The 144,179-nt window shown below is 42.5% G+C and overlaps 3 protein-coding genes and 1 pseudogene across 5 annotated transcripts; 3 read left to right on the top strand and 1 right to left on the bottom strand.

Moving 5' to 3' along the window:
* Positions 1-4,190: 4,190 nt before the first annotated feature.
* LOC308243680 (plasma kallikrein-like) lies at positions 4,191-28,519 on the bottom strand. Of its 2 annotated transcripts, XM_080659375.1 has the most exons (15): positions 28,404-28,519; positions 27,753-27,811; positions 23,648-23,810; positions 21,765-21,871; positions 18,384-18,543; positions 17,575-17,684; positions 14,942-15,101; positions 13,697-13,806; positions 13,383-13,545; positions 13,171-13,283; positions 12,838-13,006; positions 8,427-8,602; positions 7,378-7,473; positions 5,263-5,402; positions 4,191-4,667 (listed from the first exon to the last, which is right to left on the bottom strand). In XM_080659375.1, the coding sequence occupies exons 2-15, from the start codon at positions 27,808-27,810 to the stop codon at positions 4,476-4,478; spliced, it is 1,917 nt and encodes a 638-aa protein (XP_080515501.1). In that variant the 5' UTR covers position 27,811; positions 28,404-28,519; the 3' UTR covers positions 4,191-4,475. The 2 variants fall into 2 exon arrangements, with proteins under 2 accessions (XP_080515501.1, XP_080515502.1); XM_080659376.1 differs by lacking the exons at positions 18,384-18,543; positions 21,765-21,871.
* A 22,642-nt stretch (positions 28,520-51,161) lies between these two features.
* Positions 51,162-77,346, top strand: LOC308243454 (protein FAM149A-like). Its single transcript, XM_080659010.1, is given in 11 exon segments — positions 51,162-51,172; positions 59,333-59,475; positions 61,084-61,206; positions 62,075-62,222; positions 67,625-67,719; positions 68,622-68,831; positions 71,638-71,758; positions 72,961-73,006; positions 73,948-73,952; positions 73,954-74,026; positions 77,152-77,346. Coding segments are annotated over 10 exon segments (981 nt in total). The 5' UTR covers positions 51,162-51,172; positions 59,333-59,389; the 3' UTR covers positions 77,226-77,346.
* A 9,568-nt stretch (positions 77,347-86,914) lies between these two features.
* Positions 86,915-120,042, top strand: LOC308243684 (cytochrome P450 4V2-like). Its single transcript, XM_080659382.1, has 11 exons — positions 86,915-87,238; positions 94,697-94,809; positions 96,202-96,287; positions 97,045-97,235; positions 97,615-97,684; positions 99,588-99,714; positions 104,747-104,932; positions 111,960-112,062; positions 116,074-116,208; positions 116,301-116,480; positions 117,805-120,042. The coding sequence occupies exons 1-11, from the start codon at positions 87,025-87,027 to the stop codon at positions 117,975-117,977; spliced, it is 1,578 nt and encodes a 525-aa protein (XP_080515508.1). The 5' UTR covers positions 86,915-87,024; the 3' UTR covers positions 117,978-120,042.
* Positions 120,043-123,623: 3,581 nt separating this feature from the next.
* On the top strand, positions 123,624-143,106 carry LOC308243453 (plasma kallikrein-like; annotated as a pseudogene). Its single transcript has 7 exons — positions 123,624-123,681; positions 127,439-127,601; positions 129,378-129,484; positions 131,713-131,872; positions 132,294-132,430; positions 141,060-141,187; positions 142,915-143,106. The product of its transcript is annotated as a plasma kallikrein-like (transcript).
* The last annotated feature ends 1,073 nt before the right edge of the window (positions 143,107-144,179 follow it).

Below are 144,179 nucleotides of genomic sequence, written 5' to 3'. Positions count from 1 at the left end.
GAAGAAAGAAGCCAGCACTTTTTGTTGTTATTCTATAGAACAGAAAGTTAAGGGGCATTTGAACTTGGAAGAGGTCATTATGTAAAATGCTAAGGAACTATTGTGACATTCTACCTGGCAGGCAGTTATTCAGATATTTTTATTTGCTCTGTTGCTAAGGTTTTGTGGCCTATCTGGGTATAAAGAGGCCTTAGTTGCTTTCTTGAGTTTCCAATTTAAAATTAAGTACATTCCAGCTGAACAAAAAGCACATATTTATGATGCTCTGCTTTTTACAAAGCTCAACGTGGAATGGCTAATTTATGCCAAGATAGGTTTTCATGGAAAACTGATATGTGAAATTATGTAAGTTCCTTATATTCTTGTATTATTTAACCATGAAACCCCATCTCTATCCTAAAGCCCCAATAAAAAGGCTATAATGATAACTCTCCAACCCTATTGACAGAAGCAGAAAGACTGGAATGGGAGAAATACTTCCTTGGGAAACTGAGTAACATTTTCCTAAATTTGGTTTAGCTAGTTAGTGAAATCTCTAAACCCATTGAAATAATATAAAGATTCCAAAATTATTTGTCTCTGTTCACATAAAGGTGGATAAGAGTCTTAATTTGATAGAAATTCTCTGAGATTAAATAGACCTTCCTTTCAAACTGACAGTAATTAGTCTAAAAACTTTTTTCAATGAATACCATTGCAGTTTAGAATCCTCATGTTGGTTACTGTTATGTAAAGACTAGGGGCCCAGTGCACGAATTCATTCACCTTGAATGGAACTGTGTGCAGCGAGGCTGTAATGGGCACAGGGGCTGGTCTCAACCCAACCTCCACAGTCCCGCCCGGCCCCTCCCGCCACAGGCCCCAGTCCCCTGTCTGCAGGCAGCCCCGTTCCTGCTGTTTTCCACGTGCTGAGTGATTGGGGTTAGCACCAGCAGTGGGTTGAGTGGGGCTGGCGCCAGCAGCAGGTGCAAACACCAAGCAGGATCGCAGTGCACGCAGGAGCAAAGAATTTTCAGTAACCACCAGAGGCTTACTCCAAGGACAGCGACCAGAGCCCTGCCTTGGTCTGGTGCCCCCGCTCACCTGCTCCACCATCCCACCACAGCCACTGCCAGCCATGTTCTGGTGTTCTGCCACCTGCTGCCAACATCCACCATGTTCCACACGCGCCCCCTGGTGCCAGCACACGTCATAGCGACTGGTTGTTCAGGTGTTCGGGTGTTCCACCTTTCAGTATATTAGCCTCTCATTAAATAGGGTAAAATTTCCACCCCAACCCCCACCTGTGAAATAAAATGTTGTTGAAGCCCAATGAAAATGGCAAATTGCTAGACAAAATCTCAGGAAGAATCCAGAATTTAGTCTACAGGGACCCAAGTGCAAGTCACAAGTTAGGGTCATTGGTGACCAAACTCCTCTGTCTGGGACAGGGGACACCACACAGGAATTCTGCTGCCAGAGACCCCTCTCTGTCCCAGCACAGAGAGAGCTCCTTCTATCAAGTCTTACTGTGAACAAGGGCACAGCCTCCCATGTTCTACAACCCCTTTCTTGGTGTCCCTGAACCACCCCCTTTTCCTTATAAGGTTTTAATACTGGCCGTAGTGCAGGGTTTCTCAACCATGTCATTGCTGGTATTTGGGCCAGATAATTCTTCATTGTGAGGCCCTGTTTGTGCCTGCTGGGATGCTTAGCAACAACAGGCCTTTACCCACTAGATGCTGGTAGCACCCCCTCACCCAGGTGAGCCAACCAAAAATACCTCTAGTCATTGTCAAGTGTACCCTGGATGGAGTTGAGGGCCAACACTGTCTCTGGTTGAGAACCACTGCCTAAGTCGATAAGGAAAATGACTAATGTTGGTGACAAATGCCCCTGCCATCTTTTGTCCTTCTCACAGTCTGAGGATACATGGCATGGGCCATCATCTTGGATACGAATGCCAACCTTGGTCCGGGTTCTGGACTTGCCATGCCCTCGAGCTAATACTTGTATTTCTTTGAGCCTCCGTTTTAGAGTAAAGATGTATTCATTCATTAGACTTGTACTCAATGCTCATGGACATGCAATATGAAAGGGGCCTCCTTCAAAGTTGTTCACAGTTTAGTGAGGAGCTAGAGATCAACAATAATTAAAGTAGGAGCTTCAAGTTCCAACTAGAGGCTTCCCACACCTTGGTCAAAAAGGAGACAGACATCGGATTCCTTGGCTGTCCTCCTATCAGATGTGTACCTGTGAAGTCCATTACCCAAGTCCATGCTCTGTTGCCGCCTCGCTACTGGGTGTCACTGCCCATGGCCTATTCCTTCTCCACACTCGCAGTCTCCCTCGTGAGAGTTCAAGCCATGGCAGTCTCTCGCCTTCTTAGCCTCTTACCCCTTTCTCAGTCCCAAAGGCTCTGACTGTGGGAAGGGCTCCTCTGTTCACCCCTGTACAGGAACACGTTGTGAGTAATAAAGAGACCAGTCCAGTACCCCTGGCTTCCACTGGCAACTTTACAACCATCCTTCATACCCCAGAGGAGGTCACATTTCAAAACTCTCCTCCCAATTCTGCCCAAACAAGGCCCTGCCCTGACCTACAAAAGCCCAGCGGTTACCCTGCCACACTGTTCAAAGGCCTCAGAGGGTTATCAATACCAAAGGGCCGCAGATAAGGCTTTTATTGCCAACCATTTTCTTCTGTTTCAACATAAAGCAGCATCCACACAGAACAAAGAGCAATATCTTTATTACATGCCCAAGTAAAAGATGAGGTTGTGTTTATTTGTACTCATTTCCTGGAACCCAGCCAGGTTTTATTAAATCTGGAGATTTTTCCCTCTGAAGGAAGTTTAACTCTTCAGTGTCCTATTGTGTGGTTTGTGAAGAACCCAGACCTCGTGGTTTTTCTTCAGCCCCTCCATCTTTAGCCCTTCCTATCACTGAGAGTCTGAGTGTGGAAGGAAAAACTCCATCTCTCCTAGCAACTTTTCTATTTTTCTACTTAACCTACACAGTATTTTATAAATGGTCACTTCTGTGTGAAGGTACGTCAGCGTAATGTAGTACACCTGGTATCAGTGAGGTTATCATGGGCAACTTGGAAATTTGTGTTACATAGATTTTATATTTATATATTTCAGAGAGGAAGAGAGGGAGAGAGAGATAGAAACATCAATGATGAGAGAGAATGATTTATGGGCTGCCTCTTGCATGCCCCCACACTGGGGATTGAGTTTCCAACCCATGCATGTGTCCTGACCGGGAATCAAACCATGACCTCCTGGTTCATAGGTTGACACTCAACCACTGAGCCACGCTGGCTGGGCACATTACATAGATTTACATAATTCAATCCAGGGCTACTTGCTACCACCATGAGCTCTATGAGAGTTTTTATACCTAACTAGAGGCCCGGTGCACAAAATTCATGCACTGGGTGGCTTCCTTAGCCCAGCATGCCCCTTGTCACAGTCTGGGAGCCCTCTGGGGATGTCCTACTTACAGCTTAGGCCTGCTCCCCTTGCAGTCTGGCCATGGCGGCTTGGAGCATGCCCCCCTGTGTGTGTCCGCTGAGGGCCTGCTCCCAGCTGCGCCGTGGAGGCTCGGAGCAGGCACCCCTCTGTGTTGTTCACTCAGGCTCAGGACCACGCCCGGCCCCTCCTCCTGAGCTGGTCATGACTGTTACGGTGTCCCAACCTAATTTGCATATTGCTTCTTTATATGTATAGATAATACTTCCAAATTGCTATCATGGATCCCGATGTCCACTGAACCCACAGCCAAGCAGATTCCTTGCCCTCCACAAAGGCTGTGCGATGAGCCCAAGGCAGGAGCTGCAACCAGGAACTGTAGCCCCACAGGTCGCCTGGGCACAGACCTGGAACCTGTGGCCACTCCAAGGTTACCAAAGCAAGAGGTCAGAATGAAAAGATGCATCGCCATTCTCCCAAGTTCAAATATCTCACCTCTTTCACAGGTTTCTTTACTTGCATTTCCCCAAGAAACCCAAAGCTTACTCGCTCTTCAGGCCCAGTAAGGTGGGCAGTGGTAGGATTAATGACCCCGTGGGTGATGCACAGAGAATTGTTATCTCTGAGATACACTGAGTTCCACACACGCAGTGAGATTAGAATGGCACCATGCACTGTGCTATAATCTGAACTGTTTTCTTTGATTCTGCTTCACAATCAGGGAAAAACACTCTTTAATCACACTCTTTCGCCACTTTATTTCACACCAAACAATTGTGGAGACATTCAGTGTTATCTCCATTATTAGTGCGATTAGCAAATACTGGAAGCATCCCTCTGTGAGACATCACCCTTAGCCCCGTTGTATGCTGTCTCTTTTTATCCCCATGGCAGGGATGCGAGGTAGATACCACTCTCACGGTTCTGCAGATCAGAGCCCCAAGGATCAATGTTCAAATGAAACCCACGTTGCAAAACTTACACTTCAGACTGGCCTCCTCCCCACCTCTGAGGAGTTTCCTCACGCCGGTGACTTCATCAGAGACTGTCCATTACTTTCCTGTGTTTTTTCTAAAATCCAGTCCATGTACTCAGCAACTTTGGTGTAGACACCTGGTTGTTCCCTGCGGCCACAGCCTTCACCCCAACTGGTGATGCCCACCAAATGCCACATTCCGTTGTGTTTACAAACTAAAGGGCCACCTGAATCTCCCTGTGTCACATGGGCAGCAAAAGAAAGTGAGAGAAGGTTATGACAGATGTGCCTTCAACATTCTGTAGTCACACCACACACATCCAATTTCTTATAGAGTTTCAGGCATCTCATATGGCTCATTAGCTGTTGAATGTGGTGAAAATTATGTAATTCAATAATGTATTATCCAATAAAGAAGTGTTGACATCTTCATTCCACTGTCAAATAAGCCTAATATTCAGCCAGTCAATGATTGTCTCTCATCATTGATGTTTCTATCCCTCTCCCTTCCTCTTTCTGAAAGCAATAAAAACATTTTTAAAAATAAGCTTAATATTCTTACATTTTAGTACAATTATTGTACGTACAATTGTCCTTCTTTAAACATAGCATGTCCCTGCACAGATTGTGACATATGTTATATAAATTATATATTTTGAATATATATATATACATATATATATATATATATTCAATTTTAGAGGTTATGTATGAAATTATAAGATCATTTAACTCTGATTTTAAAAAAACTATAATGAAATATTCTATTAGAAAATATATTTTGAAATGGATTTGCTCAAGTTTGCATGATTATTATAACTGAAGGCATTACCTTGCAAGCATCTTTTCCCCCTTCTTTAAAGCCAGCACAGATCATCTGTTTGGTTATTTTGTAATCTCTATATCTTTTCTGGCATTCTTCATTTGGTACCAAAGGAATATTTGCCTTTTGTAGGATATTTTGGATCTCACCTATGAAGTAACCAATATATAACTTCAGAAGGAGGAAATACAATAAATGTGAAAATAAGACTGAAGTCTTAAAGCAAATCAATCAGAATGATGAACTTTGCATTAAGGCCATTCCTTTGGATATACATGCTAAAGGTGAGAAGGGAGACTTACACCACACACACACACACACACAAACTCACACAGAAAGAGAAGGGGCACTGTACCTTTTATTGGCCTCTGATGCTATGTTAGAACAACCCCAGACCCCAGACTGACCAGAGACTTTGCTTCTATATTCTCTGCCATTCTTTCATCTCAATAGAAGTTTCTCAGAAATTTCCTCCTCTTGCCTACAATTCAAAAGACTGAAGCTCTTACCTTGTAGTTTTTGTTTTATATATTAAAAATGATAATTTTAAAATATATAACTAAAAATATAAACCAAATTTCTGGCAATAGAGGAGCATTTTGCTCTTCAAGTAAAAGCAAGTCAGCATTTTCCATGAAGAACAATTTATTTACAAATAATTTCCACCAGTGTCCAGTTAAAGTTACTTTTAAATCTTCTTATCTGGAGTAGTCAAAAACTTGAAAAATTTGAATTAGTTGGATAAAGAACTGAATCAGGAAAGATGGAGAGAGCTTGGCAAGCTATCTCTTTTTGCAAAAAGTGATGTATATATTATTCCTTATTATGTCTATCAGAAACATCATTTTGGAAGGAAAGAATGACTGTTTTCTGAAATTTTCAAGGGCAATTGAAATGCCCCAGGAATTCATAAGCAGGTGTTCTTAACCTAGGGCCCATAGAAAGAATTCACACTGTCCATAAACTTGGATAGAGGAAAAATACATCCTTCTTTTCACTAACCTCCAACTGAAGGCTAACACTCCCTTCAATTATGAGAGTAGGCAACAATCTCAGAAGTGTTAGCTGTACCTAGGACTTTCCCATAACTCCAAATCGCAAGTATGTTCCTATCGATTTGCACTTGCGACAGATAACTGAAATGATCATTTGTGCTCATCACAACTTCAAATTGTGGTAGTTATTAGAACAACTTGCTATTTAATCTATACTAATAAAAGGGTAATATGCTAATTAGACTGGACGTCCCTCCGGACAAAGCCACGGTGGTGGGGCTGAGGGATAGGTGGTTAAGGGCGACCAGGCCAGCAGGGGAAAGCAGTTAGGGGCAATCAGACCGGCAGGGGAGAGAAGTTAGGAGGGACCAGGCAGGTAGGTAGGTGAGCGGTTAGGAGTCAGTGGTCCCGGATTGTGAGAAGGATATCCTACAGCCAGTTTAGGCCCAATCCCACTGGCATCAGGGTCCCAGATTGGAGAGGGTGCAGGCTGGGCTGAGGGACCTCCCCCCCCCCTGCACGAATTTGGTGCACCGGGCCTCTAGCATATTAATAAAGAAACACATGTATGACTATGTTATATCTTTTAAAAAGTATTTTTGAGAACTGTCTTGCAATTTCATCGGTTGCTTTTGAAACCCTATGTTTTTATTTAAGCATTTAAAAACATCGTTCTGGAAGTGGTCCCTAGGCTTTATCAAGATTGCAGGAAAGATGCATAAAAAAATAGATTAAAAGCCTGCCATTCAGAGAGATGGTGTGAATGCCTATATTCCTGGTCATGAATATCAGAGGGAAACAGTGTCATTGGGAGATGGGAACGTTATTAACACTACTAACAGAATGGGCTTCAGTGGGATCGTGAGCCCTTTGTGGGACCAATCCTTTATTTGAAGTCAAATGATCTTCATTATAGAGTAAGGTGCTCAAAAGTTTATCTTATTAATTCTTCTAGGTCCAGGTAAAAATACATCTTCTCAAGAGCCACTGAACAGATACTTGAGAATCAACAGATTGGAAAGACCATGAGTTTGGATATAATTTTAGAGGCCGATTGAACTGATCCATGCCGTGTGCTTTAACATATGAGACTTGCTTTAGGAACAACATTTAAAATGTCACACTGTACCTCTTTCCTTTGTGTACCCCCATCCCGTTATCCAACAGTTGGTATAAATTGTATTTGCATCATCTTTGGAAGGGAGGCATATTGGCTTTTGGAATTCTGAAAAGTAATTTTTAAATTAGAGTTCAGTTCAAGTTATAGATACTTTAAAAGTACACTCTTTTCCCCATATTCTCTTACTATGGAGTAGCACTAAGAAGAATAACGCTTTTTCCTCCTGCTCAATTTCTAAGGTCAATGACTCAAGAAAATATCTCACCCTCAGAGTCATTTTCACATGACATTTTCCTTATTAAATTTTCTGTATTAAAGTAAGAACCTCAGAACCCAAATTTACAGTCAAAAGTATTTAGAAGTTCTGTCTCTTATTCCATATATGATATTTTCAATGGTAATAGAGTGTCTAACACTGTTTCAGGCACCAAGTTAAATGGTATGAACTGACTTTCTAACAACACCATGGGGTAATCCTCATGCCCATTTTATAAATGGGAAAAACGGAGGTGTTAAGAAGTAAAAGCAACTTGCCCAAGGTAACAGAATTGTTCATGGACACAGTGCACCTTCAGCCACTGGGGGGCATTGTTTCCACCTGAAAGGCAGCACTCCCCCCACCGGGTACTGTCTTCCCAGAGCTGCCTCCTCCATCAGTTTCTCCTCCGCTCAAATTACACCTGGAAATTTACTAATTTCCCACTTGCCCCCATAGTCTCAATATGCCTCAGCCCCAGCAATGCTAATTCTTCTCCCCTCGTCAAAGGAAGCCATGCTTTCCGGATGGCAGACACTTCTATGTCTATTACTTCGATAATGTCTGAGCAGCTGTACCCCTACCTGTGGGAACTAATGAACATTTCTTGCTCCTACATAGAGGAGACTTTTATGTCAGGCCACAGGTCTTATCTGCTCTGACAAGCTTCACCTTTTCCCCAGCTCCACCAACCAGAAAATGAAGACAGTCTCTGCAGGTTCCGCCCTCTCGTTCAAATCGATGTGAAAACGTGAACCAGTGCCATTCAGCTGGACAACTTCTCCTTGAGTGTGCTACGTACCAGTATAATTCAAAGGAGCCTCGAGCTTTATCAAGGCAATATCATTAGTATTTTCTGAGATGCTGTAATTTTGGTGAACAATAATCTCTTTTATCTGTGAGAACGGTGTTTCTTTTGTAATCTCTGTCAAATCTAAAATGCCTCCATAAATGCGCCAAATATCGGAAAAGATGAGCCTAGGGGAGAAAAATAAACATCTATTTGAAACTAGAACGGCTGGTATTGGATATTGGCCTTTTTTCCTTCCCTTTACCTTTGACAAAAACAAAACAAAACAAAAAACTCGGAAGAGAATGCTATGTGTGATGTGTTTTACTTACCCAATCTCTCCTCCTGGCGATTTATCATCACCCACGCAGCAGTCCTGAATCTCTGAAGATTTAGTTAATAACACTGAAAACACACATTTATGTAACGATTTCATGTTGGCGTAAGTGCAAGTACAACAGTGTTGCTGTCCCATTCTGGGAGACACTGGTCGGGAGACACACCAGGAGTTTATCATGGAAAGTCCTGCTCAGCTCACGGTCCTCAAAGCCACTGCTCGGCGACACTCAGAGCTGCGGGGAGTCAGGCTGAGTTTCCCAAGCCCCCATAAGAGGGCAAAGGAGCCGGGACTTCAGTGCCACTCAAAACCTCTCTCTTTTATTTTGGGAAGTATGGACATTTAAATCAACTCTTTAAATCCGAACATAAACAAAGTAAACCTAAAATTATTATTTAAAGCACTCTTATTTTGTGTAACTATGGAAATTTTTATTACAGTTTTGAGACATGCACAAAACTCTAGCTCTTCTAATCAGACACAATACTGAGCCTTCAAGAATGAAAATTCTTAACGTAAACTGGTGCAGCCACTAGGAAAAACACTCTGAGGTTCCACAAGAAAATAAAAATGGAACCGTATGATCCAGCAATCCCTCTTCTGGGTATGTATCAGAAGGAAACAAAATCACCATCTCTCAGAGACATCTGCACCTGTGTTCACGGCAGCATTATTTTCAACAGCCAAGACATGGCAACAACCTAAGTGTCCATCCACAGGTGAGTGGATAAAGGACATGTGGTGTATACAGCAAGTTATTCAGCCTTAAAAAGGAAGGGCATCCTGCCATTTGCAACAACATGGATGAAACTTGAGGGCATCACACTAAGAGAAATAAATCATACAGAGAAAGACAAATACTGTGTGATCTCCCTTATATGTGGAATCCAAAAATCCTTAACTCAGAGAGACAGAGCAGATTGGGGTTGCCTGAGGGTTGAAGGGAGGGGTGTGTCAAAGGGTACAAACTTTCAGTTATAGGAGAATAAAGTCTGGGAATGGAATGTACAGCATGGCAACTATACTGTATTGGTTAACAGCAGTGTATTGTATACTTGAAAGTTGTTAAGAGTAAATCTTAAAAGGTCTCATCACTCACAAAACATTATAACGATGTGAGGTGATAATGTGTTAGTTATAGATATAAATCACGATAAATTTACACCTTAAATTTACACAGTGTTACTTGTCAATTATATCTCAGTAAAAGTGGGGGGAAAGATGAAAATTCTTGGTCCCAAATTGGGTTTATTGAGTAAAAAGGGGAACAACTACTTCCCTTTACAGGGTCTTTGCATCCAGACCAGCAGCCTTCCCCTAGCAACGCCCTGGGAGCAGACCCCTATCTGAGACTCATGCTGCTGTGGGGACTGGAGGAGCCTGGCTCTGTTCAACGTTGCCTCTGCCTGTTATATTTCAGCAGCAGTATCCTGAACCCTGGTTCACAGTAACTTTTATTTATTTTTTAAAATACGTTTTTATTGATTTTAGAGAGAGAGAGTAAGCAGGAAAGAGATAGAAACGTCCATAAGAAACACCAATAGGCCCTAGCTGGTTTTGCTCAGTGAATAGAGCATTGGCCTGTGGACCAAAGGGTCCCGGGTTCAATTCCAGTCAAGGGCACATGCCCAGGGCTGTGGGCTAAATCCCCAGTAGGGGGCATGCAGGAGATAGCTGATTAATGATTCTGTCTCATCATTGATGTTTCTGTCTCTCGACCTCTCCCTTTCTCTCTGAAATCAATAAAAATATATGAAAGGAAGGAAGGAAGGAAGGAAGGAAGGAAGGAAGGAAGGAAGGAAGGAAGGAAGGAAGGAAGAAAGATTGGCTACCTCCAGCATGCCCCCTACTGTGGGTCGAACCCACATGTGCCCTGACCAGGAATCATTCAGTGACAGATTGGTGCATGGGACAACGCTCAACCAACTGAGCACCAGCGGGGCTCACAGTAATTTTTAGATGGGGAAGGGAGGTGGAGTGCGGAATTCTATGAAAACAATAATACTTTTTGAAAGATATTAAGAGCCTTTTATTTTAGGGCTATTAATATCTCCTTTTTAAATTTCTTTATTGATTAATGTATTACATATGTGTCCTTATCCCCATTGCCCCCCCTCTGCACACTTATGCCCTCAGCCCCCTGTTGTCTGTGTCCATTGGTTAGGCTTCTATGCATGCATACAAGTCCTTTGGTTGATCTTTCCCCCTTACCCCCACCCTCCCCTACCTTCCCTCTGAGGTTTGACATTCTGATAGATGCTTCTCTGTCTCTGGATCTGTTTTTGTTCATCAGTTTATGTTGTTCATTATATTCCACAAATGAGTGAGATCATGTGATATTTATCTTTCTCTGACTGGCTTAGTTCACTTAGCATAATGCTCTCCAGTTCCATCTATGCTGTTGCAAATGGTAAGAATTCCTTCTTTTTTTCACACAGCATAGTATTCCATTGTGTAGATGTACCACAGTTTTTTAATCCACTCATCTGCTGATGGGCACTTATCTCTTTTGCTCATTCACATGCTTTGTCCATTTGTATACTTATTTAATCAGAGCTTATATTTGTTTTGAGTAATTTACGTTCTGGGTATAGTACTAAGCATTTCAAGTGTGTTACTTAACCCTTCCAGTAACCTTATGAATTAGATACTATTGTCATTCATATTTTACAGGTAGAAAAAAAAGGTAAGAATTACAAATCCCCAAGGTCAGTCATACCTCTTCCAAGTGGCAGAGCTGGGAGTCAAACCTCATTCTAATGACAAAGTCTAAGTGATTTAAAACTTTAAAATCCTGTCACGTCTACTATTTGCCAGGTAACGTAGAAATATTATATCAGACTAGAGGCCCAGTGCACAAAATTCATGTACGGAGGGGGGGTTCCCTCAGCCCAGCCTGCACCTTCTACAATTGGGGACCCCTTGGGGGATGTCTAACTGCCGGTTTTTGGGATCGGGCCTAAACCAGCAGTTGGACATCCCTCTCGCAATCTGGGACCACTGGCTCCTAAATGCTCACCTGCCTGCCTGCCTGATCACCCCTAACTGCCTCTGCCTGCCTGCCTGATTGACCCTAAATGCCCTCCCCTGCTGGCCTGGTTGCCCCCAACTGCCCTCCCCTGCTGGCCAATTTGGTTCTGATTGGTCGGTTTCTATGCCAATCAGCATCAAAATCTCTGCCTCCCAGGCAGCCATTGGCTCCCCACAGCACCCAGATTTGGTTCTGATTGGTCAGTTTCTATGCCAGTCAGCGTCAAAAGCTCCACCTCCTAGGCAGCCATTGGCTCCCACAGCACCCACATTTGGTTCTGATTGGTCGTTGTCTATGACAGTCAGCGTCAGAAGCTCCGCCTCCTAGGCAGCCATTGGTTCTTCACAGCACCCACATTTGGTTCTGATTGATTGGTTCCTATGCCCTTCAGCATCTCTGGGCCTATCAACGGGGCCTGATCAGAAAGGTGGGGCTGATCAGCAGCCCCAGTGGAGGCCTGGAGAGAAATGGAGGCATGGCTGCTGACCAGACTAGGAGAGAAAGAGAGAGGCAAGTGCTGATCAAAAGCTGCCACAGAGGCAACAGATCAGTCCATGCTTCTCTCTTCAAGCCTCTCGCTGGCCCTGGTTCACAGCCCCCTCAGCAGTCAGTGCTGGGGCACCATGCCTGCAGCACAGCGCTGGGTTGCCATGGCAACCCAGCTGACTGCAGGACTGACTTCCAGTTGATCTTTAGGACCCAGGGTTTTTATATATTAGGATTGTATTTCTTAAAATAGGGTAACGAACTATTGCATTTTTGTTTTTCTACTTACTATTAATATTATTTATTACATCTGTGAATCCATGGACCCGAAAAAAAATGTCTTGAAGAAGACTGCAAACACCTCACATTGGTTTAATGGTTCAGACTGGTCAGTGCTCAGATCCTACTAGCTGTTCAACAGTTCTAATACCTTCTCTGCTTTAAAATATCTTTTATTAATAAGAATAAACTTCCATTCCGAAACTGACATGATGATTGAGAAATCAATTATAGACTGTTCAAAACAAAAGAGCAAGATAGGACCCTGGATATAAGAAGCCAAAACTTACCCATCAAAGCAATGGGCAGCAGTGAGGACCCACCGGTCTCCAATGATGGACCCTCCACACACGTGGCTCTGGGCTGCCAACTTCACGTGAAGGCTGACCTGCCAGGGCCACTCTCCCCAAGAGGAATTGGTTCCTCCCATGATGCGTACGTTGGATTTTGTCGTGCAAACTGGAAAGAGAGTGTTGAAGTTAATGGCTGGAATCAGAGGTGAGTGGGAACCCTCCTCAGCCAAAAGAGAAAGATACAGAATTCCATCACATTAAGTCTTCACAAGCTATGAAGACAATGCAGACGGCCCTTCACAGCTCTGTGGGAAAATGGGGTGCACTCACCGGAGCTGTCCCCACTTCGACACAACCTCAAAGAATAGCCAGAGCTTGCTTGCATCCCATATGTGATTCTAGTCGGAGAACCATCCAAAGATAATCGCAAGGAACACTTACACCTACATGACATGATCAGAACAAAGGGTAAACCCTCACAGACGGGGACATTTCATGGAATTGTCTTGCCGACTATCATTGAAAAATGAACTCTTACTAACTTGTCTCCTCGACAGTCTTCTGGGAGTAAAGAGTACGTGAAAAACTGACAGCGCACCATCTTCGTACAGGTCTCTTGGCAACCACTTGCTCCTTTAACGAGGGACACGCTCAGTTCTTCCCCTCCAAAATCAACTCCTGCATAAACTTTTGAATGGCAGGGCTCTGTGGTGATTATAAACATAAGGTGATATAAAATGCAAAAAGCAATAAGCCACATTTATACAAGTTTCTGGTACACTGAGGATTGTTTCATCACTGTTACTTGAAGATAATAAAATCAGTCACGTTATATGTAAGATGATTGAAACATTACCAGGCAAAGTTCGTTTGCAGGTTAGAAGGCTATATCCAGACACGGTGTTTTCCTGAGGAGTGGGGGAACTTGGTGTCCCACTTTTGGAAGTCTTAAGCAAACACACATTTCTATTAATAAAATAAAAAAAAAGCAAGGGAAAGAAAGAAACAGCATTAAAGGCAAATAAATCGGACACAATTTAAAAAAAAAAAACAGCACTTTGCCAATTTTATTCTTCTGAGAGATTCTCTTCAAACTAACTCAGACTGCAGGACTGGTTGAAAAAAAAAGAGAGAACAAAGAACACATTCTGGGGATTTATGCTGCTGATACTATTATATAACTAGATACTTTTTCATTTTTAAAAAAAGAGAAACATCGATGTAAGAGCAGAACATCCATTAGCTGCCTCCTGCACCCCCCCGACTGGGGATTGAGCCCATAACTTGGCATGTGCCCTGACTGGGAATTGAATCCACAATCATTCAGTGCCCTGGACAATGCCCAACCAAGTGAGCCACACCAGCCAGGCCTAGATACTCTTCTCTTAGCTGCCTATATATAAAAGCCTAAGCGACCATCGCAACCAAACAGACGACCAAATAGGCTGTGTGAGGTGACTAGGCCAGCAGGGGGGCCAGTTAGGGACAATCAGGCAGGCAGACAGGTGATCAGTTAGGAGCCAGTGGTCCCGGATTGTGAGAGGGATGTCCAACTGCTGGTTTAGGATCGGGCCTAAACTGGCAGTCGGACATCCCCTGAGGGGTCCCAGATTGGAGAGGGTGCAGGCTTGGCTGAGGGGACCCCCTCCCCATGCACGAATTTCATGCACCAGGCCTCTAGTTGTATATAAAGAGAAGTGTGGGTTGTCTAAGGGTAAACAGGTCAAATCAGAACCTTGGTCAGGTTAAGCAGGGCTCTGGTTTCTGAAACAGAGGAGTTAGAATGGAGGTGCTTGAAGAATATGCTTCTGGTGAGTGATAACAAAACATTAAGCTGATACAAAACATTAAGATCAGTAAGAAAGAGATCAGATCATTCTTTTTCCGTGGCTGGCCCCTGGACTCCGTGGTATGATGAGTAAGAGGAGGAGGGTACAGAAGTCTGCTAATCTCCTAACTAATCTGCACCTGGCAGAAAAGTACCTACTTCAGTGGTGGGTGTACAGCATGCTGAGGGAAATGAACCAAACTTTTAAAAGACTCAAAGCATAAAATAAAAGCGACAACGGAACAGCAGCAAACGCTACACATTCCAACTCACCTTTGCGATTCTATATTCCAGGCATTGGTATAGAAAGTAAAGAAGAGGCAGTTGGGGTGATAGGTGCAAATGGTTCGACAGACAAAAGCATCTGGAGTGATGACTCTGGCAACGTCCACATCCGAAAATGCCGTATGTTGGAACATATTCATGTGGCAGCCTGTGAACTCACAGAGGGAAGGTGCTAGTCAGGAAATGACGGAACACTAAATGTACATGTACTTGGTCGTCACAACTAAGGAAATTATGACTATTCACAGCCCTAAACATCTTAAGTAAAAAAAAGTCACCATATTCCCAACCTTGTTTGCCATTTAGAAGAAGGAAAAATTGGTCTAACTCTCATACAAGACAGATTCCTATGTCAGAGAAATAAAATAGCTCAACCTGTGCTCCTAGCTCTATTCTAACCAGTGCAAAATATATAGTTACTCAGCATTGGTTCATATTTTCTTTATATTACCTTGACCCTGAATTCCAGGTCTAAGGAACATGAGGTTTTGTGTTATATTTTCTTGAGTATTGTGCAAAAGATTTTAATAAAAAGAGATTAAGAAAAGTATCAGCCCTGGCCAGTGTGGCCTAGGGGTTGAGTGTCAACTCATGAACCAGGAGGCCAAGGTTCAATTCTCAATGAGGGCACATGCCCAGGTTGTGGGTTCAATCCCCAGTAGGCGGCATGAAGGAGGCAGCCGGTCAATGATTGTCTCTCATCATTAATGTTTCTATCTCTCTCAGTCTTCTTTCTTCTCTGAAGTCAATAAAAACACATTTAAAAAAAAGAAAGAAAAATATCAGTTAGCTAACAAAAATGCCATGTGCCCAATGAAATTAGAACAGAAGAAAATCCACTTTCATTATTCTTATTTAATCTTATTCTGAATTACATTTTGTGTTTATATTACTGTACTCAGTTTGATAGCACATAAATTCTATTAAAATTATAGAATTTAAATAACAATGATAGCAATTATGGAGAGACAAAAAATTAATTTAAATGCACTAAGTTAGATGAGGAGAGAGCACCCTCCATAACATAATTATCTTCAAAGGGGCAGGCTGGGAAATTAGATCTCAACTATTGAAATCTTTAATAGACTCTTAAAGCTGGGAGAAAACTGATGGGTCATCCATGCCAACCTATAACTACATCCTTTTAAAGATATCCCCAGCAAGTTGTCCAAGTTTTACTCAGACATTTACATTGATAAGGAGCTCACTACTTAATGACAAAGGCCCATTTCTTTCTGAACCACTCTTAGTATTAGAAACTTTTCTTATTTTCTTCATGATAATATTTACCTAGATTGCTCTTAGGAAACCACACAAATTAAACTAATCCCTTTCCCAATGGCAGATCTTCAAAACACACAAAAAATTAAGACAGTCATCCTGGCTCTTTTTCAGGTGAAATATCTTTAGCTTACTCCTTTAACTATTTTTTAAATTCCCCATCCTTTCTAGATATCTTACCCTCCTGGTTATCCTCTTTTGAAGTGGGGATACAATTTTCCAGTCACACCCTGAATGGAGAATGACTGCTATTGGATTCAGTGTTTCTTTGGGGATGATGAAAATGTTCTGGGACTGCATAGTGGTCACTGTCGAACAATTTTGTGAATACAGTGAAAATCACTGAATCGTAGATCTTAACAGGGTTAAATTTATATTATGTAAATTATATAACAAATTCTAAAAACTATGAAAAATATATACTATATTAAAATATCACACTTGAAGAAACAGAAGAGATCTGCCTATTAAAAATTAAAAATCAGTACCATTTGAATCAATAAATCTGGTACACATTGCGGGAGGGGGAAAAGGTGGTTCTGGGGAAGAGAAAGAACAAATAAGAAAAGAGATGCTTTGTTGCTGACTTCCCAATCTTCCACGGAGGGGTCCTAGCCCAGCACCCACTACAGGGCTTGGCACAGAGTTGTCACTTGATACTTTGTAGAATTGGCTACCAGTGATTTGATTTCAATAACAACTTATCATTCCCACCCTGATCGGCTAAATAAGGTAGAATGTCATAGCAATTTTCTGGATAATTCAAACTGAAATTACTTGTATTTCTGAAACGACAGGGTTTCATGGATTCCTTATGCCAGAATCACTTGACTAGACAATGGACAGCACCAAGAAATGACCCTCTAGCTTTCTTTGCCATATCACTGCACTAGCCTCCCATTGCTACCATAACAGATGACCATCAGCTTAGTGGTTTAGAACAACACATCTATTTTCTCACAGTTCTGGAGAAGAGAAGTCTGAAATGGGTCTTACTGAGCTACAATCAGGATGTTGTCAGGGCTTCCCTAGCCTTTTCCTACTAGGGGCCACCTGCATTCCTTGGCTCATGGACCCTTCCTCCGTCTTCAAATCTCTCTCTCTCTCTCTCTCTGACTGATTGTTCTGCCTCCCTCTTTCTCTTATAAGGGACCTTGTAACTTCATTGGGCCCATCCATATAATCCAGAATCACCTCCACTGTCAAAGTCCTGACCTTAGTCACACCTACAAACCCCCCTTTGCCCTATCAGGTCACATAATCATAGGTTGTGAACTCATTTGGAGAGCTCTTAGTATGCCTACTACAATTATGTAGTGAAAGAGTAGCCATGGGATTACCAATTTCTGAAAGTGCACAGGACTTCAGGGAGAATCCAGATGCCACGTTTTCCAGCACCTTTATACTGGTCGGTGTTCCAGTTGGACTGTGCTTTAACAGGCAGTTGTTCCTGAAGGTGAAGAAAGGAGGTTACTTTGCTTCCTACACTGCAAGGTCCACACAGCCATCCATTTCATGTTGAAATGATCCATGGACCATGAAAAAATAAACAAAACAATCTAAACAATGACTGATAATGAAATAGACATCCTCCTCCTCTGCAGAGGAAAGGTTAAGGAGAGAATGGTGTGGGAGACCTTATTCTATAAGACATTTTCCTACTGAACCTTCATTCCACAAGCACAGCTATCAGTGAACCAAATGAAAATTACTCTCTTCAGGGAAAATGACACCAAAGTATATAAGGAGAGTACTTAGGTCTAAAAGCCCTGTTTAGTTTTCAGTTGAGAAATAAAAAAGATTAAGAAGAATGCAATCCTATATAATAAAAGGCTAATGTGCAAATCGACTGAATGGTGGAACCACCAGTCACTATGACACGCACTGACCAGGAGGAGACAGACGCTCAATGCAGGAGCTGCCCCCTGGTGGTCAGTGTGAAGCCGGGCTCAGCTAGAAGCCAGGCTCACGGCTGGCGAGAAGCAGGCCTGAGCAGTCAGATGGACATCCCCGAGGGCTCCCGGACTACAACAGGGCACAGGCTGGGCTGAGGGACACCCCCCCTCCGAGTGCATGAATTTCATGCACCAGGTCTCTAGTTCAATCATAAAATCACTCTGGTAAAGAACAAACACTGAATTTTGCTCACCGGTACTCCACATTGTGAAATGTTTGCCTGGCGTAGGTGAAAAATTTGCAGTGGATGTTATTGGTGCACTTTTTTTGGCATTCTTCAACACTTTCAACCTTAGATATATTAAAGTTGACTCCTCTCATATCAATTCCTTCATAAATGTCTTTGTGGCAAGCTGAACAAATAAGATGCATAGAGCAAATTCAGTTTCCCTTCTAGAAGCCGATCATCAATTTGGACGGTGTAGTTTTGAAGGGTGATATTCTGGTTTTGACAACTGCCCTATTCACTAGGGGATTTAGAATTTGTATTACATCATTAAGTGATCAAGCTGCTTGAAATAAACACATTCCAATATGTGTTAGAGTACTGGCATGGAAAGGGGTTACTTTGCTTCTAAACTGCTAGGTGTGTGCAGCAATACAGGTAATACTTTGCTGAAATGGTCCATGAGCAATGGGAGATGAGGCGGTAGTAGTGAGGCCCTGCTACTGTGTGCTAGGCGGTTGCCTCAGTAAAGCCTTGACCTCTTGCAATGAGTGAAGGAGCTTCTTATCTCTTTGCCTATCCCTTGGTTTTCAACTACTCCTCTCTGGTTTCAAATTGCATCTGTAAGCCCTGTGATTGACATCTATATGTCACAGCATTATCATACAATGTGGAGAATTCTTTATACACATGGTGAAACCATTTCCCTTCTTGCTTTTAAGTTTTCTTAAATTCCACTTAACCACCCTTCCAATTCAAATGTATCTTATATTTTTAAAAAAGATAATTCTTTTCACAGACAGTGAACCAAATTTATGAGTTAGGTTCTGTTTTTCCTTAAAGAAAATAATCTATTGTATGCATTGTTCCACTCCTAAGAGGTAAGGTTGAAAAAGTCCTAAAACTAGACTTAATGGTGGGAATGACAGAAAACACACAAAGGATTAGAAAAACAATACACTGAGGTGGGCAGGACCGTGGACTATTCACGGTGCTTCATGCACACAGGAGTTTGCAGATTGTAGAAATGGAATATCTTCCCAGTTCTGCTGCATATGAGAAAAGAAACAGGCTAAGAGTTGGGATGGGATACTTACAGACCAAAACTTTTCTTTATGGTTAGTTTAAAGCTATAAACCTACTTCTAAATGTTTGAAACTAAAATTGGTCCTGAGTTTAGAAACTTTATATGCCTGGAAATTTTTCACTTTAATTTTTTTAAGTTATTTGGGGAGAGTTAAAAGGGAATATTAAATCAAGCTCTGTGAGTAGACTAATGGGAAGGGGGCAATAGAGAATTGAAAAGGCACAATATTATTTTTCTTTACATTTCACTATGATACCATAATTAAAAATAATGCTTACTTGGATAATTTACACTAAATTCTGTAAAGATGTAAATGTGATCTTATAAATTAGGAAATGTACTCCTCCTATTGGCTGAGTCAGGCCACCATGTTTATAACTAAGGGCTGCTCACTTTACAAACTGCAGGCACAAAATGTTTTGTGCTGAGGGAGTGGTATTAATGGGGGAGGAAAAAATAGAAAGTTTGTAAACATCTGAAATTTGGAACTATGAGGTTAACTGTAGATAGGAAACATAGAATAGCAAAGGTGAAGAGTCACAACATGATTATTTTTAGTTTCTGCCAACCTATCAGTTAAGAGAATCTTTTCAGTACTTTTTTGTTTTCTGATCAGTCATATGAGAGTTATAGGTCATTTGCCTTAAATTTATGAGGATAGGGTTGGGAATTGTTTCCCAACACATTAGTAGCAAAAAGCATCAGAATTAAAGTTCCCTGGCCTCCTAGTCCTCACATTTCTTCTAAGCAGTGTTATTTTTAGCAAGAATTGCAGAACCCAGCCATTCAGGGTGGGGGATTAGCAAGGTTTCTTAACCTCAGCACTGTAGATATTTGGGGTAGAGTATCTTTGCTGGAGGTCTTCCTTGTGCCCTGTGGAATGTGTAGCAGTATCTCTGATATCTACTCACTGGATGCTAATGCATCATCCCCAAGTTGTAAAAACTGAAAAAAGTCTCCAATCATTGTCAAATGCCCCCTGGAAAAATGACAAAGTCGCCCTGGGTGAGAATCAGGAAGAACCACTGGGATGACCCCCTCTGTGTTCTCTTTAAGATTCTTCTCCGGATCAAGGGAAGACCAGTGTCTGGATGTGCATTTCCTTTCTACAACTCTTACCCTGTAGTGCTAAGGTTATCCTAATATATAAAAATGCTGGGTTGTAATGACCAGTAATGACCAGAGGCTGACCAACCAGAAGTCAGTGCTGGCCCCGCCCCCATGCAAGCAGTTAGGGGCAATCAGGCAGGCAGGCAGAGGGGTTAGGGGTGATCAGTTAGGCAGGCAGAGTGGTTAGGGGTGACCAGGTAGGCAGACCAGCAGTTAGGGATGATCAGGTAAGGCAGGCAAGCGGTTAGGGGAGATCAGGTAGGCAGACAGCCCCTCACCGCGCTGGCCCTACCCCCAAGCAAGCAGTTAGAGGCAATCAGGTAGGCAGACCAGTGGTTAGGGGTGATCAGGTAGGCAGACCAGCAGTTAGGGGTGACCAGGTAAGCAGATCAGTGGTTAGGGGTGATCAGATAGGCAGGCAAGCAGTTAGGGGAGATCAGGTAGGCAGGCCAGCGGTTAGGGGTGATCCAGGCTTCCTCAAACTACGGCCCGCGGGCCACATGCGGCCCACCGAGGATATTTATCCAGCCTGCCGGGTGCCGCTGCCTGTCCTGCTTAGCAGCCGACTTGTCCCGGGCCCGCAGTGCGCATAGGAATTTGTTCATAGTTTTTTTTTTAAACTATAGTCCGGCCCTCCAACGGTCTGAGGGACAGTGAACTGGCCCCCTGTTTAAAAAGTTTGAGGACCCCTGAGGCAGACGGCCCCTTGCAGGGCTGGCCCCGCCCCCCAGCAAAGAAAGAGGGAGACCCAGGCCAGCTAAGCCATTGCACCCCAGCCTGTCACCTGCAGAGGGAGGCCACCAGTGGCAGAGGAGTGGAGGCAGCGCTGCACAGATGGCAAGCAGTGGCAGCAGCGTGGGGTGGGGCCAGCTGTCTGCAGCCCAGGCAAGGAAAGCCCCAATAGGCCCTGATCTCAGGCCAGACCTAGGGACCCTACCCGAGGGGTCCTAGATTGTGAGAGGGTGCAGGCCAGGCTGAAGGACCTCCCCGAGTGCACGAATTTTCATGCACCAGGCCTCTAGTAAATAATAGAGGCTCCCTAAGCATGTGTGGACTAAAGACAAGAAGATACATCCAGAGCACTACCCCGCTCTGTCATCTTTCTCAGCGCTCCCTTCCAAATATCTGCGGGAATACAGACTTGGAGCAGAAGCTACTCTTAGGGGAGACTCATTATTCATTCAAATTGAGCTGAGAAATCCACACCTTACCACTTATTCGATGACCACATTGCTTTAAGGAATGTCCAGAAATTGCACCTGTCCGTGGCACTCTTGGCAGAGCTCCTGTAACACTGTCTTTCAAGAAGCAACCAAACCTGTTTTTAAAAGCAGTGTCACTTAGGAAGTAGAGGAATAAATACACATTGAGGAAATGTCTAGCATTTTTGTACCCTAATAAATAGAGCCAGCAATAAGAAAAACAGGGCAGCTTCCCTGACACTTGCTGAAAAAAACATTCTTAGAGGCAATACAATATTTAATGGTATTTGTAATACCTAACTTCAGCCTTGTTTTCCTTTACATTCACATTTTTAAGTGAAGAAAGTCAATCATATTAAAGAGTTAATGACTTTTCCTGAGGTCCTAAACTTTGGGGGAATTATGATCCTATCTGGTGATTATTTTTATATATGCTTTCATTTACTTAAAAAATTATTTCCTCCTCACCTGTGTGACTCAGGAGGTCACAGTTGGATTTCAGGTTGGGACACATAACCCAGTTACAGACTCCATCCCCAGTAGGGAGCATGCAGGAGGCGGCCGATCAATGATTCTCATCATTAATGTTTCTATCCCTCTCTCCCTTTCCCTTGCTCTCTCTGAAATCAATTAAACAAAAAAGAAATTATAGCCCTAGCCAGTCTGGCTCAGTGGATAGAGTGTCGGCCTGTGGACCAAAGGGTCCTGGGTTTGATTTCAGTCAAGGGCACATACCTTGATTGCAGGCCCAGGCCCTGGTCAGACCATGTACAGGAGGCAACCAATCTATGTGTTTCTCTCACATCGATGTTTCTCTCTGTCTTTATCTCTTCCAGTCTCTCTAAAAAAATCAAAGGAAAAATATCCTTGTGTGAGAATTAAAAACAACAATAAAAAGAAATTATGTCAGTCATGAGAGTTGAATCTACATATGGTGTTTACCTTGCTTATTAACTCCTTCTAGTTCACACCTGATGAAAGACTTTTTCCCATCTTTAATGTCAATCTTAACGGTAATTTCATTATTCAGAAGTATTCTACAACCTAGCTCAACTTTTTATTTAAAAAGTTATAGCCTCTCACATCCAATCTGGGTTTTCTGTAAAAAGTTTAACATGTAGAATCAAAGGATGGTTGTCTAATTCCTATTTTTAAAAATTCAAATAGAGTGAAGATTAAAAAAGAATTATAAATGTGGAAATGGGAATGATGAAGAAACATTCATTCTGGACATTGATCAAAATTAAAGAAAAGTATAATCAAACTATGGCTGTATTTAGGCAACTTTATGACCTAATAACATTTTTAATTACCAACTATTTTTTTCAGAGCTCTTACTTTTCCAAATTACCAGTTATAAATATATATTCACTCCCCATATGTACCCGAGATGACCCAACTGTCTTACTATGAGCACCATTCAGTCCTGGCCCCGCCCAAGGCCACAGGTTCTGGATCTTACTCAATTATATTCTCAACAAAATGCTTGCTTTCCATTCTCTTTTCTTAGGATTGTGCTAGCGACAGTTATGACCATGAGTCCTTGAGCAGGTGAAATATACACCTGTTATTAAATCCTTTCTTGAAACAATCACTTCACCCTGCGATTCACAAGCATTTTCCTTGTAAACCTTTGATAGAAAATGACTAGCTTCTACTACTTTAAGTGAAGGCAGCACTTGTTTAAAATGCAGATTTCCAGGCCAAAGCCACTTTGGTTCAGTAGGTCTGGGCATCAGCCTAAGAAAGTACTTATGGAAGATCCACTCTTGGTGATTCCTTGAACCCCATTTGAGAAGCATACCCCTGTGAGATGCTGCACCATATTTCACACACCTGCTTCCATTTTGAAAAATGACTGGCTTCCCCAATACGGAAATATCACCTTTTACCTTTTATCTGTGCTGTTAGTTAAGCTTGCAGGGAGAAAACTGAATAGCAGGCACCTGGGGTGAAAGGTGCACATCATCTGGCAGTGATGGGCGCTCGGGGTGTACATGGCGGTCACATCCCCGCCTCTGAAGAAGACATTCGTATATCGTTGAGTTAGGCATCCTGTGATATTATCATTGAAAAAACACACGTTAATTTGGAAGAAATGCAAATAATGCTTTTAATAGAAATGTATCTGTGTTCTGATCCTTCTTAAATCCTCGATGAAATACCTAAGGATCTGTGCAACATAACTTTAAGTAGAGAGGCAGAATAAAACATATTAAGGCCTCTCTTTGAACAAGGTATGATGCAAAGGCATTTTATGGGTACTTCTATATGAAAAAACACTGGGGTGGATTTTTGTTAAATCTAATAATAATTTGCATATAGATTATTGCCAAGAAAACTCAATCATGGCTTGGCCTCTCTCTATTGCCTGACACGCTATGAAAATATCATGTCTTAAAAATAATGATGTATGGTCTCTTTTCAAAACACTTTAACAAACATCCCCCTAGATTCTCACAATAGTTCTGTAAGGGAAGCTAGAGACAGGCTTGATCAGATGCATCTGACTTTTCCTTTTTTTAAGAAAGCAGTTAAGTAACTGGGTTTCAGGGCAGTACAGACTTATCCATGATCCACAGGGCTAATGAGAGTCCCGGGACATGAACCCGGCCCTTCCAACTTCCCATCTTATTCCCTTTTATTGTCCGATATTAAATGTTCTTCCTCATCTCAGTTTAATCAAGCAAATTGTCCGTTATTGGCCATTTATTACTTTAGTAATGAGTGCAAGGCAGTGTTGGCTCAGTTTCTACAAGCTCTGTTTTTAGATAATTTAAGCAAATGCATGTATATGCCAAGCTGAAGATATATTAGGAGGTATTTGCTGTTTGGAATTATTCATAGTTCTTAAGCACCCTGCATCCCACATGTTATTATTGTTATCTTTACTCTTATACTCTTGGGTTTACCTTGAAAGACCCACTTCAAAGTCCGCTTACTAAGCTTTTCCAACTCCAGTAGTGCATTCCCTCTGGCTGGTCAACTGTCCCTTAACCACAGGATATTCCGGGACAACCTTGTCCATGGCTTAGGGCAGCAGTCATGCTTCAGTGTTAATCATGTCTATTTTTGTATTGTCTTCCAGCTTAGACACATGTATTTCATTAACACTCAGGTTTAAAGTTCCTCTGACTGTCCAACCCCTCTAAGGATTCTAGACTTGGGCTCTATTATGACAACCCAACCTAACAAAATTGCTTCTCTCCCTCTCAGAGGTGTGGCTAAGATGACTTGCCTCTGGGTAAGGTTTATATTTAGGAAGAGCAGAGATCTCTTTAGGTGGGAGCTTCTGGGAATACAAGTGCCAGGAATACAGGAGTGGCCTGCTTCTTAGGTGACTGGTGTTTTTGGCTGATTCAGAATTACTAAGCTACCACCTTCCCCATCTCAATGCTCAGAAAGGGTGCAACAATGAGTGGTGTTAGCCTGAGCGCCCCCATTCTGGGCCTGAGCCCTTGTCAACTGCCAGGTGACTCCGCCGAGGGTAAGACAGCTAACAATACACTAACTTTGGAGAGAACCAGAAAGAAAGTTCTAGTGAGTGTTCTTGTTTATCCTCATAAGCTGGTGATGATGATGATAATGATGATGATCATGATGCCAACTTGATGAGAGGCTTTCTGTATTGTATTTTAGAGTGTGTAAAGCAATGTGACACACGTTATCTCATAGCATAGAGTTATGTTACATCACACTGGGCTCTGTGTCATAGACTTTGGGCTATTTGGTTTTGCTTTAGAAAATTACATAAGCAATAAGGAGAAGAACAGCACTCTGATTTTTAAAAATTGGGTGAAGGATATGAAAAGGTAATTTGCAAAAGTAAAACAAGCAACTGATTAAGTACATGAAAAATTGTTAAGAATCATAACTACAGGCAAGTTAAACCAACTAGATGCCATTTTACTCACCAGAGTAGCAAACATTTTAAATTATCTAAGTTCCCTGTGTTGAGGCACTGACTTTAGTTGCAAATGATAAAAAAGCAAACAAACAAAAAGCCTAGTTCAAAGTTCAAAGTAACCGAGTACAAATGAAATGTACCGGCTCAGACCCCAGCGTCCACGGTGAATCTGGATTCAGGCAGACCTGGGTGAGGGGCTCAGCTGACCCTGTTATAACGCCATTTGTCTGCAGACCATTGCTCTGTTTCAGTGTCTCCTTTGCTCCACATAATGGCAAGACCGTGTCAGAGCCCAGGCCTCTGTGTGCTCCCATAGCTCAAGTCCAGTTTGAAGGAAAAAAACCAGGATTATCTCTAGAAATGCAAACAATAGTGTTGTTGCCAGGCGGTGGCTCTGAGCAGGTCACCTCAGCAGCAGGCTGTGTGCACTTACTGGGTCAGGCCTGCCTGGGTCACAGCCACCAGCGCATGGGCTCAAACCGGGAGGCAGCAGTTTCCCAGAGATGAGTTAGGCGACTGCTCCAGAGAGGTGAAGAGGCTACGTGGGGAAACGATCCCTCCCTTGGGCTGGGGAGAAAGTCAGCGTAGGAAGAGCCTTTCTGGAAGCCAATTTCACAATGTAGAGCATGAAACCTCCCCAACCCCCACACCTCTCTACCCTGTATTTTATTTCTAAAAGGTTATTCTACCGAAATAATTGAGTCTGTGTGCAGGAATCTGCATGCAAAAATAACAACTGAAGGACTTGTATGCATACATATAAGAGTAACCAACGGATGCAAAACATTGGGGGGTGAGGGCAAGTATGGGAGTGGGGTGGGGGTGGGGGGCAATGGTAAGATATGTACACATATAATACCTTAATAAAAATTTGGAAAAAAAAAATAATAATAATAAAAAGATTTTAAGAGATGAAAAAAAAATAACATGAATAGGGGGGAGTACTAAGCTTCAAGTAGCATGACATACAAATTCACATGAGAAGATAGCTATAAATAGAAAACGTGAGTAACAAAAATATCTATAAATAATAACATCTTTGTTAAATATATAGAAAAATAAATGAAAGATTAAACAAAAGACCTTTAAAAGTAGCCATTTCTGAATGATGAGATTATAGACAATACGTAGTTTCTCATTTTCTGCTTACTTGCACCTCCAATTTTCCTAGCATGAATATATATAATTTTTTTCCCAAAAGAGAAAATGGTGGTGGCCATGGCCCAGGGCATCTCTGGCTTCTAATCCTCAGCATCCAGTGGATGTGTACGTGGTGATGATTATGGCTCAGAAGAACAATGAGGAATGAGGGGACAGGTGGAGGGCAGTTGTGGTTTAGAAAATAAAAGCTTCTTCCTGAAGAAATTATCTCTCTTTAGAAAGGCAACCTTTATACAAGAGGCGTTTGTCTTAGCCATAGTCATACATCTGAGAAATAAGAAAATAGCACCGGGGTGCCCTCATCCTATGTCAACATAGACTCCAAATCCACCCCTAAGGGCGGCACAGACAAAGCACTGCTCTACCAGGACTCAAGGGAAATGGTGTCCAGAATCCTCCTAATTCCCTGAAAATTTCATGGAATAGAGAGAGAGAGAAATAAGGTCAAAACCACTGGTTTGTTGAAACTAGAGCTTTTCAAATGATGGCTTACTGAATTGAAATTAAACCAGGAACTTTCAATTTTGAAATGGTTCCCAGGTTGCCTGAAAGAATCAAAGTATGTCCTGTGAACCTGTTAGGGTACTCAGATTGGATGCAGGCACTTTAAAATGCCTGGCTCTCTTGAATATCCAGACAGAGTTGATTTTACTAATGTTGATGGCTGGCTGATTGTTTTAGAGCTGCTTTGCAGAGTCCTTTCCAAACAGAAGCTTCTGCCAACACATACCCAGAGGCACTCTCACTCCTGGGCTCCTGGCCCTGAGGTGCCTGGGAAATGCTGAGCATTAAAAGGACTTGTCCTGACTAATTAGGGCCTGGCTCCTTCCCCAAAGCTCTATGTTCAGTAGCTTTTTCCAGCGGTGCCTGGTCCTTCCTAACTTCCCTCCCACACCCTTAACTGGACGTCTTGTAGGTAATCCACTCACCACAGGAGACTGTAGCAAACAGGCAAATGAAATAAACTGCTTGGCTGAAGGGAACCATCCTAAAAGAGAAAGGGACTCATGTGTGACTCTGCTGGGTGGGGTGTATTTAACATGAGCCTTAATCTAAGGTGAAGGACAGTTTCTTGTCAACGTGTGGACGGTGAATGAAGCACACAATTGCCATATAGAGAACGTGGCTTTTCTACACATTCTGTGCCCCGGACTCGACACAAGATGCAAACTGAGACGTCCAGAGGAATAATCGTGTTCACTGCTCGTTTGTCACCTGTGTTGCTCGTGATTGTGGAAAGGGACTTGGTAGAAGGGAACTAAACAGTTGTGAATCCTCTTGAGTTGAGCAGAAGGAAAATTATTGTAAATAATGGCAATAATATCGTTCCAGATTCCCCAAGTAAAGCTCTCAAAATATTCAAGCGCCTTTATTGATTTTTAAATCAGCCAATATTCTTTTGAGTTTAAAATAGCTAACACTTAAATATTTCCACATATAAGAACACCAGTTTCTCCAACACTTTCTAAATAGGCAGGCAATTAAAACAAACTAGTGGCTTCTTCATAACATAGAAACTAGATTTAATTTTTTAAAACCTGCTTTATTTGGAAGCAATGGGAATAATAGAAATTCTCTACCTGAAGGCACAGCTGCTTCTGAGCTTCTGGGCTGAGGGTCTCCCGCCTCGGACAAAGGGCCACCTGTCCGCAGCCTCCCTGCTGGGTTCTGCAGGCCGTGTTCACTTGCCTTCGCTATTGACTTTAGCTTTCTGCCAACAGTGTCAGCATTTTGTGCTGTCAACATGGTCCATGAACATGCCATTCCTGTGTCCAGCTATTGAATACATTAACTGTTTCACGTTGGGGCCATACAGTTGGTAACCAGCTTTCCTTTTTGACAAATGTTCGTCACATTCCCCATTCTTTGGGGTCAAATGAAGCTTAAACCTCATCTAACGGGACTCTTCCCATTGTAATTGCCCAGCTGCACAACTGAATAGCAGGTGGGTGTGGATAGCTGAAGCTGAAAGGATCTTCTGGCAAATGGTACCTATGCCATGAGCAAAGAATCTAACAACACTGAAATTTAAGTGCAAAAGGGAGTTGGCTGATGTCTAGGTCCTGCTCCCACCTGATGTAATATGGCTGAAAAGCTATAATTCCCAGGCCAAATCTGGCCCAGTACTTCTTCTTGCAAATAAAGTCTTATAGGCACACAGCCATGCCCATTCAGTCATAGATTATGGAGGCTTGCTTTCACCCTACAACTACAGTGAAGCAGGTGTGACAGAGACAGTAAGGCCCACAAAGCTGAAAAGATCTGTGATCTGGCCCTGCTTGGGTGGCTCAGTTGCCTGGAACACCCTGCTGTACACCAAAAGGTTGCGGGTTCAAATCCCAGTCAGGAACATACCTGGGTTGTGGTTTCCATCTCTGGTCAGGGCACATCCAGGTGGCAAATGATCGATGTTTCTCTCTCACTTCTATGTTTCTCTCTCTCTCTCTTTCTCCCTTTCCCTCCATCTCTAAAATCAATAAATATCCTTGGGTGAGAATTTAAAAATAAAAAAGTAGGTTGGAAACCCAGTTTAGCAGTCATGGCATAGAGTTTGGACTTCTCTGTCAGGATACCTTTAGTGCAAAAAAACCTGCTGGCTTCTGAGGAGTCCATTTCTGCTCAGGATGTTCTATCTTATTTTAAGTTTTAAGAAAAAGTCTCCCTATACACTGAAATACTAGTAAACCTCCTTGCAACTTCTATCCTTCCATCCTAGATTTATCTACTCCATCCACACAAAATAATTTATTCTCCTTTTTGTACTTTTTAAAATATTTAAAGACATATCCACTTTCCCACTAAATCTCCTTTGTTTTCTAACTATTCTTCAAAATTGCATTACATCAGTTTGTTAGAAAATTAGATTTTCAGGGAGTTGATGCTTAAGTAAATATTTAATGCATATTGCTGCACTGCAGAACTGTTTATTAAAAACGGAGGATAACAAGGCCAATAAAATAATCTCTGGTTGTAATGCAGTAGCATATTTCAAATATGCAAGCTGTGATGCCCTTTAGATTGAGGGAATCAATCAAGACACCACCAATTTCTTTTTCTTGTACTCTACATTTACCGAGTCCTATCTTTCCTGATCTTAGTCAGCTTATGTTTCATGAGCATAAAGGCTGGGCTAAAAATTACATTTCTATATAGAAACCTGATACGAATATTTTCTTCAAAAGAACAATTGTCATAGTGTTTAGACATGATTGTCTTATTTGAAGTATGGTAGATACTCTGGACCGCCAGGAAGAGGAACAAGTAGATCCAAGAGCAAGTTAAGCCTGAAACATCACTGGAGGTAAAAAAAAAAAAGACAAAACTGAAGCTGTCTTACTTCAGGCACATCCTGAGCAGGCAGAGTTATTTTGAAGAGACAATAATGCTGGGGAAAATTGAAGGCAGCAGGAAAGAGGAAGCTCAAATATGAGATGGATTGAGTCCATAAAAAAAGCTGTAGAGCCCTAGCCAGTTTGGCTCACTGGATAGAGCGTCAGCCTGCAGACTGAAGGGTCCCAGGTTCGATTCCAGTCAAGGGCATGTACCTTGGTTGCGGGCACATCCCCAGTAGGGGTTGTGCAGAAAGCAGCTGATCGATGTTTCTCTCTCATCGATGTTTCTAACTCTCTATCCTTCTCCCTTCCTCTCTGTAAAAATCAATAAAATATATTAAAAAAAAAAAGAAGCCATAGGTAAAAGTCTATAACGGCTGAGCGGGGCAGTTGAGAACATGATATTGTGAACATCACTCATTCATAGGGTTGCTAATGGCTGTAACACACACACACACACACACACACACACACACACACACACTCACATATCATGAGGTGCTAGAAATACATTTTGATCTTCTAGATACAGTCCAAGAATCTCTTTATTTGTGCGACAGGCCAGTAGTTGGTCCAGAAACTGATGTTCCACAGTTGTCTATGACAACGAACAGACCATCAATTCAGTAGTCCATCACCTGGAGAGATTTCTAGATGATAAATCCCTGGGTACCCAGTGGATGCTTGGGGGTTTTGCTGATTCCCAGGTACTCCTAAGAGATTTCACTTTCTCCTTTCTGTTAAGCAAAATGTTGTTCTTTCCACTTCAAGACCAGTTTATGATAATTGCACAGGAATCATTTTGTTAGGGAGTCAGACTGAATGACAGTGAGGACATGACCTCAAAGGTGCCATTTCTTTTCTTACTTACTAGGAGCCCAGCATGTGAAATTGTGTGGCCCCGCCCACCCACCTGCTACCCTGCCTTGACACCTGAACCTCTCCACGCAGAGCTCCAGTGCCCTTGGTCCAGCCCCTGACCCCTCTGGCCTTCTCTGGCTGCTTCAAGCCCTGCCCTCAGTCTCTCGAGTGGCCTTAGGCTGGTACCACCTTCTCTGGGCGCCTCTCCGCTTTCACCCCATCTCCGGAGCAATGCCTGCGCTGTGCTCCTTCCCCTGACAGGTAGGCAGCGGGGCACTCCGAGTGCCAGTGATGGGTGGTGAAGGACTGGTGGGGGGGATCTCACCCTCACCCCCCCAGCACGGATGGTTTCACCTCTTCCCAGAGCCTCCCCACTTCCGTCCTGACTCTGGAGCAACACCCTGTGGTGCACATGCAGGCAGCCTCCATCATTATGTGATCAGTCATTACGCGTTCCGGCATCCCGACCATTAGCATATTAGCTCTTTATTATTATGATTATAAAGCAGTCACCCACTAATTTATCTTTTAAAGTTATCTACATTTCAAACTAACATCACATCTTAGAATAAAATGTAGCACCCATGTCTAAAATGTAGTTTATTACTCTTAAGATACCTCATTCAAGCAGGAGCACGATAGGTAATAAGAACACAAACAGATATTTGATCATCTTCTTATTTTAAAAAAAGTCAGCATCTTCATGTTGATACTGCAGACCATGACATACTTTCTCAGGCAAGGTTTAAAATGTAAGTGCATGAAATTGAGAAATAATACCAATTTCCAAGAATAAAACTTCAATTATCCAAAATCATGTGGAAACATATTTCCTACATATCTCTACTTTCTAGATAACAAAGTTTACCATACCTTGGAAATCATTTTCAATTGCATCATATACTTCCTTGCCTTTTTCTCAGCAACATACGGACTGACTTGTCTGCACTGAGGGTCTTTGGGATGGTAAAGTATGTAGAGCTGTTGACCCTGCTGTAAAGGACTGAGCCCATAATATTTGCCTAATGACTTTGGTTGGGTCACCTCTTCCTTTGATATCCATTAAAGAATATATATTTCATTCTCTCACTTTGTTTCTACCAACTACTATTTCCTTGAGAAAACTAAAAAAACAATCTCTGTGCATGCACCAGAAGGTCACAAGTTTGATTCCCAGTCAGGGCACACACCTAGGTGTGAGTTCAATCCCCAGTCGGGAGGTGAATGGGAAGCAATTGGTCAAGATATCTCTCTCACAACATCGATATTTCTCTCTCCCCGCCCCCCATTCCTCCCACTCCAAAATCAATTTAGAAACAGAAACAATCTCATTAAAATTATTTATTAAAAGAAGTTTTTTAAAGTCACTGAGTGAGGGGCTAGAGATATTGTCAATGGACTTAAAATTCAAGGAATTTCTGTCAGTTATCAGCTTGACAGGTATGTTCTGGAGGATTGAATTTCCCAGAAGTTTAACCCTAAACTAAGTGCTGGATTACTATACATGTGCGACTTCTCTTCTCCTTAATGATGGGAGAATTCTAGAAGATCTGTGTTCTAATGATACACCCAGTTATAGACTTGAGTTTCTAAAGTAATAGCATATTGTAGTAGAGATTTAGAGTTTAGACCTCTATCTATTTCCAGCCCTGTCACCCACCGGTGATATGACTTTGGATAGAAACTTACCCGATTGATCGTATCCCCTTCGAATGAAAAGGAGTATAACCTGATAAGGTCTAAGGTGCTTCCAGCTCCAAAAGCCATTATGAGGGACTGGAGATCACCAAGAGGAATCTCTCCCGGTAATATATGATGTGTAAAGGAAATTGTGATGTTATGTAGAATGAAATGAAATGAAGGCCTTGAGAACACGGTTAAAAGGGAAATAGGAACAGAATCTATGAGTCAACTTATGAATGATCTGCTCTCCTTGATAAAATCTGAAAAGTATCATCATCATAATTATTAAAACCTAATATGATTTTTAAAACCTAAGCTCAAACCTAAGTATCTAATTACCCTTTTCAAACTAAATGCATATGTTTATATGTATATTTGTGTTCAACAAGAATACCTTAAAAAATTCTGGAATTTCAATTAACTTATATACTTTGGGTCTGTCAATTGAAATTGAATTGGCCTATGGATCCCTCTGTTGAGAAATGTATATGTTTATTGGGGTACGGCCATCAGTTAACTTGCCTTTTGGGATCAAGAGCAGGGGTAAGATAATGGTGGTGATGAAAATATAAAAACTCTCTCTTTGGTAGACTTGACCCCAAGGTAAGTGGGGATAAGAAAAAATTGGGTGTAGGGATTAAGACTATTAAACTCATGATATACACATTGTATATGCAAAGTTTCTCTTAAAGAAAGACCTTATTCTGACTAAGGCACAGTCCAATAATAGAGTTAGGATGCATCTGCATTTCTCCTCTTCAACTTGATCCAGATGCCATTAGTAGGACGAAGAATCAGCTCTCCTGCCAGACCAAGTTCTTCTCTTTTCTGGGTGGATTCAACCCAAAAATGCCTCAGGATGCATGAAAGAACAATCTTTTCTTCCATCATGGCAAACCTTTGACCTTCAAATTAATGTAAATAACATGAATTAATTACAGATCTATCTCAAATGGGAGAAAGAACAGGTTCTATCAGAGGAAGCAAGTGATGCTAGATTTTCACAGTAGCCCCTGGGAGAACCAGTATCACTCAGGATGCTTCCTAATCATAAAGATTCTTGAGTGCCCTTCCCTGCTCCCACCCAGTGCATCTGAATAGTTCTGTGGACAAAGAATCCAGCCCACCCAGCACCCAGATGATTCCTGGGCTCATTGAAGCATGAGAACCTCTGCTCTAGAACGCTCTCCTCCTGGGCCTTTAAAGTAGTTTACTACAGAGTTACCAGGCCTCATTGCACCAATGTGTACATTTACATAAACAATAAAATGCCAGAGACACTAACACCAAAAGTGTTTATAATGCATGGCGATGTGCATTCATTTTGTTTAAGTACTTCCGCTGGTCCTATGGTGAGCATTCTCTGTTTTGGTTTTGAAAAAAGCAATTCTTAAAAGCAATAAAAACACGCTAAATAAACTAATTGTTATAACTATGCTTTTAACCATAGGCTTTCCACAGGCACACAGGCTGCCGCACCTGACCCAGAGGGGGTGGACACTGAGTTCCCTTCTTTACCTCTCTCTCCTGGACCCCGATATGTGATCCAGCACTTTCACCTTCTTCACCTGCCTGTCCATTTCATTTATACTTTGTACTTCAATTTACACTTTTTCCATCTTGGCCATCCCGCTTTGCTACTTCCATTTGCTCTCTGACTTGAACTACACAACCAGTATCTTGTAATAGGTTTTATTCTTTTTGTTCTGGGAGTAGAAGAATTTCTACAGTCAATAAGGTTGGTGAGTAGATAGAAATTGATATACAAAAATGTTGGTAGCTTGTAAACTTCATGTGATCAGGAACTATTTCTATGTTATCTAAATTATTGCTGCTAGCATATAACTATTGCTACTTTGAGTGATAGATTTCTGTTGTTAAAGTCACGTGGGCATGGAAATGCTGCAGTGACAGCCTGCAGGGCTTGTTCGTGTGACTGGCAATAAAGTGAATGCAAGGTCTTATCTCTCAACTCATCTATTACTGGGGCAGCCTAGAGTTGGAGCAAAGCCTATGGACCCAGGATCAGAGGACTTGGATTCCAATCTCAAACCATTTGCTAACTTGAAATTCTGGGCAAGTTATTCAGTTTTCCAAACGGTAGACTTTCCTCACAGGGATGTCCCAAAATTAACTGAAATAATATGTAAGTGCCTAACACATGGAGAAATGCTGTTAAAATATTATCTATGATGACCATCTGCCTCCTGGCACAGAAATGAAATTTGAGAGTGTGTTTCATTAAAGAATACATACATTCCAGGGAAAGAAAAGAGTGAAAAAATAATTCATTTATATTTATCACATGACTATAAAACATGGCATCTTTCAGTTCAGTTATTTGGGAGAACAAATGGTAGTACAACAAATGAACAATAATCTTTCCTCATGTTCCCTTGCACATCTTACAGTAGACAATGGTTGCTTTAATTAGCATCACCACTGATTGCTGTGTAATACCTAGAAGAAATATCTGCAACCCCGGGATCAAACTTTTATAAGTTTTAGAGACAATGATAGTCACCAGTAGCATCACAAATCATAAATGACTCACACTTAGTGTAGCTCTTGCCCATTTCTACCTAGCAATCCTGTGATTTTTTTCATATCCATTTGTGACTACAAACTTTGTCCTGTGACTCTTAAGTCAATTTATGCCCAGAAAAGGCATTTAATAAAATTTATTGGGAGAAACCAAGATGGCGGCATAGGTAAACACCTAAACTGCTGCCTCGCACAACAATTTCAAAACTACAACTAAAAGACAGAACGGACACCATCCAGAACCACAGGAAAGCTGGCTTAGTGAAAATTCTACAACTAGAAGCAAAGAGAAAAGCTCACAGAGAATTGGAGGTACGGCAAAGGGGCTTTGTGCGCGCAGAGAGGAAGGGCGGCTGAGAGCCTGGCTGACTTTCTCTGGCAGAAGGGGGAAGGAAGCCTCCGACCGCACTGAATCCCAGTTAGGTCTGAAGGCGCGCGCGGGCCAGTGCGCACAAAGGCTGCGGAAGTTGCCACAGGCTTTCCCTAGTGGAAGGGAGTCAGAGGATTCTGACTGCAGAGCCCCAGTTCTGACTGCAGTGAACCCCAGTTCCAGGCGAGCCCCTGGGGACCCACGCTCTTGTGGGGGGAGTCTGGACTCTCGGGCGGAGACTCGGGAGCCGGGGAAGGCAGAGGACTGAAAGTGCGCATGCGCGTGCCAGTGCGCACAAAGGCTGCGGAAGTTGCCACAGGCTTTCCCTAGTGGAAGGGAGTCAGAGGATTCTGACTGCAGAGCCCCAGTTCTGACTGCAGTGAACCCCAGTTCCAGGCGAGCCCCCTGGGGACCCACGCTCTTGTGGGGGGAGTCTGGACTCTCGGGCGGAGACTCGGGAGCCGGGGAAGGCAGAGGACTGAAAGTGCGCATGCGCGTGCCAGTGCGCACAAAGGCTGCGGAAGTTGCCACAGGCTTTCCCTAGTGGAAGGGAGTCAGAGGATTCTGACTGCAGAGCCCCAGTTCTGACTGCAGTGAACCCCAGTTCCAGGCGAGCCCCTGGGGACCCACGCTCTTGTGGGGGGAGTCTGGACTCTCAGGCGGAGACTCGAGCTGGGGAAGGCGGAGGACTGAAAGCGCACATGCGCCCAAGGGCAAGGCTGACAGGAAGCCAAGACTGAGACTCCACCCCATCCAAGCTGAGCACAGAGGCTATTGCAATTTGGCAAGTCTAATCCTATAAGGCTGTCTCCAGCACCGAACTTCTCCCAGCATAGACACAGCTGATCCTTACAGCCAACTGGCCCGGAGGTCAATTCTTCCCAGTGATACCAACAACAATAAAGGCTTAATTACAACAAGGCTGTACACACAGTCCACAAAGGGGTGCACCAAGAGTGTCCACCTCAGGTTAACTGGGGAAGCAGACCCACTGGGCCATATTGGAAACCTAGCACAAATATCTACCTTACCAACTCAGGGAATCAATGAAAATGCGGGGTCAAAGAATCAGATCACAAACGAAAGAAATGGAGGAAAACAAACGACTGGATATAGAATTCAAAACCACGGTTATAAGACTTTTTAAGAATATCCTAGAAAAGGCCGATAAATATAACGAGACCCTCGAAGATATGAAAAAGGACCAACTAGAAATTAAACATACACTGACTGAAATAAAAAATATTATACAGAGACCCAGAAACAGAATAGAGGAACACAAGAATCAAGTCAAAGAATTGAAATACAAAGAAGCAAAAAACACTCAACCGAAAAAGCAAAAAGCAAAAAAAAAAAAAAATCCAAAAAGTTGAAGATAATGTAAGAAGACTCTGGGACAACTTCAAGCGTACCAACATCAGAATTATGGGGGTGCCAGAAGAAGAGAGAGAGCAAGATACTGAAAACCTATTTGAAGAAATAATGACCGAAAACTTCCCCCACCTGGTGAAAGAAATAGACTTACAAGTCCAGGAAGCCCACAGAACCCCAAACAAAAGGAATCCAAAGAGGACCACACCAAGACACATCATAATTAAAATGCCAAGAGCAAAAGACAAAGAGAGAATATTAAAAGCAGCAAGAGAAAAACAGTTAATTACCTACAAGGGAGCACCCATACGACTGTCAGCTGACTTCTCAACAGAAACTATGCAGGCCAGACGGGAGTGGCAAGAAATTTTCAATGTGATGAATAGCAAGAACCTACAACCAAGATTACTCTACCCAGCAAAGCTATCATTCAGAATTGAAGGGCAGATAAAGAGCTTCACAGATAAGAAAAAGCTGAAGGAGTTCATCACCACCAAACCAGTATTATATGAAATGCTGAAAGGTATTCTTAAAGAAGAGGAAGAAGAAAAAAGTAAAGAGAAAAATTATGAACAACAAATACATATCTATCAACAAGCGAACCTAAAAATCAAGTGAATTAAAAACCTGAGGAACAGAATAATCTGGTGAATATAATAGAATCAGGGGCATAGAAAGGGAGTGGACTGATAATTCTCAGGGGGAAAGGGGTATGGGGGGTTCATGAAGAGAATGGACAAAAATCATACACCTATGGATGAGGACAGTGGGGGGGAGGTAAGGGCAGAAGGTGGGGTGGGAAATGGGTGGAGGGGAGCTATGGGGGGAAAAAGGAGAAATAATTGTAATAATCTGAATAAAGATTTATTTAAAAAAAAAAATCACAAGACACTGTGGGTTAGAGGTTCAGGGTTGTATTGGGAGCTGATAAGAAATCATTTCTTCAGATCTTGAGGACAGCTTTGAGGTCTGCTCTGGAATATCTCTGTCTGGTTTTCTAGAAAAGGAGCCAGGGGGTGTTGTCCCACCTTAGAGCTCAGGAAGTGAAACATAATTTAGGTCAAGATATTACATTTAGCTTAACATACTTTGTAACCCTGAGTCAAGACCTAGCCATTGTTTCTGGCTGCCTCGGGCGGGTAGTGACTTGTAAGGGAAAGGGTTAAGGTTTACAGGGCATCCTATGAAGAAACTGCATAGTGTTGGGCTACCTATTAACTCAAAATTATACATTAAATCAGGTTTCACAATTTCAATTTCATCATATACACAATGTCTATCTTCTTTGATTGCTTCCCCTTTTCATCCCTACTAGGAAGTGGATCTTAAAGCTTTCTCTGAGTCTTGTTATGAAAAGCCATCAATATTAGGCAGGGAAGGTATAAAGGTCAGTTATACAGTGAGTTCTTTGGAGAAAGTGAAAGATGTAGGCCTGCTCCTAGGAGGTATCAAGTTCTACCGACAGTAAATTTCTCTCTTCCCATCCCAGGGCAAAGATTCCCATGGTTTTGGTCTTTGGCTAGCTAGTAGCAGAAAGTAAGACCCTGGGGCCCGCAGGGAAGTTACAGCAAAGAACTCAGGAGGAGAAAGAGGAAGATCAGAGGAGGTTAGAGGGAGAAGGAACTCCTAGATGCTCAATTGAAACTGACTATAGGGACTGAAAGTTAGGTGACTCTATGGGAAAAATAAACATGTGTCTTACAGTCAAAAAAAAAAAAAATTATTAAATGAATGAAAAATTTTCCTTTTCATATAATGCACTTTCATGGATTCCTAATCTCAGAAAAATTAGAGGCAATTTTAATATCTTTCTTTAAGAATAATTGTGGTCATGGCCCTTTAGTTTTCATCATCTTGGAGTTTTCCCAAAGTCAGTAATGCTTTCTGCTGGGACGTGGTAGGTCCACTGGGATGAATGGTGAGCTCAGCACACAATTGTCATGTGATCATGCCTTCTATGACAGTCACGTGACCACTACTTTCATTAAAAATAGTGATAAACTTGACTTGGCTGTCCATGTCTAGCGTTTGCTCAAACCCACGAAAATAAATTTGTTCTTCCTGTTTTTGCAATAGTTTTTTAAACTTTAAATTATCTTCTTTACTTTGTTATTATATTTAAGATTGCAAAAATTGTATTTGAGGTGATAGTTTTATGTTCTGCTGGGTATTTAAAGAACACATTTTGAATTTTCTCTCATGTAATAGCTAACATGCATACTGTTAGATATGTGCCAGGTTCATAGCTACAGTTCTATGATATGGGATTTGAATCCTTGATCATTCTAAAATTGTAATAGCTGACTTATATTAGTACAGTTTTTAGAGCATAAGTTTGAAATCAGATTGACCTTGATTCAAATCCAAATTTATAATCTTTCTGAGAATACAAAGAATAAAATACAAGTTATGTATTCACCTTGAATACCTTACTTAACCTCTTCAGGCCTCATTTTCTCACCCATAAAGAGAGAATTATTAACACCAATTCAAAGAGGTACTGTAAACATTAAAAGAGATAATATATAAAAACGTATCTCTATCATGGCTGGCACATAAGCCCAGCAATAATTAGCGACTGCTATTAGTTTATAATTCTCATTATTTTAAACATATTCTTATTTATCACCCACAATCAGCATCCTTTTTACGAAGTATAGATAATTGCTAGAACCTGCAGGAAAGGTAAATATAATTGTTCTCCAAACATTAGTTGTCAACCTGTATTTATAAAATATTTATTCCATCTAAAACCTAGAGGGAGCTGGACTTTTTGAGTAATCTAGAGAAAGAGTTGGTAATGGATCTTATCAGCAAAGAACAAGGAAAATAAGATGGATGAGCCAGGAGAGCTTCAGACAAATTGCCATGAGCCCATAGTTCAGAGAGAAGGAGTCTATCGGTTAGGGAAAGAAGTGGGGGTAAGGATGAGCTGTAAAGAATGTGCCGATAGGGTAAATAGGTACTTGGGGTTTGGGAGGACAGTCCAGGAGACTAAAGCTCTGTGAGCAAACGCATGGAGGTACAACACGATGTGTCATATACGAAATTCAGTTAGGAGCATAGTGCTGGAAAAGGAAGTAAGAGAAAACTGGGGAGAACCTGGGGTACCAGACTCTGTTTAGTAAACACTGAGAAAGCCCCTAAGTGTTTGAAGGCAGAGAGGCAGCATGAACAGGACGGAGCTTTATAAGGATTAAGTTTATGCGCACAAGAGTGAATGCAGCCGAAACCGGTTTGGCTCAATGGATAGAGCGTCAGCCTGCGGACTGAAAGGTCCCAGGTTTGATTCCGGTCAAGGGCATGTACCTTGGTTGCGGGCACGTCCCCAGTAGGGGGTGTGCAGGAGGCAGCTGATCGATGTTTCTCTCTCATCGATGTTTCTAACTCTCTATCCCTCTCCCTTCCTCTCTGTAAAAAATCAATAAAATATATTAAAAAAATAAAAAAAGAGTGAATGCAGAGAGAGATGGTAGGCAGTGGGGCCTAAGAACGAAGCTGAAAGAAGTGATGATATTGGGATTGTAAACATCGCAGGGTTTGGTGAGAGTGAAGATCAGATTCTGCCTCAGCAGTAGAAGCTAATACTCCGTGATTGGAAATTTCTCCCATCTTTATCTTAGGCTTTGGCATCTTTCTGGGACCAGGACAGTCAGGGATGGGGAAGAAGCTTCTTGTTCTCCTATAACCTCTGTCCTTGCTGGATCCCCTGGAATGTCTGTAATCTCATCTCATCCTCCATCTTTATAACCCAGGCCTCATGCACGTACCCACAGACTCTTCAAGTCAGGGCTCCCTGCCTTACTTCCGGGGTTCTCACGGGAGCCCCTGGTCAGCCTGCTGCTCTCATAACAAACTTGTCCATCACAGGGCTTCCAGGGGCTGCCCATCCACACCGCACAGCCTTCCTTTTCCCTCTGGGGTCATATCACCTTACCCAAGCTCTGCTGATGGCTCAGAGCCCAGGGCCCCTCTGATCTCTACCTCACAACCCCATTCAGGTCAGCCCCCACCTTGAACTCCAGCTCAGCCGAGGTTCATGCCTCTGAATCTCAGTGTCCTAATGGACATGCTCTAGAAACTCCCGGTGCTGAATGCCCGTGGGAAGGAGGAAAGAGGCTCCCTCCTGCAAGAGGTGCTTACTCTGCGAAGATGATACAAATCAAGTGAAGGGCTGGCTGGGGCAGTCAGTCCCCAGTGGACCTCCTGGCTGGGTGCCTTCTGCAGGGCACAGTGTGCCTGATGGGCTGTTTTGGTTTGTGGTGGCCCCTCGCGTCACACCTCCCCATTCCCTAACCTCGCTGAGCTTTCCTTTCTCAGAGAGAAAATCTGAGCCCACGGCATCTTCCCATTGCAGGGAACCTGTTTTTCTTCTCAGGGTCAAGAAGAACTCCCTGATATATCAATTTCCTCCTAAATCCTTTTCTTTGTTAAAACAGCATACCATTCTTGTAAGCTTCAGCTTAAAAAAATCACAGGGAGCCCTAACAGGCTTGGCTCAGTGGGTAGAGCGTCAGCCTGCGGACTGAAGGTTCCCAGGTTCAATTCGGACCAAGGTTGCGGGCCAGATTATGCCTGGGTTGTGGGCTTGATCCCAGTGTGTGTGTGTGTGGGGGGGGGGGGGGGGGGGGCAGGAGGTAGCTGATCAATGATTCTCATCATTGATGTTTCTATCTCTCTCTCCTTCTCCCTTCCTCTCTGAAATCAATAAATATATTTTTAAAAATCAAGGAGGAAAAAACCTATTGCATTCTCTGTTTTCTGAAACAATAAAAGAAGAAAAAGGCTTGAATTACTCAATGTGGTAGGTTCAAAGGTTAATGAAAACACTGGAGAAAACATACCAGTTAACATTTAAAAATAGTCCATCACGAATCCCCCACATACAAATAATACTCCCCCCCCCCCCCAACACACACACACACCAGTGCTGTGTAGATATTTGTTTCACTTAACAACAGCCAAATCTCTTTGGATATGAATAATTTTACAATCCATAGGCAACAATTTTGCTTTGTAAGAAAAAATCATCTGAGCATTTTATGGTCTTATGAATACTAGGTGAAATACAGACATATTAGATAGGAAGTGATTCATTAAATACTATTTGCTAGTCAATAATACATGAACACATACTATTCATTAGATATGTATTAAAAAAAATTCAAAAGTTGCCTCTTTATTCCTGAGAGGTAGAAATGGCCAATGAAGACACCATATTTAAGAAAGCACAGAAATGAAGTAAAGTCTTTGAAATGATTAAGTATCCAGTTGTGAACTTGGGAAAGAAGCTGGTGGTCTTTGGAAACAACAAAGAAAACCAGTCAAATAAGACTTTCCCTGCTGTTGTTTAATAACCAGAATAGTATGGCCGAACTAAACAAAACATCCTCCTCCTATACATATATACAAATATATCTTCTCAGGGTCATTGTCATCTTAAATTTATTATAGTGCCAGTAACAAGGATGAGGAAGAACCCCATGTAGGAAGCTCACAATTTACATCTGGCTTTTAATATCAATAATTGTATTTCAGAGAATTTCACTAGATGCATAGAAGATTAAAATCGAGATTTATTTTAAAATATAACATTTAATGCAAATTCCTAACATCAAACTGTAAAATATTAAAAACCATTCATGTATAGTCAAGATTCTTTATAATCCGATTGAAATAAGAGTCTACATTGAATAAAATTAGCCCTTTCCTCTTAAAAAAACAGTAAGTTCATTGACAAATGAATGCATAAAGATAATTCCTAGGGAACTTTAACTTTAATATATGAAATATATTATAAAGAAGGTGATAGTCTCAAGAAAAGGCCTACCTCAGTCAGACTTTCATTTTACTTACTAAATTTGACATGTTTGTAATCATGTTTCACTGACATGAGCATTGCTGAAATAGTATTATTGTCCAAATCTAAGCTTCTTAGCATCTTATACAATAAAGAGGGAATATTCTAATTGTCCATTACACCCTCACAAAGATGGTGGTGCCCACAGCCAATAAGAAGGGAATATGCTAATTGACTGTCATGCCCTCAAATATGGCAGTTCCCACAGCCACAGGATGGCGGCACCCAATCCCCTCAGCCCCACCGGGGCAGCAAGTGCGCGGCACGGCCAGGCCTGCCCCCAGGCAGGTCCGGCCACTCCACACGCCTGCCTCCAGAGTCCTCCAGTCCCATCAGCCCCCCAGCTGCCCAGGGCTGGCCTGAGGCACAGGAAAGCCTCGGATGTCAGTTGCCCAATTGCCTGGGGCTGCCTGAGGCTTACGTAACCAGGGTGGGCCAAGGCTTGCGCTGCTGGCAGCAGAGGTGTGATGGAGTGTCGCCTTTCCCTGATCACTGGGTCGCCTTCCACCCCTGAGGGCTCCCGAACTGTGAGAGGGGGCAGGCCAGGCTGAGGGATGCCCCCTCCAGTACATAAATTTTCATGCACTGGGCCTCTAGTTTAAAATAAGAGCTGGCTTTTCCATATCTACTAGGTACCAAATGCTGCATGCATCTGTAGACATTACCATGAATCCCCCACACATACAAGGTAGGAATGTTATTTCATTCTACAGATGAAGAAGTTGAGCATCAGAAAGGAAAACAATTGGTCTAATTTCACATGGCTAATCTGTGGGAAATGTAAGAAACAAATGCAGGCAGTGTATTATCCACAATATGTGTAACCAAGTAGTTTGTTTTTTAACAAATTGTTTAAGATGGTAATGAAAAGTAAAATCTACTTCTAAGGTAGTTGGTGGTATTTTTCCTGTAACAGACCTACTCTAAAAAATTGTACTCTTTCCAATTAAAATACATTTGAAAAATAAAAATTATGATAATAGGTAACCTAAAAGTAACTTCCTCAGAATAATATTCCTATTAATACTGATAAAACCAAATTTAAAGCTTAATTTTATCCACTTGAAGTACAGATAACAAATGAATTTTAGCATAAAAAGCATGACTTATTTAAAATACAGCATTGGTTTAGCCAACTCTAGTTAATTTATTATTTAATAGCAAAGCAAATATTTTATTCATTCTAGTAAGGTAGTAATGAGCAAACATGTCTTACTAGAAAAAAATGGAGCATAAGGAATTAGCCATAGCCCTTGCAAAAGAAAAGAATATACCTGCACATTAGAATTTCCCTAATTAAATGTTTCACTTAAAGGTGTCTTTAGAAGATGCCTTATTGTTACAGAAAACTGAAGAAGAACAAAGCAATACTTAGAGAGATGGAGTTACATTTATTATGCGCGGGTCCAGAGGAGAATGTCTCTCAAATTCTGGGCCCCAACATGCAGGAATTTTCCCTATTTATATGTTTTTACCTTCTTTGTCTCCCAAATATGGGGTGTTTCCGGCCCCTTTTCCAAGTTCTTAAAGAGCCCGTATGTGCTGGGGCCTCGAGACCTCAACCAGAGGCCTGGCACCAGCACTGATAACCTTGTCTGGGGAAGGTTTAATGGCTTCTCTGAAGTGAAAGTAGTCTTAGCAAGCAAGAATTTACAGAAGCCAAATAGCAGGGCTAAAATTTCAAACAGCAGTATTTATATACGATGGATGCTTCATTCCCCACTGGTTTTATGTACATGAGTCAAATCATTGACTCTTAGTCATTGTAGTTATATTTACCCCTGAGGAGTATAATCTTAATTTTCTAGCTAATAAAGTTAGTGGACCTGCTTATAAAATAAGGGCCCGGAATTAGGGCCAGGAGTAATCTTTAGAGAGTCCGAAGAGTCCTGGACTTTCAATTTTTCCTGGGCTGTTTTAAGCCAGGTGTGATGAAGCCATGTTGGGATTCCGTTGACCTTGATTGCCGTGGAGGTGGTCCTTTCCAGGTAAGAGTCAGTCCTTGGGTGGCAAATTTATTTACCCAAACAGAGTCACCAGGGTGGAAGGGATGAACCAGATCAGAAGTTGGTACAGGCAGAGCATCTCAGATGTGCTTCTGGATTGCTTCCTGGGTAGACTGTAAAGCCTATAAGAACTTGAATAAAGACTGGTTATGGATTTTAGCTTTTTTAGATTGGGTAGGTCAGGATCTGGAAGAGTCACTAGAATCTGTAGAGGCCCCACTGGTTTTAGGGCAGCCTCCTGGGCAGCTTCATCTGTGGCCCAGTTCCCTCTTGCTTCTGTGGAGAACCCTTACCTTGTTGTAAATGCATACCTGCTATCAGTATAAATTGTTACTGATTTTCTTTTGTCTACCAGAGAGCCTGAAACTGGGTGACTCAAGTGTTTGACATCCAGTGCTCTAGTGTGTTCTGGAGTAAAACCTCGACCGCATGTGGGGCAGTTAGGATTAGTTACTGCCCTAGGGTTAACTTATTTGCTTTTTCAATAAGCATAGCTGTGGCTGCTACCGCCCAGAGACAAGTAGGTCACCCAAATGCAAAGGGGTCAAGTTTTTTTTGAACAAATAGGCTACCAGCCTTTTCTAGGGGCTGAGACTTTGGTGAGTACCTCTTTGCCTATACCCCTTGTCTCACATACGTAGAGGTGAAAAGACTTAGTTACATCCTGTAGCACTAGTTGGCCCATCATCCCTGCTCTGCTCATGTCTGTCTAACTGCCTAATATATTACCTCAAGGATCCTGGCTCTGAATTCTTTAGGGAAAATGGACATTGAATTTCTTCTGTAGCTGCTTCGTGCTGAGGAGGGACGGAGTTTTCTCTCAGAGCCAAGAGATCCTTGCTGTCTGTCAGAGGGACGATGAGGCCTGGGCACAGAAGGAGGTGGGCTTGTGACCTGGCAGAGACAAAACTGTAACAAATGGTCCAGTGGAAGGGAAAGAAAATATTTCAGTTTTAATTACCTCTATTGAAATAGAATTTTTCTCCTCTGGACCCGCGCGTAATAAATGTAACTCCATCTCTCTAAGTATTGCTTTGTTCTTCTTCGGTTTTCTGTAACATTATAATTAAATATTTACAACTGTAATCCTTGCCAGGCCCTTATATTATGTTCATCCAATGATTATATTTCTTTCACATAACATTTAACAATTTGTATCTCTCTTGCTTATTGATTTCTAACATAAATGATGTGATTTTGATGATCTAAAACAGGGGTGGGCAAACTTTTTGACTCGAGGGCCACAATGGGTTCTTAAACTGGACCAGAGGGCTGGAACAAAAGCATGGATGGAGTGTTTGTGTGAACTAATATAAATTCAAAGTAAGCATCATTACATAAAAGGGTACGGTCTTTTTTTTTATTTCAATAGTTTTATTCATTTCAAACATTTTAACAAGAAGAATGTAAACACTAATTATTATAATTTGAAACTTCAAAAAAAGGAGGAATCATAGCACAATAACATACCTTATATTGAAGATGGCAAAGGCAAAATAAAATTGCCTAACAAAGGAAAGGTACAAAAGCCTTTCAAATTAAACTTAAATATAATAAAATAATTTAAAACTAAAACAAATAGAAAAGAACAAAATGTGTAAACAGTAAATTAAACATTTTCTTTAGTGCAGCTTCCAAATTATGCCCGGGACGTAGATGTAGATGGCAAAGTAGACTGGGTTGAAAGGATTTTGGTCTTTAAAACATCAACTTCAGTGGGAACAATGTTGTTGGTCTCCTTTTTAGCTAATGCTCTGATACTGTGCTCTCCAGGGGCGTGTCCCCCTACATCACCATGATAACGTGTCTACGCATTCCCAGGGTGATTTTGGGGGACGCGTCCGCGGGCATTACCAGGAGCCTCTGGAAGATTGAGAGGTTGTTCTTCCTACTGAATGGTTGGATATAAATCCGCCCACTCAGAAGAAGGAGCTGCGGCCGTGTTTCCCGACGTTGCCATGTTAACACTGCTGCTGGTGAAGGAGCGGAGGGGAGAGCAAGAGAACCCTCTGCTCTTTTGGCTCCGTGGGCCGGATAGAAGAGCCGAACGGGCCGAATCCGGCCAGCAGGCCGTAGTTTGCCCACGGCTGATCTAAAACAATCTATCAAGATATTTGTTTTAAAGATTCATTAAAGTGACCATTTCTAAATTAATCACTATTGAATTTCTTACAATGAGATTTCAAAAAGTTATGTAATAGCAAATATGTGTCACTTTCTTGTCTTTTGTTATGAAACCACCTTTTTATGCAAAGCGGTGACAGTAGCTGACCTTGCTCAACATAAGTTCTATTTTTAGAATTTGTTGCCTGTATTACCGTAGCTAGCTAAAATTATGAGACACTTTGAGCTGAGTGTCTCATGGGTGTGCTTGTACTCCCATTCCAAATACACTCTTAATCCATATACTTGTTCCTGTTGGAAACCTGTTTTTGTCTCAGACTGACCACGAAGCAGGATGCAACCCTATTTTTACCACAAAGCATTAGTGAGTTATTCTTGCATTAAAGCATTGGGGGGGGGGGGGGATGTATATCTTATTAAAGATTTTCTTGGGAGATGAATGGTGACTTATATCACACATTGTGAAATACTTCACTACAAAACTTTCCTGACTTTTATTTCCAGCAATGACAGACTAGATAGTTTGAGACCAACCACCACCTGAGTGTTAACTAGAAAAGATAGACAATGAACAGAACACCCGCCCTGCCACACACACACACACACACACACACACACACACACACACACACACGGAGTTAGGATGAGATGGAAATAGACCAGTCTAAGAGAGACCTAGCCCCAGATTGAAATCGTCTTAATTTTTTATTGGATTAGGGTGATTTGGATGCCTAGAGCTCCCAGCCCAGTCTGCTGTAGAGGCAAGTTTAATCTCCTCTGAATGTAAGCTGTAAGCAAGAACTTTATATTGGTTATCAATGACACAGTTTAAATGTAAGAATACGGAAAGGTTGAATATAAATGTGTGGATGAAGTGAAAATTCTACTGTAAAGGAAGCTAGTGTAGCTTTTATAATATCAGACCTGCAGACTTTAACCCATAAAATGAAAATGACACATTATACTGATCAATCAATTATTACAAGGTCTTTGTTTTCTGCTCTACTAATTAAAAGAATAAATGAAATATTAAAAAACATGTTTTGGGGAAAATTTGACTATTTTGATGTTGCAGTTTGGGAAATTGAACTCTTCATAGAATAGAATTAGGGGCTGTTTTTACTTTGAAAGCCTGATAAATTCTTTATAAAAATATTTATAAAATAGTTTTTGGATTGTTTGTGGGTTTTTATTTAATTACTAGAGGCCTGGTGCACAAAATTCACACACGGGGCTGGCGGGGGTGGGGGGAGGTGTTCTCCAGCCCGGCCTGCATCCTCTCGCAATCCAGGACCCCTTGGGGGATGTCCGACTGCCTGCAGGATCAGGCCTAAAACTGGCAGTCGGACATCCCTCTCGCCATCCGGGACTGCTGGCTCCTAACCGCTTGCCTGCCTGCCTGCCTGATTGCCCCTAACCACTCTGCCTGACTGCCTGATCGCCCCTAACTGCCTCTGTGTTGGCCCCTGCCACTGCGGCTTCATCCAGAAGGACTTCTAGAATGATGTCCCTAAGGCAGTTCGGCTGTCTGGTCTAATTAGCATATTACACTTTATTATTGTAGATATATATTCTTTCTTTCACTTTCTACTGATAAATGTATCATAAAGTAAATGCTTAAAAGTGAGAAAATGTGAAAAGCCACAGCCAGCGTGGCTTTTGGGTTCAAAGGCTTGGAGAAAGAGCTGATGAGCAAATTGACACACAAGACAAGAAATATTAATTTTGAAATGATGGGGGGCAGCCAGGGAAAAGCTTAACTGTAGTAGTTAAGTTCCACTGAGTCTTCGTTCCCAACTGCTTTTATTTACTAGAATATACAATTGCCTTTCAGGAATGCAAACAGACAGATCAATGGTCATGTTTAGTAAACAGTAAGATTATCAGGTTGGGGGGAGTTTGCTTTAGGCCATTGAGTCAGCAGTAGGTAATAAAATGCAAATTCACACTGTGAATATCAGCCTTCTGGTGGACTTCTCACATTTATATGAATTACTGTTGATCTTGATTTCCAGCAAGAAAAAAATATTAGATGTTAACAAATGTTATTGAACCCATTTATCCAAGGTATAAGATTGTAACATAAAGTTTCTATTTTTCTGGTTCAAAACAGTATACTACTGGCAACTTCCTATGATCTCACCTAATAATTATTGTTCTGTATATATATCAGCACTCATTTTGAAGTACTCATAATCCATATAGATGTTTTGTTTTGAATAATATACTAATTCTTTATCCTTCTACAATTTTATATAAGCTGTAGACCTCATAGATTAGTTAGGACTCCAAGTATTTTTCTCTTCATATTAAAAATCTATTAATTTTTCATTCTGCTATCTCTTTTTAGATACAGCATTCCTGTAAAGTATAAAACTAATTTTTATTCTTTGCTAAATATAGTGAGCTTTAGCTTCTCGGTGTTTTGGGCAGGGGCTTTGCAGGAGATGCTCTACATAGAAGTATGGTGTAAGGTCTGTCACCAACGGCCTAAGCTAGACTGTGGCTCTGCCAAACCATCAACTTCTCTGTGCCTCAGTTTACAAATCTATAGAATGCTACTAACAGTCTTTCCCCTTCAAAGAATAATTGCGAAGCTTAAATGCACTAACATATATGTCAGTGCTTAAAACAGCCTGGGATGTGGCAAGTATTAAAGAAATGTTAGCAATTAATGTTAGAACATATTTGATAAATCAACTATAGAAGGTCATAGAACATCTTATGAAAAAGGAACTTGAGAGCAGAAATCTGCAAATAAGATCTGAGATGAATCTTAAAAAGGGTAAGCTTTTGAAGTCAGACTGGACAGATCTATATAAAAGTGTTTGCCCTTGGTAACTTAATATTGCTTTCATGTACAAAAAAGTAGCCACTTTTCAAGCGGTTGTGAGTTGAGCAGTAAGGTATGTAGTTCCAGGAAGGACCCTGTATGCCCGCAGGAGTGAGAGCATTCATCAGTGATGCATGTCAGCATCCGGACGCTTTCTGTTGGCTGAGCATACTACATATTGCTCGCTGCAAAAGTGATCTCCTATCTAAATAGGATTCTACATCTGCACTGAAATGAATTTTCACTACATCCTACATTTTGCAAATAGCAACAAAAACACATGAAAATCCATCTGGCATGGCTTTCAGTGACAAAAGATGGGAAAGACTGACATCTAGTGGCGTTCTAGTAGTATCGCAGACAATGTTAATCCAGTCAAATACGTACAGGGTGTCCCCAAAAATGTACACACACTTCAGCAGCTGGTTCTATTACATTTTGAAAATGAAATGTATTTGAACAAACACTGCTTTTATAATTATTCAAAGTGTGTGCATACATTTTTGTGAACACCTTGTAGTTGTATGTTGCTTTACATAGGCTGTCCTAAAAAATTAATATAAAGCAAGTTTATGTTATTGTTTGTAAGATATAACTATTGACATTTCTTGTAGTCATTTAAAAATAATGCCCTTATAAATTTTGCCACCTAGGTAATATTTTTTCATTTTTTTATTTTAAATCACATTAATTCTATATTTTTCTATAATATCACATAAGCTGTGAACTTCATAGTTTACTAGCATTTTCTAAGATTATTATATTATTCACATTAAAATGAATAAACACAACATTGTTTTATTGGTCTTCTTGTAAAGTAGTTACTCGTAAAATACACTTAAAGAGGAGTTCAAAGCATTTTAAAATAGACGTTTTTAATTTTAGAATAGTTTTAAATGTACAGAAAAGTTGCTTCCTATTATCAACATTTCATATTATTATGGTACATTTGTCACAATTAATGAACCAACAATGATGCATTATTATTAACTGAAGTCTATATTTCATTCCAGTTTCACCAACGTATTAGTCAGTGTTCTCCAGAGAACTGGAACCAATAAGATGCATCTATACCCAGGTCTACAGCACATCTTTATCCTCACTTAAAGATTTGTAGAGAGAGATACTGATAGATGGCAAACACTTGTCTGCACAGACCTTCCCACCCATAGGGCATGGGGAGCGGGAAGGCCAGCCCCTTGCTCCCTGGAGGCCAGGAGTGGCCCATGGAGCTGGAGCCAAGAGGCTGAGCGACCTTCAGCCAAAGCTCAGGTCACGGGACCGTGAATTCTGGCCTCTGGCGGCGGGAAGGGGAACCGCGTGCTCTCCCGGAGGTCAGGGTCCTGGGAAAGTGGGGGTGGGGAGGTGAGGAGGTGGGGAGGTTGGGGAGCCGGCGGATGGGGGCGGGGACCCCGCCCAGGTTTGGGAAGAGGGGGAGCTGGGGACCCGCCACCGGGTCCAACCCGACCTCCTGCGCGGCGACCGGAGAGGAGGAGGGAAAGGCGTGCGCGGAGGGGCCGGAGGTGTCGCCCCGCCGCACAGGAATCCGGCCCTGCGGGGCCTCCGATCTGGCGGGGGGAGCAGTCCTGCGCGCCCGGCGAGCCGCCTTGCCCGTGGGCCGCGCCGCCCAGGCCCGGAGCACCCGTGGCCGCGCCGCTGGAGGCTCGCGGTTCCCGGACACGACTCGGCCGCATGTGCGGCGTTAGCCGGGCGGGGGGCGCAGCGCTGGGCGGGCGGGGAGCCGAGGTCCCGGGGGCGCGGGGGCGCGGGGCACGCCGCCTGCAGGGGTTCCGCGCGGGGTGTGGGCGCGCCGGGGCGCCTAGGCCTGCAGGCGCGGGGCGGGGCCGGGAGACGCGAGCGCTGGCCTGGGGCTGATCGTGATTGGGTAAGTCCTGGTCTGGGAAGGGAAGGGGGTGAACTCTGGCGTGTGATATGTTTGTGCAGTGTGCGCGATTTTTTTTTCTGCCTGCAAAGCTGTAATCCATCTCTTCTGTTCCTTGCATCCATTCATGAAATTCTCGTGCTGACATCACGCGGGCCGCCCAGGTGAAGTCGCTCACTGGCTCTAAGAAGCATCCATGACACCTGATTTGACTTCTCCTGCAATCCCCAGCCCAGGTTACTTCTAGCAGGTTCCTGTGTTATGTCAGGACAGCCTGAGTGTTTTATAGGGAGGGGCAGGTTCGCGAAGGCCAGTTCATTCCAGAAAAGCACCCTGCATTTCAGCCCATGCAGAACACAGGGCTCATTTCAGACAACCCTTTTAAACAGGAATACAAAATTGAAGCTGCGATGACTGTGGAATGCTTTAACTTCTACAGGCACTGGTTTGTGGGCCATCAGGAGGCAGCTTTTTCAAAGTAAAAGTAGATGATCCAGTCATTTCCTTGACAACTAGAATGGAGTGACTCATGGAGACTGGGACTCAGCCTTAACTTTGATATACACTGTGCTTCCGTTGTTGCACTTCAGTTTACACCCAAAAGTAGGTCCTGTCTGCAAAGGAGCAGCCCTAAATGTACCCACGAAGCTGAAGTTTTTCATCTCTAAAATATAAGGAACTAGGGTAGAGCTGTTACATGTCTCCGTGGTATGTAATAAAAGCTTAAATGTTCCACCACATTCAAGTTTTAAGGTATTTGTAGGACGCATCCTGCAAGTTGTGTACATTTTCCTAGACTGTAGGGCTGATGTAGGAGTTGATAGTTTACAGGGAATTAAAGATGCTCAGTATATTGCATGAAATAACAGTACAATACTGCATGACTGGAAGACAGAAACCAGTGACGCAAAACAAGACATAAAAAGAAAAGCAAGGGGTAAATGTTTACAGATTCTGTTTTTAGTTTACAATGTCAGTAATCTGTGGTTTATGGAAAGACCAGCTCCACCCCTGTCGTCCTTGTGACCTTGGGCAGTCATTGAGTGGATGGGCTCAAGTTCCTCTTCAGAATTCTCCTGAATTCTGTGGTCAAATGTATGAGCCGTTACACTGAACTTGGAAGTTCAAGAAGTCCCACAGAAGTCCAGAGACTTTGAAGACGCCGGGAAGAGCAGAGGAGAAAAAGTTGGAGAAGTGGTCTGAAAGTCGTTTCAAGGTGTCCATTTCTAGTAATCCCCACCCCCACCCCCATACCTGGCCAGCACCCCTGTCTTGGAGACCTCGTGGTCTCACTTCACTTTGAAGTGAGCAGGAGTGTTCCTCTTGGCAAGGACATGGTGTAATGTGAAGAGAGAAACTAGTTCTTCCATTTTGTAAATAATTTTCTTAGTTTGAACTTCCTCCTTCCCACTCCTCCCACCCCACCCCATGACCTCAGGAAAAGGGTGAATATTCTGGAAGAAGAAATTATTTAGTTGGAAACAAAAACAAATGGGTATGCGTTTTCAAGTTGCACAAAAGGAGAGGAGGTGCTAAGTAGGAGCAAGAGAAGCTAAATGAGTGCAGGAGGGACCCCATTCTGTTGTAATCTCCATTTTTTGGAGATCTCAGCTACTGTGAATTTTCTTTCTTTATAAAGGTTAAATGTTTTCCAGAAATGTCTTTAATTTGGAGAATATTTTTGAATCTGGTCACAGTGTAATCTTTTGATTTAAGCATGACCATTCAGAGTAATCCAAGAGCAAAAACATATTCTTTAGAGGCACTGATTGAATCTCTGCCTGTTGATTTGTTTTTTCAAGAACAGGACATCGTTACCTGACAGGCATTGGTTTAGGTGCTACAGGTAAAGAAAGCTAATAAAGTGTCAAGATCATCATAATAAAAAGACCAGTATTGAAAGAGAGCTTAAGCAACATAAGTACCCACCCGTAGGGGAGTGGATATAGATGGTGTGGAATATACACTGAGTGGCCAGATTATTATGATCTCTGAACGCATAATAATCTGGCCACTCAGTGTATATACTATATAATAAAAGGCTAATATGCAAATTGTCCCCTCAACCAGGAGTTCAACCAGCAGGCAGGCCGGCCAACCACCCATGTCCCCTCCCCCTGGCCAGGCTGGCTGGACCCCACCCATGCACGAATTCATGCACTGGGCCTCTAAAATACACACACACACACACACACACACACACTGAGTGGCCAGATTATTATGCGTTCAGAGATCATTATAATCTGGCCACTCAGTGTGTGTGTGTGTGTGTGTGTGTGTGTGTGTATGTGTGTGTGTGTGTGTGTGTGTATATATATATATATATATATATATATATATATATATATATATATAAAATACTAGAGGCTCAGTGCACAAATTCGTGTGTGGGTGGGGTCCAGCCGGCCTGCCCCAATGGGGGCCCATTGGGCCGGCAGTGAGGAGGGGCCACAGGCAGTTGGCTGGCAGACCCCGCCCCCAATAGGGGTGCTGGATGCTGATTGGGGGCCGGGCCAGCAGAGGGGCAGGGGCGGGTGCTGATTGGGGCCCAGATCAGGTTGGTTGGCTGCTGCAGTGCATGTCATAACCACCATTCCTTCCGGTCATTCTGGTCATTCTGCCATTCCAGTCGCTGGGTTTTTATATATATAGATTACTTGGCCATAAAAAGGAGAAATCTTACCATTTACAAAAACATGGATGGCCCTAGAGCAGCCATGGGCAAATTACGGCCCGCGTGCTGTTCTATCCGGCCCGCGGAGCCGAAAGAGCGGAGGGTTCTCTTGCTCTCCCCTCCGCTCCTTTACTTTGAATTTATATTAGTTCACACAAACACTCCATCCATGCTTTTGTTCCGGCCCTCTGGTCCAGTTTAAGAACCCATTGTGGCCCTCGAGTCAAAAAGTTTGCCCACCCCTGCCCTAGATGGTATTATGCTAAGTCAGTGGTTGGCAAACTGCAGCTCGTGAGCCACATGCGGTTCTTTGGCCCCTTGAGTGTGGCTCTTCCACAAAATACCATGGCCTGCGCGAGTCTATTTTGAAGAAGTGGCATTAGAAGAAGTTTAAGTTTAAAAAATTTGGCACTCAAAAGAAATTTCAATCGTTGTACTGTTGATATTTGGCTCTGTTGACTAATGAGTTTGCCGACCACTGTGCTAAGTGAAATAAGTCAGAGAGAAAAAGACAAATACCGTATGATTTCACTTATATTTTTAATCTAAAGAGCAAAGTAAACAAATAAAACAGAAACAGACTCACAGATGCAGGGAACAAGCTGATGGTTGCCAGGTGGGAGGTGGGTTGGAGGGCTGGGTGAGGAAGGTGAAGGGATTAAGAAGTACAAATTCATGGGTGTTCGGTACAGCACAGGGAATAGTCAATGATATTGTATGTAGTAAGTATGTATGGTGCCAGGTGGGTACTTGAAATGTCAGGGGATCACTTCGTAAGGTATATAAATGTCTAACCACTATGCTGTACACCTGAAACGAATATAATACTGAAAGTCAACTGTAATTGAAAAATTTAAAAAGTTTAAAGAAATGAAAACAAACAAAAAGGGAGATGCATACTAAGAAATGTTGTGGGAGGTGCACGTTAACAAGAACATTTTCAGAGGGTAACATTTGCTAATAATAATAGCAATGAGCAAGATCAACCTGATCTATCCATAAAGCACAGCAATTTTCAACCTTTTCCATCTCATGGCACACATAAACTAGTTACTGAAATTCTGCAGCACAACCAAAAATAGGTTTTCTGCTGATCTGACAAAAAAATAAATATAATGTTGATTCATTCACATTGGATGGCTATGTGACATGTGTGTGCACACGTGTGGGTATAGAGCAGGGGTGGGCAAACTTTTTGCCCCTCAGGTGCCCCTGAGCACCCGGGCACGGCCTTTTGGGAAGCCCTTGTGACTGGGAGCCTCCACTGAGCCCTTGGGTGTTCTCACTCATGCACTTTCTGGTGCTGTGATTTTCTTCGCTCTCTTCAAAAGCACTTCTCCCCTTGCCCCTCTTTCTCCTACCATCTTACTGCTGCAATTTTCACAGTGTGGGAGGGGACGCTGGGAGGAGTCAGCTCTGAGTCACTCAGGACCTCTTCAAAGGTGTGACTCTCACTTCTGATAAGCAGCCCCCACCTCACGCCCACTCCCTGCCACCCCACTCGCACTCTTTTCTCATGGGTGTACAGGTGGGAAGAAGGCTGAGAGTCATGGCTTCGCACTGTCCAAACTCTGGATTTTCATGTAATTATCCAGAGAGACTCTTTTTAAAAAATATATATATTTTATTGATTTTACAGAGAAGAAGGGAGAGGGATAGAGAGTTAAAACATCGATGAGAGAGAAATATCAATCAGCTGCCTCCTGCACACCCCTACTGGGGATGTGCCCGTAACCAAGGTACATGTCCTTGACCGGAATCAAACCTGGGACCCTTCAGTCCACAAGCCGACGCTCTATCCACTGAGCCAAACCTGTTTACGCCAGAGAGACTCTTATGGCTTTCATTTATAGAATGTACATTACTCCAGAACCTACAGTAACTTTTAAACACTTTTATTTACTTTTTGATAGAGAATATTTGCAAACCCAGCAAATGCAATCGAGACAAAATGGAAAGTAAGCCCTCTCCCAGGCTGCACTCAGGCAATTCCCTCCTAAGAGGCATATGTTATTATTGAGTTTCCCCTTATTTGCATTTTAAAAGAGAATTCAACTCCCTTGCAACCTGGGAATCTAGTTTATTATCAATTGGAAGGAAGAAGTAACACAGAAAATATTGACTAGCATTCTATGAAAATCAACCTGAGTATGCCATTTGGATCGGGTATGTCAGACTGAATATGCATTTTGTTGCCCTGAGTTGTGGGTTAGATTTCAGGTTCACACATCCCTGGAAGAAAAGATAACCAGGCGTTTGCTCTGGAGGCTGCCTGGTCACTGTAGGTTCTCCTAATTCTGGTAATGTTCACATTCTCCTGCTTGGCCTGAGGGCTGTAGGACTGTTGCCTCCCAATCGTTGAGAACACATAGAAAGGCTGAAAGGTTTCTTATCCACATTTCACTGTAGCCACAGTCAAAGAACCTCTGTAGGTCCAGCAGGAAAAATTATTACTCTGGCCTCACCCTAATAATCACGCTTCAGGATTTTTTTTTCCCATTGATTGAAAGAATCTGTATGGCCCTTTCTATAAAAGGCATTTTTCTTTTCAGTGGTATCATCAGAGAAAGAAATAGTTTGAACTTTACAGATGTGCTTAGATGCGGTCTCACCCAACCATACGAGAGACATATGTCTGCATATTTATACACGTGTGTGTGTGTACATCTATATATATAAAACCCTAAGTGACCGGTTGACAGTTTGACCAGTCAATCATTTAGCTGGTTGCTATGACGTGCACTGACCACCAGAAGGCAGATGCTCAATGCAGGAGTTGCCCCCTGGTGGTCAGTGCACTCCCACAGCGGGAGCACCGCTCAGCTAACTGGTGCCAGATGTTGGGCTCATGGCTGGTGAGCGCAGCTGCAGAGGCTAGAGCCTCTCCCGCCTCAGTGGCAGTGCTACCGAGCAGAGGTGGCAGCAGATGCAGTGGAGCCGGGGTGAGTGGGAGGTGCGTGGTGCCCGCCCCAGGCTCGGGCTCCTCCCTGGCTGCCTGCTGCTTCATGCACTACTAAATACCTCAGGAGTCCCTGTGGGGATTGAGTCAAAACCAGCAGTCCAACATCTCCACAGGGGTCCCAGAATGTGAAAGGGTGCAGGCCAGGCTGAGGGACCCCACTGGTGCATGAATCCATGCACTGGGCCTCTAGTGTGTGTGTGTGTGTGTGTGTGTGTGTGTGTGTGTGTGTGTGTATAAATAATATAATAAAGAGGTAATATGCAAATTAACCATCACTCCACCACACAAGATGGCCGCTCCCATGTGGCCAAAGAAGGCTGCCCCCATGTGGACACAAGATGGCTGTCACAAGATGGTCAGCAAGGGAGGGCAGTTGGGAGGGACCAGGCCTGCAGGGGAGGACAGTTAGGGGTGACCAGGCCATCAGAAGAGGGCAGTTGGAAGTGACCAGGCCAGCAGGGGATGGCAGTTGGGGGGACCAGGCCAGCAGGAGAGGGCAGTTAGGGGTGAACAGGCTAGCAAGGGAGGGAAGTTAGGGGTGACCGGACCAGCAGGGGAGGGCAGTTGGGAAAACCAGGCCTGCAGGGGAGGACTGTTAGGGGCGACCAGGCCTGCAGGGGAGGGCAGTTAGGGGTGACCGGGCCGGCAGGAGAGGGCAGTTAGGAGGCAGTTAGGAGTGACCAGGCCTGCAGGGGAGGGCAGTTGAGGGGGACCAGTCCTGCAGGGGAGGGCAGTTGGGGGGAACCAGGCCTGCAGGGGAGAGCAGTTGGGGGGGACCAGGCCTGCAGGGGAGGGCAGATAGGGGCAACAAGGTTGGCAGGGGAGGGAAGTTAGGGGTAATTGGGCCGGCTGGGGAGGGCAGTTAAGGGCGACCAGGCTGGCAAGGGAGGGAAGTTAGTGGTGATCTGGACAGCAGGGGAGAATAGTTAGGGACAACCAGGCCTGCAGGGTAGGGCAGTTGGGGGTGACTAGGCCAGCAGGGGAGGGCAGTTAGGGGCAAACGGGCCAGCAGGGGAGCAGTTAGGCATTGATCAGGCTGGCAGGGGAGTGGTTAGGGGGTGATCAGGCTGGCAGGCAGAAGCGGTTAGGGGCAATCAGGCAGGCAGACTGACAAGCTTTTGGGAGCCAGCAGTTCTGGATTGTGAGAGGAATGTCCGACTGCCCGTTTAGGCCCGATACCGGGATCGGGCCTAAACGGGCAGTTGGACATCCTTTGAGGGGTCCCAGATTGGAGAGGATGCAGGCTAAAGAGCTAATATGCAAATGGTCATCACGCCCTCATGCCCTCGTGCTGGGACCAGGGACCTGAGGTCGCGCCTGGGGACCTGAGGCCATGCCCCCAGCCTGGCGGGGCTTGACAGGGGACCTGAGGCTGCACCCCCCCACCCTGCGGGGCGTGGCAGCAGTGGGGCCAGCAAGGTCTGGATTTCACACAATTTCGAGGCGCGTGCAGGTGGGCAGGGACTTGACTCTGGGTCCTGCGGCATGACTCAGACCCCCAGACTCTGACAAGAGGGAGATTTTCTTATACATTTTACTAATTTTCTTTCATCTCTAACACTTCTATTATAGAGAAAGGGCAAATAGCAATATTAAAATATTTCCTCTAATTCCCTTTTAATGTGCACAATTTCGTGCACCGGGCCACTAGTGTGTGTGTGTGTGTGTGTGTGTGTGTGTGTGTGTGTGTGTGTGTGTAAGTATCTATATTAAGATCTATGTCAGTATGTATACCTATACCTATCACTTTATCTATGTGAAATCTCAAATATGTCTCATAACTCATGTAGTGGATGACCTCTACTTAATAGTTACCGAAACTGTGGGTCAGAGTGGGATGCAATTTATCAGAAGACTGAAAATTGCAGCACTGGTGTGTCTGACCACAAAATCCACTTATTTCTATCTTGTCATAGTGGGTGCTTTAAATATTTTAGCATCATGGATTATGAAGCCGATATGTCTACAACTTTTAGTCTTGTAACCAAATGTGCATTTCTGTTTTAGGAGTTTGACAAAGCCAGTGCACAGAAAGTACAGCAGTTATTCTGGGAGGTCGAGGAAATGTTATTCGAAGGGAAAGTGAGCCCACAGACCCAGAACCTCATGGCTGAATGCAGCGAGTGGGCGAGACGATCCATGCATCTGAGGTAGGGGGTCGTTCATAGTAATTCACCACAATGGGGTTTGGAGCCGCCCACTCTGGACTTGTTTAACACAATGAGTACATTTTGACTGAAACACTTGCCTGGTCAAAATATGTATCCAGAACACATGCCCTTTACTGAGATATTGCATCTTTGGAGACGGCGGCTGGGCAACTACTGAGACATCCCTATACTCATGTTCATTTTAATTTCTGAGAAGCACAGTTAGCTCTTCCTGAGAACAAATGCAAGATGGTAGGTCACCCTTTACCTCCATGTTCACTAGGATGTGAGCAACACGTGTGTGTCCTCAGGACTGAAAGTAGGGCACAGCTTGGGGGTGAAGCAGGGACAAAGTAATTATTTGCTGAATGATTAGATAGATGAACCTTACCATTACACCAAGATTCCTTATGTAGGAAGGATCACTTGTTGTTTTTATATCAAAGATGGAGACTATAGATTGGATATAAAGGGAAGTTTTTTCTTCTTTCAATAACTCAGCCAAACTACTTAGGGGGCAATCCATATAGGTTCTCCGAAGGTCCTCTGTATTGTGCCTGGGGAGGTAAATGAGAATATTCATACGATATCAGCAGATTTTCTGGTGACATCCACCAGGTACCTTTAAAAAATTCTTGACTAGGTAGGTTTTTATCTTTTCTTTTTAGTCCTCTGTAAGCCTCCCGCCTCAGAGAATGCAATAGGTCCCTTAGCTATTACTTGTGGGTGCTGACTTTTCTAGGCCTGGGGAGCCTACCAATGTGTCAGGAGCTCAGACATGCTCCTGTCTCTGTTAACTCACATAGTTAAGATAAAAAATGAAGGAGCGGGGGATAGAAGAAGAAATGATTGCAAGGAACATAAGCCAAGTCTACATATTTATAGATTTCTATTCATTCTGTAGATTTAGTTAACATTTATAGAGAACTTCTGTGTGCTTGCATTACCCTCGATCAGTATTTCCAAACTTTTCCCTCTCATGGGAAACTAATTACTAATTACTAAAATTCTGTGGCACACCAAACATATATTTTTTGCCGATACAACAATAAAAATAATTGTAATTTTGAATCATTCACAAGCGATGGCGATTGTTGTGCTGGTTATTGTCATTTTTTTATTTGACAATCTAAGGAAAAGAAGTCAGTGCCCCTGGCTAAACAGGCAGGTATGGCATGTTTTAAAAATTCATGTGGCAAAAAATATATGTATTTTTTGATGTGCCGCAGAATTTTAGTAATTAGTTTACGTGTGCCATGAGAGGAAAACGGTTGAAAACCGGTGCCCGAGATGTAAGGATCTCATAGCCTTTATCTCTAGGTGACTGGTATCATTCTGTCTTGCCTACACAATCAAACAAGTTGAGTCAGTGGCCTAGACGCCTGAGAACTTGGCCTCAAGTCTGCCAGTGGCAAGAACAGTCTGGCCTCTCCCTTAAAGCCTGTGGTTTTCAGTGATGCCAGGGTACTTCCCATGTACCAGTATGTTCCTTATTGTTTCATACACGTTCCTTCAGAATAGTATTTTATATCACTTTTAAAGTTGCAAAACATTTTACCTTTTCCATAAAAATATTAATGGTTTTCTCTTTTTTTTTAAACCTTGCAGAGCATTAGGAAGACAGGTCATCCTGCCAACTGATGAAGGGATCCGCCACTTCCAGGGCAGCGAGCCTCGCTCTGCAGGTTACAAATCCTCCCCGGAGGCTCGTGAATGCAGCAGCATCAGACAGTAAGTTCCTATAAGCTGCTTCCAAAAGGTAGTTTTTGTTTTGTTTTGTTTTTAATAGGAGAAATTTAATCTTTTTTAAAAAAATATATTTTATTGATTTTTTTACAGAGAGGAAGGGAGAAGGAGGGAGAGTTAGAAACATTGATCAGCTGCCTCTTGCACACCCCCTACTGGGGATGTGCCCGCAGCCAAGGTACATGCCCTTGACCGGAATCGAACATGGGACCCTTGAGTCCACAGGCCGACGCTCTATCCACTGAGCCAAACTGGTTAGGGCCCAAAAGGTAGTTTTAATGGCATTTTAGTTATACTTTTTCATGTCTGTCTCAGCTGTGAGCCTCGACTCCACCACTTTGCAAGTTTAGATTTCACTGAAGGACAGGTACAGAGCATCCTGGATTGCGAGAGAGTGCAGGCCGGGCTGAGGGACCGCCTCCCCTCCACCCCCCGACCCCGGGCAAGAATTTCGTGCACCGGGCCTCTAGTCATAGAAATGTTAGTGGTGGATGCTGCTATGTGATCAATTTGTACAATAGAGTAGTAATCATGCTAATTTAAATATTATTATTTTTCTAACCAAAGGGTTTAGTTCCGGTATTATAAAATTCCGAGAATTTTTCTTGCTTCAGTATATAATCTCTACTTTTCTGCCTAATACTGAAATGATAGGCATTCATTATGTACGTGTGGAGAAGTGTCATGTCAGCCAATTGCTCCATGGGGTCTCTGCTCTCTATAGCAAGGTTCAAGACCGTAGCAAACTCATGGTAACTCAAGAACAAATATTTACTTTAAGCAGTGAATTTTAAGTACCTATATTAGATAACATTATTAATAATATTGTATTTTCTGTTGACACAGGAAGAAGAAAACAGAAAGAAAAATTGAAAGTCACTGAGGCTAAATCTCCGCGGGGACTCATTTCCCGTATTAACACTGATCTAATGAGTGTTCCCCCATCCAGAAGTTCTGAAACTCAAAGCATCTCCCTGGCTTCTCATCTTAATCCCCCCCAGGTAATGCTTTCCCCCTAGTCTCTCTTTTTTTCAGTTTTTATACCTTTGGCTTCAGTTTGTCAAGAGTACTATTTTATTAAACTTTATTATGAAGATATTCGGGTCTGTTTGTTAATAAGACTAATTTTTAAAATACTTATTTCATGGATTTTAATTACCATACTCTTTAATAGAGTGGGGACACTCATATTTGAAACTTTCCATCAGTTTTGAGCTGTAGCACTGTTTTCGTATTTTTGAAGAGAAAAAATGTTTGCCCCATATTTCTAGCCAATTTGCAGGTTACAAATGTTCTCATCTCCTCCTATCAAAGTGATAAAAGGATTGGTCAGTGAGTATACATTGGGTTCATCCAACATTTATTGAGTTTGTGTGAAGTGAACTGTAATAGGTGTTTTGAAGAGATATGGAGATGAAGAAAGCATAGTCCCTGACCTAGTAAAACAAAAAGTATAAAGCAAGTCAGATGCAATACATTCTGTGGATGATGTGCAAAAGCAATGTGTCTTAGGAGAATAAAGGAGTAGGAAGTCTGCATGGGTCATTTCAGGCCCATCAAAGGCACAGAGGAATGTAAGATGGGGCATGTTTAGGGAACAGTGATTGGACTTAGGGTTAGAGGATGGGATACTGGAACCAGCAGAAGCATTGTGGTAAGACCAGAGCATTTGGAATCAAGAGACCTATAGGGGGCATTATATTGGACGTGTTGATTGAACTTTTCTAAACTTTAGGTTCCTAATCTGTAGAATGAGGATAGTAATATGTTGTCCAAGGGATTGTGGTGAGGGCAATATCATGTAAATATATGACAGTTACTAACACAGAACCTAGCAACTAACTATCTTAGTAAATTTTTGTTGAATTGCATTCTTACTCAAAGACTTAGTGGAAAGCGAAGCTTAGCCGAAACCGGTTTGGCTCAGTGGATAGAGCGTCGGCCTGCGGACTCAAGGGTCCCAGGTTCGATTCCGGTCAAGGGCATGTACCTGGGTTGCGGGCACATCCCCAGTAGGGGGCGTGCAGGAGGCAGCTGATCGATGTCTCTCTCTCATCGATGTTTCTAACTCTCTATCCCTCTCTCTTCCTCTCTGTAAAATATCAATAAAATATATTAAAAAAAAAAAAAAAAAAGAAAGCGAAGCTTATTCATGGGAGACCTTCGGTAGTACTAAGGAGTTGGGATTTTGTGTCTCGCACAGCCCATCTTGTGTAGAGGGGAGCAGAGAAAAGGGATTTGAGTGGGTTCCTGGTCTCAAGCTACATATAATTTAGTTGGTGGGAGTCCAGCCATGCCACACGCACATGCACACACACAAGATGAGGCAATCTAGTAGGTAGTAGAGTGAATGAGAGGTTGAGCTTTGGGTATAGACTACAAGTTTAGAGCCTGACATCCTGATTTATTAGCTTTGTGATCTTGAATCAGCCCCTTTCCTTTAAAACTGGTTTCATTATCTATGGATCTATGAGAATTAAAGGAGACAAGACATTGTATGGGATAGAGTAGGCACTCAATAAGTGTTAGTTTTATTATTGCAAACAGATGCTAATTATATGTATTATATCATATCATATTATGTTATACTAGAGGCCCAGTGCGTGAAATTTGTGCATGGGGGGGGGGTTGTCCCTCAGCCCAGCCTGCACCCTCTCCAATCTGTGACCCCTCGAGGGATGTCTGACTGCCCGTTTAGGCCCGATCCTACTGGGACATCACTCTCACAATCCAGGACTGCTGGCTCCCAACTGCTCGCCTGCCTGCCTTCCTGATTGCCCCTAATATCTTATGCCTGCCAGCCTGATCACCCCCTAACCACTTCCCTGCCATCCTGATTGCCCCTAACTACCCTCCCCTCCCCTGCAGGCCTGGTCCCCCCCAACTGCCCTCCCCTGCTGGCCTGGTCCCCTCCCAACTGCCCTCCCCTGCAGGCCTGGGTCCTCCCAACTGCCCTCCCCTGCTAGCCTGATCACCCACAACTGCCCTCCCTTGCAGACCTGGGCCTTCTAACTGCCCTCCCCTGCTGGCCATCTTGTGGTGGCCATCTTGTGTCCACATGGGGGCATCCATATTTGACCACATAGGGGCAGCTATCTTGTGTGTTTGAGTGACAGTCAATTTGCATATTGCTCTTATTAGATAGGATAGAGTCCTGGTACATGGGTTGGGGGGGCCGGCTGGTTTGCCCTGAAGGTTGTCCCGGATCAGGTTGGGGGTTTCCTTGGGGCGTGGGGTGGCCTGAACGAGGGGCCTGTGGTGGTTTGCAGGCCAGCCACACTCCCTGGCGACCCAAGTGGAGGCCCTGGTATCTAGGATTTATTTATCTTCTATAATTAAAACTTCGTAGCCTTGAGCGGAGGCCAGGGCAGGCCAGGGGGTACGCAGGAACCTTGGCTTCCTCCATCACTGGGGAAACCCAAGCTTCCTGCTTGCTCTGTGGCCACAGCCATTTTTGTTGGAATTTATTTATCTTCTAAAATTGAAACTTTGTAGCCTTGAGTGCAGGCCAGGGCCAGCCAGAGTGTGCAGGAAGCTTGGCTTCCTCCATTGCTGGGGAAACCCAAGCCTCCTGCTTGCTCTGTGGCCACAGCCATCTTGGTTGGGTTAATTTGCATATTCACTCCTGATTGGCTTGTGGGCGTGGCTTGTGGGTGTAGGGGAGTTACGGTCAATTTGCATGTTTCTCTTTTATTACTATAGATTACATTTCATTATATTATAATAGTTAGGGGTGACCAGGCCTGCAGGGGAGGGCAGTTAGTGGTGACCAGGCCTGCAGGGGAGGGCAGTTAGGGGTGACCAGGCCTGCAGGGGAGGACAGTTAGGGGCAATCAGGCTGGCAGGGGAGCAGCTAGGCATTGATCAGGCTGGCAGGGGAGTGGTTAGGGGGTGATCAGGTTGGCAGGCAGAAGTGGTTAGGGGCAATCAGGCAGGCAGGGGAGCAGTTAGGAGCCAGTGGTCCCGGACTGTGAGAGGGATGTCCAACTTCTGGTTTAGGCCCTATCCGGCATTCAGACATCCCCTGAGGGGTCCCAGATTTGAAAGGGTGCTGGCTGGATTGAGGGGACCCCGCCCCCCCCACCAATGCACAAATTTCATGCACCGGGCCTCTAGTTATATTATAATAGTTATATGTCCTTTAGCTCATAAATGATGTAGGGTTCAAAGGAAAAACAGCATACCCTTCACAAAGTAGAGCAAGCATGTCAAACTCATGGCCCGTGGGCCCATGCTGCCCACAACAAATATTTTTGCAGCCCAGCCAATATAACGGTATCTAAGAAACATTTTAATAAAAATTTCATAACTTAATTTTTACAATATCCTGTTATACATAATTATTAATAATGAACTACAACATTCGCTAATGACTGATTACTGTAATCGTGTTGCATTCATTTCCCTTACGCTACGTATGCACAGGCACACCATTTCTCTCTACTGATACTAGCAGCAGATATGATAGCAGCCAATTGCCACGTCTTTAGTCTTGTACTGACTTGTTTGGTGTGCGCAACAGGAAATATTTCGCTTTCGGAGAACAAGAAAAATAGGTTTATTTGCGTTACACTTATTAATTTGTGCAGTTATTCAGTGTCTGGTAAGTTAATGTTCAAGAAAAAATATTAATTTTTATTAAAATGTTCTAGTATTTTATGTTAACAATTACTCATTTATTTCAGCCCTTTGTATTCGCATGTCTTTATCGAAATAAGCCTATGTTTCTATGAAATTTGAAGCTTTTATTTTTTTTGCGGCCCACATAAACTTAAACCTTGTTTATTTGGCCCGTGTTAGCCTTTGAGTTTGACATGCTTGATGTAGAGTAAGACCTTAACTGAATCTTAAACAATAAGCACGTCTTGGTAAGCTGAAAAGGAAGGGGAGGCACTGAAGGCAGAGGCAAAAATAGGCACCTAGCACAGGAGCAAGTCCATAGAATGCCTTTGTGAGATTGAAAGGACACAGGCCTGAACAGGGCGTGCAGTGCGGTGAGTGGCGGTTTGAAACAGGAATATCTAACAGGGTTGCTTTATTCCCCAGTGTGCAGGCTTTACAATAAATAAGTCTTACTTGTTTTTGTTGGAATTGCTATGGGCTTGTTGTAAGTTTTGGTCTCTTGAAACTGCTCTGACAGGTTCAACATCATTTCCCACTTTGCATAATAAAATATGCAGAGTGGATTACATGGAAACAAACAATTGATAACAACATGGAACCTTTAAACATCAGGCAGAAGAAATAAACTTGAGAAATAGGAGCATTCCGCAGATGTCCCCATTTGTCAAGTTTATTTATTTTGCCTGATGATATCTAAGCAGTTATTTACAGATATTTTGTGGTTTTTAATAGTTTTAAGAAATGTGTTCTACATCTATTTTGAGGTTCTTTTTTGGATAAATGCTGAACAAAAATGCATGGACAACACAGGTAAAAGTACAAAGAAATACTAACAGAACTCATTTTGAAACAGTCAAAGCATTCTAGGGGTAATTGCAACAGGTCTTCATTTATCCCGCTAACATTTCTTTTTACATTTATCCAACATGAGGAAAACGTGACTGTGGTTGCTACGTCTATTCTTGACCCGGAATAGAATTCTAGTCTCAGATACCCTGTTCCTTTAGGTCTAAATATTATTTTGAATCCTAGTTGGACATGTTAAGGATCTGGAATAAAGAATTGATTATGGAGCCCTTAATTCATGCTTTCACCAATGTTGCCTAATTTCACTCCCATAATAATTCTATGAAGTAAGTGTCATTATTCCCAATTTAGAGATCAGGAAATTAAAACTCCACAGAAATCTTCCCATGATCCCCAACCAGGAAGCAGTTAGAACTGGGATTTAAATTTAAGCCTTTGGATCTGGTGCTTGGATTTTCCCAGGTCTCATGCTGCTCCCAGGAAGCAGAGGGGGAAGCTGTGAAGGGCAAGGGAGGAGAGGTCCAGAGCAAGCTGACCAGTCAGGAGCTGGGACACGTTTGCTCTGCCTCTCCTGGTCCTCTCTGCACCTGCCTCCCCCTGGGGCGCCCTGGAGGCTGCCTTCCCTGGCTGTCTGGCCCAGCAGCTGTCCGCGGTGGGAGCTCAGAGATGAGAGAAGAAGGAGGTGTGGTGTTGCTTTTGTCCCGGCTGCCAGGTCACAGTGTGTTGGTGGCATTTCTCCAGGCAGCAACCCTTGTCGCTCCAGGCCCAAGTGTGGGCGTTAATTGCCGGGGGAATTAAGCTGTTCCTTGTTAATTTCGCTCCCCACCTCTTTATAAACTCTAGTTCCTTCATTGAATTTTCCTCCAATCAGCCAGTCTGAGTGTGCCGTTGCTTCCTGTGGATTCCTAGCAGGCATTCACGATGGCAATGGCTGTGGATGCTTTTAAACTTTTACTGTTTTTCCTTTTCTCAGATCCATCGCTTCTCCAACAATTTTTATAGTGATTTGAATGGTGTGATGACAATTCAAGCAAAACCGCTTCAGCTGAGACCGACCAACAGGACACAGTACGTATGAGAAATAACCACCCAGCCTCCTCCCTGTGCTGCGCACACGTGAACACCCGGACTGTGGAGGGCATGAGAGAGTGAGAATCACACCCAGGGCAGGACACAGCCAGTGTGTGAGGATAAAAACATGCTGTTCATATATCGACCACAAAAGGGTTACTGTTAGGTTGGGGCAGATAAGAAAAAGGGGCCCAGACAGCATGGTGCAGTGGTTGAGCATCGACCTACGAACCAGGAGGTGACGGTTCGATTCCCGGTCAGGGCACATTGCCCGGGTTGTGGGCTCGATCCCCAGTAGGGAACGTGAAGGAGGCAGTTGATCAATGATTCTCATCATTGATGTTTCTCTCTCTCTCCATCTCCCTTCCTCTCTGAAATCAATAAAAATATATTAACAAAAAAGGGGGGAATGCAGTAGTGAATTCAATTTTATGGGCTATAATGTTTGATTATAAAGAATAAGAAACAGCCGAAACCGGTTTGGCTCAGTGGATAGAGCGTCGGCCTGCGGACTGAAGGGTCCCGGGTTCGATTCCGGTCAAGGGCATGTACCTTGGTTGCGGGCACATCCCCAGTAGGGGGTGTGCAGGAGGCAGCTGGTCGATGTTTCTCTCTCATCGATGTTTCTAGCTCTCTATCCCTCTCCCTTCCTCTCTGTAAAATATCAATAAAATATATTTTTAAAAAAAAGAATAAGAAACTTAGATCTTTTCTCTCTATTGATGATTCTTCATTGAAATTGAAACAGAATTGGAAATGATAATCTGTTTATCCTTTCAACAAATAGGAGTATCTTCTAGGAGCCAGGCACTGTTCTTGATGGTGTCTGGTCATGGGCAAATGTTCCCTATTCTCACACAGTTTGCAGCCCAGTAATTAACTTGATTTCCCTTCCCCAGGAATGAACAAGAGGACAAATCACTGAGTGTGGGGGCTAGTGCCCTTTCTGCGACCCGCCACCGTCTGGGACGAATCTCAGACTCCTGCCGACTACAGACTCCTGGAAAGAAAACACCGGTACACAGGCGGCTGCCTTCTCTCACTTCGGACTCCCAGAGAATGAAAACCCCCAATGTGGACAGTGAGGAGGTGCTTAGGGGAACAAGACTGTAAGTCCTGCTTCTCTCACGGTACACCAAAGTCACGGAGGACAGAGGCCCTTGTCACTTAGGGCTCATGGATTGTTCTAGAGAAAGCATCCTCTGTCACACTTATGTGGACACTTTTCTAAGTTGTTTATGCATCTGAATATTGACATGAATTGAATATTTAACATTTGAGTATTTGGCATGAATTTTGTTTCAGCTGTATTTACAGCAGTTCTTAGCTGTATTTATAACTTATTGGCACCCCCATTGTGTTGTCTCGCTTTGGGGACACTACCTGGACCTTCATGCCACAGGCTTTCTGCAGCAACGGAGGGAGTTATTAAAGGTCCCCCTGCGCCTGGCCACTGTAACTCAGTGGTTGAGCATCGACCCATTACCAAGAGGTCGCAGGTTTGATTCCCAGTCAGGGCACATGCTCTTGTTTCAGGCTGATCCCCGGCGGGGAGGCATGCAGGAGGCAGCAGATCGTTGTTGATGCATCGATGTTTCTAGCTCTCTCTCTCCCTTCCTCTATCTCTAAAAACAATAAAAACATACTTAAAAAAATAAAGGTGGAAGGTGGAAGCACTGGCCAGTGCTTAGCCAGTAATTGGACCCTTCAAAGATGGGGTCATAGTGCCTCTTCCAGCTTTTTCACAGGTCAGTCTGTCTTTGCCTAGTTTGGAGCTGAAATTCCCAGCTCTAGGTGGGTCTGACCTGTTAATTCTTTCAGGACCCTTCTCCCTCCTGCGTTCTCATTGTGGCTTCCTGGGACCCATTTCTCAACAACGCCCGGGCCAAGAGCACGAGACTGGTTCGCTCCTCCTCCTCCCAGTCTGCCTGGGCTCCACTATCAAAACCTTTCCTATTTCCTATTGAAGTGAGTTCGGACACTGTCAACTGTACATTCCCTTTTACTTCAGGCCCCTCCCTTTCTGTAGACATGTGTTTTCCAATATTGCCATGCTCAAGGGCCCTTTTATAGTCTATTTCCAACCATCCCAAACCTTTGGATTTTAATATTCCAAAAATATACTGTGCAGTTCATGTACCTTTTTTATATCTGTGATTTACACATTAAAAGAGTGAGATTATTTTTGTCCCGTCAAAAACCAATGTTTGTCTTCTTTTCTAATACTAACATTATCTTACTATGGTAGAATGTAGTGCTTTTTACATACTTTCTTACTTAACATTACTCATATTTTCCACATTATTAGATATTTTCAAAATCATAATTTTAATGACTAGACTATATTCATGTGGGTATGTGTAATTTATTATTTCTTTATTATTGACATTTTTTGTCTATATGTTCATTATTGTAATGTGCAGGAAGTGTCATTTTATGTAAATCTAAATAAGGATGTCTTCAAATTGCTTCCTGGCAATATAGTCCTAGAGCTAAAGACACCAGGTCAAAGGTTGTGGATATTTTTAAGGCCCTTGAACGGTTTTTCAAAGTTCATCCCAGAATGGTTCTACCAGTGGATAGGCTCCCTGACAATACACGAGACTATCTTTTTCCTTCAGCTGCAAAACTTGGGGTAGTATGTGTCTTTCAAAACTTGATAGGTCAAAAATGGTCTCATTTTAATTTTCACAACTTTATTATTCATGAATCAATGAATTGTAATCTGTTTCTAGAAAGCCATCTGTAGTCTTGTGCATGAGCCAGGCAATTTATTTTTCACTGTTATTATCTGCTATGGAAAGCCTCCTATCATCATTAGTCTTTTACTTTTTATGAAAATTTATTCTCCTATACCCGTGGTTGGCAAACTGCGGCTTGCGAGCCACATGCGGCTCTTTGGCCCCTTGAGTGTGGCTCTTCCACAAAATACCATGGCCTGGGTGAGTCTATTTTGAAGAAGTGGCATTAGAAGAAGTTTAAGTTTAAAACATTTGGCTCTCAAAAGAAATTTCAATTGTTGTACTGTTGACATTTGCCTCTGTTGACTAATGAGTTTGCCGACCACTGTCCTATACCATCTTGTCAATTTTTTTTAAAAGCTTCACATTGGATTTCAGAGCTTTAAATTTGTTGAAAATGTAGGAATAACTGACATTTTTACGATATTTAGTTTGCCCATTAAGAAACATATTTTGCCTCCCCATTTTTATGACGATTCATAAAGTTTTGTTGTTTTCTGAATCTAGCCCCTGCACATTTATAATTAATTTTATTCTTTCTACAAAAATTTATATTTTTATTGATTTCAGAGAGGAAGGGGAAGGGAGAGAGAGATAAAAATATCGGTGATCACAGATAATCATTGATAGGCTGCCTCCTGCATGCCCCCCACTGGGGATCCAGCCCACAACCTAGGCATACGCTCTGACTGGAAATCGAACCATAACCTCCTGGTTCATAGGTTGATGCTCAACCACCGAGCCCTGCCAGCTGGGCTTAATTTTGTTCTTTTATTGATCACTCTATTCCCTAAATTGCTACAGTGCTTATATTGAGAACCACGTGCCATAACATGTTGTCATATGAATTGCATTGCATTGTAGTCTAATTGTTTATGTGTTTTCAATAACTTGTAAATTCCATAAGGGTCAGAACTAGATGTTCCATTACCTCTCTGTTCCGCCCTGTGGCTAGAATAGCTGGTCACTGGGTCAATCAGGCTGACAGTGATTGCTGAGCAAGGAGAAGGTGACAGAGCTAGCTGGTGCCAGGCCCCTCCCCACATTTGTCTTCCTGAACTCGGATCTTTTCTCTTGGAAAGCAGGCTGTGATGAAGAGCTCACATCAGGAGCTGTGTAAGGTCTGTCCTGTCTTGACTCCCGGATGCTCAGTTACGTGTTGTTGTGTTCACAGGCAAACTGGCCTGGACCTCATGTCCTCCCCACCGGTCCACACCGCACAGAGCAGGTTACCCCCCATCGGCCCCGAGCCCGCCGAGCAGAAGGTGGCAGTTCCTGGATCTCGCCCTGTCTCTGTAAGACAGATTCCATTATATTAAAGTGCACCATTTAACAAACAAACAACAAACAAACAAACAGCTTATAATCTTGGTACTTTGCAGAGAAATCATTAACATAAAATGTCCCCATAATCTGCTCCCTGAAAGTTAATGGTTTGTGAGAATTTCCAGGGGCTGGGAGGGTTCATTCACTATTTTGTGAAATAAAAACAGGGCTTAACCTAAATGAGGGCGTTTAGGTGTCCGGGCAATAGCGGATGCTCGGGGTGGTATGCAGAAAATAGCATGAAGGTGAGGCGAGGAGACAGGCAGATCTGTGTTGGAATCCTGCCACCCAGTCTCTGTGATTTGGTATAAATGAATCTCTCTGGGCCCCAATTTTGTCATCTATCCAAGGGCAATAATAATTGCTACCTCAAAAAATGGTGACATGGATTCAGTGAATGTAAAGATGTTAAATAATGGCTGGCATGAATGAGGCGCTCAGTCACATCCCCCTGCCATTTCTACCCGCTCTCATTTTTCCCGCCAACTTCCCTGTGTTTACTGCAGTGTAGAGGCAATCCCTTCTTCAGCCAAGCTCAGCTCAGCCCTGCGATGGGAAAGGTCCGGGGAAGCTATGCTGCCGGTACGAGGCATAACCATATGTCATAGTGACCACACGCTCCGCTGTGATACAGGGAGCGGGTGTCTGTTTTACAGAACACAGAAGCACCCTGGTGGTGGCACCGTAAGGCTCAGGGAGAGAGCAAACGCCGAGGCAGTGTTCTCTCCTGCGTCCCCTGTGCCTCCCTGAGCACAGCCATGGCCCATTCCCAGGAGCTCAGAGTGGCAACGCTTCCGTATTTAATCTCAGAATATTGAGGCTGAGCGTGAAATCACAAAAGAAGGCAAATATCACCTTAAAAAAGTCCGATGCTTCACAACTGCAGTACTACATCTTTATTATAGTTTAATACTAAGAATTTGATGTAGAAAGGTTTTTAACCCATATTTGCCAATTAAGACACTACTATTTTATTAGGCTGAATAACGCAATTCTATAATTAAAATATTTTTATATTTATGCTTAGTAGATCTTATGTTTAACAACATATAAATAAATTTTCAAATAAGTGAATAAATGAATGACTAAAGGAGTGAAGCACATATAGATTTCTTTTGTTTTTTTAAGGTTTGAATTTTAATTAAACAATAACATATTATCTCTCATTTAGTGCAGGGGAAGGCATGCACAAAACCGTGTTTTAAGTGCAATACCCGGTAAGTATAACAGTTTTCAAGGCCCAGCACAACCCATATGTTCCGGGTAGGTTCTCTGTTAACTATACTTTGTTTTTATTTTTGTTTTAATTACAGTATTTGGGTGACATTGGCTAATAGGATTATACAGGTTTTGAGTGTCCATTTCCATATGCATGACCTGTATACTGCATTACGTTAACTATACTTTGGTTTTTAAAAATATCCAATCCATGCCTGGCCGGTGTGACCCAGTTGATTGAGTCTTGTCCCATGTACCAAAAGGTCACTGGTTCAATTCCAGGTCAGGGCACATGCCTGGGCTCAATCCCCAGTAAGGGATGTGCAGGAGGCAGCTGATCAATGTTTCTCTCCCTCTCCCGTCCTGTCTCTCTAAAACAATAAAAACACATTTAAAAAACTATCCAGCCCAAGTGCCTATCAGTAGACAAGTGGATAAAGAATTTGTGCCACATACACATACATACATTCAATGGAATATTAGTCATGAAATTTTACCATTTGTGACAGCATGGACATAAGTCAGAGATAGACAAGTACCATATCATTTCACTTACATGTGGAATCGAAAGAACAAAATAAATAAACAAAATAGAAACAGGCCCATAGGTACAGAGAACAGATTGATGGTTGCTAGAGTGGAGGGGGGATGGAGAAGTAAACAGGTTGGTAGATACAGAATAGTCATGGGGTTGTAAGTACTGCATCGGGAATACAGTCAATAATAGTGTAACATCTGTTGATGGTGCCAGGTGGGTACTGGAAGTATCAGGGAAACACTTTGTAAGGTATATGATTATCTAACCACTATGCTGTACACCTGAAATCTATACAAAATAATATTGAATGTAAAAAATAGATACTTTTGACTAAATGTGAAACAAGGAAAAAAGTATCTGAAACAATAAAACTCATCCCTCATTTTATTTTTCTTCTGACAGTCAGACACCCCTCGAAAAGGTTCGTTGACTCTGATGGAGTTTGCTGGTCACACCTGGGCAGGTCAAGGTTTGCTGACAGGTCAGTGCTCTCCATGTATAAATAAAATGATGTAATGTGTGGAATTGTACGTTTTGGAAAAGAAGTTGAAGATTGCTACCTGGATAGGACTGTGGTGGACCCCGTCAGAGGAAATACCAAGGGTTTGTGGTCTACAACCAGACCTCAGAAATCTCTATAAAGAGCAAAACTGCAAAGGCAAGCTGTAGTTGTAGAGGAAAATGCCCAAATGCTTTTTAATCAACTTAAGATCTCACCCTCAAAAAAAAGGGAAGAGGATGGCCTGTGAGTCCTCTGGGAAATTAGTGCCTCCTTCAGCTGTGGAGGTTCATGCTTTTCTCCTAAATGAAACCCTAATCTTAGATTCTCTTTGAAGATCTAATGATAAAAATACTTAATAAAATTAATACATACATTCTAATTATTTATGTAGAGTTTTACTGATAAGTGTGCTCTTCGAAGAATAAAGTTTCTCTTCTGAATTCAAGCCAATGTTTTAATTTTCAAACTATGACCAACATTTTTTTCAAAGGCAAAAGACTGATCAAAATGAACTTTTATTGTTGCAAAATACTTTTTCATCTTTAACTGCCTCTGATCACAAACACACCATTGCTACTGCTTATATGTATGAGAGGATAATATCGAATTTGTGAAATCATTCAAACTCAGTCAAGGGTAATGAAAAATAAAGCATCTGGTCAAATCGTCATAGGCAAGATGGCATTTGGAAAAGAACGTTACTGGAGTCTAAATACGTGGACACTGGCTCCTACGGGAACCAAGTTGTGCTTGTCCTGTGTCACACACATGCTTCAGTTATGACCAACATTTTTATTCAGGGAGGCCACATGGCATTGTCATGAGGTGTGCCACCCTGGAATCAAGGTTTATTTTTCTTTATTTTGAAATCTTTTTATTGATTTCAGAGAGCAAGGGGGAAGGATAGAGATAGAATCATCGATGATGAGAGAGAGAATCATAGATTATGCCCCACACTGGGGATCAAGCCCACCACCTGGGAATATGCCCTGACCGGTAATCAAACCGTGACCTTCTGGTTCATAGGTCGATGATCAACCACTGAGCCACGCCGGCTGGGCTCAAATGCTTGGGTTCCATCCTGGCTCTGCCCCCTACCAACCGAGCAATCTTTGGGTTGTCTCAATCTCTCTCTGGGCCTCAGTTTCTTCTTTTATAACAGGCTGGCTGATAAAATAATTATTGGAAAAATGTATGGAAAGGACCTAGCTAGATGCCAGAAAGACATTGTTTGCTGTAAATGTTCATAATACAAATTATGACCATTTGTATTACAGATCATCTGACATGTAAAGGATAGTTGCTATTTTCAGGGAAACACTTCATATATTATAATTTTAAAATAAATTTAGCAAAATTGAAGCATTGGAACAACACAGGTTTGTTGCATCACCCTTCATCACCCTTGTATAGTTCTGTAGCAGAGTGATGTCAAAGTTTCTTTAGCCCTTTGAAATTTTTCTCCAATGTTTAATCGCTCCAGGCTGCTGTACCTTTCAAGTACTTTTTATTTTTTAATCTTTATTGTTCAAATTATTACAGTTGTTCCTCTTTTTCCCCCATAGCTCCCTTCCACCCGGTTCCTACCCCACTCCAGTCCTCCTCTTCCCCACTGACCTCATCCATAGGTGTAAGCTCTTTGTCCAATCTCTTCCCGCACCCCCCACCACTCCGTCCCCTGAGAATTGTCTGTCTGCTCCCTTTCCATGCCCCTGATTCTATTACAGTCACCAGTTTGTTCTGTTCATCAGGCTTTTTATTCATTTGATTTTTAGGCTCACTTGTTGATAGATATGTATTTGTTGTCACTTTGTTGTTCATAATTTTATCTTTACCTTTTTCTTCTTCTTCCTCTTCTTAGAGAATACCCTTCAGCATTTCATATGCTTTTTTTTTTTTTTTTCTTATACATTCCCTAGCGCTGTTCGCTGTCATGGTCAGTGACAATAGTTCTTTTTCTAAGAGATAGCCATGCTACATTAGCAAGTATTGCTTTTAACAGAATCATAGTTGGTCAAGCAAAATTAGACACCCAAGTTTGTTTATTAATAAATTACAATGTACTAACTGCTCACTCTGTGCCAAGTTCTGTGCTAAAGGCAGAGATTCAAACACCAAGGGCATTTTGTTCTGTGCCTGAAGGAACATTCAGGCTAGTGGGGCGATGCAAAGGGCTGTGGGAGTGGTGAGCAGGGCCACCTGGCTGGATATGCAGGTGGGCAAAGCGGCAGAGAACCTTCCTGGAGGAGGGATGAGCCACCGAATTGGGAGGAACACCCTGGGGTATGAGAGAAAGGAGTGAAGGCTGATACTTATGATTCTGTGGGAGATGCTGAAAGAGGGAACTCGAGGAATTTTGATGAAGTGTTTTGGAGACGTTGACTGCAGTGTGCTAAGTGGCTAGTTTGTTGGGCACACAAGAGTGAGGTTGGGAGACGGGACTGGGCTCTGAATTTGCTTTAACTCCGCACTCCTGATTTTTTACCAAATCTAAGTCAGTGTAGGCTCTTCTCAGAAACTTGTGACAACATTTATTACTGACGGTCAGAGTCCCTTTTTCATTTCTGTTGAAGGGAATGAGAGTGCATCAAGAAATGTTTCTCTATTTCTAAGGATTTATTTTCTTTTTCTCTGACAAGCAAGCACATGGTCTCTTTCTTACCTTTGCTTCCAAGTCAAAAAGCATCTGGAGCGATTAACTTACCAACATATTGTTATTGTGGCTGGAATAAAAAGAGAGGAGGAGCTGATGGGGTGTCCCCAACAGCGGGAAGGCAGGTGACTTTGCCTCTACCCCCGTGGGGCCGACAGAGCTCCCTACTCAGCTGCCTGGGCCTTGGGACCCACCTCTGGGAGCAGGGACCTTCTCCCCACCTGCCTGGAAGGACACACGGCCCGCACGAGGCTTGTGGGGGTGAGCTCCTCTCCTTCCTCTCCACCCCAGATGGCAGTTTTTGCACGTGTCTGTTTCCTGCTGTGTTAAAGGTGACATCAATACCTTAAGTCTTTTAAAAACATCATCTGCGTGGACTAGACAAAACAACGCTTTTGAGAGCTGGAATTATTAACATCTCAATGAGAATCACTTTTGGTTGGTGTTTCAGGTTCGCAGTATGCACCCAAGTCTTTTCAGAGGACAGCTCTGACTTTAAGAAAGAGATTCCAAGTGGCATCTTGATGTTGCTGCCCCAGAATTGCAGCCTTTGCTGGGCCACCCAGAGCCTCCACGACCACTTGTCACTTGAAAAACAGAAGAACAAGTATTATATTATGTGTCTGTTGGCCCGGCAGTCTGCAGTATTGGACTGTCGGAGAGAAACGCGGACAGATAAACAACTTAATTGTGAACACTTTGCCTTGTAAACACAATACAAGTCAAGCTCATCAATATGGATCCTTTAGGTTTTGCTCAGAGGAACCTCTGTTTATAATCCTTCCTTTTATCAACTATACATACACACACATAATTAGTGTACGAATTCATACACTGCTTAATAGATACAGTAATATGCCATTTTGTAACTTTGCGTCTTGACATATTTTTGTGTCTCATGCCACGATTAATTCCATCCAAATCCTAATCACAAATAGATATTATTTCCTTCTTGAGAAAATAGCAGAGGCACCTTGGGTACCGTGTGCCAGTGTAAGATGGGGCTGTGCTGGTCAGTGTGCTGACTTTCTCACACCCTTTTCAAAGGCAGTTTAGTCAGGAACCTCTTGGAGGAACGTCAGTGGTGACGTCTCCCAAGCCCATTTTGCTTTACTAGTTTTCATGTTCAAGTTCAGGGGTCTTTTCAGAAGTATCCCCAGTTTATTGATTTTTAAAATCAAGAGATTGATTTTAATTATGAATATAAACAGAATTAAAATATATTGCATATGGTCTCACCGTTACTGTTCACAACTGCAGTGTTCCTCCATTGGACAGAGGTTTGCAGCAGCATCTTCCTCTTCTCCTCACCACCTGAGCTTCCTCAGATGTCGCCTCGGGGCACGGAGCCTCCCGATCCCTCTGTCTAAAGCAGCAGCTCCCTCCGCTCTCTGTCCTCTTGCTCTGCTTTATTTTCCTCTGAGCGTATCCCTGTCTGACTTTCATATGGAAAGTGGAATAGAGAATGTAAACGAGGCTTAATCCGTTGGAGGCAAGGCTCTGTGGCAGGGGTGGGCAAACTTTTTGACTCGAGGGCCACAATGGGTTCTTAAACTGGACCGGAGGGCCGGAACAAAAGCATGGATGGAGTGTTTGTGTGAACTAATATAAATTCAAAGTAAAGGAGTGGAGGGGAGAGCAAGAGAACCCTCCGCTCTTTCGGCTCCGCGGGCCGGATAGAATAGCCAAATAGGCCGGATCCGGCCTGCGGGCCGTAGTTTGCCCATGGCTGCTCTGTGGTCATTTCTCTTTTCCTCTCTGCCCCATTGTTTCCCTTTATCATGATTTAAATTGTTAGACTCGTTTTGATCTTTTCAGATCTCTCACCTTGTGTAATTCTTCTTTCTATCAGAATTATATTTTAATGATTTAATTTTTATTATTCCAAAATGAAGCTTATATCTATCTATCTACCTATTCCTATAAATGTATAATAGGTTATTTTCAGACATATTTCTGGCTCTAAGAAGAAAGGATCTTTGCCCACTTATAAACGTCTGGAAATTAAGAAGTGTTGGCACCTGAATTAGTGTTATCCAGAGCCTTGCCTCCAATTGGTACGTTCTCCTTTACATTCTCTGCTTTAATTTCTATAGTCATGGAACAGGTTAGGGAGTCGACATGTGAATGGTCACTGTGTCTGTGGCTCTTCTGATTGGCCACAGCTCCATAATTCTAGGTAATATTCTCAATGCTTAGTAACCTACATGAAGAATTTTCTAACTATCCCTAAATATTATCTATAAAAGCTTTCAAGATAGAGTATCAGTCCTAATTCTGCAGTTATCAGATGTGAGGAATTTCTAGACATGTTAGCGGTCTGGAGTTAGATTCTCTCTGTCCATAATTACTGCTAACTGGCCCATTTCTACCTACCTGGGCCATTCAGGCTATTTTATATTGGTTTCCAAGAACCATCCAAGTCCTTCCCTAATCAGCCCAGACTTCTTAAAAAGGATTGAGATGCATCCTACACTAATATTAGAGTATACAAAAGGAATTATTTTTTCATAGAAAACCACTGAAAAGGTTTAATGGTAGCTTTATTTTATTTGGCTTTGGAGTTGTGCAACAATTGAAAAATTCCATTATTTACATATATTGATAAAAGTACTTTAAAATATGGAGCCAAGTACAATGATCTTGATTCATATCTTCTAAATATTTTCAATTGGAAGATAAAGTACCATTTTAGACATAACAAAAAGACTTGGCTCTGTCCCTGACTTTAAAAAACCTGCTCTCCGCACATGTTTTCATATCTGTATTAAAGAGAATGTTCTACTTACAGGTTAATTGAGATTTAGAGGCTAGTAAGTAATTCTTATACCAAGGAGGGTGCTTCTTGAACTGGTTAGGTAAAAGATAGGACAGTGTTTTCATAATAATCATTGCTAAATGAATCATCTTAAAATTTTTGTTAAAAATTGAAAAAGGCAAACTGAATTACTCCTGAGGTCAATCTCTATGAACAAAAGCCCAGCAACAGGAACAGCGGAATGACTAGAACGACTGGTTGCTATGATGTGTACTGAGGAGGCCAACAGGCCTGATCTGGGCCCTGATCAGCTTTCCCCAACCTCCCAGGGCCCCTCCCCCCTTCCAGCCTTGCCCCTGATTGGCCTCCCCTACCCTAATCAGGGGTGGGGCCAGCTGGCCATCCTCTAGCGGTCCCCCACATAGGCCCTGATCAGGTGGCTGGCCAGCCTACCTCCCGGGCCTCCACTCTACTGGCCCTCCGATAGGCCTAGATCTCGGGCCAGGCCGAGGGACCCCACCTGTGCACATTTTTGTGCACCAGGGCTCTAATTTTTAAATAAAGATTAGAGACTACATTAATAAAGTGTCTGTTAATTTATCCAAAACCAAAGAAGGAGTGAAGGAATTGAAAAATAATATAAAAACATGTAAAATACCATAAGAAACTGCTCAATTTTTAAAATATAACGTAAGAGGAAATATCCATATTGTTATTCTGAACTAGAATGTAATTGCTATTCCAATTAAGAGTACATTTTTATAATATCGTAAATCATTTGGGTATGATATATTTTATTGTCATTGTTTTCTTAAGAACACAGATCATTGTCCAGGATTTTTAATTCTTTAATTTTTAATAAAATATAAAGTGTTGAAAGAGTTTCAGAAATTTATTGCATTTATAAAAGCTTGATTAGGTTCCCAATTTTTATATAATTTGTGTGAATACCTCTCTACTCTGCATATATATTGGTGATTCACTCATTTATATGTGTAACCAGATAGCAAACATTCTTTTGTGAATTCAAAATATATATCCATCTATGTTTTTCAGGGTTTTACCTCTTCGATAAAAACTCCAATTTAAAATTTATTTCAAAAGATAATATTTCTGTGTGGTCATCATCATGGATTTATTATTTCCTCAAATGTTTATCAAGCACCTTCTTTTCATTTAGATTCTGTTCTAAGCATTGGACTGAACAAGATGAAGTCTTCGCCCTAACAGAACTTCGAGTCTAGTGGAGGAGGCAATCAGTTTTTTAATATCATAAATCATTTGGATACTATGTTCTCGTTGTAATTGTTTTCAATAACCAAAGCAACAAAAATATAATATAAGGTCAGATAGCAATACATGCTATGAAGAAACCTAAAATAGGGCTCCAACTTTAGAAAGGGAAGGCTTTATTGTAGAGGTAATATTTGAGCAAAGATGCAAAGAAGGTGAGATAAGAAGCCATGTAGATATGAAAAGGAGAATACTAGACATAGGAAAAAACACACAGAGGCCTAAAATAGGAGCACACCCAGGGGTTTGAAGAACAGCAAAGAGGCCTTTGGGGCATAGAATGGAATAAGCAAGCGGGTGAATAACAGTAGATGATAGGAGTAGAGTGATTAAGATCCTTTTTGACCTTGGAAAGGGAAAGTTATCTGAAATAGGAAGCAACTGGAAAGATTTCAGAACAGAGTAATGCAATATGACCCGAGACAATGTTTCAGTCATATGACAGTGATGTAGCTGCTCAAAGTCAGAGGACTTTGGATGTGTTTTGGAAGTTAAGTCAGTGAGATTTGCTGTGGAATTAGATATGAAATGTAAATAAAGAATGAATCAATATTGACTTCAAGGCGTTGGCTGGGACATGTTATGTTTGAGATGCCTATTGGATGCCTAAGTGGAGATGTTGAGGTATTTGGGTATCTACACCTGGGGTTTAGAGAAAAGGTATAGACTGGGAAGTATAATTCAGCAGAGAGATGGTATTTAGGTACTGAAATGGATGAGATAACCAAGAGAGTGAGTACAAAGACGCAGGGAAAGAGTTCTGACCCTCTTTATCATCTAGAGGTACAGGATGTGAAAAGAAAACAGCGAAGCAGACAATAAAAATGACTGGTGAGGGAGAATAAAAGTCAAGAGAATGTAGAATCCTTGAAGTCAAATGGAGGGAAAAGTTTTTCAAAGAATAAAAATGGGCATATCACTGCCGATCTTACAGATGTTAGAATTTAACCAGGATACTATGACTAATTTGGTATGATAGTTTAGATGAAATGTTTAAACTCCTTGAAGAATATTACTTATCACCAGACGAAGAAGAAATAGGAAACCTGGAGAGGTTTATATCCATTATAGACTCAAATGTATAATTAAAATCCTTCTCTCAAAGAGAATTCCAAGTCCTGATGACTTCCAGGGTTAATTCTTCCAAATATTTAAGGAAAATATAGCATCGATAACTCCCACATAAAATGTTTTTCAAGGTAATAGGAAGTTATTTTCTAAGGCTAGCATAACCTTTATATAAAAACTGATAAGGGTATTATAAAAAAAAAGAGTCCAATCTCATCTCTGAACACAGACGATACACTCCTAAGCAAGATCGTGGCAAATCCAATCAGGCAGGTATGAAATGGGTAATAAATGCCATCCAAATCAGATCTCTGTAAGGCATTCAGGTTTGGTCCACCATGTGAAAAATAATCAGTGAACAAATGATGTAAAGAAAATGAACATGTGATAGTCTCAATAAACAGAGACAGTCTTTGAGAAAATTCATTCATAATAAAACTTCGTAGTAATCTAGGGAGAGTAGGGAACAAATATTATTTGCTTATGGGTATTTAGTGAGATAAAAAAAAAACAAAACCCTACAGCAAACTTCACACTTAAAGGTAAAATATTCAACTCTACCCACTGAGACCAGAAGCAATTACAAAGTTTCTGCTAGCCACCAAAGTTATTCATCACTATACAGGATGTCCTGGCCAGCTTGATAGGGCCAGATTAAAATACAGAGGGTCTTAAACATTGGGAGAAAGGAAAAAAATCATTCTTCATAAAAAACATCATTGTGTAGGTAGAAAATCCAAAATAATCTACAGATATACTTAAAAATCAGTATGTGATTTTAGCAAACTCATTGAATACAAGGTCAACATAAAATGCATTTGCCTTTCTACATATTAACAATAATCTTACCTAATAATAGATAAACATGTAAATTGACCGTACCTCCGCTATGACCATAGCCAATCAGAGTGAGTATGCAAATTAACCCAACAAAGATGGAAGTTAATTTGCATACATAGGCACCCAGCGCCTGGGTCCCGGGAACATCCTGGCACCCAGGTCACTCTGAGGTAAGCCCCATGTGGGCCCTGAGCAGCCTGGGAAGGGCCTGAGCCAGGGGGCTCCTGGGCAGGGCCAAGCCTGCAATCAGAGCCGAGGGGGCAGGGGCGGAGCCAGCGATTGGTATGAACTACAGAGGAAATACCTTTTCTGACAGCTCATTGGCTAAGCTTCCTGTATGCCATTGGTAATATTCTTAGTAACTTGGGTATAAGAATCCAAAAAGGTGATCTAGGGTTTTTCCACCACACTTCTGGAGAAAAAAACGAAGGTCCGCTGCTGGAGGGCTAAGAAATGTCATATCCTGCCCTAGCCGGTTTGGCTCAGTGGATAATGCCTCGGCCTGTCGACCGCAGGGTCTGGGTTCAATTCTGATCAAGGGCATGTACCTAGGTTGCAGGCTCCTCGCTGGCCAGGGCCCAGGTCAGTGCTCATGCAGGAGGCAACCAATCAAAGTCTTCCTCTCACTTTGATGTTTCTCTCTGTCTTTCCCTTTCTCTTCCACATTCTCTAAAAGTCAATGGAAACATATCCTCGGGTGAGGATGAAAAAAAAAAATAAAGAAAGAAATGTCATATCCCATAAAAGACGCATCTTGAAAATGCCTAAAGAAAGTTGTCATTTTTTCATGGTGAAGGGATTGGAGTCCGTGTTGATGAAAACACCTTGGTGGCTGTGGTGACTGGCAGTGGCTGCATCAGCGGGGTGATGGGGCTGGTGCCTTCCCCTGATCAGCCCGGTCGCCTCCCACAAAGGGAGGCCAGACTGCAGCTTAGGCCCGCTCCCCATGGGACATCCCCTGAGGGCTCCCAGTATGTGAGAGGGGGCAGGTTGGGCTGAGGGAACCCCACACCCCCAGTGCACAAATTTCATGCACCGGGCCCCTAGTTAGATAATAAAATGTAAAAGCTACTACTTATAGTAGCCTCAAAAACATCAAATAATAGAAATCCATTTAATAAGATGATTATAGTAGTCAGGAATCTCCATAGAAACAGAATTAATAAGATATATATGTGTATATGTGTGTGTGTGTGTGTGTATATATATATATATATATATATATATATATATATGGTGTCCCAAAAATGTATACACACTTTTAATAATTGTAAAGGCAGAGTTTATTAAAATACATTTCATTTTCAAAATTGAGCTATCAGCTGTTAAAAGTGTGTATACATTATTTTGAAATTCCCTGTATATATGACATCTGAAACAACCATTGGTCACAAAATGGCTAATAAGTTGTAGTATAAACAATGGAATAGTACACAGTTATGAAAAATACTACACACCACAATATAGAGTCATCACACAGGAATAATGTTGAGTTTAAGAAGACAGATACAAAAGAGTACATACAGTATGATTTCCTGTTCTATTGTATGACCTGGGGGTAGTCACATAGAACTGATGATGCTTGTCCATAAAACTGTACTTTTTAAGTAAAGTACACTTTATCTGATCTTAGTGATTCAACAATTCATGACAGTGTCCTCTTATCCTGATAATTTGCTATGTATAAGCATGTGAATAATATACTTTTATATTTAGCCAGCATTTGTTTTTTTAAATCTATATTAAACATCTTTTCCATATTAGCAATCATTCCAAGTGACAGAAATTTAAAGGAAATCAAAGTGTTAACATTCACAAAGCTTTGCTGTAGTTTATAACTTATTCTGGCCCATGACTTTAACTTTCAAAGGCATGTATTTCAAGCAGGGTAGAGTAGCCAAGATCTTCCAAGTGGAAAGAAAGTTGTCCTTTAATATAGAAAGAATCTTCAAGAGACAAAGTTAGGAGACAGCTCCCTACTCGGCTGGATGAGTGCCATGAAGCTGACATAGCGGTGATAAATGTAGGTAGATGGTCTTCACCGTGGCAATGCCATGCTCCCCACACAGAGATTCATTATGTTTCAGGGTGGACATTCGAAGGTGCAACACTGTGAACTTGGCTGCCAGGAGAGAAGGGTGTCGCCATGGGTTTCTCTCACGCTTGGCCATCTGACCAGTCTAGTCTGAAATATCTGGTAACAAATAGGATGAGAACGAAGACTCAGGAACAAAGAGACAGGGCTTTTGTTTTATTGTCCCTTTTAAAAAATCCTCTGTGCTCTCTGTCTCACCCACAAATGGCCTTCAAAATAAAGATTCAATTTCTAAGCCTGGGAGTCAAGGTCCATTCAAGCTGGCTCCATGCTACCTGTGAACATCGTCTTGTCCTGGTCACCCTGAGCCACCCTGTGCTCCAAGCAGGGGTCCCCTGCACACTTTCTTGAACCCAGCACACCCTTCTCTGCTTTGGAGCACGTCCTGCTCATGTTGGCTGCTGCCTGAAGCACTCCGCCCTCCCCCTTCTCCACCTCTTCGGGGTTGTGGTTACATAGTCCTTGTTTTGTCCACAGAGATGAGCAGAGTCAGATACAGACAAATCCCATAGTTTCATAGCTGTGATAGACGTTTAGAGAGATGAGATCTACTTAAAGATAGTAAAGAAAATATATTGTAAAGTCTTAAACAGATGAAATAATATCCAAGTGAATAAAATAAAGAATGTAAGTTCTTCTCCGTGGACATCCCATAAGGTTGACCAGTGTTTTTCCTCCCAGACAGTAGTCTAGCTGCAGAGAACGAAACTTTTTTTCTCCCCAAAGATGGCATTACATTATGTACTCTGTTCTGCAGCTTTAAGGTTTATCTTTCACTTACTAGTTCCTGAACCTTTTCCCACGTCAGTGCAGACAGATGACTTAAAAAAATCAGTTGGAGAAAAGCCTTAAGCATGTTTTTCTCTGCCCTGTAGAGGCCCTACAATCTGTACAGGAGCTGCAAGTAAAACGGAGGGGGGGGGGGGATTGAGCAAAGTAGGGATCCAGGGCGTTTCTCCACTTATGTCATCTCCCTTGGCGTCTCCCCTGTCACTATGGACCTGCTCCCAGGAGAGGGACACTCCCAGCCCAGCGCCTTTGTAGGAAGGATCACCTGCACAAAAGAGAACCAGAGTCAGGATTGGGGTCCCGCTACCTGAAGAAGGAAAATTCGTAGTCAGTGAACACAGCCATCGGGCAGAATTGGGGCACCCTTCTCACCATCATTCCCCTTTCCTTCCTCCCTCCCTCCCTCCCTCCCTCCCTCCCTCCCTCCCTCCCTCCCTCCCTCCCTCCCTCCCTCCCTTCCTTCCTTCCTTCCTTCCTTCCTCCCTCCCTCCCTCCCTCCCTCCCTCCCATAGGCTCAGTTGTTTGTCTTTGGGAGTTACTTCATAATTATTGTTCCTTTATCCAGGCCCTGCTCTGCCAGCATCTCTTATCTCTACCTCTGCCAGAGACCTTGCCCTTCATCCTCTCCTACCCGCCCCGATGTTCTCTTGGTCCCGAGGATAATTTGGAAACCATTGGGATCACAAGAACATTATTCAGCTCTCCCGTGACCTGATGACGAATTTTACCTACTCCCTCAGGTTGGAGTCCCAGGTCAAAGTAGGGAGCTGTTCTGAATGACCCTGAAGCTCAGCCAGGATGCAACCCACCTCCTGCGCGCAGCCAGTCCCAAGTGAGAAGACACTCCTGTTTGCACAAGGAAGTATCAGGAGGCTAGGCGCCCAGCCAGGGAAAAACTAACCCCAAACCGAACTTCAAACCCGGTGCCCCTTTACTTCCATTCTAAAACATACCGCTCACTCCTTAACGGAAATCAGCCCTCCCCAGCCCCAGGGCGCCTCTCCATCCTGAAGTTGCCCTAAATTGCACCCCATTCTCCTCCCCACGCCCCTTAAGTGCCTTCATTTCTTCTCAGCGCACTCTGCCTTCAGCATCGGTCTTCCCGGCTTTCGTTTCTGTTTGAACCAAACACAGAGGCCCCAGCGCGTTACTCAGGCGTTTGTCTGCACAGCAACAACCCGCGGCGCTTTCCACCCAGCCTGGGAGGCCCCAACCCAGTCCCCAGGAGGCAGGGCGGTCCCTGCGCGGAAAGTCCCGCTTCTGACGCGCCTGGGCTTGTGGTTGCTGGAGGAGGGAGAGGCGATTGGGCCTGGCGCCACCCTCTCCCCCGCCCTCCCGGCCCGCTGCCTCCGCCCAGGGATTGCGGGACTCCACCCAGGGCCCCGCGCTTGAACGGCAGCGGCTGGATCAGGCCCAGACCCTAAGCTCCCTTCCCCAAGGTTCTGGGTCTCAGTCCCCTTGCGGAGCCGACCGCTGGCGCGATGATGGCCGTCTGGCTGGTGCACGTCGGGCAGAAGCTGCTGCTCTGGGGCTCGCTCAGCGCCATCTCCCTGGCGGGCGCCACCCTCATCCTGAGCTTCCTGCAGATGATGGCGAGCTATGCGCATAACTGGCTGCAAATGAGGCCCATCCCTACCATTTCGGGCGCCTACCCCTTTGTGGGACACATACTGATCATGGAGCGAGGAGGGAAAGGTAAGGGACTGCGCGCCCAGGCGGCCCCATCCCCGTCACGGGCTGTTGGGCCCCTTGCAGGGAACCGAAGCTCGGGAGCACCTCCTGAGCACCACCAGCCCGCTTGCCCCCCTGGAGTGTCAGGACTGGAGATGCAGGCTCCTGGGCAAAGGGCAACTTTATCACCCCCTGGTTAATGGGTTCCCAGCTCTCTCCAGTTTTCATTACATATAAGTGCAGTGTTTCTAAACTCTCGCCCTTCTGCTTTTTCTCTTCTCATTTTCCCAACTCCTGGCTGCTGCTATCTTAAAACACTGCCTGTAGCACTAGCCGGCTTGGCTCAGTGGTTAGAGCTTTGGCCTGCAGACTAAAGGGTCCCTGGTTTGATTCTGGTCAAGGGCATATGCCTGGGTTGCAGGCTCCATCCCCAGTGGGGGGCGTGCAGGAGGCAGCTGATCAATGATTCTCATCATTGATGTTTCTATCTCTCTCTCCCTCTCTTTCCCTCTCTGAAATCAATAAAAATATATTTAATAAGAAAAACAAAAACAACAAAAAACACCACCTGTTTTTTCTTCAGTCTTTACTTTTAAAGTCCTAAAGGCAGACATAACTTATAACTTCTCTCTCTCTCTCTCTCTCAATCTCTCTCTGCAAAATAAGGGACAAGAAATGCACTTAAGACCAGAGCCTCTCTCTCCAGAAATCATAAGACTTCACCACAACTTTCATTCCTCCTTGGCTCTTCTAAGGAGGTTACATAACAACAATGAATTATGATGCTTTTCTTCAAGGCCTGCCCCAAAAGGCATACAGCAAGTTTAATGCTGTCATTTCAACTTCACAGGAATCCATGAGGCCTCATGGGAGAGTGTTGCCAAAATATAGAAAACGTTTCTGGCAGAAGAAATCCAAGTGAACTTTTAACCAACCAAACATCAATGTGACTAATGTTGCAAGTGATGCAGCAAATTTTGATATATGAAAACTACATTTGTAAAAATCATCATGGCGATATGAAAACTGCATTTGTAAAAATCATCATGGCGAACACTAAAGGCAGAGCTAATCTTCCCTTCTACCCAAAGGGAAGATTTATAATATTAAAAAAGAATGGTGTAGAAATATAGACCCCTCCTCCCCAACAGGAAACAATATACTTAAGAAATCTCATCATAGTCTTTTGGGCGAATTTTTCTAAGAATTGAAATCTCTGATGAATAAGATCCATTTCAAAACGAACTGTGAGTTATTGGATTATTTAAAGTAATTCTCCTTACAGTTACTTCCGGAGAGAAGAGAATGATAACACAGTATCTTTCTCAAGGGGACTTTTTAATGCATCAACCACTACAGGATCTGGGCATGAGAGCAACCTTTGGTCCCTTTCTGCTTGTAACCAAATTGCTTGACTTTTCAAGTTGTTTAAAACTCTTTAAGTTAGAGTGTGTTACCCTCTACTTGTAAAAGTCACTATATTGCAGTTCCTTTGAGGATTAGATTTAATGCGTGCATTTTCTAGACCATTGTCCAGAACTTGGTTTGAGCCAATTTTTTCATTGTCAATCATGCACTTATTTGAGGCCCTCCTTTGTGCCCAGCATTGAGCTCAGCAAACTGGGCATAGCACAACATTTAAAGGTGTATTCCCCATCCTCAATACCCTTGTGTCTTATACAGGAGGCTGCGCCCTTCATTGTGTGGCTACCATCCGCATTCTGGCCTCAGAAGTCTCACCTGGGGAATTGCAACTGACTCCCAACTAGGCTGTTGAACTCTATCTTTTGCTTTTCCAGTCCTTTTTGTCAGCACCTGTCTTCCCCAGCTGCTCCCTGCTATGGGGCCCACCTGAGGCCGTCAAACCACGGATTTTGATTTCCCTGTCTCCTCTGTCAGCCCAGACCAAGGCAGTGGCTATGGCCATGCGACACATATTTTGACACTGTTGATCTGACCTAGCTCCTTTCACAGCAGTTTAGCCAGTGGTTTGACGGGAAGGCATTTTGAATCGGGGTGATGTGATGGGGAGGATGGCACAGTGTGTGTGGGTGCCTGGGGTACAAAGCCAGGCCTGTACTTACCAGCGCTGTGGTATGGTGCAACCACTCAGCTGTGCACAACTTCCTCAGTTGCTCACTAACTTCTGTAATAGTGTTTGTCACCTGACTGTGGTGAGGCATAAAAGACATAAGGCATCGAAAACCCTTAGCTCTGCTCTGGTGTTTAATTACCTTCCACAGCAAATAAATGACAGAATGAATGTCAGCTGGCTTAGAAGACTCATTATTGGGTTTGGAGGGGCCCAAATGTGCAAACGCTTTGAACAATAATTACTGTTTCTTCCGTGTCACGTGCAATGGACATCCCTGTGCTTTATAGTCTCTCCCGCTGCAATGTGAGCAGCTTGCCCTGAAGCCCAGGGGTGGGGGGAGCTGAGCGATGGGAGAAGCAGCAGGGGTAGTTGAGTATGTGAACATGTATTGGCATGGAAAAGAGCTGGAAAGTTTAATAGTTGTTTTTTTATTCCATGTCAATCTGTCGGTGGGGCCCAAATTCCCATTAAAACAACCCATCAAAACCTCAGGTGCCACAGTGCTGTGGGCATTAGTCCTGCTGCTGTCAAGGGAGCATTCCCTTTGCCTAGAAAAGCCTGGGTACCACATGCCTCCCAGCCAGTCTGCTCTCCTTACCCCTCCCTCCTCATGAGAGGCCTCATTTCCTAACCTAATTAGAACCTAGTCCTCCCGTGACCTCATGTTGTTTGACATGGGCTCTGTCTAACCTTTGCCAGGTCTTTTCTCTGAGGGCTGGACCCTGTACCCCAATTCTTTAGTCACTGTGTTCCCCCACCCCACCCAACCCCCACTCTGGGTCACACACACCAATTTAATATTTCCTGAGCTGACCCAGAGTTTGCCATTGTTTGACCTTTCTGAATGCTGGGCTGCATTCCCCAATGGGCCTCAGGGATTTCCATACAGAAAGGGTTACCTCCCCAACTTTCCTCACTCTTCAGTGTTGTTGGGATTACTGGTCACCATTTCCCCACACCCAATATAAGGACCGGCCATAAAGCAGGACCAGCGCCCCTAACACTGGCTGCATGGAATTCCACCCCCAGTAGCTTCCTGTATCCTTGGAATAGGAATACCAAGTTGTCCACAGATCCCACACACCTCCGTGTTATTGTCCTAAAATATAACTGTGGTTCTAGCACTCCTCAGGAACTTTCAGACATTGCCTAGAGACTGTAAAAGAAAACCCAACTCCTTTAGCCTTCCAGCACTCCAAGCTCATCTATCAATGTTGTCATCCCCATCCTGTGCTTTGGCTAAACCTATAGGCCATTTTCAGACCTCCCTGCCTCTGCTCCACTATTTCTGCTGCTTGGTTTACCCTAACTTCCTTTTTCTTCCTATAAAAAGCGAACTCATTCTTTTATGCTCAAATGCCATCTCTTTCTTGGAATTTCTCCAGTCCTTTCAATGAAAATCGAGAACTCCTCAGACTTAACCTTCTAATTTAGCCCCCATTTCTTTTGACCTGATACTGTGATTAGTACCACAGTGACCATCTCCTATGAGTATAAATTCCCTGAGAGTAGGAATCTGGTCTTTGGTGGTACATGTTCCTTGCCTGTGGAATGCATGTGTGAGCATGTTGTGTTTTCAAGAAGAAGTAAGGTACTTCCTTCATATTCATTCTTATAGCTAGACATGTCATAGGAAACTGACTTGATTGATTACCAAACTTCGCTATCTAATCCCTACATTTTCCTCAGTGCTTCTCAGTTATTCTTTTTAGCTTAATGATTCTTTCTTATATTCAATATGACATCTCTTCCACATTTTTGTCACATTCCCATGCCAAATTTTTTCCTACATCCAAGGAAATGTAGACATAGCCAATTATTTATATACTAGTGGCCCAGTGTACAAATTCGTGCATGGGTAGGGTCCCAAGCAGCTGCCGGCCGCCGGCCAGGGCCTTCCATCGTTCTGCACTGCCCCCTGATGGACAGCACATGTCATAGCAAGCGATGGAACTCCCAGTTGGTTGAACTCCCGAGGGGACACTTTGCATATTAGGCTTTTATATATATACTAAAGGCCCAGTGCACGAAATTTGTGCACGGAGTGTGGGGGTGTGTCTTAGCCCAGCCTGCATGCTCTCCAATCTGAGACCCCTTGAGGGATGTGTGAATGCCCATTTAGGCCCGATCCCGGTGGAATCGGGCCTAAATGGCCAGTCGGACATCCCTCTCACAATTCAGGACTGCTGACTTCCAACCGCTCACCTGCCTGCCTGCCTGATTGCCCCTAACCGCTTCTGCCTGCCAGCCTGATCACCCCCTAACCACTCCCTTGCCAACCTGATCAATGCCTAACTGCTCCATGGCTGGCCCGATTGCCCCTAACTGCCGTCCCCTGCGGGCCCGGTCACCCCTAACTTCCCTCCCTGGCCAGCATGGTCACCCCTAACTGGCCACCCCTGCCGGTCTGGTCACCCCCACCTGCCCTCCTCTTCAGGCCTGGTCCCCTCCCCTGCAGGCCTGGTCACCCCCAACTGCCTTCCCCTGCAGGCCTGGTTACTCCTTACTGCCCTGCCCTGCAGGCCTTCCCCTCCCCCCTGCAACTGCCCTCTCATGCAGGCCTGGTTGCCCCTAACTGCCCTCCCCTGCAGGCCTGGTCCCCCACAACTTCCCTCCCCTGCAGGCCTCGTTCCCCCAACTGTTCCCCCCTGCCGGCCAGTCACCCCTAACTGCCCTCCCCTGCAGTCCTGATCACCCCCAACTGCCCTCCCCTGCTGGCCATCTTGTGGCGGCCATCTTATATCCACTTGGGGGTGGCCATCTTATGTGTTGGAGTGACGGTCAATTAGCATATTACCTCTTTATTAGATAGGATATATTGTGTGTATGTGTTTCTCTATTACTAACGAAATATTTTAAAATCTTCCTCCAGCTTACTTTTTATTCTTCAGCTTCAGAATAATAAAACTCCCCTTTGTTATAAACTTTTATTTATTCCAATAATTTTAGAACTACAGGAAAGTTGTAAAAATAATATAGAGTTTGCATATGCCATATACCCAGCAAGTCTCCTCTGATGGTGTTATTTTACACAATTAGTATCATTGGCAAACTAGAAAATTATTATTTTTCCAATGTTCTTAACAATACTACGGCCCTTATCTGCATCTTACAGCATATCCTCGTATTCTTTTCCTGTTCCATGACTCAATTCAAAATCTCACCTGGCATATAGTAGTTGTGCTTCCTTGTGTTATGTTCTTCAATATTAATCTTTTCTAATCTGTGCTCATTTATCAGTCTTTCCATACACATCAAGACCTTGACACATTATCTGAGAAGGTGTTTTGTAGAATCGCTCTCAGTTTGGATTTGTCTGTTACTTTTTCAGAGTTTCATTGAGGTTATACATTTTTGGCAAGAACACCATATGTGGTGTTAAAAGCTTTCCCTCTAAGATCAGGAAGACAAGGATGCTCACTCTCACCACTTTATTCAACATAGTATTATAGGTCCCAATAAGAACATTTAGGCAAGAAAAAGAATGCAGACAACATGATTGTTCATGTAGGAAACACTAGATACTCCACCCTACCCCCAAAATGTTAGAATTAATAAATAAATTTAGTAAAGTTGCAGGATATAGAATCAATATACAAAAATCACTTGCATTTCTTTATGCTAACAATGGACCATCAGGAAGAGAAATTAAAGAAACTGTCCCATTTACAATTGAATCAAAAGGAATAAAATATCTAGGAATAAATTTAATCAAGGAGGTGAAAGTCTGTACACTGACAACTATAAGATATCGACTAGAGAAGTGATACAAACTAATTCTATCATTACTTATTCTGTTGCACAAATTGTTCCTGTTTGGAGTATTAGGAGCTTTTTAGGTTGGCTGCTTGGTGTATCAACATGGCCCCACCATTTTTTGAGCACTTCCTTATTTTCTGGCACCATAATATATTCCACTCTTCTGGCATTTTTCTCTGCCTCGGCCCTAAAATCAATGACTTCTCCAAGAAGAATTGGTTTATTTAATTGTAGGACAGTATTTAGAAATACTGAGATCTGGTGCCTGTACTAGAAATGGGAGCCAAGGTGGGAAGTTATATTACCAGAAATCTTGTTTAGAATATCAGAGAAGACTTCACAGCAAAATCACATTTAAGATGACACTTGAAGAATAAGTAAGTGTTATTAGACAAAAAGCAGGAGAGTTTTCTACAAAGGGAAGAGGTTCTGTAGAGGCCCTGAGACATTTGAGAAGTTGAAGGATTAGTAACACAGAAGAGTTTTTTTTAATTATTTTTTTCTTGAGGTAACATGGGTTAATAACATTATCTAGATTTCAGGTGTGCAGTAGTATAATCTGATGTCTGTATACGCTTTTTGGTGCTCACAACCAAAAGTCTAGTTTCCATCTATTACCATTTGTTTAACCCCATTTACCTACTTTGCTCTCTCTCTCCTTCTCTTCTGTAACCACTATACTGTTGTCTATATCCTTAAATTTGTTTTTATTTTGTTATATTTGTTCATTTATTACTTTTTTGTTTTATATTTCATATATGAGTTAAATCAGACTGTTTTTGTCCTTGTCTGTCTGACTTATTTCACATAGCATAATACCCTTAAGATCCATTCATGTTATCACAAATGACAATGTTTTATCTTTAAAAAAATATATGTTCTTTATTGATTTCAGAGTGGAAGGGAAGGGGAGAGAGAGAGAAACATCAGTGATGAGAGAGAATCATCGATTGGCTGCCTTCTGCATGCCCCACACTGGGGGTCAAGCCTGCAACTCAGGCATATGGCCTGATGGGGTTAACGCTCAACCACCGAACCATGCCAGCTGGGCCAATATTATCACATCTTCTTTATCCATTCATCCATCGATGGACACCTATGGTTGCTTCCATGTCCTGGCTATTGTAAAAATAATGCTGCAGTTAACATTGGGGTGCATATATCTTTTTGAATTCATGTTTCCATGTTCTTCAGATAAATACCCAGAAGAGGAATTGCTGGATCATATAGTAGCTCTAATCTCGATTTGTTGAGGAACTTCAATGCTGTTTTAGAGTGGGTGAAAGGGAAGCATGTATCTACCAGGGCTGGAGAGTTGAGACAGGTTTCCCTTTCTATAGAATAGTGGCCTGAAGCAGGTCAGGAGAAACTGAACAACGTCAGTGTTTATAAGGTCACCACAAACATCCACAGTGCTTGGCATTTCTCAGTTAACCAGGCTGTTGCACATATATCATTCATAATTAAATTAGCCTCATAATTCATGCATTAATAATTTAGTAAGGACAACTGTGTGGTTTAGCTTCAAGATGTGAAATATCTGGGAGGTATTGAGTGAGTTGGCCAAAGTAAAAAACCCAAAAAAGACACAGTAAGGAACTTATTTAAAATTAAATATTTTCTCCTAGAGTTTTTCCAGCAGCTGATTCATTACACTGAACGCAACAGACATATGCCAATGGTAAAACTCTGGCTTGGCACAGTACCAGTAATAGCCATGTATAAGGCGGAAACTATAGAGGTGAGTCGATGGTGACTATGATCAATGTTTCACTGTATATTTGGTGGTATGAGAATCTCATAAGAATAAACAGTAAATATATGACCTTATATTTAATTGAATTCAATGCAATGAGGATTCCATTAAATATCTAAGGCTGTGAAGGTGCCAATTAATGCTTTCCAGATATAGTCTGAGTTCTGGGAAGAGTAGCAGCTTCTACATGTCTATACACATTTGGTATCAAGTAATATATTTGTCCTCCTTTTTTGGGAAGTCTCCAGTTGAACAGAACGATAAATAGATTATTCTATAAGGGGAGCTCATATCTGCCAGGCACTGTTTTAAGATTACAAAAATATAAGAATAATAAAATATAAGTGTTTCTCTTGAGATGCTCAGAGTATCCTTTATACTTTTATTATTTCAAGTTATTTTTTAAAAACAGAACACTAATCTGATATTGAAGGGGAAGATGTTGTTAATTCACACTATTGAAAGTACTCTTAAAAATTGTTTACCTTTCTTTTATTTATTATCATGACATTGGGGTATTATCTGATAGTTTGATGACAAAGGATTTGGTACAGGAAGTAAAAATGGGAGAAACAGACCTCTCTTGTTTAGAGCAAAATTAACAGCACAATTTCCTAGGGTTGTTTGGCTTGGATACATCTTTCTTACTCATTGTGTAAAACTCTTAGAGTGTCTCTGGTACCACACTGCAGAATCTACTGGCCCAGAGGAGATAGCGGGAGGCCACACGTGGGGTTTCAGCCATTGCTGTCTAGTATCAGTGGGCTTAGTCTGTGTGGATAGAGATCTGTCCAAAGCAGGGAACTGCAGCAAGAGGCCTGAGAAGCATTTTGTGCATATGCTCATCCTTTCTGCTTTACTTTGGCTCCAGGCAACCTAACTATACCCATGGTTCCCAGTGCCACTTACACCCTGGAGACGTTCAAATGCGTACCTAGTGTAAGCCTCACTCCTGAGCTGCACACCTGCTTTCAGACTATGGCAACTTGAATGCCTCCAATTCAACATAGCTGATCATGAACTTGTGATTTCCATCTCCCTAAATGTGGTCATCCTTTGATTCACCCACCTTCTCTTCCCTCACTCCTACCCTCAATAAACAGCTCCACTTGGCTCCTAATTCATGGCAGGAGTCAGGGAATTATCTTGAACATTTTCCTTTCAGCCAACTCCAGCTAGTCTCCAAGAGTGGGTGACAGTTGGTTGCTCCAAACTCTAATTGCATTTCTTTGTGTCACAGTAATGAAAATGAACCACAACCAAGTAATTGTTATGAAATGTTACTTTAGAAAGTAGTTGTGTTCTAGCCCAGTATTCTTATAATTAAGGTGGCTTTCTTATCTCTATCTCTCATTTTCCTTTTTTTCTCTTTCTAAGGTAATTTTAACTAGCTCAAAGCAAATTGACAAGTCTTATCTGTACACCTTCCTACAACCATGGCTTGGCCTAGGACTTCTTACGAGGTAAGTCAGTGTAAATCGGTAAAGCTGTCTTGTGCATAACTTATGTCAGGCATTGACACAAGGTGGTTTTCCTATAGCAAGAATGTGCTGTCGGGTAGTAGGGAGAAGCTGAAAAGGTTGGGTGATAATGGGCCTCTGAGAGACAGGAACCCTGGGTGTAGAGTAATCTCCAGCCATGGCATTCAATAATGATGATCAGCAGTGTTCCAAGGAGCGGTAGAAAGTGCCAGTGTGTAAAGGGAGTACGGCACAGGGGAGCTTTGAGCGGGGAAATCTTGAAAATTCAGTGAAAAAGGCAGTCATCCCCGGAGAAGTAAGTGGAGCACAGTGACGTCAGTCCTGGCGCTGCCATCCAGCAACAGGACCCGTCAACTGAGAAAGAGAAAGCAGGACTTCGGCGGGGACTTTGGAGACTTCGAGGATGTTAGAGATCAAAGTAGACTCATGGAGCTCCTTGATCTTCAGAGGCTTAAGGTTGGCTAAAGGGGGGATATTTCTAATTTTTGGAAACTCAGAACTTAGAAATCTAGAAAACTTTTTAATATTTTCAATTTTGATGAGTGCTCTTTTAAATATTAGTAATATAGAAGGGTATCTAAAATATGCCCATTCTGTAACTGTGTATGACTCTCCCCTTGGCATTCTGACCAAAGCATTTGGGAATCTGTGGATTAAGAAGAATTTGTTGTCTTGACTATGCTTTATTTGTTTTGGATGTTGCTTTTCTCTCCTTTGTAACCATGTCTTGTATTTCTAGTACTGGAGACAAATGGCGCTCTAGGAGAAAACTGTTAACACCCACTTTCCATTTTACCATTCTGGAAGAGTTCTTAGATGTCATGAATGAACAAGCCAACATATTGGTTAATAAGCTTGAAAAACATGTTGACGGAGAAAAATTTAACTGCTTTTTTGACATCGCTTTTTGTGCCTTAGATATCATCTGTGGTAAGTCTCATTGATTTGTTTCTAGAGCTATGGTGTAAACAGAAAATGGCCCAAATAGAAAATAACACTTCATTGGGAGGTAAATGAAGGGGTTAGAAAGGATATTGGCTTCTTTGGGGTGATCCTTCCGCTAAATTAGGCTCCTGAGAAGCCGTGCCCACTGCTAGGGCTCAGAGCAGAGCCAACCTGCCAGGAAGGTCAGAAGGAAGAAGGAGCAGGAACAGGGAGCAGGAGAAACAAAAGGTGCAAGAGTGAAAGGGGAAAGGAACAATTCTAACATATATAGGAATTTAGGTCTTTTTTCAAGTGTTTGCCACTGGAAATTAAACACAAGGCATGTGCATGAATTGAATGGTTGCTTCTTACCCATATTTTGCAGAAACAGCTATGGGCAAGAATATTGATGCTCAGACTAATGGTGATTCTGAGTATGTCCGTGCAGTTTATAGGTAAACGGAGCCCTTCTAATTATTTTTAAAATTATTATTAATTCAAGCTTTAAAAAATATCACTAATAATTTTTTGTCTGTGTTGTATCTTTTTCATTGTTTCACAATGAAATATTGCATTAAAAATCAGCGTAATCATTGAAGCATGTATTTTAAAAGTAGAGGATTTATTGTATAAACTAGATGCATGGTGCATGAAATTCATTCACGGGAGGGGGGTCTGTTACCCCAGCCTGCACTTCTCCAATCCGGGATCCCTTGGGGGATGTCTGACTGCCGGTTTAGGCTTGATCCCACAGGGACCCCTGTCTCCTAACTGCTCACCTGCCTGCCTGCTTTATTGCCCCTCACCACACTAGGTGGCTGCCTGATATCCCCTAACCAGTCTGCCTGCCTTTCTGATCATCCTAACTGCCTCTGCCTGCCTGTCTGATCGTCCCTAACCACCTCTGCCTGCCTGCCTCATGCCTCTAACTGTTCCCCTGCCAACCCATTCGCCCCTAACTGCTCTCGCCTACTGACCTGATCACCCCTAACCGCTCTCCCCTGCCAGCCTGATTGCCCCTAACCGCTGTCCCCTGCTGGCCTGATCACCCCTAACTGCTCTGCCTGCCTGCCTGATCACCCCTAACCGCCTCTGCCTTGGCTGCGCCACCATGGCTTTGTCTGGAAGGACATCCAGAAGGACGTCCAGAAAGATGTACGGAAGACGTCTGGCCTATCCGGTCTAATTAGCATATTACCCTTTTATTAGCATAGATTATGGCACATCCAGGGTATGTTATAATTTTAAATGATTATTTTATAATAGATTGAGAAATTGCATTTGATGCTTTATGATAAAATAAAGATAAAAATATTTTTTAGCATGATAACCACTAGGTATAAAAAATTATTCATTAAAAAAAACTTGTAGATATCATTCCAGAATGTTAGCTGTGATTATTGTTTTGTGTTATGTGCTCCTCTCTCTTGTTTGGTTTTTTTTTTTTTGAGTTGTTATTAATTTTCTCTTTCCGTATTTTCTGCACTGTGTATTATTTTTTAATTGAAATAGTCATATTTACTTTGAAAAATTGCTGAGATTATTCAACTATTAAAAGGCAGGGCCAGGGTTTGATTTGAGGAATTCTGACTTTAAGTCCACTGCCCATTTCATTTTAACACATATTAGCATATATAATCTGCCATTCATTACACAAGATACTGACTAGTTTTATAGTGGTCCACAAAACGGAATAACAGGGAGACAAGCATCGAAACAAATAAGTATAAGCTTATAAACTATAATAATTGTTTTTCTTTGCTTAAAAATAAAAAATAAAGTTGATATTAGAGAAGAAAATAGCAATAGGGCCCACAGACTGAGTGACCAGGAAAGGCCACTCTGCAGAATTGGCCTGGAAGCTGCTCTCAAAGGAGGAGACCATGTCTAGGTCTTCCTGCTCCATCACTGGAAATGTTGAGGGAGGGACTCGGGACAGGGATGTGACAGAGGGGCACTTTACTGGAGAAGAGGACAGACAGAGGATTGATCAAGCAAATGCGTGGACATTAAACAGGCAGATTTCATCCCACCCTGTGGTATAAGAGCTACAGGCAACTCGGGGAGGTCCGGAACTCTTCCTGGAAAAATAGAAGGAGAGATCAGATGGCCATATAGTGAGGATGTGTTGTAATGGATTCTTCATTCCTCTAAAGGACCCATTTAATTTTTAAGCTTCTTTGGATGTGTAAAACCCATGCCTTCATTGTTGAGCATAAAGCATAGAGCTCTTAGTAGCTGCTAAGACAAATTATCATCATGGCCACATATTACCCTCATTGAGACCAGGCACCAAATAGGTACTCAAGCAATGCACTTTTTGATATATCTGCTGATACATTTGCACCCTTTTTATAGGATGAGTGATTTGCTACATCGAAGAATGAAGACGATTTGGTTCTGGCATGATGTCTTATACCTTTTGTTTAAAGAAGGATGGGACCACAAAAAGAACCTAAAGATCTTACATAATTTTACCAACAATGTAAGTCCTAATTTTTTTAACTGTGGATAAACAGACATAACATTAAATTTATCATAATAGCCATTTTAAGTACCATTCAGTGGCATTAGGGGTATTAACAATGTTGTGCAACCCCTACCACTATCACTTCCTAGAACTTTTTTTTTTTTAATATATTTTATTGATATTTTACAGAGAGGAAGGGAGAGGGATAGAGAGCTAGAAACATCGATGAGAGAGAAACATCGATCAGCTGCCTCCTGCACACCCCCCACTGGGGATGTGCCCGCAACCACAGTGCATGCCCTTGACCGGAATCGAACCTGGGACCCTTGAGTCCGCAGGCCGACGCTCTATCCACTGAGCCAAACCGGTTTCGGCGCCTAGAACTTTTATAAGTGCATGACTCCCATGTTTGTTAACATACCCAGTCATTAATGTTCCCTCCTGGGGAAGGTTAGTCTACTGGGGAGGTTGTCTATAAATAAATAATTACAAAATGTAATATGAGCTATGGTATTTTATTAACAAACTGGGTGCTGTGCTAAGAGAATAAAGACACAGGGACCTGTGTTATAAGAATCTTCTGAAAAGTGTTTGGATTAGGCAATGGTTTTCCAAGACAAAGGACATTTATGGCAGTATCTTAAACTGGAAAAGATAAAAATTAACTAGATATTACTATTTAATTTTTGACAAGGAAATAGTAATGTTCTGGATATAGTCTGTCTTTGTGTTAAAAGTATGTTTATGGAAAGGCAAACTTTAATTGAAAAAATGCATTATAATTTAAATGTCCTGATAAAAGTGCCAACGTAATTATATTTATCCTTTGCTGTAAATTTTAGTTTAAAAATATGATGGCATTGCTTCCTGACAATGAGGTTCTGCCTCCACCAACAGATCAAGTGGTTAGTGTCCCTAGATGTTAGATGAATGAGATGTTGGAGTGAGCTGCCCTCAGTGGAGTATAGCATAATTGCCTGGCAAGAGGTGAACGGTGAACAGTTTGTATTTTGTAGGTATAATTACACTTGTCTTCAAATTTCATGCATTAATATCAGCATCAATAATGAATGAATTCCAGATTGGATGGATAATATACAAAATTGCATACTGAGTGCCAGGCACTAGGATTCCATCAAGATTCAAAGAGAGGACACGGTGCTTGCCCTTACTGAACTTGGGATCTGTTCATTCAAAGCAGAAGCAGGTTTGGACAATTGCCTGAAAGGAGGAGAAAGTTGAAATGTGTAACCCAATTAAGCTCAGGGGCTTTCATTCTTTTACTCATTCAACACATACCTGATGGGCATTTCTAAAATGCCAAGCAGTGTTCTAAAGGTTAGAAATATATGAATGAATAAAGACAAATTTGCTGCTACATTGATGTTGGAGGAGAAAGTCACTAAATAACAAATACAATGCCAGGTGGTAAGTGAAATGGAAAAAAGGTAAAGCAGGCTTCGGAAGAGAGTGAGTTCCAGGGACTAGGGTAGCAGTGACCCTGACAGTGTGACAATGGGCAGCGGAGATCTAAAACTAGGGAGGAAGCTAGTCATGCTGGCTTCTGAGGCAAGAGCATTCCAGGCAGAAGGAGCGGCAAGCATACAGGGTGATTCTTTTCTCCAATACAACAGGTAATTAGAGTGATCTATTATTAGTCTATTATATATTAACAAGAGGCCCGGTGCATGAAAATTCATGCACTGGAGGGGAGTCCTTCAGCCCAGCCTGCCCCCTCTCACAGTCCTGGAGCCCTCAGGGGCGGGAGGCAACCCGGTGATCACAGTAAGGCGACGCCCCCATCACACCTCTGCTGCTGCCACTGCTAGCAGTGCAAGCCTTGGACAGCCCTGGTTACCTGAGCCTCAGGCGGCCCTGGGTGGCTGGGCAGCCTTCATCCTAGGCTTGCTTGTGCCTCGGGTGTCAGCTGGGCATCCTCCATCCAAGGCTTGCCTGGGCCTCTGGCTGGCCTTGGGCTGCTGGGGGGTTGAGGGTCGGTCTGGCCGCACCCTGCACCTGCCATCCCCCGGCTGGGCTGAACTGACTGTAGACTCTGGTGGGGTTGAGGGCCTGGTACCGCCATCTTGTGGTTATGGGCGCCGCCATCTTTGTGATGGTGTGATGGTCAATTTGCATATTTCCTCTTTATTAGATAGTACTAGAGGCCTGGTGCACGAAATTTGTTCATGGGTGGGGGGTTCCTCAGCCCAGCCTTCACCCTCTCCAATCTGCGTCATCCCTCTAGCAATCCAGGACTGCTGGCTCCTAACTGCTCACCTGCCTGCCTGCCTGATTGCTCCTAACCACTCTGCCTGCCTGCCTGATCACCCTTAAACCCTCTGCCTGCCTGCTTGATCACCCCTAACCACCTCTGCCTGCTGGCCTGATGCCCCTAACTGCTCTGCTGCCTGCCTGATCACCCCTAACTGCCTCTACCTGCCTACCTGATTGCCTCTGACTGCCTCTGCCTGCCTGCCTGCCTGATTACCCTAACCTCTCTGCCTGCCTGCCTGCCTGCCTGATCACCCCTAACCGCTCTGCCTGCCTGTATGATTGCCCCTAACCACCTCTGCCTCAGCCCCCACTACTGTGGCTTTGTCTGGAAGGACATTGAAAGACATCTGGTCTATCCGGTCTAAATAGCATATTACCCTTTTATTAGTATAGAGGATTAGTCAGCTCAGACAGCCATAGCAAAATATCCTAAATTTGTGTCACGTAAACAACAGAAATGTATTTTTCTCACAGTTCTGGAGGCTGGAATTTGGGGTCAGGGTACCAGCATAGCATCATCCCATATACCAGAAAGTGGTGGATTTATTGCCAGTCAGGGCACATGCCCAGGTTGCAGATTCAATACCCAGTTCAGTGAGTGCAGGAAACAATGGAACAATGTTTTTCTCTCTCTTCTTCTCTCTGAAATAAATTATAATGAATGATAAATAATGTTCTATAAGATGGTTTTAACAGGAAAGACATTAGTGATCTATGAAGTGAAAAACTCGTTATAACACATATATACAGCATGACCCCATTTAAAAAAAATATTTACTGATTTCAGAGAAAGGGAGAAGGAGAGATAGATAGAAACATCAATGATGAGAATCATTGATCAGCTGCCTCCTGCACGCCCCTATTGAGGATCAAGCCTGACAATTGACCAGGAATCGTATCATGACCTCCTGCTTCATAGATTAATGCTCAACCACTGAGCACCACCAGCCGGGCCCCATTTTTATCAATACCAGGCACATGAGGTACATTGGCAAGATCTCACTCCTAGACAAAAGTCTGAAATTGCCAAACTCCTTTGCAGCTAGGTTTCAGGATATGAATTTGTTTCTGCCATTTGGATGCACTTACACAATATTTTGAAGGCAGAAGTGGAACAGAGGCACCTTCCTGCAGTTTGGGCTGTTTGCTGCTGGTGTCATGTTTGCGGAGATGTGGAGGGTTTCTGCAGCGGAATCCAGGCTGTGCATAGGCAGTTGTGGCAGAGGCAGTGCCCAGTGACCTGTTTTGTGGGAGCTGGAGGGCACTTGCGGAAACAGCAGTTTCCTGATCCCTGGGTCACAGCTGTGCCAGAGTGTCTTAGAATTCAGTTGTGGTTGAGGGGGCAGCTCCTCCCGCTGGGCAGGGAGTCTTTCCTGGGGGCCCAGCCTAAAATGCACTCCTCCAGCTTTCCAATGATTTCCCAAGCACCAATTCCATGTGCTAAATTCTTTCCTGCCTAAAATACCAAAGATCTAAAAACATTTTGGTTCCTCTACTTTCAATAAGAACAGTGCTACACAGTGTCAGGTCTGAGGAGTGGGTGAGGTATTGCAGAAGGCTCCCTTCCTTGGGTCTCATCTTTCTCTTCTGTAGAACCGAGATTATCTGTTCATAGTTACTGAGATCCATGGCAGCTGTGTTTCCCGAAGATGGCCTAAACATTTCCTATCCCTCCTGTGGCCTTGCCACTTTTTGTCACATCCTCTCTCTTGAAATGGGGCTGACCTCTGAATTACAAGGCCAAGGCCAAAAGGGCGTGGGGCTGCAGCCCCGCCCACCCTGCCAGGGTTTCCAGCTCTGGCCCCACCCACACCGCTCGGGGCTCTGTCTGGCACAGGGCCTTGCCCTCCTGGCTTGCTTCCTCTCCTGTCTGCAACCCAGTGCCTCACTGCACATCATGGCCCACCTGCTGGTGTTGCTGGGCCCAGTGGGCAGGGTAAGAGCCCAGGTTGGGCCTCGTACCTCCTGGTTCCTGTGTGCTGCTGCCCCCTGCGCCCTGTGGCCCCTATTCCTGCCGCTGTTCCAAACGGGGCCAGATGCCTAGGTGCTGTGTGTGACCCGCAGGGACTACTGTGGGCATGAGGAAAGTCTCCCCACCCCATCCCTGACTCCATTGCCCTGATCCTGGGTCCATTTCTGCCAATGGAGAGCTTTGCCACGTAGCTGCCTAAGACTGAGACCGAGCAACTCCAAGGTCCCCGGACCCAAATTTCTGCCAGCCAAGGCAGTTGGCCAGCTGGCCCCACACTGATTGGGTGTTAGGGCAATCTGGCCTAGATCACATCGGATTGCTGGCCACAGTGGTTTCATAGCAACCGGACCTGAGGTCGTTGTGGTCATGATGGTGTTACAGTCTCTGGTTTTACATATATATATATATAGATAGATAGATAGATAGATAGATAGATAGATAGATAGATTGTGTTCTCTCCACCACCCAACTTTTTCTCATGAGCTCTTCCAACTCACTGGGGCCCTATTCAGGAGACTACTCCTCTATTCCCATGTTGGAAAGGCTGCAAAAATAGTCCTTGGAAACGATGTATTTGTCTGACATTAAATTTGTTTTTAAAAATCTTATCAAATAACGCCCTAAAAATGGTCACAGAAAGCTTTATTTTCACAAAAAAACCAAAGTTCCTGTTGAGTGAGACAGAACAGGAAAGGCTTAGAAAAAAATCAGTTCAAGAAGCTGGTATATTTTCACAGGAAAATGGACTATTAGGCCATATCAAATTCCACACAAAAGCATGTGATCATTTACATCATACAGGTCATCAATGAACGGGCCAATGAAATAAAGAGAGAAGAAGAACGTAAAAGTGATGACAAGGGCACAACCCTCTCCAACAGAAAACGCAAGGCTTTTCTCGACCTGCTTTTAAATGTGATGGATGATGAAGGGAACAAGCTAAGCCATGAGGCTATTCGAGAAGAAGTGGACACTTTCATGTTAGAGGTATTTTGCATTGTCTTGTTAGTCTCAGGTATCCTCATTAAACAAATTACAGTTCCTGTTACATAATAAGAAGAAAATGTGTTTTTTTTTGGTTTTTTTAATCTTGGGAGTTAAAAATGCTAAGGATGAAGAAATAGCCAGCACTAATACTTACAGTTGTGTAAGCATTTAATAGTAAAATTAGAAATAGCAAGAATTATTTGTAGCCACCTTTTAAAATATGTTGGGATCCTTGGTATAAGGGATGATCTGTTCTCAGTTTACTAGTATTTTTAACTTAAAAAGATAATCAATTTATAGGAATTATTTTGAAAAGTCTTTAGCATTTTTTAAAAGTCTGATCACATTTTGAAGATGCTTATTATAATGGATGAAGAGTCATTATATTGCAGTTAGAAATTACAAAGTTTAAGACCCTAATTAAATACCAGATCACCTTTCTTCAGAAAGAGCTGTAGCCTTGTGTGATTTTTTTCTTCCCAACATCAGGGAAGTTTTCTGTCATTATTTCTTCAAACAGGTTTTCCATTCCTTGCTCCACTTCCTCTCATTCTGGCACCCCTATGATTCGGATGTTGTTTCCTTTCATGTTGTCCCATAGCTCCCTTAAGCTGTCCTGCTTTTTAAGTTTTCTTTCCAGTTGCTGCTGTGTGTGGGTGTTTTCCTACCTTGTCTTCTAATTCGTTGATGTGGTCCTCAGTCTCTTCTAGTCTGCCGTTAAAGCCTTCCGCTATGTTCGTTTTTTTTTGTTGTTGTTGTTGTTTTTTTTAAATATATATTTTATTGATTTTTTACAGAGAGGAAGGAAGAGGGATAGAGAGCTAGAAACATCGATGAGAGAGAAACATCGATCAGCTGCCTCCTGCACACCTCCCACTGGGGATGTGCCAGCAACCAAGTTACGTGCCCTTGACCGGAATCGAACCTGGGACCCTTCAGTCCGCAGGCCGACGCTCTATCCACTGATCCAAACCGGTTTTGGCGCCTTCCGCTATGTTCTTTATTGCAGCTAGGTCATTCTTCATTTCCTTTTGATTCATTTTCATGTTGGTGACATCTTATTCAACTTCAGATAATTCTCATTGAGTTGTGTGTATTTGTCATCCAGATGTTTGAGCATCCTTATAACCATTACTCTGAATTCTTTCTCTGACATGTTACTTGCCTCCATCTCATTTAATTCCCTTTCTGGTGATTCCTTTTTTTCATTTTTGGGGGGATTGTTTTTATGTCTCCCCATTTTTCCTGTAATGTTATAATTGTTTCTATGTGTTAGATCCAACTGCTTTGCTACCTACCCAGGTTCTTTTGGGGGTGGTGCTATGCAGTTGGTAATTTTTGGGACCCAGAGGTGCAGTCTCTCAGATCTCCTGGGCTTGGTGATCTAGCGGAGCCTCCTACTTGAGCTATTTGGGTTCTCTTGATGTAGTTGGGTCTTGAAAGTTAGTTTCTTATTCATGGATGAAGTCTCGTCATAGATTGGCAATGTGACTTGCCCCCAGCTTCATTGTGCAAGCTGTTGTAGTTGTGATCATGGTTCCAGCTCTGTGGAAAGGGTTGCCTCAGGGCTCACTGGTATGTGTTCACTGTGAGTTTCCAGAGTCCATGGGCTTGGGAGGAAGGGGTCTCGGGGCCTGTGGCTCAGGTACTATGACTTTGGCTGGTGTTGTGTGACTCTTGCTGGGGTAGTGTCACTCTGTAATTCACTAGGAGGGTCCCAGAGCCCGTGACAGTGGGGATCCCCTGTCCTGTAGTCTGGGGTTGAGGCAGTGGGACTCTGGCCAAAGTGATTTCCCTTTCTGAATCACAAGGGGTTCAGGAGCCAGCAGCTGGGATTGTGGGAATCTCAGAGTGTGTGGCTGAAACAATGTGACCTTGTCTGGGGAGGCAGGTCCTCAGTAACTCACAAAGGTGTCCAGAGGTAGGCAGCTGTGAGAGGGATGTCATGGATCCTGCTTAGGGAGCCGTCCCCTTGATTGGAGAGGCACTTGCCCCATGGAGCTCACAGAAGTTCCCAGGAGCTATCTGCTGGGGCTGTGTGCTCGTGAGGCCCACACGCTGGAGCTGCATGAACATGGTCTGCCACCAACCCGGGGAGGGAGAAGTCCCAGTTTCTGCTTCGGGAGCTGTGCATCCTTGGTAGGATACACGTGCCCAGCAGCAGCTAACAGAGGCACCCAGGAGCTGTCTGCTGGGGCGGTGGGCTCAGGGGCCCCTGTGCTGGAGCAGCGCTACCTTGAGGACTGGATGCTGGCAGCCAGGGTTGTGCCTTGTGGTGCCTCAGAGAGGCACCTGGGAGCTGCCTGCTGGGGCAGCGGGCTCAGGGGGCCTGTGCGCTGGATCAGCATGACTGCAGTGTCTGGAGGAATCAGCCAGGGAAGGAGAAGTCACACTTACTGCTGCGGGAACTGTGTGCCCTTGGCGGTAGATGTCCTAGGGTCTGCAGGTCTGCAGGCGAGGCAGCAGGCCTTTGGCTGGTGTGGCTGCAGGGTCGCGGGCAGTGTCCAAGGCCAGTCTGGGTGGTGGTGCTGAGTTCCTAGAGGAGGCCCCCTCCCCCTCAAGATGGCGTGGGCTCCTTGCTGGAGCCCCACAGCCAGGGGAGTGCCCACAGCGGTGGGAGGGGCTCCCTGTCCAGGAGAGCCTGGTCTGCCAGCCTCTGGTTCTCCTGCCGGATTTGACTGTCCCTCACTCATTCACACACACACTACACACGTCCACACACTCCCCTGTCACTTCCTCACTCACTCACACCCTCTCCCACACCTCCATCCTGCCTGCCACCATCTTCCCAGCTCTTTCTAGTAGAGAATTTAACCAGTTTGTGATTCTAAAGAGATTTCTGGTCTTTACATTAAAAAAAAAAAAAAAGACAAATTTTAAAAATATATAGTTCTATTGATTTTTTTTAGGGAGAGAGAGAAAGGGATAGGGAGAGAGAGATAGAAACATCAATGATCAGAGAGAATCACTGATTGGCTGCCTCCTGCATGTGCCCAACCAGGAAGTGAACCATGACCTCATGGTTTATAGGTCAGCACTCAACCACTGAGCCACACCGGCTGGGCAAAAAGACGATTTTTTTGCAAAGAAAATTTTAACTACATTAAATATTATAAAGAGAAAACCTCTTTTAACATGTGGCTTACCAAATGAAGATTAAGAAATGGTTTTAAGAAACAGCCTGTGGAATATCCTGGAAATGGAGGAAAGGGTAAGCCTTCAGTTTTCGGTGGCGGGCTGCATGCACTGTGTTTGCTCTGCCTGCAGCCGCCTGGGTACGGTGACTCCCCAGGAGGAAGGCTCTGCGCCCTGAAGCAGGAAGCGAGCGGTGTGAAGGGTCCACAGATCTGCCTTCTCCCAGTCTGTGCTGACGGGCCATAGGAGACAGGCCCAGTCATTGCAGATCTCTGCCACAGTCCCCTGTGTGGAAGTGGAAAGATGGACTATATCAGTGGTTTGAAACTTCTGTTTTAAGCAGATCACTTTATTGAAAAGGAACATGATGCAGAAAATGGACATTTATTTCATTAAAAAGTGGGCTGTGGGGCCAAATCTCAGCACTGACCTATATTAGAAGTGTGACCTCGGACACCTCCTCTCCCTTTCGGGACCTCTGTGTCCTCCTTGTTATAGCACAGCCCTCACAGAACAGCCCTGAGGACTAGGGGAATAGTATTCTAATGTTCACCAACCATCGTGCCTGGCACATTCTTGTGCAACAGATATTGGCTGGTATCTGATGTTGAAGTGAACCCTGCACCCTCACATGCATACACACACTCACACCTGCACATATACATCATCTCGCACCAGTAACCTCGCACTTCCACAAGAATAACCAGACTAACGATCTCTTTCTTACAGCTCTAACATTCTTGGAATTCTAATTTTTCTCTTCTTCCCATAAAACAGTGGGCATAGCATGAATAACTGCAGTATTGTGACCTCCTCCGTAAGAGCATGCAGGCTGTTGCTGCCAGGCCTTTTATTCTATTTTTTTACTTTTACATTTTATTTTATTTATTTTTTAAATCTTTATTGTTAAACTAGAGGCCTGGTACACAAAATTCGTGCACGGGGGGTGGGGTGTGTCCCTCAGCCCAGCCTGCACCCACTTTAATCTGGGACCCCTTGAGGGGATGTCCGACTGCCTGGTAGGATCGGGCCTAAACGGGCAGTCAGACATCCCTCTCACAATCCAGGACTGCTGGCTCTTAACTGCTTGCCTGCCTGCCTTCCTGATTGCCCCTAACCGCTTCTGCCTGCCAGCCTGATCACCCCCTAACCACTCCCCTGACAGCCTAATTGATGCCTAACTGCTCCCCTGCCAGCCTGTTTGCCCCTAACTGCCCTCCCTTGCAGGCCTGATCACCCCTAACTGCCCTCCCCTGCAGACCTGGGTCTCCCCCAAATGCCCTTCCCTGCAGGCCCAGTCACCCCCAACTTCCCTCCTCTGCCAGCCTGGTTACCCCTAACTGCCCTCCCCTGCAGGCTTATCACCCCCAACTGCCCTACCTTGCAGGCCTGGTTTCTCCCAACTGCCCTCCCCTGCTGGCCTGATTGCCCTCAACTGCCCTCCCTTTTAGGCCTAGTCCCTCCCAACTGCTCTCCCCTGCTGGCCATCTTGTGGCGGCCATCTTGTGTCCACATGGGGCAGCCATTTTTGACCACATGGGGGCAGCCATCTTGTGTGTTGGAGTGATGGTCAATTTGCATATTACTCTTTTATTAGATAGGAAGTATTACATATGTCCCCCATTTTCCCCTATTGACTCCTGCCCCCCACCCCAGGTCTTTACCAACTTATTGTCTGTTTCATGGGTTATGCATATATGCATACAAGTTCTTTGGTTGATCTCTTCCCACCCACTCACACACCCACCCACTCCTCTCTGAGATGGAACAATCTGTTCCATGCTTCTATGTCTATGCCAGGCCCTTTATGCTCCTGGTCTGGCGGATTCTTGCCCTGCACAGTTCCGCCAATGCACTTGTCGGCTCTGTGCTTTGTGTTTGCTGCCTTTGGGTCGCAGACAAAAATAAAACAGGAAGCTCATTTTCAAATTCAGGAGAAGCTATTAAAATGATTTAGCAAGAGTACTTCCTCTATGACTTGTTAAACAACTGAGTGACATGGGCCAGCTTTTGTCTGGAGTTCAGAGTCATTTCTGTAAAGAAATTGCAAGTGTGAGAAAATAACAATCATAACCAACATCAGAGACTTCTAAACATATTTTTTTAAATTTCAGAAATGTCCTCAACAAGTCAACTGAGGACCTAAAACAAGTGCCTAGGAGATGAAATATTACAGTGGTCACTTGTGTTGCTTAGGGTAAATGGACCAGTAAGATTTATAATATTATTTTTTATTTTTTAAATACATTTTTTTTTTCTGAAGAACTTACCATTTTGCATGTGGAGTGTTCTGGTGAGACGAGTACAGGAAATAAGGGGCTGATACCTAAAGACAGTGAAGGGACAGAGTAAAGTCATCCAGTGTTGGTGTTGCAAGGGTTCAGGAAGCCCCAGTTCAGGTGGCCATTAATGCTGGGGTTCTTGTCCCAGCATTTCGAAGGGTTCAGCAATTTGGAGAAAGGCTGTGCATAGATCAAGCAGGAGTCCAAACACAAAATACAGTTTTGAAAGGCATTAGGGGTCAGAGGAGCTTCAGCTAAAGGAGCTAAAGACTACCCATGACTCAGCACCTGTGCTTTTTATTAACACAATTTGTCCTAAGGCAAGGTGGAGATAATACACTTCAAAGGGTAGGGTACAGAAGCATTGTCAAATTGGGGAATAGCCTATAGCTGTTCAGGTCTTTGGCCAACAGGAGGCAATGACATGTAGATTAAGATGCTCTGAGTGGTCTGGCAGTAAACGATTATCCTATTCAGGTTTGAGGGAGATGCTTTTTAGCTGTTCCAACAATGTGATTACATGTGACTCAGCCCTTGTTGAGCCCCCAAGCCTCATCAACCTTTTGATGAAACTCTTGTAATTATGACATGCTGGAATTGGCTCCCAGCAGTCCAGGTGTCACCATCAGTATTGGAGCTGGAGTCTCCTCACCCCGCATCCTCCACGCTCCCCGAGGTGAAGAGTGTGGACTCTGCTTTGTCATCAGAAACTCCGAGGGTCCTATTTTTGCCTCCACCGCCTATGAAGCAGTTGGGCCTGGGAAAGTCATTTAGCATTTTTTGGGTCTCAGTTTGTGATCTCTAAAATGTGAATAGCAGTATCATGTATCCCATGAAGATTTTTTAAAAATATGTATTTTTATTGATTTCAGGGAAATATATTTTTATTGAAGGGAGAGGGAGAGACAGAATCATCAATGATGAGAGAGAATCATTGATTGGCTGCCTCCCGCATGCCCCCTACTGGGCATTGAGCCCACAACCCAAGCATGTGTCCTGACCAGGAATCGAACCATGACCGCCTGGTTCATTGGTGGATGCCCAAGCACTGAGCCATGTCAGCCGGGCTCCCATGGTTTTTTTGTGAAGAATAATTGAGTTCATTTCTGCAAAATGTTTGGTATTTTGCCTCAAACTCAGCAAGGTTTAAATGGGGCTATTTATCTAGTTCTTGATGTGGAGACTAACTCAGAACCACCCATGTGCTCCCTGGTGTCCAGATAAAGCCGACCGTGCAAGTGGGGGACAGTGGAGAAGTGCAGATCTGGCCACTTGGCTCAGGAAAGTCACACTTGTATTTCCTCAAAAACAGTCCAGCGCACGGAGTTCCCTTGGAATGCCTCCTGTTAGCCCAGCCCAGCCTCTCTCCCCAAGTATGTGACTCTGTCGTATTGAAATGTCCCTGTACCAGAGGCGTCCCCTTTGAAGGGATTGTTTCATTGGTTTGTTCCCCACCGAGGTAAAATACTGTGTAAAATTAACTTGTTCTGTCTGGGGTCACATCACAGCTGTCAAATCCAGAGACAATTCAAAATAGAACTAGTATCCCTACCCTTCTCAATAGAACTCTGCTTTCTAAGCTGTTTTTGTTTTTTCTCTTACATTTTTAGGGCCATGACACAACTGCAGCTGGAATAAACTGGGCCTTGTACCTATTGGGGTGCTATCCAGAAGTCCAGAAAAAAGTGGACAATGAACTGGACGAAGTGTTTGGTATGTATGGCCCCTTCACTACTTACACAGAAGGTCCCAAGTCACTGAAGCAAATGGCATTCTTGCTCATTAAGAAAGTGCATTCGGGCCTGTTCTAAAGACACTAATAAGCAGGAAGGCTGCCATATGGGACCCCTTCCAGGCCTAATGTCCTTTCCAAACCTCACCCATTTGTTTACGGGCATTTGCTTATTGCTTGGCGTTTGATTGCACTGGGCTAGATGCTGGGGCTACACAGACAAATGTCCCTGTCCTCAGGACCTCGCTGCTTCATAGGTGAAGCAGACACTGTGTATAAAGTACCAAGTCATGGCTGTGTTCTTGGGCAATATGAAGAAGGAAGGGGCTAGCGGAGAGCAGAGAGGATAGGTGAAGCTGGTTAGTGGGGTCCAGGAGAGCTGTTCCATATAGGATTGCTGTGGGTTAAACTGATGGGACATAAATTTCTTTTGCACAACCAGTAACCTGTAGGTAAGGAGTCCTAGGCTGATGCCAATAGGGATGTTGGGAGAATCCCAGACTCGCTCTTCTTTCTGTCATTTTCATCATCGTGAATTTTGTTTTCTTGATTGTTGTTCTGGGTCTCATGTTTATTTTTAAGGCAAGAAGAAAGGGGAGGAGGGATGAAGGATAATATTAGTCTCCTTTGACTGCGGTCACAGATACTGCAAACTGGGTGGCTTAGCACGATGAAATTTATTCTCTTACAGTTCTGGACACCAGAAGGCCCAGATCAGTATCTCTGAGTTAAATCAATGTGTTGGCAGGGCTGCGCTTTTTGGAAGCCTGAGGGGAGAATGCATTCCTTCTGGTGACTGCCAACATACCTTGGCTTATGGCCACATCATTCAAATCTCTGTCTCCATCTTCACATCACTTTCTCTTCTGTGGCTGTCTGTCAAATCTCCCTCTGCTCTCTCTTATCATAACATTTGTGATGGCATTCATGGCCCACCTGGATAATCCACGATCATCTCTCCATTCTAAGATCCTTAATAAAATCTTTAAAAGCACCTTTTCCCCCCAAAAAAATTATATTTAAAGGTAAAGGTTGGTTGGCCAACCAACCAAGTGGTATCTGATGGATTTTCCTAGTGCACAGTGGGGAAGGAATCATAAAGGAAAAGAGGAGGAGGTGGAAGCCATTCTGGAAAGAGAGGCTCCAGTTGCACAATGGCAGAGTGGAAAAGTTGGAAGATAATAGTAAGCATTAAAGGACAGTGGAATTCAGAACATTTGTTAGAACCCATTGAGAGGTGAAGTTGGAAAAGTAATTTCATGTCCAGATGGTGTGAGGACTGGATTTTCATATCAAGAGGGAAGACTGTATTTTGTAGAATAGAGACGGTCTAAACTTCTGGGATCTGTTTCTGTCATCATTTCATTTTTTCCATATCAAGTTGAATTTCTCTCAGATTGCCTCTGGTGGGTAAATTGGGTATTCTAGAAACCCTTGTTCTTTTGGAATATGTTTCCACGTTTGTGTTTTTTTACAATTTCTAGCCCAATGCAGGTGTCACAAATGGTTTTGGATCTCACGTAATTGACACCGTTTTTACTAGAATTTTTATTCTGCTGCTTCTCATGCTTTTGGCTAATTGTGCCTCACTTCTCTTCTATCCCCAGTATTAGTTCTAAAATTTCTTTGAGCAACTGATCTTTGGATATTGAGATGTAAGTATTCATTCCTCTTTTTTTCTTTTTTTTTCACTGAGGTAAACTTCACATTTAGTTTCATTATAATAAAGTAACTGGTACACTTTTAATGTTTAAAATTGAGCATTATGTTTTCTTTCCAGTAAAACAAACAAAATATTTTAAATAAACAGGAACAAAATTACAATAGAGAATGACGGTTCCCAATAAGATTCTGCAGGTCCACTATTCTTCCATTGAGTGGCAGGGCTCAGGCCATTATTAGGAGAGAATTTTATTTTAAAAGTATCATCTTAAACTGCAAGAAAGTCCATTAAACATCACAATTCAACATACCAAAAGGGAAGCCTTGTTGTCAAAATACCCACTTAAATAACCCAAACATCTCATATCTACCCTTTGACCTTCTATAAACCCATTTCTTTTTTTTTTTTAGTTTAAAAAATGTTCCATACAAGAGAAGGTAGACAGGCATATGTTGGTAAATGCTAACTGTCCACATTACAGAGAAAATGTAATCTGTGTGCTCAATGTACAGAGAAAGGAGGGAAAAGGCTAGAATTCTGTGCACTACTGCGCGGGCTGAGCCTCCAGCTTCCAGCGGAGCAATGTAAGCAGAAGGTTTTTCTTTCCCAGGGAGCACAGGAGCATTGATTCCATATAGTGATTGTTGAGTCAGGAAGGGATAAAAGTTAATTTGGACTTGTATGCATGCATATACGCCTAACCAATGGACACAGACACCAGGGGGTGAGGGCATGTGTGGGGGGTAGGAGGGCAATGGGGGGATAAGGACACATATGTAATACCTTAATCAATAAAGAAAAATAAATAAAAATCAATGGAAAAAATAAAATGCTTTTAAAAGTTAAAAAAAAAAAAGTGAATTTGGAACAGAAAGCATTAGAGATTCTTTTCCCACTCTATTCTGCTCAAGGTATTTCCCCCATAATAAGTTGAGAACCATGATGTAAGGGAGAAAAAAGACTTCAAGAGCAGAATGACTGAGCCGAAGAGTAAAACAAAACAAAACAAAAACCAGACTGTAACTTGCTCCACTGACTGGAGGAAACTTTTGAAAAGGTTGGAATCCGTCAGTGTTCCTTAGTCATCTTCTCCTTCATCCTCATCAGCTTCTTCGTTGGTAGCTTTCAATCCTCTTCCTCTCCTCCTCCATCATCACCTTCTTCTCTACTCCTTCCCCTTCTTCATCTTCCATATCAGGAAGCAAGTAGTAATGAGTTGGATTTTGGCAAACACCACCTTGGATGATCTCTCCCACCTTCTCTGCACCTGCATCAGAATGGCCATAAGCCAGATTTTTGGTTCTCAGCCTCTTCCTGCTGGCTTTATCCTGCAGTGGATTTGAACATTTCATCAAATCCTTTCCAGATATTTCAGTGGACTTTGAAAATGCATCACGGCTTGCACTCAGATGAAATTCTTTGGGTGCACTTATTTTCCAAGGAAGGGTTTTCATCGAAATGAAAAGCTGTTCTGTGACCTGATTTATTCCTTTTCAATTCTGTCACTTCAACTCTGGTTAAATGACACAGTGCCTTTCCATCCGTCTCCCCAAGCAGTGCAGGCATAGAGATGGTTGCCAATGTTGTTACTCGAAAATTTGGGATTTGGGCCATCAATTCCTACCTCTTCTGAAAAACAATGGTTGGCAGAATTTGTTATATGTCGACCTTCAGAATCTTCTCACTGGCTTGTCCACTGAGTTGGTCTTTCTCATTTTTATCTTTCTCAATATGTTCAGCTGCTTCCTGCTGTGTTTTTTTTTCCCATTGGCAAATCCAGGAAGCCATTTGGATTTCTTTTTGAGGTGGGAATGGAGCGCGTTTGGGGGCCAGGCTATGGGGAGAGTCCAAGAATCTGACCCAGGAGAAGATACACTTCTGGAAGAGGCTCTGAGAATTCAAAATGAAATGTTTTAAAGCTATAGTTCCATGCATTCACAATGTTAGGCAACTGTCACCTCTGTCTAATTCTAACCCATTTCAGCAGCCAAAAGGAAACTCTGCACCATTAATCAGCCCCTCCCCATGTTCTCTTCCTCCAGCCCCTGGCAACACCTCATTTACACTCTGTCTCTATGGATTTATCTACTCTAAGTACTTCCTTGAAATTTAATGATATAACATGTGACCTTTTGTATGTTTTGTTTTTTTTTACTTAGCACTATTGTCTCATTTTATTTTTATTATCTATACTAGTAAGAATTGTACTTTAGCTTTGGTATTTAACATTCAGTGTATTGACGTTATAATATATTCTTTTTTGATGACTTATTTGCCAAGCCCAAATAGTTCTTTCCTTTATTTTATTTCATGTATTTACTTTGATCAGGGAATTCTGATCGCCCTGTTACCTTAGAAGACCTGAAGAAACTTAAATATCTGGAGTGTGTTATTAAGGAGACCCTTCGTATTTTTCCTTCTGTGCCTATAATTGCCCGTGGTCTTAATGAAGATTGTGATGTTGGTGAGAATTCTTTCATGAAAGTAGTGGGGAGAGTGGACTTTTCTGTGTCTGTCTTGCTCTGTTCTCATGACATATCAACTGCCTCATGACAGGAGGGTACAACGTTGTGAAAGGCTCTCAAATAATCATCATTCCCTACGCACTGCACAGAGACCCAAGATACTTCCCAGACCCTGAAGAGTTCAAGCCAGAGCGGTTCTTTCCCGAGAATTCGATGGGACGCCATCCATACGCATATGTGCCCTTCTCTGCTGGACCCAGAAACTGTATAGGTTTGTATCCATCAGAATCGGTTTGACCTTTCAGGCACACACAGCAGGGGGCTACTCACAATAATGTCTTGGAGATGTAGTGTCTCAGATACAAGTCTGTTAAAACACTAGTTGTTTTATTTTTTTCTCCACTTTACTATGACTGTTGTAAAGTATATCAGTTTTCTAGGGTGCTGTAACAAAGCACCACAGACTGGGTGGCTTAAATGACAGAATTTTATTTTCTCACAATTCTGGAGGCCAGATCAAGGTGTCTGCAGGGCTGGTTTCCTCTGAGACCTCTCTCCTTGGCTTATAGATAGATGTCTCCTCCCTGTGTCTTCACAGAAAGAGTTTATTCCTCTCTCTCTGTGTATGTGTGTGTTTCTAATTAATCCCCACTCAAGGATATGTTTTTATTGATTTTTAGAGAGAGAGGGAAACATTGATGTGAGAGAAACATTGATTGGTTGCCTCCTATACATGCCCCTACCAGGAATCTAACCCACAACCTAGGTATATACCCTGATGGATTTGAACTCACAACCTTATGGTGAATGCGATGACATACCAACCAACTTAGCCACCCAGCCAGGGCTTGATCTCTTCTTTTTATAAAGACAACAGTCAGGTTGTATATACATTTGTCCCCAAATGCAGTCACATTCTGAGGTACTGAGGGTTATGAATTCAGCAGATGAATTTGGGGGGAATACCATTCAGCCCATAACATAAAGCATAACCTGTTTCATGGTAGCATTTTAAAATATAGATTTTTGGATTGAAGTAGAATATACTTTATATGGTAGAAAGCTTATTTATAACAATTAGTTTATTTAACGTGTTTTTATTGCTTTTAAGAATTGCTTTTTTCAAAACCAAAAAAGAGCATGCTCACCATAGGACCAGCGGAAGTACTTAAACAAAATGAATGCACACCGCCATGCATTATAAACACTTTTGGTGTTAGTGTCTCTGGCATTTTATTGTTTATGTAAATGTACACATTGGTGCAATGAGGCCTGGTAACTCTATAGTAAACTACCTTAAAGGCCCAGGAGGAGAGCATTCTAGAGCAGTGGTTCTCATGCTTCAGTGAGCCCAGGATGCATCTGGGTGCTGGGTGGGCTAGATTCCTTGTCCTCAGAACTATTCAGATGCACTGGGTGGGAGCAGGGAAGGGCACTCAAGAATCTTCATTATTAGGAAGCATCCTGAGTGATAGGGGTTCTCCCAGGGCCTACTGTGAAAATCGAGCTTCACTTGCTTCCTCTGATAGAACCTGTTCTTTCTCCCATTTGAGATAGATCTGTAATTAATTTATGTTATTTACATTAATTCGAAGGTCAAAGGTTTGCCATGATGGAAGAAAAGGTTGTTCTTTCATGCATCCTGAGGCATTTTTGGGTTGAATCCACCCAGAAAAGAGAAGAACTTGGTCTGGCAGGAGAGCTGATTCTTCGTCCTACTAATGGCATCTGGATCAAGTTGAAGAGGAGAAACGCAGATGCATCCTAACTCTATTATTGGGCTGTGCCTAGGTCAGAATAAGGTCTTTCTTTAAGAGAAACTTTGCATTTACAATGTGTAGATCATGAGTTTAATACTCTTAATCCCTACACCCAATTTTTTCTTATCCCCCCTTACCCTGGCATCAAGTCTTCCAAAGAGAGAGTTTTTATATTTTCATCACCACCATTATCTTACCTCTGCTCTTGATCCCAAAAGGCAAGTTAACTGATGTCTGTACCCAAATAAACATATACATTTCTCAACAGAGGGATCCATAGGCCAATTCAATTTCAATTGACAGGCCCAAAGTATATAAGTTAATTGAATTTCCAGAACTTTTTAAGGTATTCTTGTTGAACACAAATATACATATACACATATACATTTCATTTGAAGAAAGTAATTAAATACACAGGCTTGAGCTTATGTTTTAAAAATTATATTAGGTTTTAATAATTATGATGATGATACTTTTCAGATTTTATCAAGGAGAGCAAATCATTCATAAGTTGACTCATAGATTCTGTTCCTATTTCCCTTTTTTTTTAAAAAAAAATATATTTTATTGATTTTTTACAGAGAGGAAGGGAGAGGGATAGAGAGCTAGAAACATAGATGAGAGAGAAACATCAATCAGCTGCCTCTTGCACACCTCCCACCAGGGATGTGCCCGCAACCAATGTACATGCCCTTGACCGGAATCGAACCCGGGACCCTTGAGTTCGCAGGCCGACGCTCTATCCACTGAGCCAAACTGGTTTCGGCTCCTATTTCCCTTTTAACCGTGTTCTTAAGGCCTTCATTTCATTTCATTCTACATAACATCACAATTTCCTTTACACATCATATTTTATTGGGAGAGATTCCTCTTGGTGATCTCCAGTCCCTCATAATGGCTTTTGGAGCTGGAAGCACCTTAGACCTTATCAGGTTATACTCCTTTTCATTTGAAGGGGATACGATCAATCAGGGGTAAGTTTCTATCCAAAGTCATATCACTGGTGGGTGACAGAGCAGGAAATAGATAGAGGTCTAAACTCTAAATTTCTACTACAATATGCTATTGCTTTATGAAACTCAAGTCTATAACTGGGTGTATCATTAGAACACAGATCTTCTAGAATTCTCCCATCATTAAGGAGAAGAGAAGTTGCACATGTAGTAATCTAGCACTTAGTTTAGGGTTAAACTTCTGGGAAATTCAATCCTCCAGAACATACCTGTCAAGCTGATAACTGACAGAAATTCCCTGAATTTTAATTCTATTGACAATATCTCTAGCCCCTCACTCAGTGACTTTAAAAAACTTCTTTTAATAAATAATTTTAATGAGATTGTTTCTGTTTCTAAATTGATTTTGGAGTGGGAGGAATGGGGAGAGAGAGAGAGAGATATCGATGTTGTGAGAGAGATATCTTTACCAATTGCTTCCCATTCACCTCCCGACTGGGGATTGAACTCACACCTAGGTGTGTGCCCTGACTGGGAATCAAACTTGTGACCTTCTGGTGCATGCACAGAGATTGTTTCTTTAGTTTTCTCAAGGAAATAGTAGTTCGTAGCAGCAAACTAAGAGAATGAAATATATATTCTTTAATGGATATCAAAGGAAGAGGTGACCCAACCAAAGTCATTAGGCAAATATTATGGGCTCGGTCCTTTACAGCAGGGTCAACAGCTCTACGTACTTTACCATCCCAAAGACCCTCAGTGCAGACAAGTCAGTCCATATGTTGCTGAGAAAAAGTCAAGGAAGTATATGATGCAATTGAAAATGATTTCCAAGGTATGGTAAACTTTGTTATCTAGAAAGTAGAGATATGTAGGAAATATGTTTCCACATGATTTTGGATAATTGAAGTTTTATTCTTGGAAATTGGTATTATTTCTCAATTTCATGCACTTACATTTTAAACCTTGCCTGAGAAAGTATGTCATGGTCTGCAGTATCAACATGAAGATGCTGACTTTTTTTAAAATAAGAAGATGATCAAATATCTGTTTGTGTTCTTATTACCTATTGTGCTCCTGCTTGAATGAGGTATCTTAAGAGTAATAAACTACATTTTAGACATGGGTGCTGCATTTTATTCCAAGATGTGATGTTAGTTTGAAATGTAGATAACTTTAAAAGATAAATTAGTGGGTGACTGCTTTATAATCATAATAATAAAGAGCTAATATGCTAATGGTCGGGATGCCGGAACGCGTAATGACTGATCACATAACGATGGAGGCTGCCTGCATGTGCACCACGGGGTATTGCTCCAGAGTCAGGGCGGAAGTGGGGAGGCGCCCCGAAGAGGTGGGACCATCCGTGCTGGGGAGGGTTGAGGGTGAGATCCCCCCCACCAGTCCTTCGCCACCCAACACTGGAACTCGGAGTGCCCCGCTGCCTACCTGTCAGGGGAAGGAGCACAGTGCAGGCATTGCTCCGGAGATGGGGCGAAAGCGGAGAGGCACCCAGAGAAGGCGGTACCAGCCTAAGGCCACTCAAGAGACTGAGGGCAGGGCTTGAAGCAGCCAGAGAAGGCCAGAGGGGTCAGGGGCTGGACCAAGGGCACTGGAGCTCTGCGTGGAGAGGTTCAGGTGTCAAGGCATGGCAGCAGGTGGGTGGGAGGGGCTGCACGATTTCACATGCTGGGCTCCTAGTGAGTAAGAAAAGAAATGGCACCTTTGAGGTCATGTCCTCACTGTCATTCAGACTGACTCCCTAACAAAATGATTCCTGTGCAGTTATCATAGACTGGTCTTGAGTTTCCCTGACTCTGAAAAATAAGTGGAAAGACCAACGTTTTGCTTAATAGAAAGGAGAAATTGAAATCTCTTAGGAGTACCTGGGAATCAGCAAAACCCCCAAGCATCCACTGGGTACCCAGGGATTTATCATCTAGAAATCTCTCCAGGTGATGGACTACTGAATTGATGGTCTGTTCATTGTCACAGACAACTGTGGAACATTAGTTTCTGGACCAAGTACTGACCTGTAGCACAATTAAAGAGATTCTTGGACTATACCTAGAAGATCAAAATGTATTTCTAGCACCTGTGATATGTGAATGTGTGTGTGTGTGTGTGTGTGTGTGTTACAGCCATTAGCAACCCTATGAATGAGTGATGTTCACAATATCATGTTCTCAACTGCCCTGCTCAGCCCTTGTAGACTCCTACCTACGGCTTCTTTTATGGACTCAATCCATCTCATATTTGAGCTTCCTCTTTCCTGCTGCCTTCAATTTTCCCCAGCATTATTGTCTCTTCAAAATAACTCTGCCTGCTCAGGATGTGCCTGAAGTAAGACAGCTTCAGTTTTGTCTTTTTTTTTTTTTTTTTTTTTTTTTTTTTTTTTACCTCCAGTGATGTTTCAGGCTTAACTTGCTCTTGGATCTACTTGTTCCTCTTCCTGGCGGTCCAGAGTATCTACCATACTTCAAATAAGACAATCATGTCTAAACACTATGACAATTTTTCTTTTGAAGAAAATATTCGTATCAGGTTTCTATATAGAAATGTAATTTTTAGCCCAGCCTTTATGCTCATGAAACATAGCTGACTAAGATCAGGAAAGATAGGACTCGGTAAATGTAGAGTACAAGAAAAAGAAATTGCTGGTGTCTTGATTGATTCCCTCAATCTAAAGGGCATCACAGCTTGCATATTTGAAATATGCTACTGCATTACAACCAGAGATTATTTTATTGGCCTTGTTATCCTCCGTTTTTAATAAACAGTTCTGCAGTGCAGCAATATGCATTAAATATTTACTTAAGCATCAACTCCCTGAAAATCTAATTTTCTAACAAACTGATGTAAAGCAATTTTGAAGAATAGTTAGAAAACAAAGGAGATTTAGTGGGAAAGTGGTTATGCCTTTAAATATTTTAAAAAGTACAAAAAGGAGAATAAATTATTTTGTGTGGATGGAGTAGATAAATCTAGGATGGAAGGATAGAAGTTGCAAGGAGGTGTATTTCAGTGTATAGGGAGACTTTTTCTTGAAAATTAAAATAAAATAGGATGTCCTGAGCAGAAATGGGCTCCTCAGAAACCAGCATGTTTTTTTGCACTCAAGGTATCCTGACAGAGAAGTCCAAACTCTATGCCATGAGTGCTAAACTGGGTTTCCAACCTACTTTTTTATTTTTAAATTCTCACCCAAGGATATTTATTGATTTTAGAGACTGAGGGAAAGGGAGAAAGAGAGAGAGAGAGAAACATCGATCATTTGCCACCTGGATGTGCCCTGACCAGAGATGGAAACCACAACCCAGATATGTTCCTGTCTGGGATTTGAACCCTCAACCTTTTGGTGTACAGCAGGGTGTTCCAGGCAACTGAGCCACCCAAGCAGGTCCAGATCACAGATCTTCTCAGCTTTGTGGGCCTTACTGTCTCTGTCACACCTGCTTCACTGTAGTTGTAGGATGAAAGCAAGCCTCCATAATCTATGACTGAATGCGCATGGCTGTGTGCCTATAAGACTTTATTTGCAAGAAGAAGTACTGGGCCAGATTTGGTCTGGGAATTGTAGCTTGTCAGCGGTGTTACATCGTATTTTCTGAATTAGGTGGGAGCAGGACCTAGACTTCAGCCAACTCCGTTCTGTACTTAAATTTCAGTGTTGTTAGATTCTTTGCTCATGGCATAGGTACCATTTGCCAGAAGATCCTTTCAGCTTCAGCTATCCACACCCACCTGTAATTCAGTTGTGCAGCTGGGCAATTACAATGGAAAGAGTCCCGTTAGATGAGGTTTAAGCTTGATTTGACCCCAAAGAATGGGGAATGTGACGAACATTTTTCAAAAAGGAAACCTGGGTACGAACTGTACGGCCCCAACGTGAAACAGTTAATGTATTCAATAGCTGGACACAGGAATGGCATGTTCATGGACCATGTTGACAGCACAAAACACTGAAACTGTTAGCAGAAAGCTAAAGTCAATAGCAAAGGCAAGTGAACACGGCCTGTAGAACCCAGCAGGGAGGCTGCAGACGGTGGCCCTTTGTCCGAGGCGGGAGACCCTCAGCCCAGAAGCTCAGAAGCAGCTGTGCCTTCAGGTAGAGAATTTCTATTATTCCCATTGCTTCCAAATAAAGCAGGTTTTAAAAAATTAAGTCTAGTTTTTATTTTATGAAGAAGCCACTAGTTTGTTTTAATTGCCTGCCTATTTAGAAAGTGTTGGAGAAAGTAGTGTTCTTATATGTGGAAATATTTAAGTGTTAGCTGTTTTAAACTCAAAAGAATATTGGCTGATTTAAAAATTAATAAAGGCGCTTGAATATTTTGAGAGCTCTACTTGGGGAATCTGGAACGATATTATTGCCATTATTTACAATAATTTTCCTTCTGTTCAACTCAAGAGGATTCACAACTGTTTAGTTCCCTTCTACCAAGTCCCTTTCCACAATTCCGAACAACACAGGTGACAAACGAGCAGTGAACACGATTATTCCTCTGGATGTCTCAGTTTGCATCTTGTGTCGAGTCCGGGCCACAGAATGTGTAGAAAAGCCACGTTCTCTATATGGCAATTGTGTGCTTCATTCACCGTCCACACGTTGACAAGAAACTGTCCTTCACCTTAGATTAAGGCTCATGTTAAATACACCGCACCCAGCAGAGTCACACATGTGTCGCTTTCTCTTTTAGGATGGTTCCCTTCAGCCAAGCAGCTTATTTCATTTGCCTGTTTGCTACAGTCTCCTGTGGTGAGTGGGTTACCTACCAGTTAAGGGTGTGGGAGGGAAGTTAGGAAGGACCAGGCACCTCTGGAAAAAGCTACTGAACATAGAGCTTTGGGGAAGGAGCCAGGCCCTAATTAGTCAGGACAAGTCCTTTTAATGCTCAGCATTTCCCAGGCACCTCAGGGCGAGGAGCCCAGGAGTGAGAGTGCCTCTGGGTATGTGTTGCAGAAGCTTCTGTTTGGAAAGGACTCTCTGCAAAGCAGCTCTAGAACAATCAGCCAGCCATCAACATTAGTAAAATCAACTCTGTCTGAATATTCAAGAGAGCCAGGCATTTTAAAGTGTCTGTGTCCAATCTGAGTACCCTAACAGGTTCACAGTACATACTTTGATTCTTTCAGGCAACCTGAGAACCATTTCAAAATTGAAAGTTCCTGGTTTAAATTCAATTCAGTAAGCCATCATTTGAAAACCTCTAGTTTCAACAAACCAGTGGTTTTGACCTTATTACTCTCTCTCTCCCCATTCCATGAAATTTTCAGGGAATTAGGAGGATTCTGGACACCATTTCCCTTGAATCCTGGTAGAGGGGTGTTTTGTCTGTGCCGCCCTTAGGGGTGGATTTGGAGTTTATGTTGACATAGGACAATAGCACCCCGGTGCTATTTTCTTATTTCTCAGATGTATGGCTAAGATAAACACCTCTTGGGTGAAGGTTTCCTTTCTAAAGAGAGATAATTTCTTCAGGAAGAAGCTTTTATTTTCTAAACCACAACTCCCCTCCACGTGTACCCTCATTCTTCATTGTTCTTCTGAGCCATAACCACGTACAAATCCACTGGATGCTGAGGATTAGAAGCCAGAGATGCCCTGAACCATGGCCACCACCATTTTCTCTTTTTGGAAAAAAATTATATATATATTCATGCTAGGAAAATTGGAGGTGCAAGTAAGCAGAAAATGAGAAACTACATATTGTCTATAATCTCATCATTCAGAAATGGCTACTTTTAAAGGTCTTTTGTTTAATCTTCCATTTATTTTTCTATATATTTAACAAAGATGTTATTAATTATAGATATTTTTATTACTCACATTTCCTATTTATAGCTATCTTTTTATGTGATTTGTATGTCATGCTACTTGAAGCTTAGTACTCCCCCCTATTCATGTTATTTTTGCATGCAGATTCCTGCACACAGACTCAATTATTTCGGTAGAATAACCTTTTAGAAATAAAATACAGGGTAGAGAGGTGTGGGGGTTGGGGAGGTTTCATGCTCTACATTGTGAAATTGGCTTCCAGAAAGGCTCTTCCTACGCTGACTTTCTCCCCAGCCCAAGGGAGGGATCGTTTCCCCACGTAGCTGACGGGGCTGTTCATCAGTTGTCCTGTCCCCGCAGCTCTTCACCTCTCTGGAGCAGTCGCCTAACTCATCTCTGGGAAACTGCTGCCTCCCGGTTTGAGCCCATGCGCTGGTGGCTGTGACCCAGGCAGGCCTGACCCAGTCAGTGCACACAGCCTGCTGCTGAGGTGACCTGCTCAGAGCCACCGCCTGGCAACAACACTATTGTTTGCACTTCTAGCGATAATCCTGGTTTTTCTCCTTCAAACTGGACTTGAGCTATGGGAGCACACAGAGGCCTGGGCTCTGACACGGTCTTGCCATTATGTGGAGCAAAGGAGACACCGAAACAGCAATGGTCTGCAGACAAATGGCGTTATAATAGGGTCAGCTGAGCCCCTCACCCAGGTCTGCCTGAATCCAGATTCACCGTGGACGCTGGGGTCTGAGCCGGTACATTTCATTTGTACTCGGTTACTTTGAACGTTGAACTAGGCTTTTTGTTTGTTTGTTTGTTTGTTTGTTTTTATCATTTGCAACTAAAGTCAGTACCTCAACACAGGGAACTTAGATAATTTAAAATGTTTGCTACTCTGGTGAGTAAAATGGCATCTAGTTGGTTTAACTTGCCTGTAGTTATGATTCTTAACAATTTTTCATGTACTTAATCAGTCACTTGTTTTACTTTTGCAAATTACCTGTTCATATCCTTCACCCAATTTTTAAAAATCAGAGTGCTGTTCTTCTCCTTATTGCTTATATAATTTTCTAAAGCAAAACCAAATAGCCCAAAGTCTATGACACAAGCCCAGTGTGATGTAACATAACTCTATGTTATGAGATAACGTGTGTCACATTGCTTTGCACACTCTAAAATACAGTACAGAAAGCCTCTCATCAAGTTGTCATCATCATCATCACCAGGTTATGAGCATAAACAAGAACACTCACTAGAACTTTCTTTCTGGTTCTCTCCAAACTTAGTGTATTTCTAGCTGCCTTACCCTCAGCCGAGTCACCTGGCAGTTGACAAGGGCTCAGGCCCAGAATGGGGGCTCTCAGGCTAACACCACTCATTGTTGCACCCTTTCTGAGCATTGAGGTGGGGAAGGTGGTAGCTTAGTAATTCTGAATCAGCCAAAAACACCAGTCACCTAAGAAGCAGGCCACTCCTGTATTCCTGGCACTTGTATTCCCAGAAGCTCCCACCTAAAGAGATCGCTGCTCTTCCTAAATATAAACCTTACCCAGAGGCAAGTCATCTTAGCCACACCTCTGAGAGGGGGAGAAGCAATTTTGTTAGGTTGGGTTGTCATAATAGAGCCCAGGGCTAGAATCCTCAGAGGGGTTGGACAGTCAGAGGAACTTTAAACCTGAGTGTTAATGAAATACATGTGTCTAAGCTGGAAGACAATACAAAAATAGACATGATTAACACTGAAGCATGACTGCTGTCCTAAGCCATGGACAAGGTTGTCCCGGAATATCCTGTGGTTAAGGGACAGTTGACCAGCCAGAGGGAATGCACTACTGGAGTTAGAAAAGCTTAGGAAGCAGACTTTGAAGTGGGTCTTTCAAGGTAAACCCAAGAGTATAAGAGTAAAGATAACAATAATAACATGTGGGATGCAGGGTGCTTAAGAACTATGAATAATTCCAAACAGCAAATACCTCCAAATATATCTTCAGCTTGGCATATACATGCATTTGCTTAAATTATCTAAAAACAGAGCTTGTAGAAACTGAGCCAACACTGCCTTGCACTCATTCCTAAAGTAATAAATGCCCAATAATGGATAATTTGCTTAATTAAACTGAGATGAGGAAGAACATTTAATATTGGACAATAAAAGGGAACAAGATGGGAAGTCAGAAGGGCCGGGTTCATGTCCCGGGACTCTCATTAGCCCTGTGGATCATGGATAAGTCGGTACTGCCCTGAAACCCAGTTACTTAACTGCTTTCTTAAAAAAAGAAAAAGTCAGATGCATCTGATCAAGCCTGTCTCTAGCTTCCCTTACAGAACTATTGTGAGAATCTAGGGGGATGTTTGTTAAGTGTTTTGAAAAGAGACCATACATCATTATTTTTAAGACATGATATTTTCATAGCATGTCAGGCAATAGAGAGAGGCCAAGCTAGGACTGAATTTTCTTGGCAATAATCTATGTGCAAATTATTATTAGATTTAACAAAAATCCACCCCAGTGTTTTTTCATATAGAAGTACCCATAAAATGCCTTTGCATTATACCTTGTTCAAATAGAGGCCTTAATATGTTTTATTCTGCCTCTCTACTTAAAATCATGTTGCACAGATCTTTGGGTATTCCATCGAGGAACTAAGAAGGATCAGAACACAGATACATTTCTATTAAAAGCATTATTTGCATTTGTTCCCAATTAATGTGTGTTTTTACAATGATAATATCACAGGATGCGTAACTCAACTATATACGAATGTCTTCTTCAGAGGCGGTGATGTGACCGCCATGTACACCCCGAGCGCCCATCACTGCCAGGTGATGTGCACCTTTCACCCCAGGTGCCTGCTATTCAGTTTTCTCCCTGCAAGCTTAACTAACGGCACAGATAAAAGGTAAAAGGTGATATTTCCGTATTGGGGAAGCTAGTCATTTTTCAAAATGGAAGCAGGTGTGTGCAAAGTGGTGCAGCATCTCACAGGGGTATGCTTCTCAAATGGGGTTCAAGGAGTCACCTAGAGTGGATCTTCCATAAGTACTTTCTTGGGTTGAAGCCCAGACTTACTGAACCAAAGTCACTTTGTCTTGGAAATCTGCATTTTAAACAAGTGCTGCATTCACTTAAAGCAGTAGAAGCTAGTCTTATTCTATCAAAGGTTTATAAGGAAAATGCTTGTGAATTGTTGGGTGAAGCGATTGTTTCAAGAAAGGATTTAATAACAGGTGTATATTTCACCTGCACAAAAACTCATGGTCACAACTGTCAATAGCACAGTCCTAAGAAAAGAGAATGGAAAGCAAGCATTTTGTTGAGAATATAATTGAATAAGATCCAGAACTTGTGACCTTTGGAGGGGCCAGGTCTGAATGGTGCTTATAGTAGGACAGTTGGGTCATCTAGGGTACATATGGGGAATGAATATATATTTTTAACTGGTAATTTGGAAAAGTAAGAGCACTGAAAAAATAATTGCTAATTAAAAATGTTATTAGATCATAAAGTTGCCTAAATACAGCCATAGTTTGATTATACTTTTCTTTAATTTTGATCAATGTCCAGAATGAATGTGTCTTCATCATTCCCATTTCCACATTTATAATTCTTTTTTAATCTTCATTCTATTTGAATTAAAACAAAATAGGACTTAAACAATCATCCTTTGATTCTGCATGTTAATCTTGTACAAAAAACAGATTTGATGTGAGAGGCATTAACTTTTTAAATAAAGTTGAGCTACGTTCCATAATCTTCTGAATAATGAAATCACCATTAAGATTGACATTAAAGATGAAAAAAAGTCTTTCATCAGGTGTGGACTAGAAGTAGTTAATAAGCAAGATAAACACCATATGTAGATTCAACTCTCATGACTGACATAATTTCTTTTGTTGTTGTTAATTCTCACCCAAGGATATTTTTCCTTTGATTTTTTAGAGAGACTGGAAGAGATAGAGAAAGACAGAGAGAAACATCGATGTGAAACACATCCATTGGTTCCCTCCTGTTGGTGCCCTGACCAGGGCCCAGGTGGGGGAGGAGCCTGCAACCAAAGTACCTGCCCTTGACTGGAATCAAACCCGGAACCCTTTGGTCCACAGGCCGACACTCTATCCACTGAGCCAGACTGGCTAGGGCTATAATTTCTTTTTTGTTTAATTGATTTCAGAGAGAGCAAGGGAGAGGGAGAGAGGGATAGAAACATCAATGATGAGAATCATTGGTCGCCTGCTTCCTGCCTGCCCCCTACTGGGGATGGAGGCTGTAACCGGGTTATGTGTCCTGTCTTGGAATCCAACTGTGACCTCCTGAGTCACACAGGTGAGGAGGAAATAATTTCTTAAGTAAATGAAAGTATATATAAAAATAATCACCAGATAGGAACATAATTCCCCCAAATTTTAGGACCTCAGGAAAAGTCATTAACTCTTTAATATGATTGACTTTCTTCACTTAAAAATGTAAACGTAAAGGAAAACAAGGCTGAAGTTAGGTATTACAAATACCATTAAATATTGTATTGCCTCTAAGAATGTTCTTTCCAGCAAGTGTCAGGGAAGCTGCCCTGTTTTTCTTATTGCTGGCTCTATTTATTAGTGTACAAAAATGCTAGACATTTCCTCAATGTGTATTTATTCCTCTACTTCCTAAGTGACGTTGCTTTTAAAAACAGGTTTGGTTGCTTCTTGAAAGACAGTGTTACAGGAGCTCTGCCAAGAGTGCCACGGACAAGGGCAATTTCCGGACATTCCTTAAAGCAATGTGGTCATGGAATAAGTGGTAAGGTGTGGCTTTCTCAGCTCAATTTGAATGAATAATGAGTCTCCCCTAAGAGTAGCTTCTGCTCCAAGTCTGTATTCCCGCAGATATTTGGAAGGGAGCGCTGAGAAAGATGACAGAGCAGGGTAGTGCTCTGGATGTATCTTCTTGTCTTTAGTCCACACATGCTTAGGGAGCCTCTATTATTTATGAGCTTAGCACTACAGGGTAAGAGTTGCAGAAAGGAAATGCACATCCAGCCAGTGGTCTTCCCTTGATTCCGGAGAAGAATCTTAAAGAGAACACAGAGGGGGTCATCCCGGTGGTTCTTCCTGATTCTCACCCAGGGTGATTTTGTCATTTTTCCAAGGGGCATTTGACAATGATTGGAGACTTTTTTCCGTTTTTACAACTTGGGGATGATGCTATTAGCATCCAGTGAGTAGATATCAGAGATACTGCTACACATTCCACAGGGCACAAGGAAGACCTCCAGCAAAGATACTCTACCCCAAATATCTACAGTGCTGAGGTTAAGAAACCTTGCTAACCCCCCTCCCTGAAGGGCTGGGTTCTGCAATTCTTGCTAAAAATAACACTGCTTAGAAGAAACGTGAGGACTAGGAGGCCAGAGAACTTTAATTCTGATGCTTTTTGCTACTAATGTGTTGGGAAACAATCCCAACCCTATCCTCATAAATTTAAGGCAAATGACCTATAACTCTCACATGACTGATCAGAAAACAAAAGAGTACTGAAAAGATTCTCTTAACTGATAGGTTGGCAGAAACTAAAAATAATCATGTTGTGACTCTTCACCTTTGCTATTCTATGTTTCTTATCTACAGTTAACCTCATAGTTTCAAATTTCAGATGTTTACAAACTTTCTATTCTTTCCTCCCCCGTTAACACCACTCCCTCAGCACAACACATTTTGTGCCTGTAGTTTGTAAAGTGAGCAGCCCTTAGTTTTAAACATGGTGGCCTGACTCAGCCAATAGGAGGAGTACATTTCCTGATTTATAAGATCACATTTATACCTTTAGAGAATTTAGTGTAAATTATCCAAATAAGCATTATTTTTAATTATGGTATCAGTGAAATTTAAAGAAAAATAATATTGTGCCTTTTCAATTGTCTTTATTGCCCCTCCTCCATTAATCTACCCACAGAGCTTGATTTAATATTCCCTTTTAACTCCCCCAAATAACTTTAAAAAATTAATGTGAAAAATTTCCAGGCAAATAAAGTTTCTAAACTCAGGACCAATTTTAGTTTCAAACATTTAGAAGTAGGTTTATAGCTTTAAACTAACCGTAAAGAAAAGTTTTGGTTTGTAAGTATCCCATCCCAACTCTTAGCCTGTTTCTTTTCTCATATGCAGCAGAACTGGGAAGATATTCCATTTCTACAATCTGCAAACTCCTGTGTGCATGAAGCACCGTGAGTAGTCCACGGTCCTGCCCACCTCAATGTATTGTTTTTCTAATCCTTTGTGTGTTTTCTGTCATTCCCACCATTAAGTCTAGTTTTAGGACTTTTTCAACCTTACCTTTAGGAGTGGAACAATACATACAATAGATTATTTTCTTTAAGGAAAAACAGAACCTAACTCATAAATTTGGTTCACTGTCTGTGAAAAGATTGTCTATCTTTTTTTAAAATATAAGATACATTTTAATTGGAAGGGTGGTTAAGTGGATTTTAAGAAAACTTAAAAGCAAGAAGGAAAATGGTTTCACCATGCCTATAAAGAACTCTCCACATTGTATGATAATGCTGTGACATATAGATGTCAATCACAGGGCTGACAGATGCAATTTGCAACCAGACATGAGTAGTTGAAAACCAAGGGATGGGCAAAGAGATAAGAAGCTCCTTCACTCAATGCAAGAGGTTAAGGCTTTACTGAGGCAACCACCTAGCACACAGCAGCAGGGCCTCACTACTACCGCCTCATCTCCCACTGCTCATGGACCATTTCAGCAAAGTATTACCTGTATTGCTGCACACACCTTGCAGTTTAGAAGCAAAGTAACCCCTTCCCATGCCAGTACTCTAACACATATTAGAATGCGTTTATTTCAAGCAGCTTGATCACTTAATGATGTAATAAAAATTCTAAATCCCCTAATGAATAGGGCAGTTGTCAAAACCAGAATATCACCCTTCAAAACTACACCGTCCAAATTGATGATCGGCTTCTAGAAGGGAAACTGAATTTGCTCTATGCATCTTATTTGTTCAGCTTGCCACAGAGACATTTATGAAGAAATTGATATGAGAGGAGTCAACTTTAATGTATCTAAGGCTGAAAGTGTTGAAGAATGTCAACAAAGGTGCACCAATAACATCCACTGCAAATTTTTCACCTACGCCAGGCAAACATTTCACAATGTGGAGTACCGGTGAGCAAAATTCAGTGTTTGTTCTTTACCAGAGTGATTTTATGATTGAATTGCATTCTTCTTAACCTTTTTTGTTTTCCAACTGAAAACTAAACAGGGCGTTTAGAACTAAGCACTCTCCTAATATACTTACTTTTGCTATCATTTCCCCTGAAGAGAGTAATTTTCATTTGGTTCACTGATAGCTGTGCTTGTGGAATGAAGGTTCAGTAGGAAAATGTCTTATAGAATAAGGTCTCCCACCCCATTCTCTCCTTAACCTTTCCTTTGCAGAGGAGGAGGATGTCTATTTCATTATCAGTCATTGTTTAGATTGTTTTGTTTATTTTTTCATGGTCCATGGATCATTTCAACATGAAATGGATGGCTGTGTGGACCTTGCGGTGTAGGAAGCAAAGTAACCTCCTTTCTTCACCTTCAGGAACAACTGCCTGTTAAAGCACAGTCCAACCGGAACACCGACCAGTATAAAGGTGCTGGAAAACGTGGCATCTGGATTCTCCCTGAAGTCCTGTGCACTCTCAGAAATTGGTAATCCCATGGCTACTCCTTCACTACGTAATTGTAGTAGGCATAATAAGAGCTCTCCAAATGAGTTCACAACCTATGATTATGTGACCTGATAGGGCAAAAGGGGCTTTGTAGGTGTGACTAAGGTCAGGACTTTGACAGTGGAGGTGATTCTGGATTATGTGGATGGGCCCAATGAAGTTACAAGGTCCCTTATAAGAGAAAGAGGGAGGCAGAACAATCAGTCAGAGAGAGAGAGAGAGAGAGAGAGAGAGATTTGAAGATGGAGGAAGGGTCCATGAGCCAAGGAATGCAGGTGGCCCCTAGTAGGAAAAGGCTAGGGAAGCCCTGACAACATCCTGATTGTAGCTCAGTAAGACCCATTTCAGACTTCTCTTCTCCAGAACTGTGAGAAAATAGATGTGTTGTTCTAAACCACTAAGCTGATGGTCATCTGTTATGGCAGCAATGGGAGGCTAGTGCAGTGATATGGCAAAGAAAGCTAGAGGGTCATTTCTTGGTGCTGTCCATTGTGTAGTCAAGTGATTCTGGCATAAGGAATCCATGAAACCCTGTTGTTTCAGACATACAAGTAATTTCAGTTTGAATTATCCAGAAAATTGCCATGACATTCTGCCTTATTTAGCCGATCAGGGCGGGGATGATAAGTTGTTATTGAAATCAAATCACTGGTAGCCAATTCTACAAAGTATCAAGTGACAACTCTGTGCCAAGCCCTGTAGTGGGTGCTGGGCTAGGACCCCTCCATGGAAGATTGGGAAGTCAGCAACAAAGCATCTCTTTTCTTATTTGTTCCTTCTCTTCCCCAGAACCACCTTTTCCCCTCCCCCAATGTGTACCAGATTTATTGATTCAAATGGTACTGATTTTTAATTTTAATATGCAGATTGTTCAAATTTTTGACTACTCCAGATAGGAAGATTTAAAAGTAACTTTAACTGGACACTGGTGGAAATTATTTGTAAATAAACTGTTCTTCATGGAAAATGCTGACTTGCTTTTACTTGGACAAAATGCTACTCTATTGCCAGAGATTTGGTTTATTTTTTTAGTTATATATTTTTAAAATTTCATTTTTTAAATTTTATTTTATTGTTTAAAGTATTACATGTAGTAGTACATATATCTCTTTTTTCCCCCATAGACCTCCCCCCAGCCTCCCCTTCCCCCTGTTGCATGCCCTCATCCCACCCCACCTGTGTCTTGTGTCCATTGGTTGTGCTTATATGCATGCATACAAGTCCTTTGGTTGATCTCTTTCCCCCCCCTCCCCAACACTCCCCAGCCTTCCCACTGTAATTTGACAGTCTGTTCGATGCTTTACTGCCTCTGTATCTACCTTTTTGTTCATCAGGTTATAATGATTTTTATTTTCCATAAATGAGTGAGATCACGTGGTATTTTTCTTTCATAGCCTGGCTTATTTCACTTAACATAATGCTCTCCAGTTCCATCCATGTTGCTGCAAATGGTAAGAATTCTCTCTTTTTTTAATTGTGTCTGCTGATGGGCATTTAGGCTGTTTCCAAATCTTAGCTATGGTGATTTGTGCTGCTATGAACATAGGGGTGCATATATCTTTTCTGATTGGTGTTTCTAGTTTCTTGGGATATATTCCTAGAAGTGGGATTACTGGGTCAAATGGGAGTTCCATTTTTAGTTTTTTGAAGAAACTCCATACTGTTCTCCACAATGGCTGCACCATTCTGCATTCCCACCAGCAGTGCACGAGGGTTCCTTTTTCTCTGCATCCTCTCCAGCACTTGTCATTTGTTGATTTGTTGATGATTGCCATTCTGACAAGTGTGAGATGATACTGCATTGTTGTGTTGATTTGCATCTCTCGGATGATTAATGACTTTCAGCATGTTTTCATATGCCTCTTGGCCTTCCTTCTGTCTTCTTTTGAAAAGTTTATATTTAGGTCAGTTGCCCACTTTTTTATTGGATCATTTATCTTCCTTTTATTAAGTTGTATAAGCTGCCTATAGATGTTGGAGATTAAACCTTTATCCGTGATAACATTTGCAAATATGTTCTCCCATACAGTGGGGTTTCTTGTTGTTTTGTTGATGGTTTCTTTTGCTGTGAAAAAGCTTTTTTTTTTTTTATGTAGTCCCATTTGTTTATTTTCTCTTTAGTTTCCATTGCCCTAGTAGCAGTATCAGTGAAGAAATTGCTTCGGCATACGTCTGAGATTTCTCTGCCTGTGGATTCCTCTAGTATTTTTATGTTTCCTGTCTTACGTTTAAGTCCTGTATGCATTTTGAGTTTATTTTTGTGTATGGTATAAGTTGGTGGTTTAGTTTCATTTTTTTTATTGTGTCTGCCAATTTCCCCAACACCATTTATTGAAGAGACTGTCTTGACTCCATTGTATGTTCATGCCTCCTTTGTCAAATATTAATTGTGCATAGTGCTTTGGGTCGATATTTGGATTCACTATTCTATTCCATTGATCTATATGTCTGTTCTTGTGCCAGTACCAGGCTTTTTTGAGAACAGTGGCTTTGTAATACAGCTTGAAATCTGGTATTGAGATCCCACCTACTTTGTTCTTCTTTTTCAGGATTGCTGCAGCTCTTCAGGGTCTTTTTTTATTCCAAATGAATTTTTGGAGAGTTCTTTCTAGGTCTGTGAAATATGCCATTGGTATTTTAATGGGGAGTGCATTGAATCTATCAATATGGACATTTTAATGATGTTGATTCTACCAATCCATGAACATGGTATGTTCTTCCATCTGTTTATGTCTTCCTCTATCTCTTTTTTCAGTGTCCTGTAATTTTCCATGTATAGGTCTTTTACCTCCTTAGTTAAGTTTATTCCTAGGTATCTTAATTTTTTTAGTGCAATGGTAAATGGGATTGCTTTTTTAGCCTCTCTTTCTGTAAGTTCACTCTTGGTTTATAGAAATGCCATAAATTTCTTGGCATTAATTTTGTATCCTGCTACATTGCTGAATTCACTTATTAAGTCTGTTAGTTTTTTGATGGAGTCTTTTGGGTTTTTTATGTACAATATCATGTCATCTGCAAATAAGGACAGCTTTACTTCTACTTTTCCAATTTGGATGCCTTTTATTTCTTCTTCTTGTCTGATTGCAATGGCTAATACTTCCAGTACTATGTCAAACAGGAGTGGTGAGAGTGGACATCCCTGTCTTGTTCCTGTTCTTAGGGGAAATGGTTTTAGTTTTTGCACATTGAGTATGATGTTGGCTGTGGGTTTGTCATAAACGGCTTTTATTATGTTGAGGTATGATCCTTCTATTCCCACCTTGCTGAGAGTTTTTATCAAGAAAGGGTGTTGGATTTTGTCAAATGCTTTTTCTGCATCAATTGATATGACTATGTGGTTTTTATCTCTCAGTTTGTTTATGTGATGTATCATGTTTATTGATTTGTGGATATTGTACCATACTTGCATCCCTGGGATAAATCCTACTTGGTCATGGTGTACCATCTTTCTGATGTACTACTGGATCAGATTTGCTAGAATTTTGATGAGGATTTTGGCATCTATGTTCATGAGGGATATTTGCCTGTATTTCTCTTTCATTGTGTTGTCTTTATCTGGTTTTGTTATTAGTGTGATGCTGGCTTCATAGAATGAGCTTGGAAGTGTTCTTTCCTCTTGAGTTTTTTTGGAATAGTCTGAGGAGGATAGGTTTTAGTTCTTCCTTGAATGTTTGGTAAAACTCCCCTGTGAAGCCGTCTTTCCCTGGGCTTTTGTTTGCTGGAAGCTTTTTTGATGACTGCTTCAATTTCTTCCATAGTTATTGGCCTATTAAGATTTTTAGATTCTTCCTGATTGAGTTTGGAAGGTTGTATTTTTCTAGGAATATATCCATTTCCTCCAGGTTGTCCAGTTTGTTGAAATAGAGTTGTTCGTAGTATTTTTTAACAATCCTTCGTATTTCTCTGGGGTCTGTTGTTATTTTTCCTCTTTCATTTCTGATTTTGTTTATTTGGGTCCTCTCTCTTTGCTTCTTGATGAGCCTGGCTAGAGGTTCATCAATCTTGTTTATCCTTACAAAGAACCAGCTCTTGGTTTTGTTAATCTTTTGTATTGTTGTTTTTGTCTCTATGTTGTTTATCTCCTCTCTGATCTTTATTATTTCCTTCCTTCTGCTTACACTGGGCTTTTCTTGTTGCTCTTTTTCTAACTCTTTGAGTTGTAGGGTTTGATCATTTATTACCATTGTTTCTTGTGTTTTGTTTTGTTTTGTTTTTTGCAGTAGGCTTGTAGAGCTATGAACTTCCCTTACAAGATTGCTTTCGCTGTGTCCCATATAATTTGGATTGTTGTGTTTTCATTGTCGTTTGTTGCCATGATGTTTTTTATTTCTTCTCTGATCTTTCTGGTAACCCAGTCATTGTTTAATAGCATGCTATTTAGTCTCCATGTGTTTGATTTTTTTGCATTGTTTTTATTGTAGTTGATTTCCAGTTTTATGCTATTGTGATCTGAGAAGATGCTTGATATGATTTCTATCTTCTTGAATTTGAAGAGACTTTGCCTATGTCCCAACATATGGTCTATCTTTGAAAATGACCCATGTGCACTTTAGAAGAATGTATATTCTGTGGCTTTGGGGTGAAATGTTCTGAAGATGTCAATTAATTCCATCTGGTCTAGTGAGTCATTTAGGATTGATGTTTCTTTGCTGATTTTTTGTTTAGAGGATTTGTCCAATGGTGATAGTTGGGTATTAAAGTCCCCTGATATGATTGTATTGCTGTCAATCTCTCCCCTGATATCCTCCAGACGTTCTTTATGTATTTGGGTGCTCCTGTATTGGTGTGTATATATTTACCAGAGTTATTTCTTCTTGTTGGATTGCTCCCTTTAGTATTATGAAGTGGCCTTCCTTATCTCTTGATATGTCCTTCACTTTGAGATCTAATTTGTCAGATATAAGTATTGCTACCCCAGCTTTTTTTTCATTTCCATTCGCCTGAAAAACCTTTTACCATCCCTTCACCATCAGTCTGTGTGTGTCTTTTTTCTGAGGTGGGTTTCCTGTAGACAGCAGATATATGGGTCATGTTTTCTTATCCACTCCATTACCTTATGTCTTTTGATTGGGGTATTTAATCCATTTACATTTAAAGTTATTATTGATAGGTACTTATTTGTTGCCATTTTTATTCTTTATCCTTGTGTTCCTTCTTTGCTTCCTATTTCTTCTTTTTACAGCAGACCCTTTAGCATTTCTTGCATTGCTGGTTTGGTAGTAATAAACTCCCTTAGTCCTTTTTTGTCTGTGAAGCTCCTGATTTCACCTTCAATTTTGATTGCTAGCCTTGCTGGGTACAGTATTCTTGGATTCATACCCTTTCTTTGCATGACTTTGTATATTTCATTCCATTCCCTTCTTGCCTTATGTGTTTCTGTTGAGAAAACAGACGCTAGTCTGATGGGGGATCCTTTGTAGGTAACTTTTAGTCTCTCTCTGGCTGCTTTTAAGATTCTTACTTTGTCGTTGGTGTTTGCCAATTAAATTATAATGTGCCTTGGCGTTGGTCTTTTGGGGTTCATTTTGTTTGGAGCTTCTTGGATTTGTGTGGGTTTTTTCTTGGATTAGTGTGGGTTTTTTCTTCCCTATATCAGGGAAGTTTTCCGTCATTATTTCTTCAAACAGGTTTTCGATTCCTGGCTCAGTTTCCTCTCCTTCTGGAACCCCTATTATGTGGATGTTGTTTTGTTTTGTGTTGTCCCAAAGTTCTCTTAAGCTCTCCTCCTGCTTTTTAATTTTTTTTTCTAGAAGCTTCTCTGCTTGGGTATTTGTTTTGTACCTTGTCTTCTAGCTCACTGATGCAGTCCTCTGCTTCTTCTAGTGTACTGCTGATGCTTTCTATTGAGTTTTTTATAGCAGCAATGTCATTTTTCATTTCTTCTTGGTTCTTCATTTCCTCTTGGTTCTTACACATATTGTTGAATTTGTCTTCCATTCTTTTCATCCACCTTATGACCATTTCTCTGAATTCTTTCTCTGACAGTTTGCTTGCCTCCATTTTGTTTACTTCCTCTTCTGGTGATGCCTGCTTTTCTTTCATATGCAGGTTGTTTCTTTGTCTCCCCATGATCTCCCTTCTCTGGCTGTCTGTTTATGTAGTTTTCTCTCTCCTGCATTGATTTAAAGGCACAAAATACAACACAATAAGGCACAATGCACAAGGCACTGAACACAAATGTATTCACGATATTAATAACCCCAAATAAAGGTGACCACTAGAGAAAAGAGAATTAGAGCATAAGAAAGAAAGAAGAAGAGGAAAAAAGAGTTCAAATTTGAAATTGGGAAAAGGATAAAATGTAAGAGAGATAAGAAAGAGAATAAAAAAGAAGAGGGCAAAAAACTATTTATATGGGGAGAAAAAATCCAATAGAACAGCCACTAATCCCAACAAATGCCAGCAACTGATACCTAGAGATGAATGCAAACTACAAACAACAACTAATATCAAGCGAGGCGAGGGACAACAGAAGCAAGAAGCAAACAAAAACAAAAGAAAACAAAAACAAAACAAAAAGTAAAAGCAAAACAATCCCACAAACAATCATAAAAAAGCCAACATAATCAACAATCAAGCAAACATCAACAAAAAGACAGAGAGAAAATAAATTTGGATAGTGAAAAAGGAGAAGAGAGAGGTGTGTATGGACTTGGAGCATGGGATTGGAAATTAGATATATAAGTAGGGTGAAATTTTAACAGGGGGTAAAAAGAAGGAATAGGGAAAATCTAAAGCAGGAATAGGGTAAGAGAAACAGGACAACATAAGGGGAAAAGTGAGGAAGAGAGTGTTGGCATAAAGGTAAAGTTGAGATAGAGTAAAATGATGCTAAAGGAAAGATGAAAATAGAATGTAGAACACTAATCCCAAAATAAAATAAAGAGAAAATAAAATGACACTTTAAAAAAAAAAAGGTAGAATAGTAGTAGTAGTAATAATACTGATTAAAAATAAAAATGTAATAATTAAAAAGGTAAAATCAAGTGAGGAAAAAAGAAAAAAAATTAGTTTCTTCAGTAAAAGATGAAAAAAATAAAAATGTGCAGTAGTGAAGGTCATTCACTTCCTCTACTGTTCTGTTTGGCTTGCCTGTTTCCTAGTCAGGACAGTATTGAAGTTCCCTGAGTTCCACTGCTCCTCAGTGTTGTACGCCAGTCTTGATTTTTAAGCAGGTGGTGTGTCTTACTTTCTTGAATTCCTTTATTTGTGTTTACACAAGAGTCAATTTGAGCTTCAACCCCTGGCTGGCAGTGTTTTTGGATTAACCTCCAGGTCTATAGGTCCTTTCTAGCTAGCATTTAGATTTCGTTTTTCCTGTGGCACTTAATGCAGTTTGGGGGAATGGGCTGCCCCAGAGCTGGTTCTCTGATCGTTATTCCCCACTCTGATCCCCAGGTTCCACAAAAACAACTTTTCCCTGCAGTTTCTTAGAGTGTCCCCAATTGGGTGATCCTATGTATTGGGCTTAGTAATCAAAAGCAAGGATTTAAAGAGGGGAAAAAAGAGAGCCAGAGTAAGTGTGCGAACTCTGGCGCTGCGCACAAGCCTGTGCAGTCTTTTTTCCCCTTGGGTCTAGGCAGCTGGCACACTGTTAAAATTTTTAGGCTGGCCTTTTGTGCCCAGTTCAGCTATGGGTTGCTTTTTAGAGTTCCCTTCTGTTAGCAGCCTTGCAGAACCCCTTCCACATTCGTGGATCACGCCAGCCCCAACAGCCGCGGACTTTTCTTGATGGGAACTTCCCCAGATCCTCCAACTCCTTCATGTGCATTTCCCTCTCCTGCTTGGACCACAGACCTCACCTTATTCCATGCGAAATCTGACCTTTCCATGCGGGGGTGTAGAGCTCCCCCAAATCTGCGTGCTCACACCACTTAGGACTAGTGTTTCCAGGTTCGCAGCTGTTTGCTGGGTGCAGTTGTATATTCCCAGGAATTTCAGGCTTCCGACAACATTCACTCTCCCCTTCAAGATAGTGCGGTCTCCGCATCAGAGCTGGTTGCTCCGGGAGGGAGGGATTCCAGCAGCAGTGGAGGCTGCCTGGTCAGGGGAACCCCGTCCAGTGATCCCTCACAGTCCCCTGGATTATAGCTGTCCCTCAACTCACAAATGAACACTCCTGTGGGTCCACACACTGTCTCTTCATTCTCTCACTCACATACTATCTTGCAGTCTGCCTTCCCATCAGCAGCCATATTCCTTCTCTAAAATATCATTTTTAATATAAAAACAAAAACTACAAGGTAATAGCTTCAGTCTTTTAGACTATAGGCAACAGGAGGAGATTTCTGAGAAACTTCTATTGAGATGAAGGAATGGCAGAGAATATAGAAGCAAAGTCTCTGATCAGACTAGGGTCTGAGGTTGTTCTAGTACAGCATCAGAGGCCAATAAAGGGTATAGTCTTCCTTCTCTTTTTGTGTGAGTTTGTGTGTGTGTGTGTGTGTGTGTGTGTGTGTGTGTGGTGTAATTCTCCCTTCTCACCTTTAGTATGTATATCCATACTAAAGAAATGGCCTTAATGCAAAGTTCATCATTCTGATTGATTTGCTTTAAGACTTCAGTCTTATTTTCACATTTATTGTATTTTCTCCTTCTGAACTTATATATCGGTTACTTCATAGGTGAGATCTAAAATATCCTACAAAAGGCAAATATTCCTTTGGTAACAAATGAAGAATGCTAGAAAAGATATAAAGATTTCAAAATAACCAAACAGATGATCTGTGCTGGTTATAAAGAAGGGGGAAAAGATGCTTGCAAGGTAATGCCTTCAGTTATAAAAATCATGCAAACTTGGGAAAATCCATTTCAAAATATATTTTCTAATAGAATATTTCATTATAGTGTTTTTAAAATCAGAGTTAAATTATCTTATAATTTCATATATAACCTCTAATATATATATATATATATATATATATATATATATATATATATATATATATTCAATTTTATATAACATTTGTATAACATATTAGGGGCCTGGTGCACAAAGATTCGTGCACAGGGGGGTGGGTCCCTCAGCCCGAACTGCACCCTCTCCAATCTGGGAGTTTCTGTCTGTCTTTGCAATCATATGAGTGAATTGTCTGAGACCCCAATGCAGTTTGGTTTGGTGTTCACAGAATAATAGAGGGCTTTTTTTTTTTCTTTGCTCCATTTGTGGAGATTTCCTAGAAGTTGCAGGGTATCTTCCCTTTAATTTTCCCTCAACAGTGTGACTTTACTTATGTCTCTCACCTTTGCTTTCCCTCCATCCCCACCCGCAACAGTAACTTGCTCCAGGCTCACTTGGCTCTAGTGTCTAGGAGATCCCGCAACGTGTCTGCCACCAGAACTACGATTCCCAGCATTTCCGGTGCTCCCCACGCTCTGGGCTTCTGCTTCCAGTCCAGGGACTGCCACCAGAACTAAGATTCCAAGAATTTCCTGTGCTTCCCACGCTCTTGGTTTCTGCTTCTGGTCTAGGGCAATGGTCAGCAAACTCATTAGTCAACAGAGCCAAATATCAAGAGTACAACAATTGAAATTTCTTTTGAGAGCCAAAATTTTTAAATTTAACCTTCTTCTAACACCACTTCTTCAAAATAGACTTGCCCAGGCCATGGCATTTTGTGGAAGAGCCACACTCAAGGGGCCAAAGAGCCGCATGTGGCTTGTGAGCCGCAGTTTGCCGACCACGGTCTAGGGGATTCACAAAGGAAAAGGACTGTGAACTCCAGCTGCTCCCAGACACCAGTGGCGTCCCTGGGACCCTGGCTGCTTGATGAGGTGCACGTACATGCACACTGGCCACAGGCTCAAAGTAGGCAGGGTCCTGGGGACGCCCACCCCGCCCCGGCCGCTCGACGCCTGCCGCACATAGGCCCTGAAAGGCCCGCCCCGCCCTGCCACTGGCCGTGTGGTGCCTGCACCCATAGGCCCTGAGCAGCCCACCCCACCCCGGCCCCAGCTGCTTGGCACCTGCATACCTCTGTGATGCCCACAGGCCCTCCATATTTGTCAGGTTAATTTGCATACTTGCTCCTGATTGGCTTTGGCGTTGCAGAGGTATGGTCAATTTACATATTTGTCTATATTTAGTGTAGATGTCACAATCTGTGCAGGGACATGCTATATTTAAAGGAGGACAATTGTATGTACAATAATTATCCTAAAATGTAAGAATATTAAGCTTATTTTTTTTAAATCTTTTTATTGCTTTCAGATAGAGGAAGGGAGAGGGGGATAGAAACATCAGTGATGAGAGAGAATCATTGATTGCCTGAATATTAGGCTTATTTGACAGTGGAATGAAGATGTCAACATTTCTTCGTTGGACAATACATTATTGAATTACATAATTTTCACCACATTCAGCAGCTAATGAGCCATATGAGATGCCTGAATATCTATAAGAAATCGGACGTGTGTGGTGTGACTACAGAATGTTAAAGGCACATCTGTCATAACCTTCTCTCACTTTCTTTTCCTGCCCATGTGACACAGGGAGATTCAGGTGGCCCTTTAGTTTGTAAACACAACGGAATGTGGCATTTGGTGGGCATCACCAGTTGGGGTGAAGGCTGTGGCCGCAGGGAACAACCAGGTGTCTACACCAAAGTTGCTGAGTACATGGACTGGATTTTAGAAAAAACACAGGAAAGTGATGGACAGTCTCTGATGAAGTCACCGGCGTGAGGAAACTCCTCAGAGGTGTGGAGGAGGCCAGTCTGAAGTGTAAGTTTTGCAATGTGGGTTTCATTCGAACACTGATCCTTGGGGCTCTGATCTGCAGAACTGGGAGAGTGATATCAACCTCGCATCCCTGCCATGGGGATAAAAAGAGACAGCATACAACGGGGCTAAGGGTGATGTCTCACAGAGGGATGCTTCCAGTATTTGCTAATCACACTAATAATGGAGATAACACTGAACCTCTCCATGATTGTTTGGTGTGAAATAAAATGGCGAAAGAGTGTGATTAAAGAGTGTTTTTTCCCAGGATGTGAAACAGAACCAAAGAAAATAGTTCAGATTCTAGCACAGTGCCTGGTGCCATTCTAATCTCCCTGCTTGTGTGGAACTCAGTGTATCTCAGGGATAACAATTCTCTGTGCCTCACCCATGAGGTCGTTAACCCTACCACTGCCCACCTTACTGGGGGTGAAGAGCCAGTAAGCTTGGGGTTTCTTGAACAAGTGCAAGGGAAGAAACCTGTGTAACATCCGTTTTTCTAAGAAAGAGGTGAGATATTTGAACTTGGGAGAATGGCAATGCATCTTTTCATTTTGACCTCTTGCTTTAGTGACCTTGGAGTGGCCACAGGCTCCAGGCTGACCATGACCGGGTGACATGTGGGGCTGCAGGTGTCTGGTTGCAGCTCCTGCCCTGGGCTCATCACACAGCCTTCGTGGAGGGCAAGGAATCTGCTTGGATGTGGGTTTAGTGGACATCGGGACCCATGATAGTAATTCAGAAGTATTATCTATATATATAAAAGCCTAAGCGACCATCACAACCGAATGGACAACCAAATAGGCTGCATGGGGCAACTAGGCTGGCAGAGGGTTTAGTGAGGGGCGACCAAATGACAGAGCAGCAGGCTGCTTGGGGGAACAGGCCAGCAGGGGGTTAGTAAGGTGCAACCAAATGACCGAGCAGCAGGCTGCATAGGGCGTCCAAGCCAGCTGGGGGGTTAGTGAGGGGTGACCAAATGACTGAACAGCAGGCTGCATGGGGGCGTACAGGCTGGCAGTGGGGGCACTTGGGGC

Source organism: Plecotus auritus (genome assembly GCF_963455305.1).
Source record: "Plecotus auritus genome assembly, chromosome: 3".
Lineage (NCBI taxonomy): Eukaryota > Metazoa > Chordata > Mammalia > Chiroptera > Vespertilionidae > Plecotus > Plecotus auritus.
The sequence above is the reverse complement of the archived record's forward strand: the minus strand, read 5'-3'. Positions and strand labels throughout refer to the sequence as shown.

Excerpts from the sequence above, each read along its gene's own strand:
- LOC308243680 (XM_080659375.1), bottom strand. The coding sequence starts at position 27,810 with ATGGTTCCCTTCAGCCAAGCAGTTTATTTCATTTGCCTGTTTGCTACA. Across the intron at positions 7,474-8,426 it reads GGCTCCTTTGAATTATACTG|AATTCCAAAAGCCAATATGC; the intron begins GTACGTAGCACA and ends ATTACTTTTCAG. Across the intron at positions 4,668-5,262 it reads GGGGAAAAGATGCTTGCAAG|GGAGATTCAGGTGGCCCTTT; the intron begins GTAATGCCTTCA and ends CATGTGACACAG.
- LOC308243684 (XM_080659382.1), top strand. The coding sequence starts at position 87,025 with ATGATGGCCGTCTGGCTGGTGCACGTCGGGCAGAAGCTGCTGCTCTGG. Across the intron at positions 96,288-97,044 it reads GGCCTAGGACTTCTTACGAG|TACTGGAGACAAATGGCGCT; the intron begins GTAAGTCAGTGT and ends TTGTATTTCTAG. Across the intron at positions 97,236-97,614 it reads TGCCTTAGATATCATCTGTG|AAACAGCTATGGGCAAGAAT; the intron begins GTAAGTCTCATT and ends CATATTTTGCAG.